At 35.4% G+C, this 142,719-nt stretch overlaps 10 protein-coding genes across 28 annotated transcripts; 6 read left to right on the forward strand and 4 right to left on the reverse strand.

The window, feature by feature from the left end:
* The first annotated feature begins 257 nt into the window (after positions 1–257).
* On the forward strand, positions 258–11,009 carry LOC132179206 (8-hydroxygeraniol oxidoreductase-like). Of its 3 annotated transcripts, none has more exons than XM_059591877.2 (8): positions 258–414; positions 529–674; positions 1,143–1,180; positions 1,288–1,631; positions 2,119–2,177; positions 9,379–9,615; positions 10,087–10,245; positions 10,626–11,009. In XM_059591877.2, exons 1-8 carry the CDS (start codon positions 378–380, stop codon positions 10,734–10,736), a joined length of 1,131 nt encoding a protein of 376 aa, XP_059447860.2. In that variant the 5' UTR covers positions 258–377; the 3' UTR covers positions 10,737–11,009. The 3 variants fall into 3 exon arrangements, with proteins under 3 accessions (XP_059447860.2, XP_088370041.1, XP_088370042.1); XM_088513915.1 differs by having other exon boundaries at positions 10,177–10,245; XM_088513916.1 differs by lacking the exon at positions 10,087–10,245 and having other exon boundaries at positions 260–414.
* A 1,969-nt stretch (positions 11,010–12,978) lies between these two features.
* LOC132179190 (8-hydroxygeraniol oxidoreductase) lies at positions 12,979–16,470 on the forward strand. Of its 2 annotated transcripts, XM_059591858.2 has the most exons (7): positions 12,981–13,137; positions 13,254–13,399; positions 13,604–13,641; positions 13,731–14,133; positions 15,077–15,313; positions 15,633–15,791; positions 16,205–16,470. In XM_059591858.2, exons 1-7 carry the CDS (start codon positions 13,101–13,103, stop codon positions 16,313–16,315), a joined length of 1,131 nt encoding a protein of 376 aa, XP_059447841.2. In that variant the 5' UTR covers positions 12,981–13,100; the 3' UTR covers positions 16,316–16,470. The 2 variants fall into 2 exon arrangements, with proteins under 2 accessions (XP_059447849.2, XP_059447841.2); XM_059591866.2 differs by lacking the exon at positions 15,633–15,791 and having other exon boundaries at positions 12,979–13,137.
* A 2,130-nt stretch (positions 16,471–18,600) lies between these two features.
* On the reverse strand, positions 18,601–22,965 carry LOC132168184 (Low-density receptor-like protein). The gene is made up of 5 exons (XM_059579301.2): positions 22,877–22,965; positions 22,244–22,379; positions 20,235–20,328; positions 19,137–19,217; positions 18,601–19,042 (listed from the first exon to the last, which is right to left on the reverse strand). The coding sequence occupies exons 1-5, from the start codon at positions 22,908–22,910 to the stop codon at positions 18,905–18,907; spliced, it is 483 nt and encodes a 160-aa protein (XP_059435284.1). The 5' UTR covers positions 22,911–22,965; the 3' UTR covers positions 18,601–18,904.
* A 1,454-nt stretch (positions 22,966–24,419) lies between these two features.
* On the reverse strand, positions 24,420–36,276 carry LOC132168162 (RING/FYVE/PHD zinc finger superfamily protein). 6 transcript variants are annotated; one of them, XM_059579262.2, is made up of 12 exons: positions 35,652–36,276; positions 35,115–35,192; positions 32,642–33,769; positions 31,966–32,051; positions 31,695–31,843; positions 31,271–31,585; positions 30,550–31,065; positions 29,621–30,401; positions 29,242–29,472; positions 29,007–29,131; positions 26,444–26,925; positions 24,420–25,787 (listed from the first exon to the last, which is right to left on the reverse strand). In XM_059579262.2, the coding sequence occupies exons 1-12, from the start codon at positions 35,718–35,720 to the stop codon at positions 24,777–24,779; spliced, it is 4,971 nt and encodes a 1,656-aa protein (XP_059435245.2). In that variant the 5' UTR covers positions 35,721–36,276; the 3' UTR covers positions 24,420–24,776. The 6 variants fall into 6 exon arrangements, with proteins under 6 accessions (XP_059435245.2, XP_059435243.2, XP_059435244.2 ...); XM_059579260.2 differs by having other exon boundaries at positions 31,271–31,591; positions 35,652–36,275; XM_059579261.2 differs by having other exon boundaries at positions 31,271–31,591; positions 35,115–35,182; positions 35,648–36,275.
* Positions 36,277–45,358: 9,082 nt separating this feature from the next.
* Positions 45,359–52,837, forward strand: LOC132187824 (F-box/kelch-repeat protein At5g60570). The gene is made up of 2 exons (XM_059602264.2): positions 45,359–45,776; positions 51,404–52,837. The coding sequence occupies exon 2, from the start codon at positions 51,428–51,430 to the stop codon at positions 52,706–52,708; it is 1,281 nt and encodes a 426-aa protein (XP_059458247.2). The 5' UTR covers positions 45,359–45,776; positions 51,404–51,427; the 3' UTR covers positions 52,709–52,837.
* A 2,192-nt stretch (positions 52,838–55,029) lies between these two features.
* Positions 55,030–74,274, reverse strand: GTG1 (GPCR-type G protein 1). Of its 6 annotated transcripts, none has more exons than XR_009440354.2 (15): positions 73,947–74,274; positions 73,740–73,840; positions 72,730–72,837; positions 71,461–71,581; positions 69,613–69,742; positions 68,218–68,293; positions 66,668–66,756; positions 65,457–65,549; positions 63,660–63,686; positions 63,409–63,495; positions 61,995–62,066; positions 58,916–59,046; positions 56,275–56,440; positions 56,107–56,153; positions 55,030–55,293 (listed from the first exon to the last, which is right to left on the reverse strand). XR_009440354.2 is itself a non-coding variant. In XM_059596533.2 (14 exons), the coding sequence occupies exons 1-13, from the start codon at positions 74,159–74,161 to the stop codon at positions 56,287–56,289; spliced, it is 1,404 nt and encodes a 467-aa protein (XP_059452516.1). In that variant the 5' UTR covers positions 74,162–74,274; the 3' UTR covers positions 56,092–56,153; positions 56,275–56,286. The 6 variants fall into 6 exon arrangements, 2 of the variants coding, with proteins under 2 accessions (XP_059452516.1, XP_059452524.1); XR_009440356.2 differs by having other exon boundaries at positions 56,094–56,153; XR_009440359.2 differs by having other exon boundaries at positions 56,107–56,158.
* Positions 74,275–77,751: 3,477 nt separating this feature from the next.
* LOC132165103 (growth-regulating factor 3) lies at positions 77,752–83,136 on the reverse strand. Its single transcript, XM_059575607.2, has 4 exons — positions 82,555–83,136; positions 81,204–81,561; positions 78,149–78,552; positions 77,752–78,072 (listed from the first exon to the last, which is right to left on the reverse strand). Exons 1-4 carry the CDS (start codon positions 82,766–82,768, stop codon positions 78,065–78,067), a joined length of 984 nt encoding a protein of 327 aa, XP_059431590.2. The 5' UTR covers positions 82,769–83,136; the 3' UTR covers positions 77,752–78,064.
* Positions 83,137–106,265: 23,129 nt separating this feature from the next.
* Positions 106,266–121,594, forward strand: ORC3 (origin recognition complex subunit 3). 2 transcript variants are annotated; one of them, XM_059607421.2, is made up of 17 exons: positions 106,266–106,380; positions 106,638–106,856; positions 107,157–107,331; positions 107,725–107,894; positions 107,996–108,126; positions 108,403–108,676; positions 108,774–108,851; positions 111,311–111,378; positions 111,487–111,577; positions 111,914–112,128; positions 114,850–114,919; positions 115,142–115,224; positions 116,630–116,719; positions 118,073–118,148; positions 118,484–118,611; positions 120,675–120,851; positions 121,214–121,594. In XM_059607421.2, exons 1-17 carry the CDS (start codon positions 106,309–106,311, stop codon positions 121,317–121,319), a joined length of 2,223 nt encoding a protein of 740 aa, XP_059463404.2. In that variant the 5' UTR covers positions 106,266–106,308; the 3' UTR covers positions 121,320–121,594. The 2 variants fall into 2 exon arrangements, with proteins under 2 accessions (XP_059463404.2, XP_059463411.2); XM_059607428.2 differs by lacking the exon at positions 121,214–121,594 and having other exon boundaries at positions 120,686–120,784.
* A 6,210-nt stretch (positions 121,595–127,804) lies between these two features.
* Positions 127,805–129,622, forward strand: CDI (Nucleotide-diphospho-sugar transferases superfamily protein). 4 transcript variants are annotated; one of them, XM_088513612.1, is made up of 3 exons: positions 127,805–128,013; positions 128,244–128,351; positions 128,511–129,622. In XM_088513612.1, exon 3 carries the CDS (start codon positions 128,540–128,542, stop codon positions 129,308–129,310), a length of 771 nt encoding a protein of 256 aa, XP_088369738.1. In that variant the 5' UTR covers positions 127,805–128,013; positions 128,244–128,351; positions 128,511–128,539; the 3' UTR covers positions 129,311–129,622. The 4 variants fall into 4 exon arrangements, 3 of the variants coding, with proteins under 3 accessions (XP_088369738.1, XP_059454243.1, XP_088369739.1); XR_015911497.1 differs by lacking the exon at positions 128,244–128,351 and having other exon boundaries at positions 127,806–128,013; positions 128,511–129,445; positions 129,509–129,622; XM_059598260.2 differs by lacking the exon at positions 128,244–128,351 and having other exon boundaries at positions 127,806–128,013.
* A 4,759-nt stretch (positions 129,623–134,381) lies between these two features.
* Positions 134,382–138,695, forward strand: G-TMT (gamma-tocopherol methyltransferase). Of its 2 annotated transcripts, XM_088513834.1 has the most exons (7): positions 134,382–134,785; positions 135,975–136,144; positions 136,550–136,654; positions 136,832–137,035; positions 137,292–137,394; positions 138,358–138,496; positions 138,604–138,695. In XM_088513834.1, exons 1-6 carry the CDS (start codon positions 134,443–134,445, stop codon positions 138,459–138,461), a joined length of 1,029 nt encoding a protein of 342 aa, XP_088369960.1. In that variant the 5' UTR covers positions 134,382–134,442; the 3' UTR covers positions 138,462–138,496; positions 138,604–138,695. The 2 variants fall into 2 exon arrangements, with proteins under 2 accessions (XP_088369960.1, XP_059451648.2); XM_059595665.2 differs by having other exon boundaries at positions 134,383–134,785; positions 138,358–138,695.
* The last annotated feature ends 4,024 nt before the right edge of the window (positions 138,696–142,719 follow it).

Below are 142,719 nucleotides of genomic sequence, written 5' to 3' on the forward strand. Positions count from 1 at the left end.
ATATATATATATATTATATTTTCTGACGTGGCAAATTTTGCAACGTCAGAAATTATATTATTTTTAAATTTTTCAAATTTGTAATATTTTTCTGACGTTCCAACATCTAAAACGTCAGAAAAAAAATTTCTGACGTTTTAAAATTTGCACGTCAGAAATTTTCTGACGGGGCAACAAAGTAGGTACTGTAGCCACGTCAGAAAATGTCCTTTTTTTTTTAGTGTATGCCAGATCATCATAAGGTGATGGTAGTAAATTGTGGTGGGGTACATACTGGTGGTGGATTACTCCGACGTAGGTTATTATTTAAGAGTCACCAGTGCACTAGTACAGTGCGTCCAAGACTTCCATTTTTGATAACTTAAGACAACAAGGCAATGTCGAAGAGGGTCTCAGAGGTCATCACATGCAAAGGTATATATGCCTTACTTTATTATATATGCTTTTCTATATATTTGGACTTGTATAAAATATTGCCTACACCTCTCGCTATCTCATCTCTCTTATATTTTCCCCCGTTAATGGCAGCTGCGGTGTGTTGGGGAATTGAGGAACTAGCTGTGAAGGTGGAAGAGATACAAGTAGATCCCCCAAAATCATCTGAAGTCCGTGTCAAAATCTTATATGCTAGTCTCTGTCACTCCGACTTGTTATCCATCAAAGGTTTCCCAATTGTTAGTATCTTCCTTGGCTTTTTTTTTTTTTTTTTTTTTTTAATCGGGTATCTAGGGCTTTGCTATGACTAGATTTTTGATAGGGTTAGATAAAGTTTGGGGTGACGCTAAAGAATAATTTGTACTAAGGATGATCAAACTTTAAAATTGATGATTAAGAGCCTGTTTGAGATTGCATTTGAAAAATAAAGCTTTTAAATCAAAAAGAGCTTTTGAGCAAAAGCTTCATTTTTAAACTTATGCCAAAAGTGCGTTTTGATATTTTTAAGCTTTTTGGACCCTTAAAAGCGCTTTTAATTTTTTTACCAAATGAATACTTTTTTCTTCAAACGGAGTTTTTTAATATTAAAAGTATTTTTAGGCCTCTTAAACACAATCTCAAACAAGCCCTAAGTGACTTACCACTCCAACAACTTGTATTGTGCCTATCTATGACTTTGATGTTGTTGCTTGTTGATGTTGTAACAGCCTCTTTTCCCTCGAGTTATAGGACATGAAGGTGTTGGGTAAGCTCTCTTTTGAAGTTTCTGACCAATAATTATGACAAATTAATTGAAGAAATCAATTAAGAACTATTATATATATATATATATATATATATATGCAATTGCAGTGTGGTAGAGAGCGTCGGGGAGGAAGTAAGAGATATAAAAGAAAGAGATGTTGTGATCCCAACCAACATTGGGGAGTGCCAAGAGTGTGAGAATTGTTTGTCAGGGAAGACCAACTTGTGCCTTAAATACCCTTTGCCCTCAAGCGGTCTGACGCCTGATGGCACTTCAAGGATGTCTGTGAAAGGGCAGAGGCTCTACCACATTTTTACTTGCTCCACGTGGTCGGAGTACATGGTTGTCGACGCCAATTACGTTGTCAAGATTGATCCAAGCGTAGCTCTGCCACATGCTAGCTTCCCCTCTTGTGGGTTTACTACTGGATTTTGGGCTGCTTGGAAGGAAGCTAAGGGCCCGTTTGAGAGTGCGATTTCAATAAGTGCGATTTTAAAAATTGCGTTTTTAAAAATTGCGTTTTTAAAATCGCACAGACGTAACATACTAAAAAATATTTTTTTATCAATTGAGTGTTTGGATAACATTAGCATATAATTGCGGTTTCATGACAAAATTACCAATAAGGATGAACAAGACAGAAAAAAAGAGAAAGGAAGGGTTTTAAATATATTTTAGGTGGGTATTCTTGGTATTTTTTTCATTTCCGTTCTAAAAAATGTAACTATTGCGCCAAATATCTTTTTAATAGAAATCGTGATTTTGTTTTAAATTCGCACTTTTTCAAATAAGCACCCTCTAATCAGCTTATGAAAATCGCAGATCTTTTTGCGATTTTAAAATTTGCGTTTTTAAAATCGCAATCTCAAACACCCTAAAATTGCGATTTAGTTTAAAATCGCAGATTATTTTTTTAAAAACGCATTCCCAAACGCACCCTAAGATTGAAAAAGGATCAACGGTCACTGTTCTTGGTCTCGGTGCCGTTGGATTAGGGGTACGTATCTTTTGTGATTTTGTCAAAGTTTATATATATAAAGTCTCCTACAATTTGAGTAATTGCCTAATTTCATCGGCTCACAAGACGGGTGGGACAACGTTCTCTTAATTGTAAATTAAATGGATAATATTTATTTTATAGTTAAGATTTAAAGTGGATACATCTAAGTCTAAGGTTATACATAATTTCATATTAATTAAATCTTTTAGAAGATATGTCAACATTGACTTTATATGCACAATTAAATTAAGTGACTTTAAATTTTAACTTTGAAATAAATAATATTTATTTCATTTAAAACAAAGAGAATACTTTTTTTTTTTGATAAAAGCTTGGTTTCTCATTAATTCAAATCAGGAGGCACTGATCCAATACGATCCGCCTCTAAAATTTCACAAATACATTCAGGAGCAACAGAGCCCCACTCATGATCCATGGTTTCTGACGTCGCCAGACTAGCTAATGTGTGGGCCGCCCAATTGATCTTGCGTGGGATATAGACCATCTCCCAGCCCGGCATTCCCAGCAATGAGAGTTTTATATCTGCCACCAGGTGACCTCTAATGCTGTCATCAGCTTCCGTGTCATTCACAGCGTCTACCAGCACCTTGGCATCACTCTCCAGCTTCAGGTTTTGGAAACCCCGATCTTGGCACAATTTAATAGCCATTAAAGCAGCCAGTGCTTCTGCGGATGTGGGATCCAACAGACCCGGGTGGGTCAAACTCTTGGCAGCCACCATGCGCCCCTGAAAGTCGCGAATGAGAGCCCCCAGTCCTATACGTCCGTGCCTCCTATCAACTCCAGCATCCCAATTAACTTTGTACCACCCGTTTGGGGGAGGCATCCATTTGGGTGTATTACTCGAGTCAGAGGAAGAACTCTCCTGAGCCGTCGTTTGCCGGGAGGCAAAATCTGCCGACGCTTGAACTGCGTGCTGTAAAACAGAGTTTGGGTGAACAAAAGATCCTCCATGCACATACTCGTTCCGTCGATGCCATATCCCGCGAGCTATTCCCACAAACTGCTGGATTTCCGCATCACTGCATTTCCGGATCATGTCATTAACAACCTGGGTAAACTCTGGACCTTCATAAACACTTTTCTGGAATTTTATATTTCCAGCTCCCCAAACATCCCTCGCCGACGGACATTGCCACAAAATGTGGAAAGTCGTCTCAGGCTCAAGATCGCATATGGGACACATTGGTGAGGAAATAATTTTACGGCGGCAAAGATTGTCCCGGGTGGGGAGAATCTCAAGACAAGCCCGCCATAAAAAAAGCTTCGCCGCATTGGGGACTTGAAGCTTCCACATTGATCTCCAGAATCCTTCAGAGTTTGCCCGAGAAGACCCTTCCTCCTTGGATCCCATTTCACGCTCTTTTTGGAGATGATAGGCACTTCTCACCGAAAAAATCCCATTAGCTGTACCACGCCAGATCAGTTTGTCTTCCTGGTTCGTATGGCTTATTGGTATTGAACGGATTATGGCTATTTCCTCCCTGGTAAAGAGTCTCTCCAAGAGAGCATGATTCCACCAACGCGTCTCCCCTTCTATAAGAGTACTGACTGTAGCTTGAGGATTCAACAACCTTGGGGGTGAATGCACCTTAAAGGTAGATGGAATGGGGAGCCATCTATCTTCCCAAATCCGTACTAATTGGCCATTCCCGATTCTCCAAAATAGCCCCTCCCGAACTAAATCACACGAACTTTGAATACTCCTCCATGCAAATGATGGGTTGTGTCCTAACGGAGCTTCTAAGATTGAACACCCAGGGTGATATTTGGCTGTTATGATACGTGATAGTAAACTGTCGGGCCTCTTCCACATTCTCCAAATTTGCTTAGCCAGAAGAGCCTTGTTAAAACAATGCAAATCTCGAAAGCCCATACCTCCCGCAACCTTTGATTTGCCCATTTTTTCCCAGCTCATCCAATGGATCCTTTTCTCCTTCTCTTTGTGTCCCCAAAAAAACCTCATCATCAAAGAATTGATCTCCGAACATAATGATTTTGGGAGCATAAAAATGCTCATACAATATGTTGGGATGGCTTGGATCACTGCTTTCAATAATATCTCCTTCCCAGCTTGAGAAAGGAATTTTAGCTTCCAGTCTTGAAGCCGTTTCCATACTTTCTCTTTTAGGTTCTTGAAAGCTGTCATTCGAGAACGACCCACTAAAGCTGGTAAGCCCAGATATTTATCAAAGCGCTGTGTAGGAGGGATTCCTGCAACACCCTGGATCAATTCCTTAACCACATTAGATGTATTGCGGCTAAAAAAGATCCCCGTTTTGTTGGTATTCATTTTTTGTCCGGACGCCAACTCGTACTGGTGCAAAATAAAATATAGATGATTCCATTGGGAGAGAGAAGCCCTGCAAAAAAGAAGGCTGTCATCCGCAAAGAAGAGGTGGCTAATAACCGGGCCGTTTTTTGATGTTGGGACCCCTGTCAAAAGTCCCTCCCTTCGGGCCTGGTATAGCATAGAGCTAAGAGCCTCTGCACATAGGAGAAAAAGGTACGGGGATATGGGGTCTCCTTGGCGAATACCCCTAGTCGGGGTAATCAACCCACATGGTGATCCATTAACAATTACTGAATATCGCACCGATCTGACACACATCATAATTAAAGAAATCCACCTTTCATCAAAACCCATCCTCCTCATAACGGCCTCCAAAAATCGCCATTCCACTCGATCATATGCCTTACTCATGTCAAGTTTAACAGCCATGAAACCTTTCTTACCACACATTCGAGAATGCATCGTATGTAGGGTTTCATAAGCCACCAAGACATTATCCGAGATAAGGCGGCCCGGAATAAAGGCACTTTGTGACTGGTCAATAATATTTGGCAAAATCTTTTTGAGTCTGTTTGCAAGAACTTTGGCTATAATCTTATACAAAACATTGCATAAGCTTATAGGCCTAAATTCCGAAACGCTCGTTGGATTTTTCCGTTTAGGAATCAGTGCTATATGAGTCATATTCAAATCACAGGGCATCTCACCAAAATGAAGGATTTCAAGAATAACCTTGCATACCTCATCTCCCATGGTGCTCCAATTTTTTTGAAAAAAACAAGCATTCAAGCCGTCTGGACCCGGTGCTTTGAGGGGGGACATCTGGAAAAGTGCTGTTTTGATTTCAGCTGCTGTAAAATTCTGTGTAAGTTCCATATTCATTTCTGCAGACACTCGGCCCATGAGATGATGAGTACACGGATGAACATCCCCAAGCTGTCCCTGGGTGAAGAGTGTAGTGAAATACTGCACAAAAGCCCTTTCCACCTCCACTGGTGTATTCCAAATCAGCCCATTATCATCCGTAATTGACCCCACATAACCTCTCCTGCGTTTAGAGTTGACACAAGCGTGGTAATACTTAGTATTACGGTCGCCATATTTTAGCCAGTCCTCCCGTGCCCGTTGTTTCCACCACAGTTCTTCCTTGTCTAACATAATCTGCAGTTTCAGTTGGAGCTGTTTCGCTTCTGTAGCAGCCCCCAATTCGTCCTTCTCCTGTAGCCTCACTAGCTGTTTTTTCAGCCTTGTAATTTGGGCCTGCATGCTTTCATTCTGGGTACTCTTCCAATGAAGGAGCTTCGCCACACATCCCTTCAACTTGTCATTTAAAGCATCCCACTTCTTATCATGTGTGCTGGGCCGGGTCCATGCATTCTGGAGGATTTCCTGGCATTCTTCGTCCAAAGCCCAACATGCTTCAAACCTGAAACGTGGACTCTGTCGAGCTGGCTCAAAATTTCGGACCATTTGTAATAAAAGTGGAGCGTGATCAGAGCAAATTGTTGCCTCCACAGTGATCATTGCATCCGGGTACAAAGTCCGCCAAGCCTGGTTTGCTAAGCCACGGTCCAATCTCTCCTTGACTAGCTCCAAGCCATCTTGACAATTACTCCAAGTAAATTTGGGTCCATTATACCCCAAATCGTTCAATTCACACTCCTCAAGGGTTTGTTGAAAAGCTTGCATTAGACCCCATTGGCGCACATTGCCACCCCATTTTTCCGACATTGTTAACACCTCGTTGAAATCTCCAATACACATCCACGGTTTGGGGTCTAAACTAGCTAAATGTTTCAACAAAGCCCATGCTTCATGTCGCTTATTTGCCTCCGGGTGGCCATAAAAGCCCGTAAACTTCCAATCCAGATCAAGAGTGTGGCTGTGAATTTTAGCATTTATATGTCGTCGGCTAAAATTTTGGATTTCAACTCCGCTCTCCGACTCCCATAGCAAGGCCAAACCTCCACTTTTACCCATACAATCCACGACAAACATATTATCGAACCCCAATTTCATCCGGACACTCTCCATTTTATTATGGCGTAACTTGGTTTCCATAAGAAAAACCAAGTTGGGTTTCTTTTCCTTCACCAAGCGACGAAGGACATGAACTGTGCGAGGGTTCCCAAGCCCTCGACAGTTCCAGCTAAGAACGATCATTGCGGTCGGCGGGGCTGTAAAACAGCCTCCGCCATTCCCGAACCATTTTCGACTAAATTACTATCGACCCATTGGCAAGTCTTCTTTGTGTTTACCTCCTCCTTCTCTTCCCCCCCTTGTCCTCTTTTTTTCCGGCTCCCCGATACAATAGGAAGTATCTCATTCTGCTCGTCTTCTCTATTTTTCCTCTTCAAAGGTATCACCATCTCCCTTTGATCTCCATTAAATTTTTCCTTCAGCTTCGCAATCCCCCCCTGGCTTTCACTCATGGTTTTTTCCACGTCTGCAAGTATCAAGCCTGTGTAAGTTCCCCGTGGGCTAGAATGATCGCCTCCCAGGCCCTTATGCATAGAACTTGGGCTCTTCCCTATTTCATTGAATCCAATGGGCCAAACACCCAAAGGTGACAGCTGGTCCTTCCCTTTTGTAGATTTTCCAGCCTTCATAAAATCTTTCTCTTCTTGTGCTGCGTCTTTACTCTTGTGGGTCCGCATATCATTTTTAAAATTCAAAGATTTCTTCTCTCCATTAATATCTCCAGCTTGTCGTTCCTTAGAAAGAACATCCTCCACATGGCAATCCCTGATATTCTTCCCCTGATGCACGCCCGACCCCTCGCTTTTTCCATTTCGGGAGACAAATCTCTGGCTTTCCCGAAATACTTTTCTCCTATCCTCTCCTTCGCCGGCATCCGAATTCTCAGTTTTCCGACCAAAACCTGGTCTGGTTTCCCGGTCAGCAGTTCGCCCAGGCCGCTCCTCCTGTGCAGTCCTCGCTTGCCCTCTGGTTGGAATGTTTCGCCCGAAAACTCTATCCGTTTTCCTCGTCGGAGATGGAGCTCTCAGCCACGGCCCATATCGTGGAATGGTTTCCTGGTTACGCAGCTCACTTTTGTTCGAGCAACCCGTTTTCCCATGGCAAATTACACCACAATGAAAACAGAATATTGGAAGTCGTTCGTACTGGAAAGTTATCCAAACCGGTTTCCCCTGGATATTCAATTTTCGTCCCCGCAAAAGTGGTTTGGTTAAATCTAGATGAATTTTAACTCGTAAAGATTCTCCCCAGCCCATTCCATTTGCCTCCGTGTCCACCGCTTCCACCGTACCTACTGAATCGCCGATCTTCCGTCCAATGTCATTGCCCATACATGCCAGTGGGAGATTTACCATTCGAACCCAGAAAGCCGCTTTGTCAAAAGTGTAGTCTGATGGTTGTGCAAGTCCATCAAAATCCTCGACCAAAAAGAGACTGCCTTCGAAGACCCAAGGTCTTCCCCCCAATACCCGTTCCTTATCCCTTGCTTCAGAGAATTCGATCAAAAACATATTCTCCCCAAGAACTTTGAAGAAAAGATCTTCAGCAGGTTTCCACCACCTTATTAGAGTTTTTCGGATGGTTTCTTTGCTCACCACGTGGTCCACCATTAGTTTCCCAATAACACATGATTTCCCCAAAGAAACCCCTGTTGATAAATCTTCATCTTGAATATCAATTTCCACGCCATCTTCCTCTTCCGTCAACGACAGGTTTCCCCAAGGTTTGGCCAGGTTGTCTGCCATTTGAGGTGAGAACAAAGAGCGATGCGAGAACTATTCCTTTCACAGTCCCAAAGGTCTGGAAAAACTATTTCTTCTCCACTAGTTAGAACTACAGAGAAAACCACAAGATTCAGAAAACTGGCGTATTCCCCGCCCTGCAAAATTTCGATTCCTCCCCAATGGCCTTGACGAACAATGGGTAGCGCCACCTCAAAGGCTACACCTCCCAATTGTTCCCATTAGTTTCTTCGAAATCGGAATTTTCATCGGGCTGTGTGGGCATGTGGAATAAATGTCCTTTGCATTATACTTATAGAAAAAAAAAAATAGTAATAAAATAAAATAAAAATCAAATAATAAAAGGTAATGATATCAAATGTTTTTCATGGTAAAACACCATCCCAATGGTCTCAAAGTTTTCGGATTCTATTTCTTTACTTTTGTTTTTTCTTTCTTAAAACAAAAATATTAACAAACAACCTAAATACAAAACCCTTTAAAATATAAAAACAATTTTCACATTTATGTCCCGTTATAACCCTTTTCAAATCAAACACAAAAAAACACATTAATAAACAAAGCCTATTTTATTTTTTATTTTTTTTTCCTGAAACATAGGCTTCTAAAAAGGAATGAGATATTGAGATCCTACAATTGGGAATCCCCTGATCAATTTCCTCTGCCTCTTGGGTAAGCAATTGCGAAAAGTTCTCCACGTGGATTCCCAATTAATTGAGAGGCTTTCGATGGGGATCAATTGGAGATCCCCTCAATTGACTGCCCCTTATGATAAACAATCGTACGAAGCTCTCCATCATGATTTCCAATTGAGATGCTCTCGAAGGGGGCATAATTAGGGATTCCATGGAGTAGGCAATTAAGAGAGGCTCCTAATAGGGCCTATTTACCCGAACAAATGAATCCTACCGATAGCATTTAACAATTGTAAAGGATTTCCTGCAATCCAAAAAAAAAAAAAGAATTGTATAACTAGATTCAATCCTTGAGATTATTTAACTAGTTGGATTGATGTGTGTTTGTACTTCCTCTTTTTGGATTGATGTGTGTTATATTTTTTTAATGCAGTTCAGCTACTAAAAAAGAAAAGAAAAGAAAAAATTATATTACAAGTGGTGGATCAAGGAAGTTGGAAAATTATGTCTTAATCTGTAAATTGCAGGCTATAGAGGGGGCTAGAATACAAGGGGCATCAAAGATAATTGGCATTGACAAAAACGAGAGAAAAAGAAAAAAGGGAAAAGCTTTTGGAATGACTGACTTTATAAACCCCGATGAATGTGACAAGTCCATTTATGAGCTAATCAAAGAGATAACCGATGGAATGGGTGTGGATTATTGCTTTGAGTGCACCGGCGTCGCACCCTTGATCAATCAAGCTCTCCTAGCCACCAAAATGGTATGTCTATCAATTCAAATATTTAAGTTAGAGTTCGTTAAGTCTTGCAATTTTGTAGCTTAAAAGTACATTTTTCAACAAAATTGTGAAAAGTGTCTTATTTGAGAGCGTGTATAACAAAAATAACAATTTGAAAGAGTGAAAAAGAAAAATTCTACATTTTTAAATTGCAGTTAAGGGCAATTACGGACCCCCAGGGGGACTAGGAGTGGCTTGGTCACCCTCCAAATCACAAGAAAAAAAAAAAATTTTGCCAATTGGTCCCTCCCAAAAAAAATTTGGCCCTTGGTCCCTTCCCAAATTGGAACCTGGGTCCATCCTTGGTTAAGGGAGCGTATATTTAAAGGCGGAATCGATTTTACTTCCTGCAAAATGCACTCTTAAATCTTAATGATCGAGTTTATTTAAGTATTTATTTATTTATTTGTTTGTTTGTTTTAACCTACCTTATTTGCTGATGATGGTGATAAGGGAAAAGGACAAACATTAGTAATTGGCGCAGGAGTTCATTCAACTGTGGAGATTAATTTCCTTTCCCTCTTGGTTGGTGGAAATTTGAAGGGGTCCATTTTCGGAGGGATCAAAGCCAAAACTGACCTCCCTGTTTTAATAGACAAATGCAAAAATAAGGTGAATTCTTACTAAAAAATTATTATTATTTTTTTAAAAATATTCACATAGGATTAAGAGAAAAAGAAAAAGAAAAAGAAAAAAAAAAAAAAAACTGTAGCATTTTTCTCTCTACTTTACAATTTGCTATTTCACTTTACAAATGAATGTGTGTTAAGTTATAAGACTTAAATCAAATGAAATAATGATTAACATGTGAAATATTTTAATTAAAAATGAAATCAACCGAAGACTCAAAGTTTAAACTTCAAATTTTATTATGTTAAATTACTATTTTATTTAAAAATAAGACTGATAAAAGATAATGAATTCAATCATTTACAAATGATGCTGAATTCTGAGTACTTTTGAAATGCTTATGTATTTTAATGATTCCACAGGAAATCCAACTAGATGAACTCTTGACTCACGAAGTTTCATTGGAAGACATAGATAAAGCGTTTGAGCTATTCAAGCAGCCTGATTGTGTGAAGGTCCTCATCAAGCTCTGATTAAAAAAAAAAAAAAAATCACAGCAATCAAACAAGATGTACATTTGCAACAATGGGCAAATGCATCGTTTCTTTCAAGTGTGTGTTTAACAATTTCCCTGTATACCTTCCCTTGTACGAGCATTATAATATTAGTAAGATTTTCCTTTTAAATTTTTGGTACCAAAACCAACCTTTCTTCTTTTCTTGAATATTGGCACCACACAAATTACAAGTAAGAGGGTTTATAGGAGGTGGCAGAGCTGGAAATGAGATTTCTATTTTTAAATAATAGTTCATTTGGGTTTGTAATTTTTAAAGTATAATTTTAAAAAATACAGTTTAGCTTTTCAGACTTTATAAATAAAAACTCTATTTTCTAATACAATTCCGATCAGGATAAACGTCTTCATACACAACTACTCCAATCCACCTAAGCAAAAAACAAGTACTCCAATCAACATGGGTTCACAAGACACAAGTTAGGGTTTTGATGCATCTCTAAGGCATGCACCTTCAATTTGCATCCTATGAGCACTTTAAACACAACAAGACGCAAGTCATATCCTCTGAAAATTAGCCTTAGAAGATGCCCATATAGAAAACTTTAAAATTAAAATAAAATGACATTGATGCGAAGCAATTAAGACAATAAATCATCAAAGTCATTGTTGTAGACTTGTAGCATCATAGACATTTTTGTTAGAAGAGGATAAAAGATTTGGTACAATATAATAAGACAATATTGATGCATGAGTGTACGGTACTGAGTTTTACCTGTTGGAGTAGGTGGTCGATGCCGTCCAAACAAGTAGAGCTCAAACTACCAAAAACCTACCCAAGTAAAAGTAAAGGGTTAAGTACTAAATTTTATTGCTTTATTATTATTATTTTTTTAGGGTTCTATTTTTGGGCCGTGATTCTAAGCACGTCGGCGTGCTAAGCATGCCAGGCTATTATTTTTTTTAAAAAAAAATAAATAAATAATATTAAAAACAAAAAAGAAAAAAATTTTGCCAGCATGCACGCCGGCATTGTGTTTAGCTTCACCCTTGATTTTTATAACAAGAGGTTCATGTAGTTTTGATAATATACCAAACTAATCATTCTGTTAGTTGACCATTAATTGATTCAACAGAAATCCACGTGGACCAATCAAATGTTGACACGTGGCACTTACTTAAATTTTTTTTTTTTAACAAAAAATACATTATTTTTTAATTTTAAAAAAAATTTAAGTATGAACCACATGTCAACATTTGATTAGTCCACGTGAATTTCCGTTAAATCAACTAATGGTTAACTGACAGAAGATTAATTTGATTTATTATCAAAATCAAAAACCTACTGTAATAAAAATTAAATTTAAAAAAAACAAATAAAGTAACAAAATTCGTGGAAGTATTTAGTATTTAACTCAAAAAGTAAATGGGACCTGCCCATACGCTTTCTGTCAAAATCAACTGTCGATGAATTTGATGTTCATACGTACAATTTCTCAAGCAGGTGGAGTGCACCCTCTCTTAAAAATTCACAGCCTGCTTCATCAACAGTCAACAGAGGCCATTAATGTTGGGTGAGCGAGATGCACACCACTGACCACACACCACACAGAGGAATGCTACAATGCATTCTATCCACCATCGCTTCACCTTGTCATCTTGATTTTTTCAAAAAAAAAAAAAAAAAGAACAGAGAGAGAAGAGATGGTAGGGAGATGGTGGATAGAATGAAGAAAAGCATATCTCCACCGCACATGTTGTGGCTTCTCTGAACAATCCAAAAGTTGCGCAAAAAAACAAAAAGAAATTGCAGGACAGCTTGCAGACAGGTTCTGTCAGCAAGAATTTGGAAGGATTATAGGCCATCATCAGAATAGTATACTGTATACTGACTAATACAGTTACAACAAAAAATATCTATGGTGGTTTGATAAAGCTTTTTTAGAAAGTATTTTTTATTTTGTAATTGAAAAATATGTTTTGATGCGATATATATATATATATATATATATATGCGTTTAAAATTGTTTGTTATCTGACTAATCAAATGTTATTTTAGCTATTCAAATGTTTAATTCTAAGAGTTGAGTATAACTATTATATCAATATTATAAAATAATTACAGGACAAAAAATATAATTTTTAATTATATTAGTATTACTCGTATAATATATATATATATATATTAATGGGTCAATATCAATCCACCAGGCCTTAAATACATTGACTATGCCAGATCATCATAAGGTGATGGTAGTAAATTGTGGTGAGGTACGTACTGGTGGTGGATTACTCCGACGTAGGTTATTATTTAAGAGTCACTAGTGCACTAGTGACAGTGCGCCCAAGACTTCCATTTTTGATAACTTCAGATAACAAGGCAATGTCGAACAGCGTCTCAGAGGTCATCACATGCAAAGGTATACATGTCTTACTCAATTATATATGCTTTTCTATATATGTGGACTTGTATAAAATATTGCCAACACCTCTGTAGCTATCTCATCTCTCTTATATTTTCCCCCGTTAATGGCAGCTGCGGTGTGTTGGGGAATTGAGGAACCAGCTGTGAAGGTGGAAGAGATACAAGTAGATCCCCCCAAATCATCTGAAGTCCGTGTCAAAATCTTATATGCTAGTATCTGTCACACCGACTTGTTATCCATCAAAGGTTTCCCAATTGTTAGTATCTATATCGGGTATCTAGGGCTTTGCTACAACTAAATTTTTTATCGGGTCAGATAAAGTTTGGGGTGACGCTACAGAATTATTTGTACTAAGAATGATCAAACTTTAAAATTGATGGTTAAGTGACTTACCGCTCGAACCAACTCGTGTTGTGTGTGTCTTTGATTTTGATGTTGTTGCTTGTTGATGTTGTAACAGCCTCTTTTCCCTCGAGTTATAGGACATGAAGGTGTTGGGTAAGCTCTCTTTTGAAGTTTCTGACCAATAATTATGACAAATTAATTGAAGAAATTAATTAAGAACTATTATATATATGCAATTGTAGTGTGGTAGAGAGCGTCGGGGAGGAAGTAAGAGATATAAAAGAAGGAGATGTTGTGATCCCAACCTACATTGGGGAGTGCCAAGAGTGTGAGAATTGTTTGTCAGGGAAGACCAACTTGTGCCTTAAATACCCTTTGCCCACAAGCGGTCTGATGCCTGATGACACTTCAAGGATGTCTGTCAAAGGGCAGAGGCTCTACCACGTTTGTTCTTGCCCCACGTGGTCGGAGTACATGGTTGTCGACGCCAATTACGTTGTCAAGATTGATCCAAGCGTAGCTCTGCCACATGCTAGCTTCCTCTCTTGTGGGTTTTCTACTGGATTTGGGGCGGCTTGGAAGGAAGCTAAGCTTGAAAAAGGATCAACGGTCGCTGTTCTTGGTCTCGGTGCCGTTGGATTAGGGGTACGTATCTTTTGTGATTTTGTCAAAGTTTCTTTTGTGATTTTGTCAAAGTTTGTGATTAGGTACTAATTAACCTATCACTTATATATATATATATATATATATATAAATTCTCCTACAATTTGAGTAATTGCCTAATTTCATTGGCTCACAAGACCGGTGAGACAAGCGTTCTCTTAATTGTAAATTAAATGGATAATATTTATTTTATAGTTAAGATTTAAAGTTGATACATATAAGTCTAAGGTTATACATAATTTCATATTAATTAAATCTTTTAGAAGATATGTCAACATTGACTTTATATGCACAGTTAAATTAAGTGACTTTAAATTTTAACTCTGAAATGAATAATATTTATTTCATTTAAAACAAAGAGATTTGCATTATACTTATAGAAAAAAAAAATCAAATAATAAAAGTTAATGATATCAAATGTTTTTCATGGTAAAACACCAACCTATATGGTCTCAAAGTTTTCCGACTCTATTTCTTTACTTTTGTTTTTTCTTTCTTAAAACGAAAATATTAACAAACAACCTAAATATAAAACCCTTTAAAATATAAAAACAATTTTCACATTTATGTCACGGTATAACCCTTTTCAAATTAAACACAAAAAAACACATTAATAAACAAAGCCAATTTTTTTTTTTCCTGAAACATAGGCTAAAAAAAGGAATGAGATATTGAGATCCCACAATTGGGCCTATTTACCCGAACAAATGAATCCTACCGATAGCATTTAACAATTGTAAGGGATTTCCTACAATCCAAATAAAAAATAAAAAAATAAAAATTGTAAGAGATCCCGATTCTTATATAACTAGATTCAATCATTAAGATTATTTAATTAGTTGGATTGATGTGTGTGCTTGTACTTCCTATTTCAAGTGGTGGATCAAGGAAGTTGGAAAATTATGTCTTAATCTGTAAATTGCAGGCTATAGAGGGGGCTAGAATACAAGGGGCGTCAAAGATAATTGGCATTGACAAAAACGAGAAAAAAAGAATAAAGGGAAAAGCTTTTGGAATGACCGACTTTGTAAACCCTGATGAATATGACAAGTCCATTTCCGAGCTAATCAAAGAGATAACCAATGGAATGGGTGTGGATTATTGCTTTGAGTGCACTGGCGTTGCACCCTTGATCAATCAAGCTCTCATGGCTACTAAAATGGTATGTCTATCAATTCAAATATTTAAGTTAGAGTTCGTTTTGTTTAGCAATTTTGTAGTTTAAAAGTACGTTTTTCAACAAAATTGTGAAATTAAAAGTGTCTTGTTTAAGAGTGTGTTTTACCAAAAATAATAATTTGAAAGAGTGAAGAAGAAAAATATACATTTTCAAATTGCAGTTAAGGGAGCGTATATTTAAAAGCCGAATCGATTTTACTTAACTGCAAAATGCACCCTTAAATCTTAATGATCGAGTTTATTTAAGTATTTATTTGTTTGTTTGTTTTTAACCTACCTTATTTGCTGATGATGGTGATAAGGGAAAAGGACAAACATTAGTAATTGGCGTAGGAGTTCATTCAACTGTGGAGATTAATCTCCTTTCCCTCTTGGTTGGTGGAAATTTGAAGGGGTCCATTTTCGGAGGGATCAAACCCAAAACTGACCTCCCTGTTTTAATCGACAAATGCAAAAACAAGGTGAATTCCTATATGATGAATGTTACGGTTTTTCCTGCTTATACGTAGATATTGATTTCTAAAAAAATTAATTTTTTAAAAAAATAATATTTACGTAGAATTAGGAGGACAAAAAAAAAAAATGTAGCGTTTTTCTCTATATATAAAAGTTCAATATGCACATACACAAATGAATGGGTGTTAAGTTATAAGACTTAAATCAAATGAAATAATGATTAACATGTGAAATATTTTAATTAAAAATGAAAATCAACTGAAGAGTGAAAGTTTAAACTTTGAATTTCTGTTATATATAGTATTATGTAAAATTACTATTTTATTTAAAAACAAAACTGATAAAAGATAATGAATTAAATGAAAATGTTGAATTCTGAGAATTTTTGAAATGCTCATGTATTTTAATGTTTCCACAGGAAATACAACTAGATGAACTTTTGAGTCACGAAGTTTCATTGGAAGACATAGATAAAGCGTTTGAGCTATTGAAGCAGCCTGATTGTGTGAAGGTCCTCATCAAGCTCTGATTAAAAAAAATCCCAGCAATAAATTAATAAGATATACATTAATTGCAACAATGGGCAAATGCATTGATCGTTTCTTTCAAGTGTGTGTTTAACAATTTCCCCGTATACCTTCCCTTGTACAAGTATTATAATATTAGTTAGATTTTCCTTTTAAATTTTTGGTACCAAAACCAATCTTTCTTCTTTTCTTGAATACTGACACCACACAAATTACAAGCAAGAGGGTTTATAGGAGGTGGCAGAGCTGGAAATGAGATTTTTATTTTTAAATAATAGTTCATTTGGGTTTGCGATTTTTAAAAGTATAATTTTAAAAAATACAGTTTAGCTTTTCAGACTTTATAAATAAAAACTCTATTTTATAATACAATTCCGATCAGGATAAACGTCTTCATACACAACTACCCCAATCCACCTAAGCAAAAAACAAGTACTCCAATCAACATGGGTTCACAAGACACTAGTTAGGGTTGTGATGCATCTCTAAGGCATGCACCTTCAATTTGCATCCTATGAGCACTCTAAACACAACAAGACGCAAGTCATATCCTTTGAAAATTAGCCTTAGAATATGCCCATATAGAAAATTTTAATATTAAAATAAAATGACATTGATGCGAAGCAATAATTAAGACAATAAATCATCTAAGTCATTGTTGTAGCATCATAGACATTTTTGCTATAAGTAAAAGTAAATGGGACCTGCCCATACGTACACTTTCTGTCAAAATCAACTGTCGATGAATTTGATGCTCATACGTACAATTTCTCAAGCAGGTGGAGTGCACCCTCTCTTAAAAATTTTCAGCCTGCTTCATCAATAGTCAACAAGGCCATTAATGTTGGGTGAGCGAGATGCACCCCACTGGCCACACGCCACACATGTTGTGGCTTCTTTGAACAATCCAAATGTTGCGCAAAAAAATAAAAAGAAATTGCAGGACAGCTTGCTGACAGGTTCTGTCAGCAAGAATTTGGAATGATTATAGGCCATTATCAGAATAGTATACTGTATAGTATAGTATGACTAATACAGTCATAACAAAAAATATCTATGGTGGTTTGATGAAGCTTTTTAGAAAGTGTTTTTTATTTTGTAATTGAAAGATATGTTTTGATGTGATATATATGTGTTTAAAATTGTTTGTTATCTGGCTAGTCAAATGTTATTTTGACTAATTGGATGCTAAAATGGGAGCAAACAAGCTGCATTCAACTCAATAATTTGAAGAATGACAAAAATTTCTTACAAAAACAAACCATTCTGTAAGAATTGGATGCTAAGAGACACATTACTTTTAGAGGAAATTTGTGTCCTTTGGAGAAACAATTGGTGGCCTGCAATGGTGTTCGATTGCCAAATGTAAAAACAAAGGGGTTTTTCTTTTTTTTTAATCCCAAACATTATCTCTCCTCTATAAAGAATAAAGAAATACTTAGAGAGAAAAAATAAATAAATGAGATAATGAAAGTGGATAACTAAAATATAAAGTTAGGTGTACGTATTTTAAAAAGTAAATAGCTAAAATAGAAAAATCTGATTTTGTAGTTAAAATGGCAAGCGAATTTGCCAAGCTGAACATTAATACTTTTAATGCTTCTTTTTTTTTTGTTAAAAAGCAAAAAAGCTTCTCCAAAAAGCATTATGAGGCTATTATTTTTAAATTCTGAGCATATGATATTAAAATTTATCATTAATAATTTAACTATTATTTAACAGCATATGCCCGTATGCGGTGGTTTTTGATATGTAAATAGATTTACACGTTTGCATGTTCCTTGCGATTTTGGTAAACATCGAATGTAATTGGGATCTACAAAATCAAGCTCTCTCATGTTGTTACTAAGATCGGGATCCCCAGTCTCTAAATTTCACAGAAATTCAGAGAGTCTTAAAAGAGGGGGTTGCAAGGCCAACCTATTCCGATTTAGATGGGTTCCACATCTTAAGCTCGTGGCAGGTGGATTCCGTACACTTTTTTTTAATCTCTTAAGCTATCTGAATTTCACAAAAATTTAGATAGCCCAATTGCTGGATCCTCTTCTCCACTAACACTTGTGACACAGCATCACTAATTTTGACTATTGTCCACCATCATCATCATCATCATCATCTGAAGATTGGCAATAATTACGGGATCAAACCACCCTACTCATTGGTTTCCTGCCTGCGTCGGCTGAAAATGTTTGAGAAACTGTTTTGGTCCGATGACAAAAACAATGGGCAAACTTCAGAGAAAGTGATCCAAAAAAACAAAACGACAAACTTCAGAGAAGCTATGCCATGGAACAGAAGATACAATGCTATTATCCAAAAGATCTCAAGGTTAAAGTGAGAAAGGATCTAACTGCACGACCTTAGTAATTCCATCGCCATCTCTAAATTATAATCCAAAACAATTATGCTTTACTGTTAAAACTGGCATTTAGGTATTTAAAGTCTTCAAACAACCTCCATTCAAAACAATGGCAAGACCACATAATTACATATCTAACTTCAAACACATATGTGATCTTCAATGATTTAAAATCTATTGTCCAAGTACCTTTGACGCCCAAAGATCATAATTAACCAGTTGGAAACAAATCTCACATGGTAGCTTCCACTTCAGGATCACTTTCAACTGGAACCGCAGGAACATTGTTGTTACCCCTTAAACGTGAAGATACATTGTCAATGGCTGAATTGAGTTGGCTTATTTTTGCATTCAAGGTCTGTCGGGTCCTCTGCTCTCAAGGAAAAGAAACGGAAATAGAGTATAAAAAAAAAGGTATTCATTAGCAGGAAGCATTGCAAGCAGAGTCATTAACAAGTAATTACCTCTAAACCTTCGTCATAATATATTGGTCTCTTGGCCCTCCTGAACCCATATTCATCTTCATTTAGCAGAGATCTTCTGATCTGTGAAACACATAGCAGACAAGGATTAAATCTAAACTTAAAGCATAAATCAAAACCCCAATCAACGAAATAGACCACTAAACAAATCTTAAGCACAAAGTAAAAGGTATTCCAATGGCCTCCCAGAGCAACATAATGGATGGTGCAAAGATAATCCATTTTTCTTTAAAGAAGTTGAAATTGATTTGCCACAATGGATCATTATGAGTAGACTATTTACTCATTGACTTTGAAGATAAGTAAATTGCCACTTTACAACAATCTTTTCATTCATGAAAGGCCGGGGTCACTTTTGGATTAAGTGCAAACATGACAATCAAATTTGTGGTGAAGGGCAATCAACTTTTCATGGGATAAAGTGAAAATTTGGAGCAGCATAGTTGTGTCTATAAGTATAGTTCGAGCATCGCTATAAAGACTTTTTAGGAAAAAATAAATCACATTGTATGAAAGTTTTGTAAACTAAACAAACTATATTAGTATGCTTCCATAGGAAACTAATGAAAGACTCGTCACCATTAGGCACAGTATATCACAAGGAAACATTTACGCAGAATGATGTAGAATTGCAATGAAACAGTGTGCTTAGCCATTACCTTTACCTCATCTTCTTTATAAAGTAAAACAATAACCTTGATACATAGCTGGGAAGTAGTAAGATAGTCTAACCTCTTAAATTGTATATACGTAGCAAATAACAATTAATATCAATCAAATGATTCAATAGCTTAAACTTTTGGAACAATTGTGATTTAACAATAACAATCAAAAAGCAAAAGCATGAGGACTCAACATCCCCTGCGTTTCATTTTGGATATGCAAGACTCCGCTAGGTTGCTATGAGAAGGTGCCAATTGTTTCCCGTAGCAATTTGCTTAAATCATAGACCCTTCCACATTACTTCAATAATGAGATTGTGTATGCTTGATAATCATCAACAGACCCATCAAAGTTATGGTTCATACGTAGGCTCGAAAGTCAATATTCATTAAAACTAAAACTAGGATATCCAATCACCTGAGGAGCAAAAACATAAGCTAAAGTTCCAAACACAGCACCGCCTAGAAGAAAACCAGCGAGAAAATCACCGCCACCACCTCTGCTACCATCCCTGCATATATTTGAGAGAACAAAAGAAAAAGAGGACAGAGAAATTTAGAGTTCAATCGGTTCATCAAGTGATGAATGCTGCGTACATAAATACATAGCAAAAGGCTGCACCCAAAAGAAAAAGAATACACCACCTTGATATCAAGGTCAACTCACTTAAGCCCCAACAGTCTCAGCAGAACATTATTATAGGAAATTCTGGCTGGTTCGCAATGTCAAATTAGCAAGTTTCAACCAAACCTTATATAACCTCTAGAGTTATCTCTTTCTTTCTTTTTCCTTTACTTTTTTTTTTTTGAGGGGGGGGTGTTGGGTGGTGGAGGGTAGGGGGATTAGGTCTTCAATCCACCTTTACACCAAAAATATATTGGTTAACTGACCCCTTTAAGATGTCGAATCGCATTCAGTTTTCCACTTATTCCAACTCCAAAAGTCAAAACTGAAAGCATCATTCCACCTATAATATTTGCAATAAGAGTAAATCTAAAGAAATCAAGAAATCTCCCAAACACAAACAAGGATTTATTGAGAAGTACATGAATGTGAAGCGGATATAAAGCCCCTAAATGAAGAATTCTGGAGTTTCTTTCTTCCATGCTTTTACTTGATAAGCAAAAGCAACTAAGAAAGGTAAAGATGGTAGTCAACCACAAAACTATCAAATCTTTCCACATTTTGACTGCTTAAAGCTTGGCTAGTCAAAGTATTTACATTTAAAAAAAATTGCTAAATTCTTAATTGTCAAGATTTTAAATACTATATATATCCAAGTACAACCATCCGGCATGTTCCTGCCAATTGATGCAGACAACAAAAGCCAAGCAAACGCAAGCTTAGAGAAGAAATTTACAAGGATGCCTGGACATGGGAATTGAGGACCTTACACAATCAAGTTTCTATAATTCTGCATTTTTTGTTTGTTCCCTAGCTAATCGCTATATCTTCCCATGCTGCTAGTTCAATCTAATTTGTATACTATTATGTTTTACCTAGTTAAGGGTACTCTGGTAATTTTAAGAGTGAGTTACTAGGCATGAGCCGTTGTTGTAGTTTGTGAGTTCTTTCTTTTTATCTATTAATCTATTCAATTAAGGATATCAACCAGCTTTAAAGCTTTGCTTTTGCTTCCACTCTTTCCTGCTCGTAATTGATAAAAGAACATGGTACTACATGCATATGCCTTAATTAGTTGATTTCTCAGCAATCAGATGTAATTTGTTGCCTGCATCAAACCAGATCTGAAAAAATAACCATGAATAGGTATTTTCCTATCTTCTTCCTTTTTCTCTTTTTCTTTCTTGATCATTTGTCTGTTTTAAGTTCCAGCAAGAAAGTCCAACAGAAAGCCAAAAAATTTCAGTCTAAATAAGTATATAAGCGTATCCTAATATTTTCCTTCAAATCACCACAAAGATCAACTGTTAGTGCTGAACCAGGAGGCCCTGCACGGACCTAAATCACAGTATTTGTAATGCACCTGATTTTCATAATATTCTACCAAATATAGTTTTGTATCTTCCTACATTAATATTAGCGCTCTCCTGAATGTGTCCAATCTCTCAAATGTTCTAAATTGAACAAATGATAACAGGTATCTTTCTTGCGAGTATATTTGGCGAATATAGCTTATTCATAACTAGAGCTTGCATCAACTCAAACACAAAGCCAGCCGGAAAGAGATATGGGTCGGCTGAAATTTGTCTACATTACCACCACAGCATAAAACAACAAATTTTTTTTTTGGATGTATGAATTTTCGCTAACCAACAAAGAACAACTGTTATGAAAATTGTTACCACCCAGTATATATTTATTCAATTAACAAAGAACAATTGTTATCACCCAGTATGTATTTATATGCAATTTACATATATCAAAATCAAAGTTCACATAGAGTAGAGTCCAGAATAACACACTGGTACTCAGCACGAACAGACAGCTTGCGATTACTCCCCACTCTGTTCGATTTCTTTTGTAATATCAGTTTGGGGGTTTTCCCAAATGAATTGGATTTTGTGGACCAAAGCTCACGCGATTTGAGTTGAGATCCGCCTACAAGAAATAGAAGCAATTATTTCCAAATTTCTCATCTAAATACAAAGTGAAAGACTATATAAAGAGAATATCCAATACGAAACAATCTCGAAGCTCATAGAAAACCAGCCCAAAGCCCAGTAATCACTTAGCATCACTGAAGGCAACCCCTATTTGAGCATTCAATCGAAACCCATTGTTTTTCAGGCGTGCATATATAGAACTTGAACTTTACAGTATAAAGATCTTTTACTTCACATGTTTCTTATCAATTTATCACAAATTAAAAGGATTATCATCAGAGTAATGGAAATGTTCGAATCCAATATTTTTTAGACTCGAGGAATTAAACCCAAAAGGAAAACAATCAACCGAAGAGTAATTGAGTTTTTTTTTTTTTTTTCTTCTCGTTTTCTTTAATTTCCTCCTCGTTTCCTTAGCTTTCTCAGCAACCAAACGGTGACTCTTCATATGCATAAACGAAACCCAGGAAAAATAAAAAATAAAAAAAATACCTGAAATGGAAACGGGAGCAAAACAGGTCGCCATGAGAGAGTGTGAGATCTTGTGAGCGAAGAAGATGAAATGGAAAATAGCCTTTGCCAAAAAAATAAGGAGGAATTGTTATAATATAAGATTTTAAATTTGTTTCCACAAATGCCCCTGCGCTTTGAGAGAAAGACATTTACATAGAAACCTTCAAACATAAATAATACACTTTCTTTTAAATTTCTTTATAATTTCCAATTAAAAAATTATATAAGTCTTTTAAGTGAGTTTCTGTTTACTAGAAATTGAAGTAATTATTTATATCTCTAATTGATTTTTGGCACATTTAATAATATTATATATTAAACTACACTTGTTAAAATTTAAATTCTGAAATTCGATCTTATTTATTGTTGATGGGAATTAAAAAATGCATTTCCAAAATCTTACTGAAGATCAATTTTAGTGCATGCATGCATGGAGTACTCCCAGAGCTGGATGACATGCATGTCATTGAGTTATTTCCCAAGGGTATTATGGGAAAGAAAAAGATAAAGCGTGAGTTTAATATGAGGACGCGTCTAAAGCCAAGTCCAAGGTTGCCATTGCTTTGGTTGATCCGCCCTCTAAACTGCCACACCCACAGTTTGGGCTTTCTTTTTGGCACAACGACAATAATAACAACCTCGAAAAGAAAGAAGAAAGAAGGAAACCAATAATAATAATAATAATAAAAAATGTTAATTATATTATTATTTCATTTGTTTATTTATTTGTGTCTCTAAATTTTTTGACATGTCGACACATGAAAAGGGGGAGAGGAGATTCAAATTAGTGACTTCTGCTTCATGAGGCGTAATTCACAGCCGATTGAACTATCCTTTGAGAATATTTGTGTCTCTTAATTCAGTAACAGACAAAGAGACTGGGGCCATGGCACCCCTCCACCTCCACTCAAAAAAATTGTTTTTTTTAAAAAAAAAAAAAAAAAGAAGAAGAAAAGATACTCTAAATTTATTAAAAAAATTATTATATTTTTTTTGAACTTTATTAATGACTCCTTAAAAAATATTTTACTAGAGTATGACACTCAAAAGTTAGAGCAAAACTCACTCGACCCCTTAGAACTTTGATCGTTTTTCCAATTACCTTTATAAAGTTTAAAACCTCTCAATTTAGTCATTTAGTGTATCCAACATTAAAAAGTTTACAATGTCACATCTCCCATTAGGGTTTAGGATTAAATTAGACCGAAAAGAAATTAAATGATAATTATGCATTTGTAAAATTTATTGAATTACAAAATACCTTAATTAATTTTTTTTTTTTTTTAAAAAAAAAAAAAGTGTATTAAGAGAAGGGGTGACATTCTAAACTTTTTGCAAAAAGGACGAAAGTTCTTGAATTTAAAGGCTCCAAAGTTAAATTCATAACCGACTGATGCTGGTAACCTTTCATAACCGACTGCCTCCCAGAAATCACAAATATCACCTGTCAGTAACCTACTATCAACGTGATAAATTCAATCACTGAGATGAGAAAAATTGTCTAAGAGCAACAGAAACATGATGAGAGCGAGAATAAAAAAAACCCTTCTGAAAATGATGCGTGAGAGAGCGAGAGAGATAGGGGGAAAAAGCTTATGACGAACGCATTGGTCTGTGAAGTCCTACTGACATTTCGATATTGTGCCGGCTTTCGTTCTCTTTATATACAATCAGCCGTAAGTATGCACTCAAAAAAGACCAGAAAAACTAAAATGACAAAAAAAAAAAAAAAAGAATTAGTAAATCCTGTATGGCTATGAACATATGGAAAATGGGTCCGCCTATGATGCCCACTGGAGATCAGCGGATATGATCCAGTAAACATTCAACACAACCATGTGGGCACGCTAATGTACATATTGCAAACATGGTCGCAGTTCTATTTGTTCCGGAAGCCCCCGAAGAGAAGCAGTGAGTTACTCAAATTGTGTCTTTCGGGCAGGAGTTGCTCCGCCTTTGAAACAGGTTTTCCCGTCTGCTCTTTGTCTGGGAATGGGAATGAGAGAGAGAGGGAAAGCGATGCAGAGACACCGTCGTCGTCCTCCTCCTCTTTCACCTTATCTGGAGGCTTGTCTTGGTCATTTTTCTTGCCTACTGTCCCAACAAAGAAAGGCAGCATTCCCTTATTTGGTGATTTCATTTCAGCCCCTAAAGCAAGCTCGAGATTTGGAACCTCATCATGTAATTTGTCCTCACAATCTGATGAGTGCTTTTTCCATGGCACAGAGTTGTCCCCAAATACAAAATCTTTTCCTCTTTGTGAATCCACGGGAAAGAAGTACCTTTCAGTACTTCCCAAGTCCTCCCGAATAACTTTCTCATCACAAGCTTCTTCACATTTCTTCTCCTCAATACAGGAGATGGGACCCGGATCAATTACCCGAGAAGCAAAATTATCATCCCCAGAATTTCTACCTCTAGAATTGCTACGCCCGGACATTACACTGAAACCTGACTTCAGCCTCTTACCAGCACTTTCTTCATCTACTGACAAACTGCTGATTTCATGCCAAGGCCTCTTCTGACTCGTGCCACTAGAAGTTTGAGGAGCTGTCTCTGAAAGATCCAAATACGGACGTTTCCTGTGATTGGTCAGGTCTCTGTCCAACAAAGCTGCCCCACCGTCCATATACACAGCTTCTTCCTTCAATTCCCTCTCAAGTTTAACTTGATCTCGGACTCCATTCATTCTATCCTGAGCTTTGTCCTCACCAACACTCCCCAAGATACCCACGTCTTTATTGCCAACAGGAAGAATTTTCAAAAACTTCTTATTTTCTCTCTCCCAATCAATTTGTGGCTTGTCACCATCATTGGAGCCGCTCTTTGCAGTTACTTCAAGAGAGGCTTTGAGCTCTGCACCTAATCTGTCCGGAAGACTAGGTTCTACCTGCATAAAGAAAGAACTTTAATATGCATCACAAAAGCAAGTGTGCATGACTAGGTGGACGCCTCATGGTTGAAATTACGTTCAAGATTCAAGACGAGAGCTTAAAAAAGTACTTTTAGCACCTAAACAATTGGGCCAAAAAAAAAAAGCTGGTTTATTTGGTAAAAAGCTTAAAAATGAAACTTTTTCTAAAAAGCTATTTTTTAGTTTAACAACATTATTTCCCAAAGCAATTACAAACATGCTCTTAAGACTTATTAGCTACAAAGATGACACAAGGAAAACAAGGCAACACTTCCACGGTTTGTTTCCCGAGAGAAATATGACACTAGGGGTGTCTACAAAATATAGGTTTCTCTTTCAGTCATTATGTCCCTAACAGACAGGAATTGCTTAAATTGTCAGAGCCTCAATTTTCAACAATAAAAAAGAAATTATCAAAACAAACAATCCAGCTCAAAGAAATATATATAGTTTAGAATAAGAAGGTTCATCGAGCTTTAGTACATGAAACTGCATACTGAGACAAAAGCCCATAAAGAAGAAAAAATTTCCAGCGAGTATGTCGGGGTGTGAGAGAGAGTTTAGTCTCTTCTGGAGTTGTGATAATATGCAGTTCATGTCCTTTTATAAATGTGGGAGTAAATAATCATTACCAGGGAAGAGCTGCTGCGTCTCATTTCTTGACTCAACTGTGCAGTGCTCCGTCTCATTTCTTGACTCAACTGTGCAGTGCTCCGTCTCATTTCTTGACTCAACTGTGCAGTGCTTGTTCCTATCTTTGAAATGGACTTGGAGTCAAGTCTACTATCTTGCTGGTCCAAATCTACTTGGTATCCTGAAGACATCTGTTCAAGAGAATTTTTGTTGTTATCACAACCCCCACTTACTGTGACATGCATCTGATTAGGGGCATTGGATGTTAGGACCATGGTGCAAGATCTGTCACATGCAGGTAATTCTTCATCTATACGCCTCGGTGAACATAGATTCTCGGACAAAGTCATGACAGCAGGGGGAATATCTTTGTCCAGCGGGACCACATTCAAACTAGGAATATGTAACTTCTTTGAAGAATCAGTACAATTCACCCTCTTTCCCCTGAAAACACCCCATAGGAAAAACAACATATTCCAACCTGCCAAAAACAGAACAAACTTTAGCAGATATGTGATTCTAAGGAAAAATAAAAAATTCTTTGTCATATATAAATGCACAGTGAGAAGCATAGTTATGAAAAGAAAAATGATTTCACTCCTAGGCTTGGGGTAAACCTCAAAGCATAAAGCATAAGTCTGGAACATATTTAAGTTCATTGAAATTCAATTCAAACACATTAAAGAACAAAAGATATACAAGATGGTTTTCAAAAAAAGTGCATCACATGTCATAGAAGTTCAAAATGACATTGTCAACAGTAAATCCTCCTTCCTAGCATGCATTTTCATTCACACTTTCATAAATAAACTTGAATGCTACAAACAATTTACAACCATAAACTCTAATGTTTTTCCTTTAGTGATTAGCTATCATGATTTCTTGTTCCTTTTGCCCCTACTAACCAAGTGGTTTCTCTTGTATAATTCCTGTGTACATAGGGGCGCTTTACGCTTTTAATGATATCCCAATTACTTATCAAAAAAAAAACTTGAATGCTACAGACAGTTTACAACCATAAACTTTTCAGTGCCTCTTGTATAGTGTCTGTATACTAGACGGCACCTAACACTTTTACTGATATTTTGACTTATAATATAAATAAATGAAACCATAGACTTTTCAGTGTTTAAGGCCTTCAAACATCCATTAAGCAGTCTATAACTTATGACTATCAGTTGGATGAAGAGAGGAACAAACTACCAAAAAAAAATAAAATTGAACATTAAAATATCAAAGCCTGAATCCGGGATATGAGACTCTTAGCCTAATACAAACTGGTTAAGATAGTGAGCAACCAAGACCAATGGTGGCAGCAATAAAAAGAAATATAGTTGAGTTGAAAACACCAGTATTAATTAACAAAAAAGGGTAAGCAGTGTGAGATGGCCTACCCCTTACACAGACATCAAAAGCAAACAAAGGACAATATAGCAAACACCAAGTAGTCAAATAAGGCGTTTTTAAGTTTTGTAGCCTTGATATTTGGCTATTATACAAAGTGTACATATAAAATTAAAGAAAGGCCCATTGGCAGAGCACACCTCATTTAGTGCCATACATCCATTGTTAGGAAAAAAGTGCACAACCTCCTTTTGTTAAAGTAGATTACACATACATGCACTATCTTCCATAAGTATCAAACAAAAACAAAGTTCCAAATAAAAATGATAAGAATGATACACACAAAATTCAAGAGGATCAAGAAAAAGCAAGCTTAGACAGATAGGTTTACTTGTGAGCACACACTATCTTAGGGGTAGTTTTATTGCCCAATTATATTGACTTATTTTTCTTATTGACCTTTCAATGTGTGGCCTTTTGCTTAGTCTTACTAGTCTGTCATTAAAAATCTTCTGCTTTCAAAATTAAGAGTCCTAGTCCTAGTGGAATCAGGAGTGCCCAACAGACAATGCATATCAACTTATCAATCCAATACAATGAGGGAATTTCATGAACTCTCTAGCTCTTCGCTTTCTTCAACTTCCTTATCTTAAATTTTTCTATGAAATGTACTTGAATTTTTGGTAATGTAGTCTTCTTTCTAGTTCGAATCTCCCCTTCCCCCTCCACTTGGGGACAAAAAATTACTTATCAAAAAATAATAAAAAACTTATGTAACCTTCTTTTAAGGTTTATGACAAAAGTTTTAACCCTCTTTTAAAGCATTTAAAACTTAAAATCCAGTATCTTTCAAAAAATAATGGATCCAGGCATATTCCCTTGTATCACTTATTGATATATATGTTTCAGGAGTTGCTAAACAGACATCCATATCATAACCTGAACCCGTATCATTGTGGCATAGGTGTGGACGATATCTATTGACATGTCACCACTATATATGAATCCTATTGTTCAGGAGTTGCAGAATTCACATTTCATACTGTGTCATATCCAGTATTCCTTATTTTTCAATGCTTCATGGTGCAGGCCTAGCAATATCAGCATCCCAATTATATTCGTGTAAACCTCAAGTAGTAAACCACAGATACCTATCAAAGATATTGTTACAAGATATTGCACTGTGCCCCTATGATAAGATTTCGAGTTAATCCTTACGCTGTGACTTCTCAGGAAGTTGGTTGGATGGGAATATCAAAAGTTCAACACCATCAAGGTTTCCTTTGAGGGCTAAATCCTTCTTCATCATACTGTCCAACAGGCTCTTGTAGTCTCTCTCATAACTGTAGCACAAGCAGAATAAAAATACATAATATCAAAACATGAAACAAAGAGACATGTATCAAGAAAAACCACTTTCAATTATATGAAAAGTACATAAGAATATCCTTACCTCTCAAGATCTTTGGCAAAAAAGTATAGAGCAATGTTTTCTTCTTTAGCACCACTTTCATAAAACTGGGATGGCCATGTGCTCAAGCGAGGTACTTCATGCAGGGGAACTTTGTGGGGAAACTTGTTCACCACTTCCAGAACTTTAGGTGATGCACAAGTTGATAGATGCGCTTGAATTCCATCACATAAGTCCGGAAGTTTTCCACCTTTATGCACCTCAAAACCCCCCCTGCATATGAATCACAAAAGCCTATCTAGAAGACTGTTTTGAAGATGCAATATAATGAGCAAAAAAGTAAATGAAAAATAAACAAACATGAGAAATGGTCTCTCTCAACAAACAAAGACATAATTTACAGAATGTAAATGCATCTTACTGCCAGATAAAATCATATTCGGGAATGGCTGATGTCTTCAGAAGAACAGTTGTTGTTGAAGCTTGACTAGGAAATTCTCTTATTGTAGGCTTTCCAACAGAAACCACGGTAGAATCTGAGTCCCCCACTTTGGAAGAAAAAACATCAGTGGGGTGCAAAGTAAACTGCTTCGAATTATTGACTGTAGAAGTAGCATGTTTGTGAGAGTCCAAGGTAGAACTCCCAAGAATGGCTTGCCTTTCACAGCTTCCTTCAGTGGACATGACATTCTTAGACTTATTTGAAGCCAACAATTGATCAGGAGCAGTTATTTCATAATTTAAGCCTGTGCTTGACATGGACGACTCATCAGGTTGATCAAGCACTCTTTTCTTCCTGTGAAATTCAGGTCTTTTAAGTATAGCCGCACTAATTGCAGCTTTCAACTTATTGCCTTCATGCATTTCCTCTCTAGAACTTCTTGCAGCAGATACATCAATACCAGGAGCATGTGGAGTACCATTTGTGCAGAACTCTGTAGCATGCCCAATGTCTTTACATTTTTGACAGAAAACAGCTTTTGAAGCACTTGTAGCAGAAGGCCTTGGGCGAATACTGGAACTCTCCCTAGTTTTCTCATGATGATTTGTCATAGGCAACCCATCTTGCACAGTTCCATCAACATTATTGGATGGTCTCTCAGCATTCAAAGAATAAGTTGACACGGGTTCATCCTTAGGGCTAATCTTGTTCAACTTTTGTTCAGCAGAACTGAACATTCCGCTAGTAGATGAAGCTCCAACTGCATTAGGCAAACACAAAGATGATATCTTAGCTTCAGTTGATCCACAAAGAAAGTATGTTAACCAAAAAAAAGGAAACAGTGAGCATAAAATATACAAATATAGAAGAATTAACAGATTCCCTACGTAAAGAAAGCAAGATCACACCTGAAGTAACTGGAACTTCTACACCTTTACGACCTAGACTGCTGGTTACTTTCGATAAACTTGATTTTCCATCAGACTGGACAACCTTCGACTCTCGGTTGTTGCTTACAAATGAAGGCAAACTGGTTTCACCACGAGATGTGAGCTTTTGGTCAACCTTAGGTGTCGAAACGGTGGTACTACCTGTTGCTGAACTGACCAGAGGACGATCCAGTTTAGATAAAATTTTTCTTTCAAATGTACCACGCTCTTTTGCTTGTTTCAGTCCTTTTGGATCTTGAAGATGGGTGAACTTAGATGAAAGCATTCTAACTTTTGATTCAGGAGCATTGGTACGTCCTGTGTTTGCATATTTAAACGACATAGATTTGCTTATGATTCTAGCAGGCCCCTCCTTCGTATCAATGGAAGTATATTCTCTACCGCCCTTCTGCTTTTGAAGAACAACTTCATCTACAAGTTTAACTTTTGGTTTGGAATTTAAGGTGCTGAATGAATTAGATTTTAACAAAGTACCTGTATATGGAAAAACAATCAGTCCGCGCTTAAAATAGTTAAACATTAAAACCCAAGAAGTCAAGATGGGCATTACAATGACTAGCCCAAAGCTTCATAAAAGTAATGATATATATATATATATATATATATATATAAGAGAGAGAGAGAGAGAGAGAGAGAACAAGAAAATAAAATGTACAGCCAGCAAAAGCTATTTGCTTACCCTTGGGTGTTTGAAGCCGTTGTCCTGTGGTAGGAAAGCGTGCAGTTTCCAAAATATCATTATGCTGAGCTGACTTAACTTTTGCCTTGTCTAAGCTCTTGAATGAAGAATCCCGAGACAGTGCAACTAATTTGCTGGGACTTGATGGCCTTGGTGATCCAGTAAATATTCTACTGGGACTCAACGGCTTTGGTGATTCTGTACCTATTTCAAGCTCCTGCCTTTTTGCTGAAGCCACTTCTACATTTTCTGCATGCCTCTTGGCAGAAACATGTGTACTTGAACCAACTTTGTTTGTTCTTTTTCCCTCAACTTCTGAACCTTCAAATTCAAGTTCACAATGAGACTAGAGTATTTACAGTGCCTGTGTCCAGAGCACTAATTATTTTTTCTTTTAATTTAGACAAACTATTTTAAGCTTTACCTTGCTTCTGGTTTTCAGATTCCTCAGCTTGCTTCTGGTTTTCAGATTCCTCAGCTTGCTTCTGGTTTTCAGATTCCTCAGCGAACTTGCATTCTTCACACAGCCAGTCACCATCAGGAACTTTCTGGAGCATTTCTCGCATGCAATAGCTGATTGGTAGCAATAAAGGGTTAAGAAACATCTTGAACAAGAGCTTATAGATCAACACAGAATAGAGAACCAACAAAACCTGCCAAGAAACTAATACAGATGGAAGATTGTTTATGCTTACGTGTGCTCTGCACCATCACTGCACCTACTACATATAGCAAGCTTTTCCTCACGACCTGCATCCCCACAAATATCACATACTTTTACCTGTTTCAAACAAAAGAAATAAGAAAAACTGTTAATTTTCTAAATAAGACGAAGATTTTCATGGTAAGAGCACAAATCAAAGAGGGAGGAGAGACTTCCATCAAAGGAAAAAGAATGTTTCAGCACGATAAAATAAGAGGCAAAAGCGCAAGAAAATGGACCACAGGAACAAAGGAATCACAACTATAAACCCCATAGGATCAAGGTGTCTGCTTTTATAGATCTTTCAGTAAGCCACAGTATAAAGCTTATTTCTTAAATGAACTTTTAAGTTCCATAAATCTCTTCAAATTCATTCTCATTTTCTCCCAAAATGAATCATATTCTTGTTAAACAATGTGTAATCAATAAACACCCACACATATCATGATGCTAATCTGACGTTCCGATCTGAAACTAATCTAGAGAAACACTTTAGTGTAGCAGGATACAGTGAGGAAAAGCGGGTAGGGGGACCCACAGATACAAGCCTAAAGAACATAAACAAAAAAGAAAAGAGATTATATGTTTTATATATATCTTCTTAGTTTAAAAATCAAATTAGGGAAAAAAAAAAGGCCGGGCAGTGCCAAAAAATAATCATTACTCACATCTTCCTCCACAATGTCCGATTCATCACTCTCATCTCCAGAACCAGATTGCAACGGAGGCTCCTGCATGTCAGGTGACTCAACCAACTCATTAGACTTATTGTTGTGCTCATCTCGATCTGAAGATTTCAACTCTTCATCTATTCGGTCCCCACTATCCTTGTTAGTCTCTGCTTCTGACTTTGTATAGTTTTTCATTGAAACCTCAGAACTGCCGCCAGTGTGGCTAGCTTTATGTGAAACTGATTTGCGGACAGAAACAATTTCAGATGCTACCTCTTTAGTTAATGATGAATTCATATGGTCCATTGAGCATTCCAGAACTTTATCCTGGACATGAGAAGATGGATTCTCTTCTAAATCTGTAAAGTTTGTATTGTAAGAAAGAGATTTAGCATTACGAGAATCGGTGTATGGACTTTGCACATTCAGTGATCTACTGCTAGCATCTGCATCTTTAGAAGAAGGAATCTCTGATGAGTCTAACTTGTTGAATTGGGTCCCCTTCCATGATCCCTCTAGAGCTAAACTACCACCTGAAACTGTGCTACTATTTATGTTCCTGTTACGATTACTGAACACTACAGCAGCATCATTGGGTCTGACACATGAAATGTTATCATCGTGGCCTTCTTCCTTAATTTCCTCATACTTATTTGAGAAGGTTCTCTGGTCCAAACCACGCCGTGGTTTGGAAGAAAGTTGATCCTCAGCGATAGTTCCTCCAGAAGCCAACTTTGGAAGCATCTCAACAACTTCTGAAGCATCAGATATGATAGTCGACCTTAAGGTTGCTTTACTATCAGCATTTTCAGAGAAAGAATCATGACTGGAATTAACACTGTGGAGGTTACTTGTTTCACTGGTGGTATGCTGTAAGTTATCAGATGCTCTACTCTTAAGAGAAGATAAAGTACCACTCTCATTTACAGAATACTGACTGGCCACATTTACACGACAGCTTTCATCAGAAAACTCCTCAGTCCTTGACCCCATGAGAGCTCGGTTCGGATGCATACAAGATGAACAAGGAGCAGAGCACACGTTACAAGTCCCAGACTCACCTTTCATATGAACTTTCTTACTCATGGAACACTTACCAAATTCTGTTTCAGGTCGAGGAGATACCTGATAAAACCAAAGCATTAATTATGGAAGAAAGAAAACCACGGTAGATGAGCGCACTTTTCACATACTGATTATACTGTCTTAAAACGATGTATAAGCAACAATCAGCTTGCAGCATTGACAGCATTAAAACAGGGTTGAAAATAAAACTAAAATGAAGCTAAAAGGTGAAATTGAAGGTTATCCTGATGTAAAGAACGTAAAAAAGAAACATTAAAATCATAAATGCACTAAAACATTCTCTCAATGAAGCCTAAAAACTCATGCACCAATCAGATGACTTTTGTCAAATAACTTGCAGTTAATCTAATTTATCAACATCTATCAGAGGCCTGGAAGCATACTAGAGACAAAATACATAAAGTGTTAAAGAGTTCAATATAAATCAAGTTTGACTTGGTAATTTTGAAACAGTTAACCATGTTCAACTGGATTTGGGATGGTATAGATATAGGGTTCACCATTTACTATTATTTTAATTTTATATTTGTTTACACACACACCAAAAAAAAATCATAGAATTGCATGGCTAATAGTTAGAATGTTGAAATCTTAATTAATCTTCTTCCTGTCAACAGCAAGATGAAGGCAAACAGATTACACCATAGACCAAGTACATTAGTCCATGAAGTTAATTACATACTTGATGATAAGTGCATGGAAAAACATCTTAGTCTTAAGATTTTCAGGATTTGGTAGCGTAACATGTACAATGCAAAGCCATTTCACCTGATTCCGTATTCACCATAGAGTATAATAATACAAAAAAAATCAATTCTCCATTATAGCTAATGCTAGATGAAACTGGAACAATAACATATCTACATGTTGACATCCTAAGATGTATGTAATCACACTCATCTTCAACTGTTGCAGTCATCTCCAAGTGCAAAAAGAAATTACTGAAAAAAGAAACATAACATAATCACCTTGTCCAAAGTGTCAAACAAGAAGGCCTTCCATAAAAAAATCATATACTTGTAGTCAGGTTTACTTACCTATTGTTTGCAATTTTAAAGTTGGGGAGTGTTAGGCTTACAAACAAATTTTACAGAAAAACTTTTACAAACTGATGTGGCACAACATGATTAGGTTTTTCAAAATTTGAACTCATCTTATATCCAATCATGTTGTGCCACATCAGTTTGTAAAAGTTTTTCTATAAAATTTGTTTGTAAGCCTAGCATTCCTCTTAACTAAATAACTATTTTCAAAATGTTGCAATGAAAAAGAAAACAAAAACTTCATCCAAAGCAAAATATGAAATATAAGATAAAAACTTTTTTGTGGGGGTAAAGTAAAGAGGAGATAAGAACAACAGATGTAAATTACCCGGTTATCTCACCATATTCTTCTCAATGTCATGATCCGCCTCATCTACAGGCCCTTGCATCAGATAACTCCCTCTCAAGACTGGTGTTATCTAAAAAGCACACCCAAAACTACATAAATTACTATTACCAAAATCCCAACAAAAAAAAAAGGGGCAACAAAGCCCCCGAGGCAAAAGACAGAAATGTAGGCAAATGACCTTAACGCTTGTGTCTAAAATCATCACCTTATATACAGATCAATTTATCGACAAAATCACAGATTGCAACGGAGAAGAATGTCGAATTTCAAAGCCATGTAACACAACCCAACAGTAAAAACAACAAATTGAGGAAAACTTCCTCATGACCCAGAAACCCTAATTCCTAGTACAAAACCAAACAACCCTAAACCAACTAATACACTGTATTCGCTAAAGGAAAACTCAAATCGCATCAATCCCACAACAAATTCAATAAAAATGGAAGTTTAGAATTAAAAGCACAATCAATTAAAACATTTCCAATTACAAACAACCAAAAAGAAAACCCTAATTTCGAGTATTACATGCCTCCGGCTTCTCAATCGACTCGGTCGCATTGTACAACTCATCCACCATCCGTTCTCTCCGCTCCGCCATCGCCGCCGGAACGATCAATCGGCGGCACAATCCAACGCGAACACCGATATCCCAATTCCAGTAATCTCTCTGAACAATTTCTCTCTCTAATTGCAGAGAAAATTTCACTCTTTATTGCCCGGCAAGTTGTGCCCAAATTACAGGTTCCAGACAACACAACAAGATTAGCTTCCAACTATATATATTATCATAAAGGATCTAATACATATACAAACATTTATTACGTGTAATTAAGAAAGAAAAAAAAGATCTAAAATTACTAAATATATTATCTCTCTCTTTCTCACTCACACACTTTCCCTACTTTCTCTCTCTATGATCTGGGGAAAAAAATCTTGAAATGAGTCTCTAAGAATCAACCTTCATGTGAGCTTAAATTGCTCCTCTATCTCTCTCTCTCAAAATTTTCTCTTTCTAGAGTGAGGGAAAACTTCTCTCTCTCCCTACTTTTCTTGTTTCTCTCTCTAGACTAAAATTTCACTTTTATATTTAATCTTTCATTTTCTTTCTCTCTCTGAACTTTCTCGCCGCTTCTCTCTCTATATTTTTCTAGGGAAAATGAGTAAAATATTCGTAGATTTGCTTTTTATGAGGCTATACCTATTTTATAGGCTTCCTTTGGGATTTTTTAAACAAAACCCATAAAACCGAGATAGAGAGAGATAAAAAAAAAAAAAAAAAAAAAAACAAGATAAATTTTAAAAAAACTGCGGATGATATAAGCGAATTGCGAGCGTGCCACTTTCGTACGTGCAAATCCTCTGCACGGTTTATTTTCTGGCACGTGTGTAAACTCTGTGCGATTTCCGTGTGTGAGCTGTGAAGTTCGGTGGCCACGCGACACGTGGAACAGTGGGGTCCCGGTTGGCTATCTTGCGCCTGTGGCGTGCTGGCAGTAGTAACTTGTGTGTGCGCCTCACATTTCACAATCAGCACCTTTCTTTACAAGGAAAATCGGATATCAATTTCTTTTTTAAAGAAATGAATTCAACGGTCAGAGTCACAGAAAAGTTATTTTCTTTTGCAAATTACTAAAGAATTAAGAAAATAATTACATTTTTTTATGTTTTATTAATTAAATTCTTATAATAAATTATAATTTAAGTTGTTGAATTTAAACCTTAACTCTACAGTTTATTCTCATTTTTAATTAAAATAGTCCTTAATTATATAATCTCATAACAATTGTATGGCTTGAGAGTTCAAAATTCTTGTTATATATAATAATTTTGTAAGAACAATACAGAATGCTGCGTGGATTGGTAATTGTTTGGTTGGTGTGATAACCCGGACGACACGTGACCTATAGGCTATATTCCACATTGCCCGTTGACCCAGTTTTCTATTCAACAAAGCATAGCGTTAAGTTTTGTATAAGATAACACAAGTTGCAGCCTGGACTGACCTGGCCTTCTACTGTAACGTTCATCCCGTACAACTGCATGCTTTGCCAGCTTCGAAGTTCAACTTCATGCGGCGGTGCTCACCGGTCATTGATAAAGATGTGGTGGGGGAGAAGGCGGAGGGAGGGCGGAGCTTTATATTTACGGCTTTTATATATATATATATATGACGTGAAATTCGAAACTCCGAACACGTACGATTGCTTGCGTAAATCTATGGCAGTTGATGATCATGATTATACTGTTTTTCTCTAATTGGCAACTGGGTGTAATTCAATATCAGCGTCTGAAAGAGATCTTTCAGTTGATGATCAGCTCTTGCGTGCGCATCGTAGAGATATAGAGAATAATAATGGAGAGGGAAAGAGAGCTAGAGAAGAAGTAACGTACACGAAGCTTTTTTAATTACAGTTTATTTTTTGTATTGGCCTTACAAATATATAAACTAATAATTCTATATATAAATTGATCATTTGTTTTAGCCTATATTATATACACTGACTACAGTTTGTTTTGTAACATATATATATATATATATATATATATATATATATTATATGTGTGTGTGTGAGTCTATTACCACCGGTGATTTAATGGTTTTAAGAAAATTCTCATGAAGTTTGGCATGTATTAAGGCTTGGGTTAATTTGATTCTCTGCAATTAAGAATTACTCACACAAGCTTGATTATTAATATTAGTCGCATTAGGTTTCACTGATATCCTAGTAGAGCTGAGTCAGACTATGAGTCTTAAAAATGCGTATACAATTCATGCATGCTCATAGTTTGAATTGTCGCCTCTTCCTACCCTTTTTAATTAGGAAAAAAAAAAAAGTTTGACATCTATTTACTTATTCTTTTCTTTTTTTTCTATTCAAATAAAGAAAATTGGTTACATATGATAGAACAACAATAATTAATGGTCTCTAAGAGCCGCACAAGGCGATAATAAACAGCAGAATGACACAGTGAAGAGCTCTGAGCGGTAAAAGCAACAACCATCATGAAATGGTGGGAGATCGAGGTATTGCTGAAAACCAGAATGGAGCCGTCGATCATGAAGAGCGACCATCTGCTACAAAAGTCTATTTACTTATAAGGTCTCTTGCACAAACTCTATCAAATAATCCAATAATAAATATTAACAATTTAAAAAGTGTTAAAAGTGCCCTTACAACTCTGTGAACCTGTCGAAATTATAACATATACGTCCAGCTGGTGCTGATGAGTATTTATTTTTCTAACATTTTAATTTAGACAGGTTCACAAAGCTGTAAGGGTACATTTTTCTTCATATTTTAAGATTTTAAAGTGTCAACAAGTTTCAAAAAGATTTTTGCTACTCCTGTACATTATTGATCTTCATTTTAAGAGTTATTCTTATTCAATTATTAATTGTTTATTGTTATTATAAACATTGTTGTTTTTGGAGGTTCTTTGAAGGAACATGGCATGGCTACCCTTGTGGGTGCTCTTCGTTGCCTACACGTGCGCTCCTCCAACGCCAGTGTGGGTGCTCGCCATATATGCAAATGACAGATCTCTGTTTTGAAGTTCCGTCTATGTTGGTAGCTGCATGCAATAAAATCCAGCTGCGACGACCAAATGCCGGCCATGAAATTAGTGAAGGCCGGCATTATACATGCAGGTTGCACGTGTTGGTGGCGACGGCACGCCGTCACTACACGCCTTCTTGGTCTCTGAAGCCGATTAACAACGACGGTGGACGGCCTCCATGCTGACTACGTACATGTGCTAGCTGGATTTTTATCCCATGCACCATGTTGACAGATGAATGTGTGGATATCCAGTTATTATGGTTAATTATATATATTCTAATTTTAGGAAGACTTGGCACTTATTTCTATTATTGCACTCATGGATCGATGTTGAAAACTTCCAAAAAAAATAAAATGCTAAAGTAGAGGCAATTTTTTAATGTAAATGGATTTTGAGAAACGAACTTTTATATTCAAAATAACGTGTACTCCATGAGCCAAACTGGGAAAGGTCACATGTTCAGCACATTTTACATGCTTTTCAAGATAAGCTTGTGGCAGACGATTCACGAAGTTGATGCTTTTAGAACGTGAAAAGTTGAATAAAAGGTATCCAATAGTTGAGTAATTTTAGGTTGCCTACTTGTGTACTACTAAGAATGATGTAACTATTAAAATCACCATTGAACTTTTGATTGATCATTATTGAATTTTAATCAAATGGTGGTTTTAATAGCCACATCATTCTTAGTATGACACAAACAAGACACAAGTAGGCCACTTAGAATTGCTCCAAATTATAATATGAGGGGTTTGATAAACTAAGTTCAATTTGATTGATGTATATATAAATGAAATCAGATTTATAAAAGCTTTCTTCTTCTTCTTTTTTTCTTCTTTTTTTTTTTTTCTTTTTTCCCCTCTTCTTTCAATATTCTTCCTCCTCTTTTCATTTTGTGGCAAGTTTAACAAGTACTGCAATTCTTTTCCAATTTGTTTATACGTATGAGTTCAACATTTTTTTTATTTTTTGGGTACAATACTTAATTAGCAGATTGAGACAGATCTTTTAGGGCCACGTGCGTGTGAACCGGGGCTTATAGAACACGTGCGTATGTATTTTTTTTTGTACAAAGACAATACCTAAAAGCACCCAAAAAATTGATAAAAATAAAAACTATATGGTGATAATTTTTGGACACCCGATCAATATCACAACAAAATAATTTTGATATCATGTTAAATTATCAGTTATTTGCAAAAATTTAAAATTATAAAAAATAGTTACGAAGTCCTTCAAATGGGAGGAATGGTTTTGGATTGCAATTAGAAATAGATGTCAACTAATGATATGTTTTGTCCTCAATTAATATAAGTGTAATCTAATTGATGGATACAAGCTATCCTTCAGAGTTGGTTCTCCCTTCTAATAGTATAATAAAGTAGGCATCTATGCCTATTATTGCAAGAAAGAAGGGAATGAGATACCCTAAGGATTGGTGAAAGCTATATAGCCTATGATATCATTTTCCTTTTCAACCCCAGCCGTCTATAGGACATGGCTCTGTTTGGATATCAGAGAAGTAAAATAAAAATGGAAGATACTTGTAAAAGTGCTTCAAAGAAGTTGATTTGCAACTTTTGAATTGTTTTCCTTTAGTTTTTCTCTTTTTTTTTTTTTTTTTAATCGAAATAGTTACGATCATCAGGCAATCTTAATCGTGTGTAAATAAACTTTTGGTTACCATTTTTTTATAAATCGGCCTTCAATTGTGAATTATACATGAAATTTGTATAAGAAATTAGACCAAAAGATTGAAAGATAATAAAGTAATTTCAAAGAGAAGTTAATTAAAAATGAAAAAAATACACTTTACCCATCAATTATCACCCATTTGGTATGTATACCTATTACCTACAAACTTCAAAAAAAGGACATTATGGCCTCTCATACTACTATCGCATGTCAAATTAGACACTTTTATAGTTTTCTCCCCAAAATACCATTAAATTTATTTAAAAATAATCATTTGGATAAAATTTAAATTATTAAATACTAAATAAAAAATAAAACTAAAAACACAAAAAAAAAAAGAAGGGAGACCTTTTTCATATTAGCCCCCTTAATATATATATATATATTCAAATAGTTATTTTTATATATTTTTTAATTTTATTTATTAATAACTTCAAATTTATTTTGTACAAAAAAATGTATACGTGTCTAATTTGACACACCATAGTTGTATATATGGCATCAATGTCACTTTTAACAATTTGGAAGCATAATTACAAAATTGGTGATAATTGGATGTTAAAGTATTATGATCTCTTAAAAATAGGAAACGTTTTTTTTTTTTAAGGAAAAGAATAAAATAAAATAAGAAACGTTGAGGCTATAGAAATTCTCCGTTTTCAACTTTATTGAGGGAGAATGACAAGTTGACTGGGCACCCACTGATATAGGATGTTGCGTAACGAAATTAATTAGCCAATGAGGATATAGCATATATGCCAAGGAAAAACACCATCTGGGCAAAGATAGTGACTACTGATTGGAACAAAATTTTGAAAACTATGAATGATTAAGGCTGTGTTTGGAAACGATTTTATTTTATGTTCTTAAGTCAAAAACATTGACAAACAACCCACAATATATACAAAACATTTTTCAAAATATAAAAACTTTTTTCATATTTATTTTACATCATAACACCTTTTTTTTTTTTTAAAAAAAAAAAAAAAAAAGCTTTAACAAATATACCATAAGTGTTTACTTTGAATAGCATGCATGGTATAATGGATAAAGTCTTTTTATTTTGTTAGTGGGTTTTAGATCATATGATTTTCACACGCATTTTTATTCTCGCATATTCTAGGAATAAATGTCAGCCTAACAAATCTTTTTTCCAATTCGAATCGAAGGAAAATTTGTCGTGGTATAATTAGTCATCAACCGGTAAGCAACACGATTAGAAATTTGATCAATGCCTTACAAGGAAGATTACCAACCAATTTCATCATTGTCAGTTGTCTTGTCTATTTGTTTGCAGTCAATTAAGGATTGCCCTTTGATTACTTAAACTTCTATAAACACAAAATTAGTCAGTAAACTCTTGTTAGTGACTCAATAACCCAATCCACTTGTCCTTGCACTCTCTTAAATTATCAGCTTAATTTTTTAAGATAAGTGATAATTTAACATAATATTAAAATAAATATCATAATAATATTAATTTTAATTAGGGTCCCTAGAAGCCATTATATTAGTAACAATTCATTATTCATGCCCCGGTAAATATAATTTTAAACAGAAATTAATTATCTGACGCAAATGCTCTTTGCTGACAACAATGCAGGAAATCCAGCATGAAAACATGCATCCTCGATCTCTCGCTCTCAATCTCCTTCTCACACTTAATGAGTACAATTGTCATTAACAGTCTTTCATTATTGTGACAACAATATCGATTGGTCTCTTTTAAGGAACCCTTCGATCACTTAAAAGTTACAGGAAGTTAATGGGGAATATTCATTAAATTAAATTGACATGGTAAAATAAAATCTATTTCAAGGCCGAGGCTTTCTTTTAAATTGGGTTTGGACAATTTTTCAAACATATTATATTAAATTAACATGTGTTTAAAATGCATGTGATTCTCACACTAATGTTTAATTCTCACGTACGTGTTTTTAATAGAGCATGTGCTTGGTACGTGTAATTTTTAAAATAAATGTCAGAATCACATGCATTTTAAACACGTGTAAGTTTAATAGAGTGAATTAGAAGAATTTGATAAATGAGTATAACATATTAAATGCAAATATATACATTGTAAATCTGGATGAGGTGGAAATTTAAGAGAGAATCTAATCATTCTATCACCTTCCATATGCTTCTAAATCAGTGATTAGCATGTTGTTAACATCCTTTAAATTGCCAACCGTGCATGTTTAATGTCTATGACTTAGTAATGGTTCAATATAAGTTAATTAACATTAAAATTTACTTATTTTTAACAGCAAGAAGAAGGAACAATTAGAGATATATATAAAACAAAATAATAAAGAAGAAGAAGCTAAGAAGAAGAAGAAGAAGAAGGAGGAGGAGGAAGAGGAAGAGACGACAGGATTTATTTATTTATTGCGTAGGAAGAAAGCTACAAATTAGACAAGCAAACGTCAAAACTCTTTCGTAGACCAGAAAATGAGAAGAAGAAATTATCTGTTTCCACAACTTGCATGCATCCTGAGTGAAAATCCAACACGTACATGCATGTTACAATGCAATCACAAACACGTACGTAGACATGATTCTTGAAATCGACTGCGACATGTTTGTGCCCTAAAGATGCCCACCAATTCAGTTTTTACTAGCAAGCAACAACACAACTTGGGTTCAACAGAAAAAAATAAAAAAAAGAAAAAAAGAAAAAAAGAAAAGCTCATAAAGGTATTCGATAATGCATTTTCTAAACATTTTATTTTGAAAATTAATAGATTCAGGTGAGATGTACTGTGCAAAATAAACAATAAATTTTTATTGATTCATTTATAAATCAAATAAATATTAGTACAATATAATGCGTCTCTAAATTAAATTTATATATATCAACATGGTATGAAAATATATCAACATTTTTTTTTTTTTTTTTGGACAAATATATGGGCACTACATCTTATATTATAATCTCCTATACATTCATGTGGCAATTCTATGAATACATAGACAGACTTGGGGGACCGACATAAGCGAAGGCCTCACCCCAAGTTTTGAATGATTCTATATATATTTTTTTCTACTCCGAATGATTCTATATAAATATATTCTAATATAGATCTTTGGGCCAAAAAAATAATAATAATTTGGCCCCTAGCCTCTTAAAAAGCAGTCCAAAAAAATGGCCCCATATAAATTTTGGTGTAAATTTATGTTATAATTGATTATATTTGCCCGTTAGTAAAAAAAATTTATTCGCAAGACTACCAATTGCAAATATGAAATAAAATTTCAACATTACGAGCATAATGTAAGTCAACATTTATACTTCCATGGATTGTCAAATATTTTCTGCACTGTGCTAATGGTTTGTAAGCAACATAATATCAACTATCTACTAATTTATTGACTTGTTATACTTGTACTTACTCTTTCAATTTATATTGCCATTGTAGAATGAATATTTTCAGCTATGAATATTGTTAAAACCAGGCTTCGAATTTATCGGGAATGTTAAGTGCTCTCATGGTGTTCTCCTAGTCCTATGTAGATATTATTTTCTAAAAAACCAAACAATAAAGTAGCTCTTATTTCTCTCACTTGATTTTAAAATAATAATATACATCTATGACTACGAGAATAGCAAGAGAACATCTAAAATTTCTCTCGTAATAATATAGAATACGAGTTTTTAATTGATTATTTGATGTTATACATCAAAAGATTAATATTTGTTATGAAATTTAGTATATATATATATATTCGATCATAAATGATTTATGGGATTTAAAAAAAAAAAATCATGTTCCATTTTGATAGGTGATTGAATTGAAAATTAAAATTCATGTATTAGGAAACAATTATTTGTACCTTATATATATATATATATATATATTTTCTTAACAATGAATGAATAGGTTCTAATTTCTATTTTTTATACATTAGTTGAATATCTAATCTTAATATATTTCTTATCCATGATTTGGTCCCTCTATCTTAATATTTTTATCATTCATGCTTTGACCTGTCGATAAGAAATCGTAGTTCCATCTTGGCGTTAGTATCACGCTGTGTCATAATGGTAAAATAATTAAGCAACAAGATTTGACAATTAAATTTAATTGTTTAATGGTTGAGTGATAAGTACGACAATGTCATTTATATTGACAATCGCGTCAAGACCAGCTTTGTAAGTCTAGGTTTTGTTGTTTAAGTTGGGACTTCAATTGGTGTTCAAAGACTTGTTACCTTGTATAATGTACATTCAAAATAACCATGTAACAATTATTTTATCCTGTCTTCATTTTCAAACACAAAATTAAACCTTCCGCCATTAGAATTCTGGATTGCAAAAGAAGCTTGATAGAAAACTAGTTAGAGTTTTGAAGCTATTATGGTAAGAAACAAACGAGTTGTATGTTGAGTCGATTCATGTTTACATCATCAATTGTTTTGTATTATACGTTTATTACTATATATTGCGGGCATGCTTCATAAATTTTGGCTGTACTCATAATAGTTCTAGGTTTAAAGAGTTATGCAAAAATTGTTGTGTTTGGTATCTTTACTGAGTTACAGTATTTTTATTGGCTATGATTATTGAAAATTACCTATTCACCCTTTTCCACCATTATTGGAGTTGTTTGGGGTAGTTAGACGAATTTCAAGTTTACAAGAGATTTGTAATAAAATCTATGTAATGTATATTCAATTTGTAGTTGGGCATTTACCCTCATAATAAACAGAAAATCAAAAATTAGTTAATTATAAGTTACAATTAATTACCTACCTAAAATAAGGCAGGAAGCACGTGCTTAATTTGGTATCAGAAGCAGCTGAGCTAGCAGAATTAAAAATGGTAAAAAGCGTTTCAAGACCAACAGAGAGTGTGGTCAAAAAAAGCAATGAGAAAGAGAGGAAAAAAAAACAAAAAGAAAAAGGAAAAGATAGACGACAGTAGTAGTAGTAGTAGTAGTAAGTAAAATAAGAAAGGAGGCGGTGAAATAGAGAGGGAGAGAGGAAATTAGAAAATGAAGAAAGCAAGCAAAGTAGCAAACGTTAGAAAGAGAGGAAATAGAAAGAAGAAAGAGAAGCCAGAGAGGAAAAGAACGAGAGAACCAAAATTCGATTTCCATTCCCCCATTCAATTCAATTCAATTGAAGGAGATGAAAACAAAAACTGTCCAACAAACTCAGTAAAAATCCCTTCCCCCCCCACTCTCTCTCGCGCTCTCTCCCTCCATATATATATATGCGCGAGCGAGTGTTTGTATTTGGATGAGATTCTCAGGAAGTGAGAGAGAGAGAGCGAGGGAGGTGTTTAGAGAGCGAAATGGAGAGCTAAGCTCAGAGAGAGGGGGTTAGGGTTTGGTAGGGAAGCTTAAGGTTCGTCTGCGACGGGTGGATCGGCGAGGAGATCTCGAGTTCTGCAAAGGTGATGATTTTTTCACTTCGTTTTTTGGGTTAGGTTTTGCTGTGATGCTGAATTTGCTAAATTGCAGCTTATTTTATGGACTTTCCATTTTCTGATTTTGTGGTTTTTTTTTTTTGGGCTTGAATTGTGTTGAATTAGTGGAATTTGTATCTGCATGATGATTTTGATGTTACTGGTTTTGGTTTTTGGAGTGTTAATTCATTGCATGTTAGTTCTGATGTTACTAGATATGGTGTTTGGAGTGTTAATTCAATTGAATGTTGGTTTTGATGTTACGACATATGGTTTTTGGAGTGTTAATTCAATTGCATGTTGATTTTGATGTTACTAGATTTGTTTTTGGAGTACTAATTCAATTGTATGTTTTTTTTTTTTTGGTTTGCTTATCGATGTATTAGAGTTTTATTGCTTAACCCCCTAGAAATTTTCCTAAAAACATAAATGTTTTGGATGCGCTATGTTTGTGTTTTCTGGAAATTTTTTCCAGTAAAGGGGAAATTAGTTATTTCTGTCTTGGACATTTCACTGAGATTGCATGTTGATTTTCCCTGGCTGCATGGCATGATATAATGTGTGTTTAGATGTATGGACTGTCTCTTTCGATCAATGTAGCAAAAATGGTTCCCTCATCCCTTGAAAATGGTTGTAGAGATATTAGATATACCTAAAAAGGATATTGCGAGCACTTTTATCTTCATTGCCAACCTTTTTTTTTTTTTAAAAAAAAAAAAAAATTTATTAAAAAAAAAAAAAAAACCTTGTTGTGGTCTATGTTTGTTTCTCAGCAAAATTTTTCTGGAGGAAGACAAATTCTTCAGTTTTAAACACATTTCTGAGATCGGATGTTGAATTTTCCCCAGCCTGCATGGCATGGTATTATGCATTTTGAGATGCATGGAGCCTTTTACTAATGGTTTGTCGGTTTATAGAGCAAATCCGGTCCCACTTTTGCAGAAAATTGATGATAGAGATATATGGCAGAAAATTGATTATGTGGAGAATTTTGGTTTTAAGTCCTTATCCCAAAACTAATTAGGAAAACAACTATTTTTATTCTGGACTATGCTTGTTTCTTAAAATATTTTTCCAGGAAAAGGTATTTTTTTAATAAGTTTTAAACATATTACCGAGGTTGCATGCCGGATCTTCCCCATGCTGCATGAGATATGTATTTATGCAATTTGAGATTTGTCGGTTAATGGAGTGAATCCCTTCCCCTCTTCCTGGAAAATGATCGTAGAGATATGTATTTATTAGGATTTTAATCATTTACATTCTGACACTTTAAGAGATATATACTTTATTAGGCTTTTAATCAGTGTAGAGATATATTTGTGGTATTTGGCAGGAAAAGTTATATATGGAATATAGGGTGAGTTTGGTTTAGCGGTTTTTAAAAATAGCAATTTCAAAGGCGGTTAATGAAAACACGATTTTTAAAAAGGTAGTTAAGCGTTTGATAAAATTACAGTTCAACCTTTAAGATCACGGTTTGGCCTTTAAAATTATGCGTTTTTAAAAACACATCCTCTCGCTACCGTTTGAAAACATGAATTTTTCCTTGTTTTCAATCCCCCATTTTTTTTTTTTTTTAAAAAAAACGCACTCCCAAATAGGATACTTTTCACGTTTTTGTTTAAAAACACGTGTTTGGCCTGCGAAATCGCAGGGCCAAATGCATCTTTATAGGGGAAATGAATTTTATGAAGATATTGTCGAAGTGGAGGATATTCATGACTTTGGCAGAAAAAGTACCTCATCAAAATAAAAAGGAAATTTTTTAGTCAATGTTGGTAAAATTTTTTTGGAGGGGAAATTTCGACAGTGTTGAAATGGGGGTGGGGGGGAGCTTTTTGGTTTAAAACAGATAAATAAGGTTGCATGGTATTTTCCTGCGGCTGCATTGTCAGCTAATGGAGCGAAACGGTTACGGCCTTCCCGGAAATGATTAGTTGGATAATTATGATGTTTTAATCATTTAGAATTTTATCTTTTTAAGATGCATTCATTTTTGGAGATCTGGTTTTTATGAACAATTTTTGTCGGCATGATGGGTTATGATTTGGCATAAAGTTTCAGAGAATAGTTTTCTTTGTGAAAGATAATATAGGAAATATGTATTCTATGATCATTTATGGATAAATGTAGAAATCATAGCTTTCTATATCTATCAACTTTAACAGAGCCTCAGCATATATTTGTCAACATATATATGGTGAGAAATGAGGTAAATTTGGGAAATAGTTTTCACTGTTTCCCAACGTTTATTTTAAATGCCTCTTTTTTTTTTTTCCCCAAGAAAATGTTTACTGAAAAAAGGATTTCAAGAGGGGAAACAAAGTTTTTATTTTGAAATTTAATTTTCTTTTTCTTGGCGGTTTTAAACGGATAACTGATTTTGCATGATAGATTTCCTATGGCTGCATGGCAAAATATGATTTGTATGGCGTTTGTAGCCATACATAAGATTTGTCGGTTTATGGAAAATGAAACATTCCCACCGTCCCGGAAAAATGATTTTGGAGATATATACTTTTGATGGTTTTAATTATTCAGATTCTGCCGTCTGGAGTTGCTTATGCTTTCTGAGGGGTCTGGTTTTTATGAAGAATATCTCTCAGCATGGGGAATTTATTCTTCGAGATAAAAATCATATAGGAATAATATTGTATAATTTGTATGGTTATGGAAATTTAATATACAATTATAGTTTTGTTCTCTATAAAAATTAGCATAGCCTCAGTATATACATCTCAACCTATAATTTGAGAGGTGAGTGGTAACCAAAAAAAAATTAATAAATAGCAAGATCAGCATGGTAGTTAATAACCTGCATTTGATACTTAAATTAGCATAATACAGTTTTATTACTTGAATTTGACGTAAGACAAATGTAAAATGACAATTAATATGAGCATGCTTGTTAATTCTAATTTGGTCATTTCCCACGCTTTTCCGTCCAACTTAATGGCTGATTTGGATGGAGGGGACAAATTGACACCAAAACTTCAAAAATGGTCTGAATTGTGTTGAGTTAAAGTTTATGAGGTAAGTAACACGAATTGTCACAATCTAGAGAAAGCGTTGGCCACATTTATGTTATTACTCAAAAGGACTAGTAGAAGTTATAATTGGAAGTCCTCAAAGTTACTTGTATAGTGCAATTTCACTTAATAAAGAATAAATGCGGGACTTAGCAACTATGCAATACCTTCACAATTTACCAACTACTATGGCTCTTAACTTTTTAGGATGTCACAATCTTCCCCACTCAAATTTCCTTGTCAGAGTGGTGCCCAATGCCACATTGTATTACTAGATTGGCTTTGATTCCACTTGTCATAACCTAAGGAAAGTGTTAGTCATATATGTGTTATAACTCCAATAGGGCTAGCTGAAGTTACAATTAGAGTTCCCTAAAATCATTTATATAGCTTAATGTTACCTAATAAAAAACCAATGTGGGGCATAACACCCATACAACACCTTCATACACCCATCAAATATGGAATTTAACTTTCAGGGGGTGTCATATGGATGGTAATTTGTGGGGGAAAATTGTAAATTATTTTAGATAATAAATAGAAAGATATATTGAATGTGTTGCATCATAATGTTCTCTTGGCATAGGTATGAACCTGGAGCAGACATCTTGGGATTTTACGTATTGTAATGTAGTTTTATGTCTTTTATGAATGTTGTTTGATGATTTCATGGCGTAAGGTAGTTTTTCTTTTTTCTTATGATTTTTCAGTCTTTGTTATCAGATATGGATATTAATTTTGCTATGACGAGGTGGGGCTAGCAGGACCCCATCTCTTTCATGGGCAGGGGAGTCCCTTGCATGACCTGGTTATGAGGCGAGGATGGGAATGCAATCCCCAACCACTAACCTTCCCCTTGACTATCCCTAGTTTTTTTTTGATAAGTAGCAGCAAGAGGAACGACATGAAAAGGGCAGCAAGGGTGGCAATTTGAGGAATCTATCGGCAACGTGGCATGTAACCCCACGGTCCCCAACCCATTGTTGGTTATAACTCAAAGTGTTATTCCTCATAATTATAATTTGGGAGGGCAACGATGTCTTGACCATCCCTAGTTGAACAGCACTAAACACTGAAAGAGAGCAGAGTGCTGACCGAGTGTCTCTTGCAACAAATGATGCTTGGGTCTTGAGTTTTGAGGTTTACCAGTATTCAGATTCTGCAATTGCAGATCACAGAAGCATACTGGGAAGTTGCTGGCTGACTCTGTTAATCACCCAAGTCACATCGTATGCATCAAAACAGGCAGGTTTCCTGGTGCCTGTTTCCTGGTTTTAATAGATCAAGCAGATCTTGTCTGCTGTACAGATTAAAACGGGGTTGTGATGGTCCTGATACCTATGGACTTAGGAAAGGGTGTTGTACATACCAGGCATCATAAAAGACTAAACTCTTTTTTGCTTATTTTTCCTATTTTAATACCTCGTTAATGCCCTTTTTTTAGTTATAGCTCAAGTCTGCCTATCTACTTCTGCAGCTGCAGCTTTAATGCCCAGTTGTTTTAGCTTTGTGTCAAATGCTGGTAGTATGTTTCATTATCAATGAAAGTGAATGCAGGCATGTGCATCAAATCCATATCAGGACCCATATTATGGGGGGTGATGGCAGCCTATGGGCATCAGCTTTACTTAAGATTAATCATTCAATAATATCCAAAAAAAAAATTGCTATACTCAGATAATATTCTATGTGAGCAACAAAATCACTTCACCATTCTTAAACCATATGAAAAAACATATCACTAACGCATAACACTCATCGTCGTAGGTAGTTATGGTATTCAAATCTATGTGGATGCAATACAGTGATCAGGATGGATTGCTTACAAGCTACATGGGAAGAAAGAGAAAAGCAATAATGGTGGAGGATGTTATTTGAATAGAAAAAGAATTATTGATTAATGTTTTCATTAATCCTACAGCCTTCAAGAATTTGCGTGCACAAAACCGTGGCACAAATGACAAAATCTGAGTGATTTCTCTATCTATATGCTTTCCCTATGTTATTATTGGCCCCCTCCTCCTTCTGTCTGTCTGTCTGTGTTTTTCTACTAATGTCTGGCTATATGTCTTAAAGCTCTCGAGTAGAAAATTGGTTGTAAGTTAATTGTTCTATGCTTTGTTTTTTGTTTTTTGGCTTTGATGAATGTCATTGTACTCGAGACTTCTGTTGAAAGGGGTGAAAATAGAAGTAAATGCTTTGGTGGTACAATCATCTTCAACTGTCTAATGCTTGAGATTTTTATTACTGGCAAATTTTTGGTATGTGACTTTATTATTCACCTTCGGACATTTGTTGTTTCACTTTTGGTACAATGAATGTCATTTTACTCAAGACTTCTTTTGATCGTTCTATGCTTTGCTTCTTTTTTGTTTTTTTTTTTCTTGGCTTTGATAAATGTCATTGTACTCGAGACTTCTGTTGAAAGGGATGAAAATGGAAGCATGTGCTTTGATGGTATAATCATCTTCAACTGTCTAATGCTTGAGATTTTTATTACTAGCAAATTTTGGTACGTGACTTTATTATTCACCTTCTGACATTTGTTGATTCATCTTCCCCCCCCCCCCCCCCCCCCAATAGTGTCCTGGACCACAAGTTGTTTAAATGGTGTTCAGATATTCTCTTGAGGACTCAACAAGAAAAATGGAAGGAGCTGGCTGTGAATTACCAGTCACAAATAATGTGCAGGGTTGTGTTATGCCACAGCTTCCCAAATCCTATGATGAAGACTTTGGGATGTCCCAGCGGAATGGAAAGGAGATGCATACTCCTATGCTAAAGAAAAAGAAACCAATAATTATGGCAAGCTCTGGAGCGAATCAGAATGGTCAAGCACCAGACGACAGCTTCCTACCAGGCCTCACTGATGATGCGGCATTAGATGTGTTGGCCTGGAGCAGTAGATCAGACTACCCAAATCTAGCTTGTTTGAATAAAAAATTCAAGTCCCTAATTGGTAGTGGATACTTGTACAAATTGAGGCGGCGGCTTCGTGTGATTGAACACTGGGTTTATCTAGCCTGTATACTGATGCCTTGGGAAGCATTTGATCCTTTTGGACAGCAATGGATGAGATTGCCCAGGATGCCTTGTGATGAATGTTTTACTTATGCAGACAAGGAGTCTCTTGCTGTAGGGACTGAGCTACTTGTATTTGGCCGTGAGTTGTCAGGATTTGCAATTTGGATGTATAGCTTGCTTACTCGTGATTGGGCAAGGTGCCCTCTAATGAATTTGCCCCGTTGTTTGTTTGGTTCAAGCAGCCTTGGTGAAGTTGCTATTGTAGCTGGGGGAAGTGACAAGAATGGCCGGGTTCTAAAATCTGCAGAGCTTTACAATTCTGAACTGGGTGCCTGGCAAACTTTGCCAGATATGAATGTGGCGCGTAAACTGTGCTCAGGCTTCTTTCTGGATGGGAAATTTTATGTCATTGGCGGCATGTCGAGCCATACAGCTCGTTTGACTTGTGGTGAAGAGTATGACATGGAGACGGGGACATGGAGGAGGGTAGAGAACATGTATCCTGTTTCTGATGCGGGTAGAGAGCCAGCTATGTGTTCTCCTCCTCTTGTTGCTGTTGTAAATAATCAGCTTTATTCTGCTGACCAAGCAACAAATGAAGTCAAGAAATATGACAAGATCAATAACTCATGGGCCATCGTGAAGAGGTTGCCGGTTCGGGCGGACTCATCTAATGGTTGGGGACTGGCATTTAAGGCTTGCGGGAACAGTTTATTAGTGATTGGAGGGCACAGGGGACCTGAAGGTGAAGTTATTGTGCTGCACGCTTGGGATCCAAAGGATGGAAACCAAGACTGGAATGTGCTTTCTGTCAGGGAGCGTGCTGGTGCTTTTGTGTACAACTGCGCGGTAATGGGCTGCTAATCCTTTTTTTTTTTTTTTTTTTTTTTTTTTTTTTTTTTTTTTTTTTCGGTGTTCGTCTTTATAATGCAAATCTTTGAATTGTGGGAAAACCAAATAATTTTCAATTGGGACAGCAAAGCATGTTTTTCTCGGGTATCGTTTATTTCCAGAGCTTAAATGTTCTTAAGTTTGTGCATTCTTTTGTCTATGGCGCTTGGTGATTCGGTGGCTTGGAAACATCATAATATTTCCCACCCACCCCGCACCTTGCAGGTTTGGGATTTTCCAACCCTCCACCCAAGCCCAATGACCAAGATCCGCACGGGTCGGGTATTTGCGGTGCGGGTTTTGCATGCCGGGTCAGGTTTACTGCGATGCTAAAAGAGGAACTTAAAAAAGAAGAAAAAATGCCAAAACATGAACAAAAATACAAGACGAGGGAAAGAACTCACCGGGAACCTCGTCTCCAGCGGCTCAGAAAAGCGGCACAGGCTGATTCAGATAGAAGAGAAACGGTTTCTCCTTCATTTTGTTCTTTTCCTCCTGCCTGGCCACTACCACGTCTGTGTTCTCCATCAAGTACCCTTTGAACTTCGACCTCGCCGGTGCTGGACTACCTCCCCTGAGAAAGAAGTCCAACAGTGAGAGAGATGAGAGTCACGAGTGAGATGAGAGATCGAGAGGCGAGAGTGATGGAGTGAGATGAGAGATCGAGAGCCGAGAGTAACTGAGTGAGATGAGAGATCGAGAGCCGAGAGGTGATGACCGTGGCACCGTGCGATGCGGCTGTGTTGAGATTTTGAGAACTTGAGTGCTGGGTGAAACTTGAAAGGCCGAAATCGAATGGGTCTCATAAGTCTAGGGTTTTCTTTTTGTGTTTTAGGACCTTAAGTGCGGGTAGGAGCTGGTTGGGGTGGGTACCCGCATAGGAAATATTAGTAAACCCGAAACTCGCCCCGCCCCGCACGGGTTGGATATTCTTAACCCGAACCCGCGAAAATAAACACTAAACCCGCACGAGGCGGGGCGAGTCTGCGGGTTGGGCGGGTTTTTGCCCAGCCCTAACCTCCGGTATATTGTTAGGGTCCAAATTTCCAAACCTTAAAATACACATGGAACTTCATAATGGATGGTATCCTAGGGCTCATTACTAAGTTTTTACAATTATAGTTCTTCAAAAACTGTATACAGTCTTTCAGGAAATTCGATGAAAGCAGGCTTGAGTATGATACAAATGAGGATGGAGTCAGTGTAAAATAGGCAGCAGGTGCCAATATTGGCAGCCATGGAATGGTTTGTTCTTCTTCCATTCAAGGGAGAAAAGATGGACGCAATTTGCGATAATGAAGGGTTCATTCCGTGCAGGTGCTAATGAACTCGAACAGGAATAAGAAAAGCTACATAGGGCTTGTTTGCTGATGTTTTTAGAAGGTATTTTTTGCTTCTTCTTTTTTTGGTTGTGATGCGACATAATTGTAAAAATAATAATGAGTGTTTGATATGTTGAGTTGTTTGTATGCAAGAAAGCAGTGCTAAAAAAAATTAGCAAACGAGGTCATAAATTCCCATTGGTGGCCATCTTTTCCTGCTTTTGAGTGGGTTGTAATCACAGCATTCACTCTAGGGAGTCCTCAAAGCGTGGCCGAAAACATCATTCTCAATTCTTCACAATTCACTTTGATAGAAGTTCTTAGCCATGCCAATTGCCGAGCTTTTAAACTTATGGGTGACAATACAAATTGGGCTAGTATAAAATTATATAGGTTAATTTATATTTCGAACTATTTAATTAAACGAGTCAGATCTTATCACTCGAATCTGCTAATTTTATGTTTAATCTGTGTTAGGTTCACAAGCGTGTAAAAAATTATGCCTATAACTTGAAATACGTGACTTGGCATGGCCCATGCATGCCCACGTACCCTGTCGGTTGCTAGCTGATTGGATTGTTTGTGACATTGTGGACAGCATCGGGGTCGACTAGACCAAGAAGTTGGTGAGAGGGGTTACAACTGACATGTGATTCCTAGGAAGAACGGTGCCTCAAAAGTAAAACCAACGTTTGCTTTGGATGTGATCAAGGTTGGGGCTGAGATTGTTGTTAGATTAGATTAGCTGAGCAGAACAAATTGAACCAAAGAAGGAAAGATAAGCTGCATGCGGGGACAACTGAACAGCAAAACCGTGTTAATGTTTATTGCAAATCTACCTCTCTGTTGGCTCCACCCATTATCGACATGACTTAGATGGGCCCACCAAGTCCAGCAGACACTACGCTACATAATTTGAAACAATATTGGCATAAATTGAAATTAGATTCATCTTTTCTATCACCCCATATAAGTTGAAAGAATAGCAATTTGGAAATGAATGAATTAACAAAATCAGGTATCATTTCATCATAGCAAGTTGGATACTGCTATCCAGCATACCCAAAAAAAAAAAAAAAAAAAAAAAAATTATACACACAAGAATAATCGAGGTTCGCATTCTTGGACTTAGCTTCACTGTATTGCCATTCACCATGAATCATCGCCTCACAGAAAGAAATCTTTTGTCTTGAGGAGTTTAAACACTTTTCTCAGCATTACTGAACAGCTTTTTACCTGCAATATTAATTATGACAATTTTTACAATTATATTAACATGGCGGGAGCAAAAAGGATAAAAAAGAGACCAAAAATGAAAAACATGATCGTTAGAGAAAGAAGGTCCTAGATAGGGCCAAGTGGCGTAAAAGGATCTCTATAGCCAAAACCAATTAGTCGGGACAAAAACTCAGTTGAATCAAGTTCAAGATGAAGAAACGAAAACAAGGCATTTATAATGATGCATGTATGATGGAGCAGTGCCATCAAGCAAGGTACCCATCATATAAGTTTCTCAATTGTCAAAAGAAAATATAACTGCCAGAGCATGATAGATTGTTGATATAGACATAGCACCTTAGAGGATAAAATTGTCTGGTATGACACCTAAAAATGGCCAAAATCGTAAAATTAGGGTAAGTTTTTAGACAATGATCTAGAAAATTGGACCCAAAATCTATTGGTCATCGTCACGTTGTGATTCCAAGTGGCACAATGTCACTCCAAGTCCAAAAGCTAATCCCACGAACCAGTATCTTAACCTCTAATTGGAAATCTCAAGTACTCTTTAAACCAAATTTCTGTGTGAGAAAACATTGATATTGCAAGCAGTAATTGTGTCTTTTGTAATGCGGGTAAATGGTAACATTTAGCAACCATTTCCAATTTTGCACCCCAAGATTTTAGGCTCAGCTGTAAGATGACTGATTCAACAGATTTGGTAAACTCAATACATATCAAAAGTCACATCTACCTATACAATTGAAACGGGGAACTGCAAATCACATAATTAATTTAAAAGTGCCGTGAGTGGCGACCTGAATATTGTACCTTCCTTTGGCCTTGAACCATTTACATTGTACAAGTAAGCTTCCTTCCTGTTCTTCATGCATAAAAACAAGGTAAAGAATGAGACAATTCAATTACTCAGATAAGCTCTGCAGAACTGGAATTTTGATTAATAAATAAAATGAAATAATCTAATCATCACATACTTACAGTAAAATTACATTAATCTATAGGATGTTTGTCCACTTGGCGAGATGTATAATGTGCAGAGAGCAGAAGCAGAGAAAGGAAAGCACTGGCCACAAATATCGCATCAAACCAACGGTGATAAAAGTCAAACTGAATATCTCCCCCCAGTACATCTGTTATGATTATCCTGCAAAGAGAAGCCAATACAGAAAACACCATTTCAATATAATAATCTGATAGCTAAATGGACAATCACATTCTATAGAAAAATGAATTAAGCAATGACAGATTGACAGATTCGACTTGCTTGCACTTCCCAAAGTTTAATAGTTTCATAAACAACAAAATAAGGCAGCACACAAGTCATATATTTATTACAATGCTACAGAAAATTACAAGTAGACAATTCCGTCAAATGATTGTCACCCATACTTCAAAATTTTTCCAGTCTGATTAATGGCATGCCAATGCCTGGATATGACTTAACATATTCAGAAGCTCGATTGCATCCTAATTGTCAAAGCAAGATAATAAAAGTGTGCATCAAGTAGAGAAGTACAGGCTCTAGTCTCACTTGTTCCATTTTCAGCTTCCAATTTGCCTATCGTCAGCAAGCTTGCAGGCTAACTCTATTGGTTGTCACAATAGACACAAGGGCTTAAATCCCACTCTTACCATGGTTTGGAAGGAAGGGCTCTTTGGCTGGGCATTTAACGGAAACTTGAACAAATAGTTTGTCATATATTCTTAGAGACAAAAGAATGATTCACAAATCAATGAACTTTCATCATGCTAAATATGGATATGTCCCGATAGGCATGATAATTATGTTAAGTACTTAAGGTATAGTCCAAAGACATCCACAGATGCCCTGGAATTACAAGTAGGATTAGAAAATTAGTTGTCACCTCACAAAGAAATGGAAATTGGGAAGCAAACTAACATTAAATCCCCCATTTTTTTATTTTTTTTTTATTTTTTATTTTTTATAGGCAAATTGCAATTCGTGCCCTATGACCTCCTCTACCCCTTGTCTACGGGGAAGGCAGATACCATTTGGTCCTTAGACCATTAACAGAAGCATGATAACTTTACATCTGACTTAAGCATAATAATAATACGTCTGGTTCCAAATCCTGTGGTCATCATTACAAAAGAAAGCAATACTGATTGTCAATGGTCCTACATCAGTTACAAAGAAGAATTTTCCTGAATGTGTGCGAGGGCTCAATTTCACCCGGCCAATAAGTGATTTAGGGGCAGCCTCAAGAATTTTACATGTTCCCCTCGTGTTTTAACTCAAGGGCTCAACTGCAAGGTTTTTTTTAAGGTATTCTGCAATCTTACCCTTTCCATGTACTCTCTCCCTTGAGAAGTTAAGACTACTAGAAGAACATCTGCATGAGAGAAGAGATTTGGCGCCTCCCCATACTCATATGCAGGAGCCATGTTATTTTCGACACAAACCCACAATTCTTACTCATGTAGGTCAGATTAGGAAACCTGCCTACAATTGCTTATATGATGGCCTAGGATCATAAAAAATTGTCGTCAAAGAGCTTGGGATTGTAGAAGGGGTTAGGGTTAGTGAATTGAATAATGGTTTAGCAAAGATTAAATTTTAAGGCCAAGAAAGCAATGATTCAAAAAGGGGCAACTCGTTGGATTTCAGGAGCAGCAGCAATAACAGAGCCCTAAGGGTTGATTTGATTGGTTATTTGCAGTCTAATGACTAGGGAAAATGTATGGGGTTTTAGGAATTTTTTAAGGTAAGGAAAACAGTTGATTTGGGGTGCAAAAGAGGCAACAAGAAGCTATCTGTCCAGGGGATGTAAATAGTGCAAACGAACAATAGTAAGAGGCGGGGGAAAAGGAAGAGAGAGAGAGAGAGAGAGCATCAGTATTAAGCACTCATGCCACCATAAACTTAAACACTCAAATTCTCATTAAGTTACTCTAATATATTATGGAGAGTACATAGGTATTTATAGGCCATTGACTCTTCCTCGTTCAACTTGAACGAGAAGTCTAAAGGAACCAACAGACTTTAAAAAACTAACTTAAAGGCCACATATATACTCCCAATGACGAAATAACATTGCATAATAGTAAAGTTAAACCATGTCGGCAATGTCCAACAATAAGGAAATTACTAAAAAGTAATGCTACACATTCTCCCACTTCCCTACACCCATTTTCCCACACCCATAGGTGGCTTTTAAAACCACCATTGGATTAACATCCAATAAAGATCAATTTCCTGTCCAATGGTAGTTTTAAAAGCCACCTATGGGTAGGAGAAAATGGGTGTGGAGAAGTAAGAGCAAGTATAGCATTACTCATTACTAAAATATATCCTTGACTAACGATCGTAAATAAGATAATATTATCCTAATAATCACCATGGGCACTAGTTTCCAAAACCAAATGTCATGAGACTTCTGCCCAAACAAACATCCAAATGGGTAAACGGTATGCACATCTTTTTTATGCACGTTTCTGGAAGCACACATGGCAATAATGGACACTTTCAATTGTAACTGAAAGTGAAATCAGTAACAGTCAACCTCTGCAAAGTCATTAGCACTCACAAGCAGATCGTTGAATATGCTATACCATATCCAACAAGAATGGTATTATATAGCACAGATAATGAGCATACCTATATTCAGTCGCTAAGCTTTTCCTTATCAAAAGAATAGAGGACACGAAGTACATTCCCATAATTTCAGACAGAAAAAGTACAACATTGCTCGAAGATCCACTCCCAACTCTGGAAACTGCAAAAAAGAACTGCACAAAGCCAAAAACTGCAAGCTTCAGAATAATAGAAGCTGCCAAGACACGGTCTCTGCCAAAATAAAACAAATATTACCAGGGAAAACATCCTGCTGAACTGGGCATGTATCCATAGTTCTCATTTCACAATAAACCAGTATTTCCCCAGGAAAAAAATTAACTAAAACAAAAGGTCAATTTCATCATTTGAAGTAGTAGATTTTGTAAAGAATTTTCGAGTGATGCAAAACTATGATCTACATTGAACCAGTCTAGCCTAGTTATCTATAAGCTTTGAGACTGAAGCTTGTACTCTCATCGACATCTTAAATTCTTCATCCAATGGAATAAATGTTTTGTTTGCAGTAGAGGTCATTCTAGCAGAGGTAGAGGTAAGGGGAGGGGTCCAACTTGTTCTTGGTGAAGCCTAAGGTATTGTTTTGGAATGTTAGAGGGCTCAATGAGGGTCAGGAATTTACTGAAAGAGTGGAAGGCTAACATTGTATTTACCGTTGCTTGTATGGTCCTATTGTCAACTATGATAAAAGACTGCTATGGGATGAATTGATTGGGTTGATTAGTTGGTGGAATTTACCGTGGTGTATTGGGGATGATTTCAATATCATCCACTTCCCGAGTGAGAGATCGAGCAATACCTGTTCTTCACCAGCTACGTTGGGGTTTTCGGAATTCATTTTTTAACATGGTCTTATGGAAATCCCTCCTGTAGGCAGAAGCTTCACATGGTCTACTAATTGAGATCTTCCGTCGTGGTCCAAATTTGATAGGTTTCTTCTCTCCCAACTGGAAAGCCCATTTTCCAGATATTTCTCAAAGGAGGCTACTAGCTTTTATAGAATCACTTTCCTTTATTGCTTGATTGTGGTGATGTTGTTAAGAGCAAACGGTATTTCAAATCCGAGAATATGCAGTTAAAATCAAAGGGCTTTGTGGAAAAGGTGAAACAATGGTGGATTTCCTACAGTTTTCAAGGCTCCCCCAGTTTTATCTTGGCGTGTAAATGAAAGCTCTAAAAATTGCTTTGAAAAAAAAAATGAAATGAGGTGTTTGGCAATGTTGAGCAAAAAAAGCGTTTTTAGACGATCTCCGAGGTCTTGATGTTATGCAAAAGAAAGAATCTTATATGATTTTGAGAAGTTGTGAAAGGCTGAGATTACTAGTGACTTGGAGAGGATTACTCTTTTAGAAAAAGTGAGTTGGAAACAAAAAAAATGAGGGCACTTTGGTTGAGAGCGTGAGATAAGAATACAATAGTTTTCCACCATGTGGCTAATTTGAACAGAAGAAACAGCATCTTTGAAATCTTAGTTGTTAATGGCCCTACTTGGCTACTTCATTAGAATCTACAGAAATAACACAGTATATTCTGCAAGTTTATTCTGATCAGTTCAGTTGGCGGCTTAAATTGGATACCTTCCTTTTGATTCTGTTGGTGTTGAGGAGGCCTTGTGGATGGAAAGAGCTTTTGAGGAGAGTGAGGTCATTGAGGTGACGAAAGCTCTGAAATTGTGATGAGGCCCCGGGCCTTGATGGTTTTTCTTTGGCCTTCTTCCAGACTAGTTGGAAGGTGCTCCCCCTTCCCCATCTTTGTTGGTGGGGCTAGTCGTATTGAGAAACATCAGCGGGATTTCTTGTAGGGTGGAGTCAGTGATGAGTTCAAATTCCATAGTTAGTTGGTCAAAGATTTGTATTCCAATTTCATCTAGTGGTTTGGGGATTAGAAACCTACTTCTATTTAACCGAGCTCTTTAGGGAAAGTGGCTGTGACGTTAAGACACGGAGAAGGAGGCTTCGTGGAGATTGGTTGTGGAACTTAAGTGTGACAACATGTGGGGAGGGTGGTGTTCTAACGCAATTAATGGGTCTTCTGAGTTGGGGTGTGGAAAAACATTAGGTGGGGGAGAGGGACTTCTCTAGATTTGTTAGAATTGAGGTGAGTGATGGGTTTAAGATAAGATTTTGGCATGGGGTTCAGAATTTGGAGTTGTTTAGTATGTCACCCTGTAAGGAGGCTTCGCTGGCAGAGCATTTGCAGTTTTCTAACGACATTTTACAGTGGAATATCACTTTTTATTAGATATGTGCATGATTGGAAGGTGAAGTTGATTTCTTCGTTCTTTAATCTTTTGTAGTCTCTTAGTTTGAGAGGAGGTGGCGAGGATAAAAATCTATTGGATCCCTTTCAAAAGACAGATTTTCAAATTCAGGTCTTTTTTTATTATGCGCTTAGTCCCCCTGCTGGCTCTCCCTTTCCTTGTAAGAGCACTTGGAGGAATAAAGCTCCTTCGAGGATAGCGCTCTTTGTATGGACAGCTGCTTTAGGGAAGATTTTAACTCTGGATAACTTGAGAAAGAGGCATGTCATAATGATGAATAGGTGTTATATGTGCAAGAAGAGTAGAGTGGGTAGAGACCTTGTGGGTATCCATTTTCTATTTTTTTGGGATAGAAGGGGGTAGAGCACCATCGGGTGGTGGAGTTGTTAGCTTGTTGAAGAAGTCAGTTTGAAAGTTATCAAAATTTAGAAGTTTGGAAGATGGTTCCTCTATGCTTAATGTGGTGTATATGAAGGGAACAAAATGCTCGAAACTTTGAAGATTATGAGAGGATAGTGATAAAAGTTATAAAGCCATTATGTTCAAGTTTCTTTATGTTTGAATGGTTGCTTGCAACAGTTCCTGCTTTTCTAATTTTCTAAAATTTCTGGATTTGTGTTCTTTCTAAGTGGGTGTTTCTCTTGTATGCTTTCTATATACTTAGGTTGTGCCCTTCTCACTTTTTATAAGATAAAATTACTTATAAAAAAAATGAAAGTGTGCTCCAACTTCACATTAAGAAGCTGACACACTTTACTCAAATCAATCCAAAGAAATACAAGATAGATCATAGTCATCTAAGTAAGCAACAAATTGAAATGAAAATTTATCAAACAGCAGGTTTACCTTCATTAGGTTTGTTAGGAATCCCCGAACTGATATTACAATTAACACTCCGATGAACAACAAGGAAATATACTGTAGAACAACAAAAAAAGAAAGGAAAAAAGAAATTTGATGTCAGCCAATGCAACAGACATAAGAGTACTCAAAAATTGCAAATGACAATGCCAGCAGCAAAGTCAGGAGGTTATTTTGATTCTCGCCATTAAATTAAATAATAACCCAAGAACTAGCACCATGGCTTTTCATTCTTACACAGTCACCACAGAATGTAGTTGTAAGAAAGAACAGTCTTTGTGAACTTTGAATTGAATGGAAACCAGACTATAGATATCAAAGAAATAATTTAAAAACTATTATCAGTTTGGGTTCAAGAACCAAAATGTCCTTTTCATATGAAGAGATGCGCATTTAAATGAGATCTGCCCCAATAAAGAAATTAGAGTAATGGTAGAACAAATGCAAAACTCAAAAGTAAGACACTAATCCTGATTAATGAGACAACTCTAGAAATTTAAGCTTCCTGCTCACACTCATCAATTGATTCCAGTCAGAAACAAGGTGCAACAAAAGAAGTCTACAGTGAACAATGGTCATGGGACAACTAAAAAAAGTGCGAGATCTATTATTCCCTTCTCTGAAAATAGGACAATGTTACATCTAGTATGACATGCCTGATACAAATATTTAGTTAAAATAGAATTACAATCTTGAAGTTTATTTTAGGATTCTATAGTTATGAAACAATGCAGTCAGGATGAAAAGCTAAAAACTCAGCCAGAAGTAATTCTGAAACTTCAGTTGGAACCAATTTTATCAGGGGTCAGCAAAGAACCCTGTCTGTTTATTCCTGTGTGATACAGAAACTTAAGGCATGCTATATGAACCCCGACATAAAAGATTTTGAGACCATCCTTCTTCGCACAAGATGTCCAGCGCAGATAGATGCCCAACATCAATATTACAAAACATGCTGAAATATAATGAAGATCATATCATACAGAGATCACAAAAACTGCCCATTGGTTCACTTTAAAGCTCTCTAATTGATATATACCGCCAGTATGTACCATGGCACAAACATATACTTAGAATGCCTAAAATAAACAATGGTCAAACTCTTAATTAGTCATATTTTGTAAGTCGCATCCAACACTGCCTACAGGCAGCACAATTATGTAGTAGTCTTCAGTTTATTAACAGTGTTGCACCTAAATTTGGTAATGAAATGACAGCATTGAGCAATGATTGACACCTAATTGCTGAACTTCATCAAACACAGGACAAATAATAATGATTTTTTAAGCCACTACAAAAGAAATTACGTTAAAACAAAAGATGCTGCAGATTTGTGAGGCCAGGTTCAAATGGCAAAGTAGAATGATTCAGGCATATGGCAAGTGGAATTGAAACTAACCTGCGACAATAACGCAGCATCAATTCCTATATCAAAGAACTGCAAGAATATGCTTATTGTCATAGTCACAGGATCAACTGAACCAGCCTGTCAAAGAAACAGATAATCATGCAATACATTAACAAATAACAAGATCATTTGAACACTTTTCAAAGATGAGAACACATCAAAAAAAATTATAAAAGATGGAAATCATAAGGAAAATAATGAAAAAATCAACAAGAGGAATCATTGAGGGATGATAAAAGTACCTCCTTGAAAACAACACTTTGCAAAGACTGCACAGATCAATTAGATCAATCAGGCACCTCACTTTCCATGCGGTAAAAATCAAGATTAGAAAAAGGATGATTATTTAAAGGGCATAAAAAAAACTAAAATAAGACATCATCAAAAAGTTTGTTGTTCTAAATTTATATGGTAAGAAGCACCGAAGGTAATAAATATGCAGGTTATGATAACATTCAAGTTACTGTTCAACAGAATACTGGAACATTGAAAGTTAGGAGGTCAGGTAGTGAGTTGGGGAGGCCAGATGAGGCGTTGTAACATTTGGGAAGTTTGGAGGTTGGCTTCATTGTGTTTAATGTAGTGTATTGGAAAGAGCGGAATACACGAAGCTTTAAAGATATAGAGACTTTGGTGGTGGAACTGAAAATGATTATATTCAACGTTTTATACACATGGATAATAGCACATCATAGCTTGCTTTTTTTCTAGTTTTTCTATTTTTTTGAACTTTTGTTCATTTTTTCTCTTGATTAGGGGGTTCTCTTGAATATTTCTTGTGTAATAGGATTGTGCCTCTCTGCACTTTTAATGAGATTGCATTATTATCAAAAAAAAAATTACTGAAACTATGAGCTCAGAAATTTTTCTGTCATATCCCAAACTACGACTTAACCAAAAATTCTCACAATAGTATGAGTTCTTCCAATGAATAGAAAAGAATCCACTTCAAATGAGAAAATTTTGAAAAGGCAGATAAATATCCCTAAATTCAAATGGCAGGGCTGATACTATTCAATTACATTTAGATACCCAAGCCTGGAGCTCTTAAACTATAAAAACCCATGGCTTCTAACATCTTGGGTTTGAATGGAGATCATCAATAAAATAATTTAATTATCTAAAGCATGAAAAATTACTTGACTCATCCTTTAAAAATCACCGATCTTTTTTTTTTTTTTTTTGATAACGTAGGAGAACTTTACTCAGATTAATTGCACCTCGCAAACGCATACTATACAACAATCCTCACTGTAAAAATCACCGATCTTTGATCATCCTTTCACTCTAATCAGACCAAAGAGAGACTACCACAGGGATTAAAGCTCTTCTATTTAATGGTTTAAAAGCAAGCGGAGAATAATGGTCTAAAAGTTCTGGATTTGGGGTAAAAAAAAAGGTTACAAATTTGGCAACAGACCAAAGTTGAAAGCACACTGACTAACAGATTAGAAAATTTGGATCCATTGCTACATACCCGTAACTAACTAAATTCACACGCATTAGGATTACTCATTAATCAGAGAGGCAGAACCAATTCTAGGTTCTTTTGGACAAAGAATATTGCAAAATAGGATCCACCCAAGTCCCCAACATCAGAATTCAATATTTGTCGAAATATTATTTCTACATTTTCTCACAAATCTCGTAACTTAAAGATGTTGAATCCTTCTTCTTCTTCTTCTTTTCTATTGGTAAATTACACATGCACTCAAGAGGTCATGAACCCATAAACTCCCCTTCCACCCCATTCTTATGGAGGAGAAAGTTTCAATTGAGCCAGATCTCTTGGGCAATCTTGGATTTTACAAAAAATAAACCCAGGTTTTAAATGCTTACCCAATTAATTTGGCACTGGTCTTAAAATATCTTAAGGTTGTGTTGAGTTTTGTGGATTTGACTGGGTAGTATTTTGAATGGCCTCAAGTCCTTATCCTCATTATCTTTGCTACCAATAAAATAAGGTTTTAACATGTGAAATTTAGCAAGAAAAAAATGGCACGCCCTTAATCTAAACAGACCCATAAAACAAACCATACCTTAAGCATTTTGTACACACAATAGACAGAACATGCATAGCCAAGAAGATTCTGCATGTGACCCCTCCAGGTTCGAGAATAAGCAACAGCCTCCTGCAAATTGGGGGGGGCGGGGCAAACAAACTGAGAACTAATTTTCCTGCTCAGAAAATTTTACTTAAAAAATTCATAGATTGTTCTACCACATAAATAGTAGCAATTTATTTGGTAAATTGCACAGGATAATACCAATATTATTCTTTTATGACAAACAGAACATGTTTATAAGAAAAATACACGCCTAGGTAGGAGCAACAGAAAACGATGCAATAATTCTTTATTAAGTTGTGAAGCTATCCAAAAATAAAGGAAATCGTAGTCCAAATAGCAATATACGCTAGTAGACATGTATAAAATAGAATGTATATATTATGGTACATATTAAGAAAGAGAATAACACCACTCACATATTGGTCCTCTCTTTATAAATTTTTTATTTTTTTAAACTGGCAAACTTAATTGATACTAAGTCATAATACAATATAATATCTCTTCTATTTTGAACATTGAGGCTTCTACATTAATACAATCAGTGCTAACTTTTATAGAGCTCACCTTTTACATGTTAGCTTTATAACTGATGTTTGTGCTTGCTATAAATACTGCCTTCACAATTATTTCTATTTTTGTTTTTCTAACATTACATTATTGCAGTTTCGCAATTTTTTATAAGGTAAAAATTTATTACAACATGCAAAAAAGGGTGCAACACTAGTACATGCCACGTATACAGGAGACACCACAAATATAGAAACAAAAAACAAAGAAGCTGGTTTCCAATGTTCAGTAGATCTAAGAATACTATCACACAACTGGATAATCGGCAATGCTCTTCAAACAGCCTACGTAAAATTTAAACCTCCAAATCCTCATTCTAACACATAACACCCTATCCATTTCATTTAATAGACCAAAATAACCACAAATATGATTCTTAACCATTGTGGTTGTATGACAAGAACCCATTTTCCTTGCAAGTAAATTAATTTTTTTCATTGTGCAGTACTTCAACATCGTATCATAGCCTTCAGCAAAACCAACTAGCACATAAATGTAAAAGGATGCTGCAGAAGAGTGGCAGAAAGACTATATTTAAATAACACAAAGTAGATCCAGAAAGGAGTCACTGGATTTGAAATAGCAAGCCAAGCACATATTACTAACAAAAACACCTTAGCTTGCCGTAGCTCATAGATTTCCAAAAATAGCTGCTTTGAGAGCTCTTCTAAGGCTTGTACCTCCGCTTCCATGCTTGTGATGTCTTTAAGAATACAATAACAAATAAAAATATAATTAGATTTGAAGAAACAGTATTGAACGGTTAAGAGTTAAATACACTGATAAAGAGGTCTTCACAAAGCAGAAGCATAACTGTTGAAACTATAAAAACAACATTAAACATGACATATTTTAATAATTCAATAAGTGTTGCAAGTAACATAGCCACACCACTATACTCATATTAGGCTAAATTACACTTCTCCCAAACCCCCCCCCCCCCCCCCCCCCCCCTGGAGGGCGAAAAAGAAAAAAACTACTACCCATTCTCAATCCTGCAATAGTCTCCCTAATTTGAAGTTTTAGTTTCAATGTCCCTGTTTCATCCAAATCAAAGAACAAAAGTTATGCACATACTAACCAATTACTGTCATTCAATTACTCAAATTCCTCTCAGGATATTTCCTCAAACACCAACCAAGCATCTACCAAACTACTTGAAACAAAGTAACCACTCACCAACCCATTTTAACCAAATGCAATTCCAACCCAAATTTGACAACATGAACCTGTTTGTGGAATCCAAGCAAGAGAAACGTCAATCAAATGACAACCTAGTCCTGTTAGATGTACTCCTGGGCACAAAAACTTGCTTGTAGGACTGGAATGGAAGAAAAAAAGAAGGAAAATCTGCTCTTTTCTAGTTCATTCTCTTCCCTGTTTTAGCTCATAATGATTTGGTTTACTAGGAAAGGGAACCAATTAATATGATGAAATAAGAGACTTGAATGCCTCAACTAGTGACTTACCCATTTCCTTCAAACTTGAAATAAATTGAGCTTCTATAAGACAGCTGGGAAGACAAATTCAGTGGTTTTGTATCCAGCCAAATGGCTTAAAATCTAAGGGTACAGATATTCATTTTCACTTGAGTGGGGAGGAGCTAGTTTGTTCCAGGGGAGAAGGGACTTATCCTACAATATAGTTATGTTTATTGTAATATTTACTAAACACTAGTTTTTCATTGAAATCATTGATCATACATTCATAATCAAGTAAGCATTAATCCATTGCGATCATTGAGGATCATCAAAAATGAAAAGGCCATTGAATGATAGTTTGAGTCCAAAGATAGCTTGGGGATTCAACGATGCCTTGTTATCTGTCCAGAAAGAGAGAAACAAAAAGATTTTGATGGGGATGAAAGAAGAATTTGAGGCAATTGAAAGAAGATTGTTAGCTGTGAAGGCTTTGTGGGGAGCATGAACAAGGAAATCTATTAAAAATCTAGTATACATATGCATGCTCCACATCTATGCATGGTCGGAATGAATAGATAGAGAGAGATTTACAAACCCACCTAAATACATATGAAAATATAGTCTAAAAAGGCTAAAACCAAGACCTTTCGAGCTTCAGTATATAAAAACACATAACTTCTAACAAATATATTTTATATAAGAAAATGAGCATAATATTATCTTGGATGTAAAAAGAATCTGACCTTGCTGCCTTTGGTCATCCTGCATAGATCGTACAACTGTGCCAACAATTCGGTTAAAGAAGGATCTAGCCTTTATCTGCAAGAAACAACCTTTAATGAGCCAAAAGTTGGCTGTAACTTACAGACCATTTACAAGTCAAGGGAAGGACATGAAACAAAAACAAATTTGCAACTTTTTCTTTCCTTAAAAAGTAAGGGGGTGACCACCTCCTTGGCCTTGAGGGCGTGGTCGACCACATCTAGAAGGCTTTTTTTTTGGGGGGGGGGGGGGGGGGGTGGCGACCACTCCTGAAGGCTTTTAGGGGTGGCCAAACACTCTCTCAAGGTTGAAGGGTGGTTCAGCCACCCCCAAAAGCCTTTAAGGGGTGATTGACCATCCCTCATCTCTCTCCTTGGTTTTTTGATTTCTTCCACAAAAAAATAAGGTCAAATTAGACATTTTAAGTCTAAAATACGCACATGTAAGTAACATACACCATTTGTTATCTTTCTTTTTTTAAGCAATTGACTCATATCATTAAAAGCGTAAGGCGCCCCTAAGTACACAAGAAGAATACAAAAGAAAACATCTAATTAGAAGTTAAAAAAAAAAAAAAAAAAAAAAAAACTAATTGACAAAGGAAAAACAGAAGCAGCTATCCACATATACAAAGTTTTGAAGAATAAAGATAAAATATCCTCCATCTTTCTTTTCCGTTCCTCAAAACCTCTATCATTTATTTCCCTCCATAAATACCATAAAGGCACGCAGGCTCCATCTTCCATACTACAGCATTTCGCAGACTGCCAAAGGTCCACCAACATGCAAACAAATCAACTACAAGTATAGGCATAACCTAGGACAACCCAAATAGTAATAAAATGGTAGTTTGCGGGGGTTAGGTGTCACAAAATAGTAGTTTGGGGTTTCTTTGCAAATGGTAGTTCAGGAAAATTTGGTCATTTAAGTCCAAAATATGCACTAGTTCATCACGTGCATCATTTCCCTTCCATTTTAACACCAATAGCTAACGGAATGGCCTTTTTGTAACAAGATGATAGTTTGACGGGGTCCAATATCACAAATGGTAATTTGGTAGTGTCTTTGCAAGAGCAAGGCAAGTATATTTTCCAAAAACAAAAGAAGACAAAGAAGTTTTGCTATGGAATGTCAGTTTGATGCGTCCTCTGTGGCATAGTCGGTCAAGTATAGGTTTTAACAATTACCTCTTACTGCAAAAAGGTAAAATCATAAAATGGGCATCCATGAAACAAATTGACATAGATATTTCATGAAGTAACACAAGTAAGTTAGCCAAAAGAATGAGCTGAAGACCTAAAGCCAGCATCCGTGGAAACAAAGACATAGAACAACCAGAAAGCAACATGATCAAAGATATAGCAAGATAAGTAAACCTCCTCTGATCCTTGAATGCGCTCCATCTCCATTTGACAAAGAATAATTTTCTTTTTCTTTGCTATGCAAGTCTCAATTGATTGCATTAGTTGTCTCTCCAAGCCCTTGATCTCTGTCTCCTCAATCTCTCTACCACATTTGAAATAAATAGAAATATTGGAAATAAGAAATCACTGGAGTACTTGAAGAAAACAAACTTAAAAACATCATTTACAAGTCAATCTTCCGTAGGATATACAAGTAAATATTGTATTGTTACCGATCAAAAAAAAAAGTAAATATTGTATTGTTAACTCTACTGAAGGGCCAAGACCCTCACCAAGAAGGGCTCCCAACCCTTCACCAACCCCCCACGCCCCCACCCCCCCAAAAAAAATAAATAAATAATAAAGAGAAATTACAAGGAGGTCTAAAGCTAAGCTAGGGTTTTACAGTTACCATGTTTTACCACATGAGCTAGGTGATATGAATGAATTTTTTTTTTTATAAGTAAAAGATATATATATATCAAAAGCGCAGAGGAGCGCAACCCTAGTACACCGGAAGTATACAAGAGAGCGACTAAGAAAAAGAAAAAGAAGAAGAGAACATAAAAAAAAAATCTTAGAAGCTGATCACTAGAGGCGCTAGTCAACCGGCAGTCCAAGTGAAAAGGGTGTACAAGAAAAAATGAGTAAGGTCCTCGATATTCCTAGTCGAGTCCTTGAAACATATTAATGAATTAACTGTGATGGACAACAATTATTATTCCAGAAGTAAACTTTACATCACAGTGCTTTAACCATTTGCTAGCACTAAAAGCTTCATCTCAACGATATTACAATAGTATACTCAAATGTCAACAATGCAAACTTAATGTAGATCCCTGGTCAAATTCAATGATCAATACATTCATTAGCAACCAGCACTAAATCCAATATATGCCCCCCCTCCCCTCTCTCTCTCTCTCTCTCTCTCTCTCTCTCTAATAAATACATTTTGTAAAGTTGAGATGATCTTCTCCAATACCGTTTTCAACTTGTTTGCTAGTACCTTAGATACGATTTTATAAATACAACCCACTAAACTTATATGACAGAAGTACTTAATATTCATTGCACCAGCTTTCTTAGGAATTTGAGATATAAAAGTTGCATTTATGATCTTTTCAAAGTGTCCTCTACCATGAAACTCCTTGAATGCTGCCATTATATCCTCTTTTAGAACCTCCCGACACTTCTAAAAAAATAAAAAATAAAAAAAGAGCCAATGAAAAGCTGTCATGGCCCGGGGCCTTATCTCCATTCAAATTTTCACCACTTCATAAACCACCCTCTCCTCTCTTTCCAGCCAAGAACCCCTGCACCCCCTTGGAAGGAATGTAGCCCCTTTTTCTACCCACCTTGGCAACTGGAGCAACCTAGCAACGATTTTATAATGATAAATCTTAAGTACTTCCTCATTTGTTGTTCTTTGCGTACTGAACTTGTATTCCATATGTTCTAGCTTTCTCCCAAAAGATTCCCCCCACCCCCTTTCCTTCCCTTCTCGTTAGCTTAACCAAAGATGCATGAATTAGATATCTATACCAAAGAACAAGAATCCATCCATCATCGCGTCAATCAAAAGATGATTATATAATGACAGGACCACATACATCGTAAAAAAATGTCACAGAACTACTTTGAAAGCATGATCAAACAAAATTCAAGCAATTACAGAAGTGGCGGGAATGTTTAGAAGGAAAGATCTGGGAACAATAATTAGCTGAAAATAATGTGTTACTTTTTTTTAATATGTAATTGGCCCCAAGGGAATGTGTTACTCTCTTATACCAAAAAGCAAAAAAGGAAATATTAGTTTGTTACCTGATGAAGAGTGATAAGTAACTGTATGGCAAATTTACGGCCCCAAAACCAGATAAGACAGCCATGACAGTAACACCAATGACACCAATTCTACTGACCAACTGAGGCATAGTGAAGAAACCTGAGAAACAAATAAAGAAGCCAACAAGACAAAACTAGAGGGTATCAATGACGAAGGAAAAGGGAAAGGGAAGAAAAGGACAGATGCATAAAAAAATAATAGCAAGCCATGCAAAGAAATTGATCCACATTATAGAATGTGTGCTTTGGATTATTTGGAAAATGGAGGCTATGCATCTGTAGAAAAGATCATACAACTTATGTGGGTTTGTATGCGAGTGCACGCACTCACAAGTTCACTTAGCCTTACCCAGACATCCCAGCTATTAGGAATTGGATACAAAAATAACGTTTTCAGTATCAATGTAGCAAAAAAGGAGATTAAAAATATCTGTAATCTTTAAAAATAAAAATTAATAATAATAATAATAATAATAAGAGCATTACAATTAGCTAATGCATGGATTAGTCCAAAAACTTCACAAAAGCAATATAAACCAAAAACACAATTCCAATTGACATCAAGATGCATTGCCCTTTTTTGCATTGTGTCGTGTAGTCATTTTAAATTCTCTATATTTAATGCCTTTGGACATAATATAAATATACAAGATTCAAATTGATCAACTTTTATCGTTAATTTAATAATTTAATGGTGGATAAATTATATATTAAATATAGTATACCCATTTCATTTCTGACTATAGAATCCCCAATAAACATATCAAATTATTCACTGTAAGAATCAAATTTTAATTGTTCAATACTTCTAATTATCACCTTTAGATTTATCTCATTTACTTTCAAGTCCCAGAACTCCATGTGTTTTCTTTTCTTAGCCATTGTATAAATTTTACGACTAATTTAAAATTCTGATAATGAGAATCAGTATGTGTGCCATTAAAGTCAAAAAATAAAAACATAATGGGATATATGCAAATTTACCAAAAGCTTGTGATAACAATTCAAAGAATAAAACTAAAAATCATAACAATGGGGACTTCGTGGGGACAGGTATCTAATTAGTTCAAGGTGCAAGGGAACTACTAATATGACAGTTGAAACATTGAAGGCATGTAGAGATAAATCATAGGTGCATCTAATCCATATAAATTGTAAAAAGTGGGTGAGCAAGTGCTAGAGAGAGGGAGAGAGAGAGAGAGAGAATTTGTCTAAGAGACATTATCAGAACAAGGATCAAATCAAAACCTTTATCAGGTGATGGCATAGGAAAGTGAATGCCCATGCGCCAAAAAGCATACAGAAATGCCAGCAAGAACAAGATAGCTCCAAGTGCAGCTCGTTCCATCCTTACACCTGAGATGAGCATTTAAGTTAAAATGGATGAAAATAGAGAAAGCAAAATATTACAGCAGTGATGTTCTTATACATTGATATCCACTAGGCCTGAGGATTTTTCCCATCTGCAGTAACAGACAAGTATCCAACCATGTTACAAAACTATTGGTAAACAGAAGAACTGATGACCTTCTTCCTCAATTCTGAGTAATATTCAACAGAAATTATTAAGAAATTTAAATAGACCCTATGAGGATTAACCATAAAATGGGGTTTCGTCATATGAACATTAGCCCTATGAGCATTCTAGATGAACTGTACAAGAACCCTACACAATGCCACTTCAACTCTATCATTTTACAGTCCGAGCATTCTCGTTAGCTCCACAAACAGAACCAACTATACACATTGCCACTTCAACTCTAAATGAACTGTAGATGAACCCTGATCATAACCATATCAATTAAACAAGAACATCCTAATCATTAGTTTATAGTTTGCTTATAGAACAGTCCACAGCAGTAAATTTCAATTGTGTAAGACAGCTAGTCCAGAACTCTATCAACTATAAACACTCATTTGTATACTATATGGAATGTTTTCTCACATAAATTCAATCAAATACTTATTAGAATGGCTCTACACGCACTCACACATTACTTCAGTGATTTAACACGACAGCTAGTCCAGCATACAAACGCTATAGAGTATAGACACAAAAATATTGCATGCTTAATGAAGCTAATTGATACTAGAAGAGGTATTTAGCTTGTATATCACAAAGCAACGTGTAGATGGAATCTTGCTCCTTAAGCTAGTAAGCAACGCATAGAAACTTGTTTACATGTAACAATCATAATCATAAACATGAACAATTAAGCCAAATGAATGAAAACTAGTGTATGCAAAGCGCAACGTACCGCTGTTGCAAAGCATCAAGAAACAATGATAGTAAGGGAGCATGAAGACCAGCAACAGTATCAAACAAAACAAATCCAGCTTCCAGTTCATCCATCTCGCCCTACAGCCAACACGGAAATGTAAGTGGAAAAGAAAACACTGCAATCAACAAGTTGAAGCGATTTTTTCTCAGGAAGCAAACAGAGAGGCAACAGAAAGGTGTGTACTCTTTGGAGAGGATGGGGATGATCTCGAAGAGGACGAGCTGGAAGAGGTTGCAGGAGAAGGCGAAGACGACGCTGAAGATGATCTGAACCAAGACTCGCTTCTCTTCGTACTCCTTGTAGAGCCTGCGGTTCAGGAACCACAGCCCCGTCCATCCCAGCAGGCACAGCGACCCCAATACGACGACGCTCTCGTAGATCGCCCACCCCCACCCCATCTCTCAAAACTCAAGCCTCTCTCTCCCTCTCTCTCTCTCTCTGTTCCTCTTCTTGATCTGAATAGTTTTTCTTTTCACTGAATAGCCTTTCTGGTTTCTTTCTTACCTTTTTCTAGTTTTGAGACCAGGAAACCGTAAAATGTAAATGCAATAGAAAATATTGAAAAATGAAGTATGCCCTCCACTTTCTAATTTCCAAGTTCATAGCAAATAGGTATGAATTTTATTCAAAAGAAATTCCAAGCTAAGTTCGAAGAAATTTCTTTAATTCAGTCTATAAACGTGTCATGTGTTTTCTATTATATAAAAAGTTCAAATTGTCACGTGCTTTTCTTACGTGAAGATATATGTGACAATTTTATGTACTAAGTTTGAAAAAATTTATCCAATCCAATTTAGACAAAATTTATGTTCTAATTTTTTTTTTTTTTTAGTTTATGTGATTATATTGTATTATAACGAAGCATGCTACACGATCATCTTTCAATCATCTATTTTTGCAATGCAAATCTCATGCAAATTCAATTATGAATTTATCTATTCACAATGTAAAAATTGTTAAAATAATGAATTTTATCATTTTTTCTACTCTAATATACAACAATTTGAAGGAAAAAAAATTTGTCTAATTTAATAAGATAATTCAAAAGTTGGGTTTTATAACACACAATTGTCAGCCGCATTGCACTTACAATTATGCTCCAATCTGAAAAATTCATCAACTCTTGCATTTTTTTTTTTTTTTAAAAAAAGGTATATAATGCCTTGGAACGGACCAAAACTTTCACGGGCCTGATTCCAAACTCTCAACATGTCTTTTTGACTAAACTATCGGCGTGCGGTTAGCTGCTGCATTAAAATTTTGCTTTGTTGCTTCTAATTTTAAAATTAAAGTCGTTGTGTTTGAGAAATTTGTAGTGTAAAGGGTTGTTTGTTAAAATATTTGGCTGAAAAAGGAAAAAGAAAATTTATTAAGGAATGTATCTTTGGGGCTGCTCTGTTAGATTTTTGCTTGGATTGAATCTCAAATTCTAGAACATGATGAAGTTCAGACCCGAATTGTAACTTGGGTCAACCCATGTTGTCCTCGCTGCTCCATTAAGCCCATATCACTTTCAAGATTGTGACATATTTGGGCTTGATGTGGATCTGGCCGAGACTTCATTCGGTAGGAAGATTTGAAGGCGAGAGAAAAATATTTAAAAAATAAAAGAAAAGAAAGAAGATAATGATAGAAACGAAAGCTGAAATTGATCGTTATGTGTAGTAACTACCCATCTCAACTAGTATTTTTCTTTTTTAAAATTAAAAAATAAAACATTTCACTTTTCAAAATACAAAATATTTATTAAAAAAATAAAAATACAAAGGATTTTTTTTTTAACTTTTAACCCCTTCCAATAAGAATAACTAGTTTTGTTGCAAAAATAGTAACTTTTTATCATAAATCTATAGTTTTTATTATTAATGTCAATAATTTAGGGGTAAAAATGTGTTTACAGTTAGCAGTTATTGGCTAAAATTGCTAACCGTAACCGTCTAGGCGGTTAGTACAATTTACTAACCACCTCCGTTAACCGTCTAAGTGGTTATTTAAACAATTAGTGATTAACCGTTTTTTAAATAAATAAAAAAATTGTGCTCGGCTCACCATTCTCCCTGGCTAGCCGAGCTCCCTTGCCACGTAAGCTGAGTACTCAAAGCTTGGCTCTTGGCTTGCTCAGTTTAAATGCTTAAGTAAGGCAATATTTAGAGGAGTAGGGAAGGACATGTCCTTTATATAGATGAGTGAAGATGGAAGTGGTGGGTTTTTTTTTTTTTTTTTTTTTTTTTTTTCTCGATGTGGGACAAACAATAGGCAATTAAAAACACGTGTAGTTGTCCGTGTGGGAGTGTAGGATAAGGCCAAGAGGCAAATTGAAAACTTCACTCCCCATGTGTCAGTGTTCTTGGTTTCATGCCCAACTCATATTTTAAAAAACTTAATATTACATTATATAACATACAAACAATATATTTTTGCTGTATATTAAATAAATTATATACAATTAATATATATTCACTAATGTTACTTAATAAGTAAAATACTATATCAATATAAATATAAATGTAAATATATATAATATTATATTTAAAAAGCAGTTAGCGGTTTTGAAAACACCACTAACCGCTAATCGCTGGTTAGCAGTTTTTACTAACCACTTCTAAAATCGTTTAGCGGTTAGTGCGATTAACAGTTAGCGGTAACAACCACCCGCCTTTTCATCCCTAGTCAATATTTCGCTAAACATTCTTACTTTTTACATTACATCAATCACTTTTTTACTATTATTTAAATAAATAAAAAATTATTAAAAAAAAAAAAAAAATTTGCATACTAAATATTCTTACTTTTTCCACGCATTAATCAAATTTTACTACAGTTTCCAGCTAATGCCAAACAAAGCTAGTGATATACATTTGTCGGAAGTGAAGTGATGTGACTTGTTGAATCAATTTCACAATTTTCTTTTTCTTTTCTTCCCTTATTATTTTTAAAAACTAAACTAATATTCCCCGAGCAAATTCAACAAGCCCCGTAAACTTAAAGCCTATTGGCTAATTGCATCACCCCATCAACTATTTTGAGTGGTCGAACCATTTTTAAGCATGTTTGAGAGTGGTAGGTCATTTTGAAAATAGTCAATGAGAGTAGCCAGCCACCTTAAGGCCCATTAATGAAGATTGATGATGAAGTAGTCTATCACTCTCTCTCTTTTTCTTTACCTCTTTAACTACTTTTTTCCCTCCAAAATTTTGATGAGGTGACACAAATCCTAACCATTTATTTCAAACGAACACTTTGTAGGATTTTAAAGTATTATTGTAAACCCCTAAACACCCTAGTATTAAAATTGAAATATTTAATATTAAATGAATAAACGAATCTAGGTTGTTGGTAGAGTTAACAGAAGTGCTAACTCTATAGGTGGATAGCATGCAAAGCTATGCACTTTGGGAAGGTAAAGGAAAGGTTGAAGCATCCCAGGTTGCTGAAGCCATTGTCAGAGCACTAAGAGGCTGCTGGTCCTTGTAATGTTTCCTTTGGTGCAACGCAATGACCTTTTTCACGCAAAAAGGAAGAAAAAGAGATATTTAGGAGGTGACCAAGTGTCACAGGCTTTCCTAGCACACTCACAGTCACAGTGGGGCCTCTCGCATGCTCAAAGAACCACAAAAAGAAACATGTTTCCAGCACATCTATTTTGTTCTCTTTATAAGGGGGATCAGAAATGGGCCCGGAACGTACCATTTTGGCCACCAAAGATGCTTAAATAATTTTGAGAAATATTTGATAGGCTGCTATAATACCTCATCAAATGTAAAAATGTAATGGTGAAAGTGGATAGGTAAAAAAATATTCAAATTCTTTTTTCGGTCAATAAATGTACTTGGCTAGTTTTTTTTTTTTTACCTTAAACTGACAAACCAAAGTGAAGGTAAATATTCTTACACAAACATCTTTCTTTCCTCGTCTGCTTGCTTGCCAGTTGCCATATTAATAACCAAAAAGAAACAAAAATCATACAGATAATTCCAAGAGCTGTATCTCATGAAAGATTGAGCAACTTTATTTTGGTACATGGGAAGGAAGCAATCAAAGACGGGCCAAAATTTGTTGCTCTATCATATAACAAGACCACAATGTTCTGGATTTTTCCCAAATACCGAACAGTTTATGTTATTCATACCTTGAGCTTGCAAATGTAGTTTTACACAAACAGCCTTGCAGAAAAAACCATAACCAAGGAAAATGAAAAGACTTCAAGGGAGTCTCTTCTTTGAGCACCCGACTCGTCGGCGTGCTAAAACTTGTCTGGCCTTTAAATGAGGCTGCAGAAAACTGTAACCATGCTCCCTCTCTCAATTATCTGCAAAATGGTTTCAAGGCAGAGATCAGAATGGATGGAAATTTGCTGGAAACATTCCTCTAAGATTGAAACTCACCATGTGGAGATTGAGAACTTGCAGAAAAGTCTGATGTAGACATTGGAATGGATATGGAGAGCTGAGTTGTGGAGAATGAGGTTTGGTTGGATCTCTCATCCTCAAGACCAGACCAGGAGTCCCTAGTTTTAGGCCACTCATCAAAGAAAGGTCGAAGGGACTGACCCTCCTGTTTCACCGGCTCCCCCGAGGCAAAATCACCATGGAAAAACGAGTGCTGGGGATATTCATTCTGCAACACAGAGTTGTCGCTCGATTTCGATGCAGGAAATGAGGCGACTCTGGACGGCATCAGAGGCCATGTGTTGTCTAGCGGCGAATCCATCTGGAGATTCCTATTGCTTCCGGATGCATCGGAGAAGAAACTATGCTCGCCAACCTCAGGTTTTAGTCCCTGAAGGTACCTGTACGTTCCCATTGGTAAATAGAAATAGATTATCCATCTAATTAATCTTCCTTGCAAAATAATTTCTTAGATATTACTAAGAGAAATACAAATAAAAAACAGTACATTCTGAGAGAGCTATAAAAAGAAGGGAACATGTTGTTATGTGAGGTGCCCATCGCTTAAGGTAGTAATAAATGCAAGGTGCAGTACAAGGCATTGACAATGACATCTCATACAAACAGTTAAATGAGTTTTCCTTTGGGACAACATTGGAAATTCGACAACTCCAAGTATGAGGAGCTCCTGTTTACCTTTAGCAACAAAAGTTTCCCCTATAAAACAACTAACAAATTGTGTTCAAACGGAATTCATATCATAGAAGAGGTGCATAAGATGAAGTCAAAAAGTTCTCTACTTCAAAAATATTGTACTACTTTCTTTTATTCAAATTTTGAATCTATTAAATGCATCCTTACATTAGGTGCCAAACAGGCCATGAGAACTCAACAGCTCTATCTGCATTATTGCGTCTGTGTCTATGATTAGTTCGAACTAATTACCAAGCTAACAATTTGCAGAAAAGTATCATATAACAGATAAAAAGGCATTGATGCAGAGACGTAAAGGAAGTACAGCACTGAAATTATCAGAAAGAACACCAGAAAGTAGGAGCTATACTTATTCTATGAAAATAAAGGTAGCAGCGAAAGGTCATGCAAACTACAGAAGCGCAAAGAAAAATCCAAAAGATTAAATCTTGCAACCCGACGGAGTAGTTGCCATGGGAGGCAAAACACATGGATATACGTCCAACTTTAAAAACTTGTATTGGATATATGGATATATAAGTGTTTCAAACTTGAGACCATTTAAAGTCTTACTATTCTTCAACGTAAGAGTGAAGGGAGAAGTTTCATGTTGAAGAATGTAAATCAAGGACATCTTACAATCTAAGGTTCATCTTTCAAACAATTTTCTACTGCAAAAATAAAACAACGAATAAAACATTTTGCCCCTACCAAATGAGAGGAAAAATAACCAAAAAAAAAAAAAGGAGAAGGATAAATGCAAAGAAAAAAGCAATTAACCAGATAAAATCATTTTATACAATAGCAACTATGGGGAAGAAACAAAAAGGCTTTAACAAGGTAAAAAGGAACACAGATTAGATCAGAGATATGATAAGCTGTGAGCGTTTATGAAGTTGATCATTAAGACACTAAGGAAAGTATTTGTTGTGGAAGTCTCTAAACTTGCATGGCAAACTTTAAGACCAAAAGGATGAATTTGTCCCTCCCCCTTTTCAAATTGGAAGCTATTTATCCTTCTAACATAAAATTTCTGCAAAAACTATGAGCCCACCCTTCCCATATTTCTTTTTTGACAGACTCCAGAGAGTTAATAAGATGCCACTAATTGGCATGCTCGGGACAATTCAGAATGCTTGTCAGATTTCTGCAATGAATGTAACAGAGAAAAACAGGAAGCAAGGAAGCAGAGCAAAAAGATGATAGCTAAAACACACACACTGCAAAAACAGCAGATTTCAACAGACTATCATTGTGGACATCAGGGCCCAGAAGCCAGATCCTTTCAGAAAATCAAAAAGTTTATGCAACATATACATTACCCAGATGGCAGGAAAATTCCATATTACTCCTACCACACTATTTCATGAATGGGCCCAACAAAAACTAGATCCATTAGTGATCTTAATAGTTAAAGCTTGCCTAAACAGCAATATGTTTTAAGTACTAGCAGATAGAGATATTCACATGAAGGAATAAAACAAAAGCTTGGAAGATATAGTAATTGACACATATTATTTAATAGCGTAAGCCGCCCCAAGTACACAGAACCCTACAACCATCTTTGAGACCACCAAAATTCTGGAAGAGACTAACACATTCCTTCCTTCCAAATATATTAGGCAATACTTGAACAATAGAATTCTGCAAACCCAGTAGGCGTACCATTCCCATCATTTCCTTAAGGCAGCAACTGAAGACAGCAGAAACCTCTTAGTCTTGCTGAGGACCATTTCTAATGGTTGTCAGACCTCAATGACAAAATTTACAGAGAAAACAGAAAGCAAAGAACCAGACCAAAAGAATACTGTCAAACACCATCCCCTCCGTAAAAACATTAGACTCTTGGAGAAATATATCCTTAGGGACATCAGGGCCCATAAACCCTGGATCTGACAGCAAATTGAAAAGTTTCTGTGACATCTCCATTACCCAGATGGCAGTAGTGAGTAGTCCCCAGTTTTACTCCCACCACACAATTTCAACAATACGTGCCCAAATAACACTAGATCTAACAGATAAGCAATTCCGCCAATTGTATCACAAAGTAGTTGGTCAAAATGCCAAAAATGATTCCAACAATTCAAAGCTATTTAACAACAAAACGGAAATACAATTACAATTAGTCACACTACAACTTAAAAAACTTAAGAGAAAAGAAAAAACTGTAAAACTACATAACGGTATGTCCTTTTCTTTGTGGTGCTTTTGGAGTACCAAAATCTCAAGGTGATATCAGCTCAGTTGTGGAGCTTTCTTTCCTATGTAATTAATGAATTCTATACTTCAAATTTCTTTTCTTTTCCTACATTTTCTAAGAAACCAAATGGAGCAAAGCAAATTGCAGAGAATGTGATACCTGTAATCTTTGTTTGGGATTCCATATGGAATGGAGTCCAGATGATACTGGGATTGGTTGGTTCCAGAACCGGCACCTTGGGGATTACCAAAGGCACTCAACGGAAGGCTCTGGAAGCTCCCATTTCCGCTGCTGCTTCCGCTAACAGTCAGGGATGTCACAGTGGACGATGATGACTGTGTCATGGTTTGTGATTCCACAGGCTTTCTTGAACGGTTGCGGCCACGGTGCATGTGGCGCTCACAGTACTTTGAGTCCGGGTACGCGTCTTTGGAGCACCTCCACTTCTTTCCATCAGTCCTCCTGCAGCGTCCCGGCTCCGGGTCCACCTTCTTCCCATAGAAGGAGCAATAGGCCACTGCAAAATTATACCCAAAGTTCATTAAATATATATATATATATATATGTGTCTATAACAGTAACAACAGAGTGAAAGTGATATATATCAGAATTAATGTCAAAAGGGATAATATATTATGCTAAAAACGACATACGACTTCTTTATCCAGGTATATCAGGAGGTGATTAAAATATTTCCCAAGAAAATGGATAGGATTAGCCATAAAAAACTTCTGATATCAACACTTTTCGATAGCAAAAGAACATGATAAAGAAAGGAGGATGTCGTTGCCGGCCTCGAGAAGAATATTTGTTGATAGCAACAATCACAAAACCAAAAGCACTAGGAAAAAGTAACATTGAAATCGTCCAATCAAACTTGGGAATCTCTGGAAATAACAGCAATGACCTCAGGTTGAAATCTTTTTTTCCGATGACATTCAAGTACAAAACCAAATGAAATGAAATAACAGTTCTTCAAACAAATTTCAAAGAAATTTCCAAAAAAACAAAAATGAAGCTTTCACCCATGAAAAAAAGTGATTTGATTGATCGAGGCATAATCTAAAAAGCCCAACAGAAATTCAAGTCTACGGATTTCATGGGCTCACGGGTACTGTTGCCCCATCAGTATCAAGGGAATGACAACTAATGACAAGCATAACATTTCTGTTCATTTATTTCAGATATTTTTCAAAAATTAATAAAATAGATTGTTAAACCTAAAAAAAGAAACAAAAAGAAAATACTCACTTCACTCTGTATTACTATCACCGACTGTTTTTTTTTTTTTTTTTATCCAAGAAAAAATCCATCCATCTGAAATGCTTCTCAACACACCCAAAAAAAAAAAAAGGAAAAAAAAAAAGGAAAAGAAAGAAAGAAAAGAAAAGAACGTAAAGCACGGATTTTGATACTTGAAAAAAGAGAAGAAAAAACCCAAGATTCCTCAAATCAAATCATAAACCCAGAAACTGAAACAAAGCAATAAATCTAGAGAAAGAAGGCTTACTGGTGGGATGGTGGAAGAACCTATGAGAAATGGACTCAAAGCTTTTCTGAATGGGGAGCACAAGATCAGGTGGCACAGGCAATCCAGCGACCAGATACTTGAAGATCAAAGCCTGGTGCTCCAGCTCCTGCCACTGTGAAACTGTAAAAGGTGACCTCATCCCTGTCCCACTCCCACCACCCCCACCCCCACCGCCAGCTCCACCACTGTTCATCTCCACCACACACCCAGTAGTACTCGCTCCTATAATACCTTTCCCTCAAGACCCAGAAAGCTCAAAAATGGCCCCCTGAGACAGTGAAAAGCATGGGACAGGGATCAGCCTCTGTCTCAACCATTTGGATTTGCTCTCTCAGTAGTGTGTCGCACTCTGTTGAGTTTGTGTGCTAGTGTCTGAAAGTTTGTGTGAGTGTGTGTTGGGAAAGGGGGGCAGTGTCTGTGTTGAGGAACCCCAAGGGACAAGGTTTTGGTCTCATTTTATTGGGTTAGGCATTGAAGTCTTTGTGCTTAAGTAATGGGGCTTTAAGCTTTGTATAAGCAACTCAGCTTCATTTATAAGGCTGTCTGTCCTGGACTCTGGAGTCTATGTTATGTGTTTGGCGAGTCCCGCTATGCGGCAATATATAGCAGGACTATTACTAAAAGGAATTTGATCATTTAAATTTAATATTAATATTTTAAATTAAAATTTCTCTTTAATATCTCTTTTTTTTAAATTAAAAAAAAAAAAAAAATAGCCCCATCACAAACACTAAATGACCTCCAGCTGCCGAAAACCTCAACTCGTGTTTGGCTGAAGAGCCAATATTCAATTTCTGTTTCTTGTCAAGGTTATGACCGTGTTTTTCGGACAGTCAAACTTTGGGCAGTGAAACGTAAAACCAAGGCCTAATTTTTACCGCTCCTAAATACATTTTACTTTTATTTTATTGACTTCATGTGGCATGGTTAGTCAACTCTTTAATTTTTATTTTTTAATAAATATTGATATAAGGGTTAATGAGGCCCACCACGTCAGCCTAATAAAAAAGAAAAAATATAAAAAAAGTCTCCCAAACTAATTATTGTTTGTGATAAAGCTCTACTATGTTCAAAATATACTAAAATAATCTATCAAACTACTAAAATGTATCAAAAATGTCACTTATTTTTTTATATTCCTATAATACCCATATTCTTTTAACAAATAAAATAATAAAATAATTGTAACAAAAAAAAAACTAACTTTTTTTTAAATACAAAAAAAAAAAAACCAATAGGCGAATAAAAACAATTTTTTTAACCGAATTTGACTCCAGTGACTAAATTGTTTTTTTTAGAATATCTTAAGAACCTTTGATTTTACTTTCATACGACATAAAGTAATTTATAATTTAGACTAGCTACAGTGACTAATTATTTATTTATTCCAAATTTATTCGCCCATTGGTTTTTTTGTATTTCAATTTTTTTTTTTTTACAATTATTTTATTATTTTATTTGTTAAAATAATTAGGTTATAATAGGAATATAAAAAAATAAGTGGCATTTTTTATATATTTTGATAGTTTGATGGGCTACTTTAGTACCTTTTGAATATTGTGGGGCTATATCGCAAACAATTGTTAGTTTGGAGGGCTTTTTTATATTTTTCTCTAATACAAATGAGAGTGTGTGATAAAAATTGAGTTTTTGATTTGAATGGGCTTGGAAGTTGGTAAAGTTTTCGTTAGGGGTAATGTGTTAGATAGTACGCTTTCATTTCATTAAATTGATGTGCTAGTGTTCATTGGTCTTTGAATCATATATATATATTGCAAAAATGTTACAAATATTTTTTTTATATAAAAAACATTAATGTCGGAATATTTACAATTTTTTATTTTATTTTGATAATAAAAAAAACATAAGTATTTTTGAAATTTTGACAGGATTCTAATTTTAACGGAATAAAATAATTGAAATTGAGAGTTTTTAAACTTCGAGAGTTAGTATCAAAACGTGTAGAAGCAAAAACAATTACTTCATGAGGGCCTTACAAACAATTATTTACTATTACATTGATATTTATTGATTATCGAGAACTAACTTATGTTTCTCAATTGTTTATTAATAAATTGTTTTCCATTTGGTTAATAGAGAGAGAGGCTCTTCATTCTCTATAGAATTTTTCTATTTTATTCTAGACAACACCAATAAAAACTTTAAGAGTATGAAAGATCTAAATCTAGATCTTTCCTCCTCCCCTTTTATGGTAACAGTGCTTGTCTTCTTTATAGGCTCCACCGATCTCCATTTTTTACATGTTGCTTTAGATCTAGATCTAGTCTCTTCAACCTTAGATCTGATTGTTTTCTTTGGCCAATACATGTCTTCCGAATGGCTGTCTACGATGTTGTGCTTCTCCGCTACTGCTTGTGGGGGTTTTGTTCTTTGTTTTTTTTTTTTTTTTTTTTTGTCCTGACCTTCGGGTTGAAGATGGAGTAGATCGGTGTGGAAGCTTAACTCTCACGGCCGGATTTTAGTTTCTAGTTGTTTTTTATTTGTGCTACCTAGTCCTAGATCTAGTCTGCTTGAAGCAAATCTTTTCATTAAATGTAATTGTACATGGGTTAGTGGAAGCTTGAAGTCATTTTTATGACTTTATAACCTTTATAGCTTTTGGCTATGATTTTTTAGAGTTGTATACTCTATAATGTAAGAGCTTTATGTTCATAAAATTTCATCAATAAAAGTTTTATATTTTTCAAAAAAAATAATAATAATAATAATAATAATAAATTGTTGTGTATTCTTCCAACGTGGAATAAAGGTGTAGAATAAGGGGTACGTGCACACTAGTACGTGGACTTAATTCTATGGCCCAAATTAATAGATTTTAGGTTGCCTTTTTTGATCAAGAGTGAATGGCGTGGCCATCTCTGGAATCACTAGTGGTGTACCTCACCCGTGGTTGAACCAGTAAAAGTTACTAGCATTTGTATTACTATGACACACAATCTTTATTGTAAGAGGGTTAAATATATGAGTAGATCATATGAGAACCGTTATTGACAATGAATAATATATTAATACTATATAGTACATTTCATCAACATTTTTTTTTTTGTCTTCAATTGCAATATGTTATATACGAGTAGATCATATGAGAACGGTTATTGACAATGAATAATATATTAATATTATATTGTACACTTCATCAACATTTTTTTTTTGTCTTCAATTGCAATATGTTGTCCCTGGGATTATGCATGGTCTACTTATTATGCGTACTATTTTTCTCTAAAGGTACAATAATAGAGATAACGATTATCAATATAATATTTTGCTTTTCTGCTGTACTTTACTTATTAAGTGTATTATTTTTTTCTACTATATTTTATTATAATATTTGTTGTTATAAATAGCATTTGAGCACTATGAAAAACACTCCAAATTAATTAATTAATTTTTTTGAGCGTTACAAATAAATTTGTATATCTCTCTTGGTTGGTTGAGCGGAAGGGGAAAAACAGAGCGAAAAGAACAGGAAAAGACACATGGTTCGGGGAGGAAGGAAGGTGATGAAAACCAGCTATCCTATATAGCCAATAGGCTTTCAATTTCCAGCCTCAAGGGTTAAAGCCTCGATTTTATTGGTGAACTTATTCATTTCGAACGATTTAGAGTAATAATAATGTTAACTATTTCTACCTAGCAATTCAAGTAAATATTGCTTCACATCAATGTAATTGGTCTTTTTTTCTTTTTCTTTTTTTCTTTCTCTCTCCAAGTAATTCTGTTTTGTATTTTTATGAGTCGTAACTGATTAAACAAATCATCGTCCTTAAAAGCAATTGTCGGGCAGTGAATACTTAAATGTCTATTAAGGACTCAAGCCACAAATTTGGTAAACAACTTGATTTCAATTGTCAGGTAGTGAATGTGCTAGTGCATTTATTTTATTAAAAAAAAAAAGGAAAAAAAAAAAAGAAAAAAAAAAAGAAGACTTCTATGAGATGAACTCTAATGCTTTTCTAAGCTTTCATCCTAATCTCATAATTTTATTATGTCTGGGGTAGCTCAATCGATTGTGAATTACGCCTTATGAAGTGGAGGTCACTAATTTGAATCACCCATATCTCTTGTGTGAACATGTCAAAAAAAATATATATATAATGTTGTTCATAACTTATAAACAAAACATAAAAAAAGGGTGAGTGAAAAAGGTCTTGTACGAAAATTTTTAACCACAAAATGGTTGAATTATATTCATTTTCTTTAAATTTGATATTTCCATCAAACCATATTTACAGACTTTATTTTCAATAGAGTATTAAATATGACTTATAGTAATCGTACTCGTCATAGGGCCTATGAACATTATTACACCCCATGTATTAGGGTTGTGTTGTCCTTACGATTATGGCAACGCCTGTGGCCACATGCGTTGCGCTTCCATTGTAGCATCGGTACCATGTTTATTTTCAATAGAGTATTAAATATTACTTATAGTAATCGTACTCGTCATAGGGCCTATGAACATTATTACACCCCATGTATTAGGGTTGTGTTGTCCTTACGATTATGGCAACGCCTGTGGCCACGTGCGTTGCGCTTCCATTTTAGCATCGGTACCATGTTGTGCCTTCTTTGTATTATTTTGGGCCAAAAGTATCTCATTCATACACATGTCCTCATATTTTAAAACCTTTTCTCATTCTTTTTACTTATCTTGAAACATCTTAGGGCAACATGAATGATGTTTTTACATCTCTACACTTTTCATATTTAAAAATATCCACAAAATATATTTAAATATAGAGGACTTTAACTCCCAAAACTATCACCTATTTTACAATTACTTTCCAAATTTAAAAAAGTGACATCAAGCCCCCACATACCATCATTGTGTGTTAAATTATATATTTTTACATTTTTCTCTTCAAAATGCCATTTAAATTATTAAAAAAATAAAAGTGCAAAATATATAAAAATTATCATTTGGAAAAAAAAATTAAGGGGGCTAAAATGAAAAATGCTACCCCTTTTTGGTGTTTTCAGATTTTTTTGGTTTAATTTTTTAATATATTTTTTTCCAAATGATTATTCTTTAATAAATTTAAGAGTATTTTGGGGAGAAAAATACAAAAGTGTATAATTTGACATTTGGTAGTAGTATGGAAGCCCCAATGTCACTTTTTAAAATTTAAAGATATAAATGCAAAAAAAATAATAGTTTAAGGGGGCTAAAATATATATATTTTTTCCTTAAATATGGTGCTCTTAAATGCCCAAATCATATTAAATGCAATGATTTATGACTCCTCATATGAATCATAAAAAAGGGGAAGTTCGCATATCCCTCAAGCTATTAATGTCTCTCCAAACTACAAAAAATTATCAATGTCTCCCAAATGATGAAAATACCTTTAATTTTTTTTTTCTTAAAAAAAACCATGGTGCAGATTTTTTTTTTTAAAAAAAAAATCGTTTTTTCTTAAATAAAAAAATTAAATTATTGTATTTTCTAATTTATTGGAGTATTTTGTCATATTGAAAAAAAAAAAAACAAACCTATGGTCATTTTTATATTTTTACCGGCTTTGAAGGGAACATTGTCTCAACTAAAAAAGTTTTGGTGAGAACATTGTCAATTGAGATATGCTATAATCTAATAAAAATTTCATATTTTGTCCATAAAAGTCAATGTGACAAGATGTCAAATTATATTCTTTTTGTTTTATCTTTTTTATATTTTATTATAATATTTGTTGTTATAAATAGCATTTGAGCACTATGAGAAACACTCCGAATTAATTAATTAATTTTTTTGAGCGTTACAAATAAATTTGTATAGGTCTTGGTTGGTTGAGCGGAAGGGGAAAAACAGTGCGAAAAGAACAGGAAAAAACACATGGTTCGGGGAGGAAGGAAAGTGATGAAAACCAGCTAATCCTATATAGCCAATAGGCTTTCATCAATTTATGTTTTTATCCATAATGCCCCTTATCTTAAATCCTGATTTTGCCCCTGATCGTTAATAAATGTGAAGTACAAATGTAATTTTCATCATTACTCTACTCTGCTCTTTTTATGAAAGGAAATGCCTGGGTATTAAAGGAAAAGTAAACCAATTAATTCACATACGGCAATACCCCGAGTGAGCCCAAAAAAAAAAAAAAAAAAAACCACACACACACAAAAACACAAAAAATTAATTCACCTACATGTACAATTTTACTCTCCTGTAATGTTATGCAACACCCAACCATTTTAATGAAGTTGACAATTTCTGCAAGCCATTTAGAATCTATTGTAAATAGTGGTTTTCATGGGACAAAATTTTGCTAAATAAGGAGATTTATAAGGAGAAAACTTATTTAGCTCATTCTTTACAACTCACATACAGCAATGTCCCAAATGAGCTAACAAACAAAAAGTTTGAGAAAAATATATTTTACCTCTCTTAAACTATTCACCCATTTGCACTTTGACCTCAAATGTTGAAAAAGTGACACTTAACCCCCCCCCTCCCCCTCCCCCCAAACTTCAAAATTATTGCAATTAGACCATTCTAATTTTTTTTTTCCAAAATGCCCCCATCCCAAGTTTAAAAATAAAAAAATAAAAAAAAAATTAAGGAGTGGCCGAAGCGACCCCCAGGCCCAACTGGGGTGGCCGGCCACCCTTTAATTTTTTTTAACTTGGGATTTGGGCATTTTGTAAAAAAAAAACCAGAATGGTCGAATTATGCTCGTGAAATTTCATCAATGGAAGTTCCATATTTTTCAAAAAAGAAAAAAGAAATATATATCCCATTTCGTTATGGTTTTCCATTAAATCTTGTCAAAATTTTCAAAATACACATTAATATATATATATATATATATTGCAAAAATGTTACAAATATTTTTTTTATAAAAAAAATTAATGTCGGAATCTTTTTATTTTATTTTGATAATAAAAAAAAAAAAACATAGGTATTTTTGAAATTTTGACAAAATTTTAATTCTAACAGAATGGGGCAATTGAAAGAAATTGAAGGTTCAATACCCTTAATTGAAAGTTTTTAAACTTTGGTAGTTAGCATCAAAACATGTAGAAGCAAAAACAATTACTTCGGGGTACTTATCAAACAATTATTTACTATTACATTGATTATCATGAACTAACTTATGTTTCTCAATTGTTTGTCAATAAATTGTTTCCCATTTCGTTAACATAGAGAGAGAGGCTTTTCATTTTCTATAGAATTCATCTTTTTTATTCTAGACAATACTAAGCAAAACTTTAAGAGGAGGGAAGATCTAAATTTAGATCTTCCCTCCTCCCCTTTTACGGTAGCAGTGCTCGTGTTTTCTCTGTAGGCTCTACCGGTCTCCGTTTCTAGCGGGTTGTATTTTCAACCTTAGATCTGATCGTTTTCTTCGGCCAAGGCATGTATTTTGAAGGACTGTCTACGATGTTGTACTTCTTCGTTGCTGCTTGTGGGGGTTTTATTTTTTGTTTGTTTGTCCTGGCTTTCGGGTTGAGGATGTAGTAGATCGGTGTGGGGGTTTAACTCTCACGGCCGAATTTTTAGTTTCTAGCTGTTTTTTATTTTTGCTTTTTATTTAGGCTACCTAGTCCTAAATCTAGTCTGCTCGAAGCAAATCTGTTCTGTAAATGTAATTGTACATGGGTTAGCGGAAGCTTAAAGTCATTTTTATGACTTTGTAACTTTCAAAGCTTTTGGCTATGATTTTTCAGAGCTGTATGCTCTATGATGTAAAAGCTTTATACTCATGAAATTTCATCAATAGAAGTTCCATATTTTTCAATAATAATAATAATAATAATAAATTGTTGTGTGTCCTTCCACCATGGAATAAATGTGTAGAATCAAGGGTACTTACACACTAGTGTACATGGACTTAATTCTATGGCCCAAATTAATAAATTTTAGGTTGCCTTTGATCTAGAGTAAATGGCGTGGCCATCTATGGCATCACTAGTGGTGTACCTCCCACCCATGGTTGAACTACTAGAAGTAGCTAGCATTTGTATTTCACCGGGACACCGGTATTGTAGTCCTTACTATGACACACAATCTTTATTGTACAAGGGTTAAAGATACGAGTAAACTATGTGAGAACGGTTATTATTATATTGTACACTTCATCAACATTTTTTTTTTTTTTTTGTGGGATTATGCATGGTCTTCTTATTAAGTGTACTATTTTTCTCTAAAGGTACAATAATATAGATAACTATTATCAATATAATATTTTGTTTTTCTGCTGTACTTTACGTATTAAGTGTACTAAATTTTTTTCTACTATATTTTATTATAATATTTGTTGCTATAAATAGCATTTGAGCACTATGAAAAACACTCCAAATTAATTAATTAATTTTTTGAGCGTTACAAATAAATTTGTATATCTCTCTTGGTTGGTTGAGCGGAAGGGGAAAAACAGAGCGAAAAGAACAGGAAAAGACACATGGTTCGGGGAGGAAGGAAGGTGATGAAAACCAGCTATCCTATATAGCCAATAGGCTTTAAATTTCCAGCCTCAAGGGTTAAAGCCTCGATTTTATTGGTGAACTTATTCATTTCGAACGATTTAGAGTAATAATAATGTTAACTATTTCTACCTAGCAGTTCAAGTAAATATTGCTTCACATCAATGTAATTGGTCTTTTTTTCTCTTTTTTTTTTTTTTTCTTTCTCTCTCCAAGTAATTCTGTTTTGTATAATTATGAGTCGTAACTGATTAAACAAATCATCTTCCTTAAAAGCAATTGTCGGGCTGTGAATACTTAAATGTCTATTAAGGACTCAAGCCACAAATTTGGTAAACAACTTGATTTCAATTGTCAGGTAGTGAATGTGCTGGTGCATTTATTTTATTAAAAAAAAAAAGGAAAAAAAAGAAAAAGAAAAAAGAAGAGTTCTATGAGATGAACTCTAATGCTTTTCTAAGCTTTCATCCCAGTCTCATAATTTATTATGTCTCAAAGGGGTAGCTAAATCGATTGTGAATCACGCCTTATAAAGTGGATGTCACTAATTTGAATCACCTCCATCTCTTGTGTGAACATGTCAAAATATATATATATATATATATATATATATATATATATATATATATATATATAATGTTGCCCATAACTTATAAACAAAACATAAAAAAAGGGTGAGTGAAAAAGGTCTTGTAAGAAAATTTTTAACCACAAAATGGTTGAGTTATATTCATTTTCTTTAAATTTGATATTTCCGTCGAACCATATTGACAGACTTTATTTTCAATAGAGTATTAAATATTACTTATAGTAATCATACTCGTCATAGGGCCTATGAACATTATTACACCCCATGTATTAGGGTTGTGTTGTCGTTACGATTATGGCAACGCCTGTGGCCACATGCGTTGCGCTACCATTTTAGCATCGGTACCATGTTGTGCCTTCTTTGTGTTATTTTGGGCCAAAAGTATCTCATTCATACACATGTCCTCATATTTTAAAACATTTTCTCATTCTTTTTACTTATCTTGACACATCTTAGGGCAACATGAATGATGGTTTTACATCTCTACACTTTTCATATTTAAAAATATCCACAAAATATATTTAAATATAGAGGAAGTATACTTTTAACTCCCAAAACTATCACCTATTTTGCAATTACTTTCCAAATTTTAAAAAGTCAAGCCCCACATACCATCATTGTGTGTTAAATTAGACATTTTTACATTTTTCTCTTCAAAATGCCATTTAAATTATTAAAAAAAATAAAAGTGCAAAATATATAAAAATTATCATTTGAAAAAAAAAAAATTAAGGGGGCTAACATGAAAAATGCTACCCCTTTTTGGTGTTTTCAGATTTTTTTGGTTTAATTTTTTAATATATTTTTTTCCAAATGATTATTCTTTAATAAATTTAAGAGTATTTTGGGGAGAAAAATATTAAAGTGTATAATTTGACATTTGGTGGTAGTATGGAAGCCCCAATGTCACTTTTTAAAATTTAAAGATGTAAATGAAAAAAAAAAAATAGTTTAAAGGGGCTAAAATATATATATATATATATATATATATTTTCCTTAAATATGGACCATATGGTGCTCTTAAATGCCCAAATCATATTAAATGCAATGATTTATGATTCGTCATATGAATCATAAAAAAGGGGAAGTTCACATATTCCTCAAGCTATTAATGTCTCTCCAAACTACAAAAAATTATCAATGTCTCCCAAATGACGAAAATACCTTTAATTTTTTTTTTTTCTTAATAAAAACCATGGTGCGGATTTTTTTTTTTAAAAAAAATCGTTTTTTCTTAAATAAAAAAATTAAATTATTGTCTTTTTTAATTTATTGGAGTATTTTGTCATATTGAGAAAAAAAAAAAAAAAAAAAAAAAAACTATGGTCATTTTTATATTTTTACCGACTTTGAAGGGAACATTGTCTCAATTAAAAAAGTTTTGGTGAGAACATTGTCAATTGAGATATGCTATAATCTAATAAAAACTTCATATTTTGTCCATAAAAATTCATGTGACAAGATGTCAAATCATATTCTTTTTATTTTGTTTTTTTTTTTTAAAAAAAAAAAACTGATGTAACATTTTACTATGTGAACTTTCATAGGCAAAATGTGGAGTTTTATTAAATTGAAGCATTTTTCTTGTCAATTAGATGATGTTTGAAGGGGTACGTGTACTTTTTCATAAAATCAAAACCCTTGTCATAATGGTTGACATATGATTTTTGAAAATTAAATTGAAAGCTCTGACAATTAGGTTGTGAAATAAGTCAGAACATAGAGAAAACATTAATCCGTGTATTCAACTACTCACAACAACTAGCTTGCGATAGTAAATGTGTGAATCAGATGCTACTATGAAGGAACTTTATTGGCTTACACTTTGGTGGGGTTGTGGTGACGGACTCGCCTTCCAAGACAGTAGCTATGGCTCAAACCGGACATTTCACAGCGGATGAGAACCCCAATAATAACGTCCAAGAGAGAAAATTATACTGATCGCTCCTTCTCACCTTTTAATTAAAAAAATAAAAAATAAATAAATAAAAACTACTCACGACAACATCTTAATCGTTTATTTATATCAGATTTTTAAAGATCAACAACACACATATCAAGTAATTTATGAACTTAATTTGCACAACTTTTGAAGCAGAGACATTGAATAGAATGCTTACAATGATGTGATGAAAGAGAAAATGGCCGGCCGAATGGGTGTTACTTAGTTTTTTTTTTTTATTAGAATACTTGAAAACTGAATGCTGAAGTAATGATTTTTTTGGTGAGTGGAGGAACAATTGGAAATATGGTATAAAAGGTGCGTTGGACTTTTTTTTTTTAATGAAAGGGGAAACATATTAGTCTCATAATAGATAATCAAGAGCAAAGCTCATTCAACACATGGCAACCCTGAAGTGTCCGTAGCATAAGCTACAAAGATACAAGCATTAAAATTGATGTAATACAATCCAGACTTGCAAACAGACCTGCTAACCTATGGCTAAACAACAAATCAAGCATCAAAGGTGCATAGGTAGCAATTATTTTTCGACATTGAGGGCGGAGAATCCCAAGCCAAAAACTCTTCCTCCTCAATCCAAATAAGATAAAGTTCACATCCACAACCTAAAAGTCTGAACCAAAGTTTACATCCACAACCCAAAGGTTTGGACCAAAGTTCACATTCATGACCCAAAAGGTTAATTCGCATCCCAGCAGGCAGATCGAGAGGGGCAAGAGCCTTATTACAAATAGAAGCAAGAAACCGAAAAAACATGCAGGGAAAAGGGGTCAAAACTGAGATACAACAAAAACCGAAAAACCAAACAAAAGGAAAACAAAATGGAGATACAACCCAAAGCCAAACAGAACAGGAAAAAACACATGAGGAAAACACCAAAAGCAGGTAAAGGCAGCCGGAAGGGAGCCGATTGCGAGCTTGCTAGAACCGATGCTGAAGGCGGCGATGGAGCTTGTCCCGGTGGGCGCGAAAAAAGACCCAGTAGCAAACAAGGGTGGCAGAGCGGCGCAAAGGAGATTAGCGATGCACCCAAAGCAAACAGGAGGGGAGAGTTTGAGTGAAAACCCCCTGCGTTGGACTTATTAATTTATATAGCTTTGATTTTGGAGGTTTTAAACTTGAATTGGAGCCAAAATGGACCGCTAGCTTTTAGAAAGAAAGCGGGTGTGCGTGATGGGTAGTTGCATGATATTTTTGTACAAAAGAAAACTTTACACACTATTATGATATTTTATTAATTTTGCAATTATATTTTTAAACTTTAAAAAGTGTTAATTTAATGTATCCATCTTTCAATTTTTTTTAATTCCGTTAAATTCTGTCAAATTTTTAAAATACTTTTTTAAAAAATAATAATAATTTTTTTTTCTAAGTTTCAGGCACAGGTGTTTTTGCAAATTCCGTTAAATCCTGACCAACGCCTAAATATTTTCAATTGTTTTCTTTTTTTTTTTCTAAAAAAAATGAGGAGTATTTTGATACCAATTTCTTAGGATAGCGGATGGGTGAAATTAAAAACAAAATATATATAATTAATTAATTAATTAAAAGATGAATACACTAAATTGATACTTTTTAAAGTTTAAAGTTTAAAGATATGATTGCAAAAATGATGAAAGATCGAAGGTGATAAGTGAAGTTTCTCCAAAATATTTTAAAGCATTTGAAGGGAGTAGACATAATCTTCTCAATTGTCACAAAACTTTATTTGATATAATTATGAATGCCAAGAGTAAGAAACAAAAGTGCATAATTAAGGGAAAAGTTCAGTTACCATGTGTGATCTTTTTATCACTTTTCCAATAATACTTTTAAACTTTTAAAAGCGTCAATTTAAGGTTATTATCTTTCAGAATTTTGCAATGTCAATCATCTCGTCAAAACCTTTAAGATGTTTATAAAATTACAAAAATACATTGAATTTGGACAAGGTATTTTGGAGATTTCACTTCCTCGGTTAAGATTTAACACTGAATTTGGATGAGAGGATTGGCATTGCAAACTTTGAAATATTGTAATTCTAAGTTGATGTTTTTTAAACTTTAAGGGTATGATTGCAAAAGTGATAAAGATGATGGGTGGTAAATTGAAGTTTTAATGCTCTACAAACCAAATTTTGCCAATATACCCCAAAAGTTCAAATTTATTTAAAATCATGTAGTATCTATCGTATACTTTAGAAAGAGTATACTTAATTAGCGCATTGAAGCACACACCCTCATCCTTTCGGTAGGGGGTGTTATAACCGCCCTGCCAACCGCTAACCCCTTATAACCACTAACTGTTAACTGCTAATTGCTAATTGCCTAGGGTGGTTGCAGTTAAAGGTTTTAAGGGTAGGAAAAAACGGTTAATAAACGCTAACCGTCTACCCTTATTTATAATAATATAAATATATATTTTATATTTGATATTAATAATAATTATAATATAACATCCAAAACAGTGTCGTTTTGGTCGTGTATGTAAAATATAATGTGGTATGTAATGTTTTGAAACAAGTCTTATTCAAAAATATTGTCTGACCAAAAAAAGAGCATGTTCTTTTCATCTTTTTGGGAACACTTTGGTCAAAAACCTTTAAAATAAGCCGAAAAAATAGGCTAAATGATGGTCAAAAACTCTTAAAAAGCCTATTTAGTTATAAAACCGTTGGTTATTAGTTTGAATAACCGCCAACCGTCTAGGCGGTTGCGGTTAGCGGTTATAGCAAATAACCACTAACCGTGCTTATTAGTTATATTAGAGATGTATTTTTGTCTTTTCATTTTTTTAGGAGACAAAAATACCAATTCAATATAACTAACTGGATATTCTTTGGTTTGAGCTAAAAAAACTTGCAATTTTCCTATTGGGCAAGATTTTTTTTTGTTATCCCAAAATATCAAAAACCCTCATTTAGTATATGAAGTTTCAAATTTTTGCAATGTTACTCCTCCTCTTATGGTTTGGGGTTAAATCAAACAATTAAATGATGAAATGACTCTTATACTCATGTAAACTTTATAAAATTTTAAAATTACCCTTAAATTATTATTTTTTTTTTTTAAAAAAAAAAAAAAAAAAAAAAAAAAAGCTGAAACGACTATGGGTCAGCTACGACCCATGGCTACCTGACCGTCTAGCTGACCCACTACTAGCCTTGGGGTTAGTGTTTCATTTTATTTTATTTTTCAAAATACACAAGTATTTTGGGAATTTAAATGTTTTTCGTCCCCGTGTGTCCCAAAAAAGGGTCATTCAAGCAAAAATCCTACTTAGACAAGAGCCTCTTTTTAAAGCTCCTACAATTTGTTGCCCCTCTTTAAACAAGGAAATGTAGGATCTAAAATGGTTTGAATAATGTTAATTACTTATTTCTCATTTAACTTTTATATTACTTGGCTGATGTGGTAATGCTCTTTGGCCATTATTTTTTTATTTTTTAATAAATATCGACCAAAAAGCTAATAAGCAAAGTCAAGTAAACTGAATAATATGAGATTGAGATAAGAAGCGTGAATATGCAGCTCTTGTGGCACACCTTGCACCAGATAAGCTGTCTCAGCATGAGAGTTACAGATCGTACAAAATTCCCAAAGTTTGTTGTACATATGCACTGCCTCTAAAACGTCAAAAGATTCACCACATCATCCACGACTTTCTTGAACTTCACATGCCAATTGGCATTAATATTTGGCTCTACACAGTTAGGCACATATATCATTCACCCAACAAACTGCTCGACCTTTTCTTTTGTCCCGGGTGACTCAATTTTGAGTAATGCTACAAAATTTTCTTGTGTTCCTCTACGAATGATGTGGCTCTTAAAATCACTATTGACTTTCTAATTGATCACTATTGAATTTTGATCAAATAGTAATTTTAAAAGTCACATTATTTTTTGAGAAATACAATAATGACACAAAAGAAACTTCTAGAATTACTCTTTCGTTTTTCACATCAAAGAACCCTTTAACTTATTTTTTAACGAATTTCCCACCACTATTTATATTGGAGAGATAAACGGTTTGTGAATTTTTATCAAAAGTATATATATATATATATCTCTTATTCTATAATTTTACTTATTGACTCACCTACCCCAATAAATATTTGAACAACTTTAAATACTTATTCTAATAGGTGGGCTTTCTTGAAATTCTCTCACCAAAAAATTATAGAATATATGGATCCTGGTACAATTTCTCACACCATCCTTAACACAGAATAATACCCTTTATAGGACGATATGGTATATATAGCCGGTTAGAGCAGTCTCCAAACAAATTACTTACATTTGATTAATGCAATTCATTTTATTCTCCGGGACACTGATAATTTTATGAGTAATGCTAGGTATCATCTTTATATCTTTCTAAAATTCTTCTAAAATTGATGCGGCTTTTAAAATTACCATTAAATTCTAGATGAATCATACTTGAATTTTGATCTAATGGTGATTTTGAAAACCACATCAACTTTAAGAGAATTTTAGGAGGATAAAAAGATGATACATAGCATTACTCTAATTTAATTTAAAAGCTTACCACCTTCCATTAATTACTAACCTTAATCTACTTCCTTGGGCTTGGGAAGATTTACAAGTTAGTTGGAGAAGCAAATGAATACTACATTTCATTTGTTTATGTTTTCAAAATATTAACAAACCATTCAAAATAAAAAAAAATACTACTTAAAATATAAAATATAAAATATATTTATACCTATAAGTCACATGAAAATAAGTAATGCTATAAGTAGGGTTTTTATTTCATTTATTTATTTAAATGTGATGTAACTTTCAAAATTACCAATAAATTTTAAATGAATTACTATCAAATTTTGATTCAATGATGATTTTAAAAGAAAAAGAGTTTCGATGGGACTGAATTAAGTTATAGCTCAGTCAAATTTAAAGAAACACCAGTGATTTTTATGATCTAATTCATTTATGTGCGGTTTTCAGCGAACAAGTGCTACTATAGTCATGTTCAAGTAAAATAGCTATAATTAATCTCTCTCATGTTTGTCTTTTTGATTCAAAAATTACATGCGTTTCTTTAAATTACTATAGCCTAATTCAATTCCATCAAATTTTTTTTTTTTTTTTTTTTTAAATTGAACTTTTTTTTCTTTTATTTGTGGAGAGACGGGATTACTAAAAGTAGGTTTAGCAAAACCCAAAAAGATAGGTGGTGCTAAATTCAAGATGTGTGGTCCAAGGATGATGAATGGCCGTGGCCCCAAGAGTCCCACAAATACAATGATACAGAACCCCAAAAGTGGGAAAAGTTCTGGGCCCCACTTACCTTGGCGCTTTCTTTCCACCCACTGCCAACTTGTGAGCCCCCCCCATATATGAGATGTCACCTGCACTCCGGCAAGCAACCGGTGGCTTTCTTGATGGTTTACCGGCTATTGGAGGTTCGGGTACATGGTCTGGGCCTTTGGGGGCCAGTCTCAATCCAGCCCATCACGTGTGGTTGCTGTCAGGTAAAGAGGTAGCAGTGGGTGGGTGAGGGGACAAATAATTAGGGTTTGAGAGGTTTTGCTAGACTACTCAATCTCAATGTTGCATTGGCTAGAATGATGGATATTTAAGGTGGAGCCAGAGTTTGGCCCTGAATAGTTGTTTTAGGATCGAGATTCTCTGCTATGAGAGGCTCTTCAACTTGTCCCGGCATGGGCATCTATTCAGATAGGTGAGTATTATTAGAATCTCTCGCAATTATAAGAAATTCTTTACAATTCAAATTAAAAATTTGTAAGAGATCTGGATTCTACATTTTATGTTAATCTGAGGGTTTTCTAAATTACTTTTATATTGTTTCTTCACTTAACTAATAAGGAAAAATGCTAAAAGTTTGTAACAGTTAATAAGGAGTAATGTTGGAAACTAGATTTTAATTTGACTGTTATTTCACCACGTTGAAGTGACAGTCCTAACGAGCCATTTGATTAATCATTTTTAAAAATAAAAAATTAAATCAAAGGTTGGTTGTAATTGGGGATAAAAATGTGATTTATTACATTTCTCATTAATTAAATGTTTCGCTTTTCTTGTAATTGTAGCTAAAAGGCTGTTTATTGAATTTTTTTAAATCTGTTTTACATAATTTATTTTGTAAAATTATTGATGAATAATTGGAAAACCACCATGACATAATTTAGAAATGCTGGGTTTACCATAAAGCACTCAACTTCTCAACATTTTTACCATTAAAGAAGCTTGTCGGGGTATTATTTTCTCTGCCAGTTTCTGAGATGCCTGTCTGGAAATCTTTTTTGAGCATATACAACCTGAAGAACATATATAGGAGTTTCAAACATTAGGTTTACCCCCTGAACCACACACTCTTCACCCTTTTACCAAGAATTTCCTCTTCCATTTTCATATATGCAAAGAGACAAGTTCTTTCCAATCCAAGATTTTTATTTTATTTTATTTTTTTTATGGACAACGAGAAAAACTGAATTGACCTTTCACCAACCAGGACAAGTGGCCATCCGCCATCCCACACTAGAGGTCCAGAGCTAAAGTGAAAAATGAAATTCATTTTCGAAAATTGAGAAAAATGCATGTGTCTTAAATTATCAAATAATTAGTATTTTTTTTTTCTTCTAAACTTCTAATTAAAGTAATATGCCTCCAAACTATCAAAAATATCCTTATAAATAATTTAGAAAAAAAAAATACTAAAATTAGAAAAACATAAAAGAACAAAATGGTGCCCACTACTTAATAGGATCCTCTTTATTTCATTTGAAATAGAAATGATCCATTTAGTGTAAAAAGATGGGTAATATTGTCTTAACATTAAATGTAAATGACCAAATGTATAATATTACTCTTCCTTTTATACTAAATGAATACTCTCCATTTTATTTGAAATGGAGAGGATTCTATTCCTTGCTGACCCACGGCAGCAATCCTATAGGCCATGGCCAAAGTGAAGTTTATTTATTAGCTTTTTTCTCTCGAATTTATAAGGATATTTTTGTTAAAATTCTTATAGAAAATTTTTGTGAGACAAAAGAGGTATATTGTATTTTTTTTAATAATTTAAAGAGACATTGGTTTAATTAAAAATTTGTAAAAATATTACAAATTACCTAATAATTAGAAGAAGACGTGTACTTTTCCTAAATTATATAGGACGAAGTATCAATTATATACCCTTCCCTTTTGTTTGTATTGCTAAAAAAAAAAAAAAAAAAACAGGAAAATATATATATATATATATATCAATTATATTGTAGTAGAAAGGACAAAAGCATTTCCATAAAGCCATGTTAGAGCCATAAATGATCGAGCTCTGCTGTACCCAAGGTGGAATACGGCAGAATAGTGACATTAATACTCCACGTACGTGGACCCGGCATCACATGTTCTTGGCGGTGATGGGGAAGGGAGAGTGTCTGTGGCGTGAAAACACTAAAGCCTGTGATTTAATTTTTACATGTCATGTGTAAATGGGGACAAAACTGGGGGAGAAGTACCGGAGACATGGTGTAAATTAGCCATTTAAGAACTCGGGTCGGGGCAGGATAAGTAAATTGCTTATCCTCCGTTTGGAAACAAGCAAAATGTTTTCCGATCAAAAAATATTTTTGTTGAAAATATTCTTTGGAAGTTTGGCTTGTATGAAAAATTAGTGACGACGATGGCGGCAATCTATAGAGGCCGATGACTTTCGGCGGTTGGTGGACGGCAAAGGGTGTTGTCCTTCAACTATTGGCAGAAATCTTTTGGCAATTGAGGCCAGCGGCAGCTTGTGACCTTCGCGACACTGGCGGATATTGAATTGCGAGAGAAAGAGAGGGTGCTTGCGAGAATGAAGTCGGCCGGGTACTATAAATTGAGAAAGAGAAGTTTAAATTTGGAAAATAATTTACAAAAAATAAATAAATAAAGGAAAAAAAAATCATTTTATGTAGCTTAAAGGAGGTTTTTTTGATCAACCAAAAAAATTTTTGGTTGGACCAAGATTTTCAGTCATATCAAACACCAGAAAATGAATAAAAGTTTTTTCCTAACAATTTTACATCAAAACAAACGAAACCTTATTTATAAACCATTTATAAAACTAAGGTCTTTTTTTTTAAAAAAAAAAAAAATTTCTTATTTATTTTTTAAAATTAGTTGTTTCCATTTGATATACAAATTAAGTTCCCCTAGTTTGCTTGTCTTCATGAATGACCTTCTAACCTAATTGATAGACTAGATATACGCTCGATTAATTTGGGTCAGAAAAATAGACATGGGAGCTTAGAATTCGAGTGAAGGTTATAAAACTCGAATTGCAAGTATAGACTACAAAGGCCAACACAAATGAACATAACAGATAACAAACGATAGGATTCGACTATAAGTGATAACTTAGATAGCTCGACCAGCCACACCAATATAACAGTTATTTAACTAAAGAATAAAGATAGGAGCTCCCGTAGCACTAAAAATAATTAAAAGTTCCACTTGAATTCAAATAACTCATAATCTGGCTAAGGCCAAAACTTACCAATGAACACTAAGGAAATGTCATATCATAATACCAGGTACACCTATTCTTATATACTTTTTTTTTTTAATTGAAAGGGCCCACTTGTTTTGTAGGGTTTCGTTTTACTAAATAATAAATATGACCGTGCACTCAATTGAATCATCACTATTTTTATTTTATTTTTTGTAAGGAGGTATAAGGTTCCACTGACCATAGATATTAAATCTGCGGAGATTTATGGGATTAATGGAATAATAAGCTTTTATCTATTGCCAAAGCAAATAACTGCCCCTTGTAAATAGAATCATTACTGAATATTGCAACTATTGTAATATAGTCGTAACATAAAACCCATAGCTGTTGGTTTATGATTCCCATTTGGGTTTGAGTAGTAATTTTTGGTGTCCTACTAAGAATGATGTGACTATTAAAATCACCATTGAGCTTGTGATTGACTATTATTGAATTTTGATCAAATGTTTATTTTAATAGCCACATCATTCTTAGTGGGACACAAGTAGACCATCTAGAATTACTCGGATTTGAGTCCATTTAGTTATATCTAGATAATTATATTTGAAGACTATTTTTATTTTTTTATTTTTTAATAGGACAAAAATACCCCTCTAATATAACTAACTTAATATTATTTAGTTATGTAGATGATTCTAATTCCATACTCTCGAGTATCTGCAACTATTCGTTTCATCAATGAAGCATTTTGATTACGAGATATCCATTAGTTGCGGTGTTTGATATGTACTAAGGTTGGCATTTTGGCAATAAGTTACCTATATTTTGTTGGGTTTTTTTTTAAAAACAAAAAATAATAATTGACCCAGACTCTTTTGAACACTTGATTGGTCCCAAATTTTTTTGTTATTGTTGTACTTTGGAATAATAAATTGTCATATATAGTTATTAGTTCTTTATTACTGCTGCTATGGGGCATGGTGATATGCCATGAGCTTGGAGGACTCCAACACTTGGCAAGATATCATATGACCACCGATTTTAGCGATCCAACCTTGACGTCGTAACTATAATGTTAGGTATGTTTTTACCAAAATTTATTCCATTTTGCAGGAGAGAAAGAAATTAGGGTTGGATTAAATATTCATCACCAGTCTATCAACTTTTTTGATTTGTTTCATTAAAGTTAGATAAGATTTGGCTTCAAATCTATTCCAATAAGGAATCCCCACCATTAGCACTTAATGCCGGTCACAAACAATTACTAACTGAATTCTATTGTTCTTAGTATCATTTTTCTTATTGATATCCCTATGTTTTTAACGTAATTGGTATTAAGCTATGGTTCGACCTATTTTGATTAGAGTTTACAATTTTGACACGACTTGCAAACCCGATACGAAGTTATAGGGTTTGAGTTTGATTTAAACGTGTTTGGGTCATAATTGGATTAACCCCGTTTATTTTCGTTTCTGATGAATCAAATTGCTTCACTTGCGGGTGACCCGCCTAACCCGTTAAAAGAAAAAGAAAACCCTAAAACTTAATGAAAGTTACTGTCTTCCTCCCTCTTTTATCTGCAACGCCGCACTATACACACATACTTTGTTTTTGTTAGCTCTTTTTTATTATCTTTTTCTTAATATGAATTTACCTTGCTTGGTAAGTTATTTGGTGTTATGGGTTTAATTCCAATAGATGGAGTTGTTGTTTGAATAGACAATTAAACATATTAGAGACAATTCCCAAATCATTTACCATATAAACTTTATAGTTTGAAATTTGCTATGATGAAATTGAAAATTGTAAATCTTTGTGAATGTTTTTATTGAATGCTACTTTGTTAGCAATTAAACCTATTATGTTTTTATCACATTGTAATTTGTGAATTCTATTGAATACCAATGGTATTATTATTACATCACTTTTACTTCAAACGTGTCGGGTCGTGTTAGGTCAAACGGATCATGTCAAGTTACCTGGTTATTTGTTATGTCGTGTTTGTGTTTTAGATTTCCATTCATTTATCTAAATGAGTTGTGTTCAGGTTAAAGCTAATCGGGTGGCGGGTCAACCGGATTGTGTTCGGTATATATATATCCTCTTAACTAGTATCTCGACGGACAAGTCGCTAATATGGTTATGTTCACATCTAGAAATATAATCTTTAGTTGCCCATTTACTCTTCTTGCTTTTAAAAAAAATAAAATAAAAAACTGCTTAATTAGTTCGCATGATGGGAGGCAGCCAAACAACCCCTATTTTTTTTTAAAAAAAAACTTATAATACAAGGAGCCATCAATGACCCTACTACAATAGTGGAGACAAATCGTATAAGGTTATTTCCAATAATGCAAGTTTTATTGACTTAGATGTTGGAAGACAGCCCACCAAAAGAGACGATGAAAAAAGATGAGCAAATTTATGGGTATGTTTATGGGCCAACAAACAACAATGGCATTGAAGTTAGTCACATCTAGATGTCATTTCCTGAAAAACCCCCCCTTTTACTCTAATTTCCCACATACTCACGTGAAGAAAGCAACAAAGGAAGATGACATAATTGAGCAAGAATGAGTGAGAGCAATCTCATGTGGCTGGCTTAGCTGGCTCTCACTTCTGACAAACTGACTCCTACCACCCTTTTGTCCGTACTACCAACAAAAAAAAAAAAAAAAAAAAAAACTCCACTCAATCATGTCTCCTGAACTAAAACAGAACCTCCTCTCAAAGCAACCATCATTCCTAGCTTGGAACCAGTTATTTATACCAAATTTAGAAGCCAATAAAAAAAAAAAAAAAAAAAAAGGTTAGATAATACATCTTCAAGCATAGACAAGAATCTAGTTGGGCCTTTGTTGGTTAATGACTGGTTTAACAGAGTTTTATAATATAAATCAACAAAGTCAAAGGTTATAGAAAATTGATAAGAGTTTTAAAAATGATTACATATTTACACGTCATCAAGTCAACTTCCTTGAGAGCCTAGCAAATTTGCGCCAATCTTAGAAGGTTCATGAGCTTTATAAGTTTCAAACTTATTCGTTCGGGATATTATAATTTTTTTTATTATATAAATTGATGTGACAGTTCAAATTTTGGTTACAAATTAATAGAGCGATGCACTCAAAGTAGTACATGCTACGAAGGCTATTATCATAGTAGATATTAACAGTTAAATAAATGATTTAAAGTGTACTGAATATGTTGCAAAGTTGGTAGGTTAATAATGTTAACAGATAAGCAAATTCTATTGCACATAGGCAGGGTAAAACAACAGTCAAATAAATCATATATATGGATATGATTTGAATAGATGAGATTTCCCCTCTTGTATATGAATAAAGTTTTGAGTTTTTTTTTTTTTTTAAATGATAGAGTTATTCAGGTTGTCATTATCCACCGCTGTTATTAATTAATTAGTAACTGACGTGATTATTGCCATATAAACTGCCACTTGAATTTATAAAAGGATTGTAGTAAAAACCGTAACGCTTCAATCATTTTCCCAAGGAAAAAATGCAAAATTAGTCCATGTGGTTAACTTGATTTGCAATTAACTTCCTATCATATCAGAATAAATTTAAAAGTCCATGAGATATGCAAAAAAAAAAAAAAAAAAAATAATAATAATAATTTAGTCATTATTGTTAAATTTCGTTTACTGACTTAACATATTCTGATAGTGTAAAACGTTAGAACTAATAAAATTGTTATATTTGTTATACTTAAGTCGGTGTCATACTAACGAAGTATGTTAAATTAGTAGACAAAATTTGACTGTAGGACTAAATTATTTTTTTGGCACACCTTAGAGACATTTGCGTTCATTTTAATAACATAGGGAACTAATTATAAATCAATTAAATCACAAGGACTAATTTTGCATTTTTTTTAATTCCTAAAAATAATTATACGGTGTTATAATTAACAATTGAACTCGTGCTATCGACGATTTCTACAAAACAACCCACTAAGGTCCAGGTGTCAATTGTGAATAGCACGGTCTTCGATAACCGAAATATAGCCCAATGCAAACAAAGCCCAAGAGCGTAGGCTTGCATCCGGCTCGCCCTTTCTTTACCGGATCCGTTCGGGTTCGGAATAGCACTCGAATAATCGCAAACGGGTGGGGGATAGGGTCCTCCAACCCAGTACCAAAACCGCACCGTTTCTAAAATGTTAATTTACGTATTTACTCTGAATCTTTTTCCCGCCAAAAAAAAATTTGGGAGAGAGATAACCCTAGGCTAGCGAGAGAGAGAATTGGCTGTCACGAAATGGCGCTCGCTTCTGGTGCTACGGATTCATCGATTCAAACTACATCCGAGACCAATGAAAATAATCTCCAGGTATGTGCTCTCTCCGATCTCATTCTTTTCTTTTTGGTCTCCGTTTGTTTCCCGAGAAAAAGGATTTGAAGGAAATGAAAAGAAAGATGCTTAAAATAGAAGTATTGAGGTTAAATTGGTTTCCGTTTTAATGGAACGATATTTTTCTCGCACTTAACTAACTGGATGAGGGATTATTTTCCTTTTTTTCTTTATTTTTTCTCAAAGCAAATGGAGCACTAATCTAATATCCGTTGAATTCCTTTTATTTTTCTCAGACATTCTTCGTCCTTCACAAAGCATCATCCCGAAAATCCGAGAAAAGATCAACTGGAACTGGGAAAACCCGAAGGCGAATCGATTTATCTCCATCATCACCTAAGAAGACCGATAAATCGGAGGCAGAGAGAGCTGAAGAGTGGGATGAGCGCCGCTACGAGCACTTGCGTATGGAAGCTTTTGAGCTTGTTTGGTCTAGAATCGACTTGACCATCAAGGTTTTTCTCCGCGTTACATATATGCTATCGTTAATTTTCATTTTAGAGCATTAGAGAAGATGCGGATTACATTGGTTTTGGGAATTGAAAAATTCAAGTTTAATGTGTTTGATTTCGCAAGTTATTTGTGTTTTTTACTTATTAAAAAGAAGTTATTTGTGTTTGTTGGAATTTATCTATTTTGTTTTAAATTTATATTTATCATGTAGTAAAGAGCGATATAAGTGTAAGATATCGGATGTTGCTTTCACTTCCTTTATTTTCTCAGTGATCACATAGAATCTTGAACTATTTTTGCAGGATGTTTTGAGGGGTATCAATACTAATGTATTGAACGAGATACATAGCTGGGTCTGCGAGTCCTTCAATGCTATTAAATCATTTGGAACACTTGGTTTCGCCGAAGCAACTAGGTCTTTTCCAATTGTGGCCGCTGCTACCTGTAAACGACTGTTCACTGGGCTAATTCTGACCAGTAAGTTCTTGTCTATGTCAATACTTCAAAGAAAAGTTTGGTCAGAGAAAATGGTAGTACATATCAAGTAGATACTAGCAATATGTCCCCCTGTTAGATGTATTTGAAGTAAATGATTGACTGACGGGAACTCAAACCTGTATTCTTATTAAAACCTTCATTCCCGTTCTTTGTGATGTTTGGTGAAGGAACAATAAACTGTAATGATCTATGTATACTTTTTGGTTGGGGATGCATACTTGCATTTACATCCCACAATAAGAATTCAACTTGATCCATCAATTTTGGCTCTTCTCTGGCCTGTTGCTATGCCATGTGTTTTTATTGTTAGTAATTCAGCTGGCATTTCCCAATATTTTTGTCTAATAAGCAATATTGATTAATGATTGGCAGAGAATATGGAGTTTGTTGATGATCTACTGACATTTGAAGAGCTTGGCCTTTCTTTGAGATCTCATGGATGCCATGTGGCTAACCTTTCATCCATGGACTTCTCAGCCAAGAATGGGATTGGTGGTTGCCTTAGAGGTTTTTTGAGACAGTTCTTAACAACTACGTTGGATGTAAGTACTTAGATGTAGATATTCATGCATAAATAAATGTTATGATTTCAGTCGAAGTGGTTTTCATTTTCATTTGTGTTTGTGATGCTTCTTTAAAGCAGGCAGCTGACATATCCATCTTAGCATCATGGTACAGAGAACAAGACAACCACGATTCTCCAGTGGTTGTGATTATAGATGATATGGAACGATGTTGTGGGTCTGTCTTATCTGACTTCATCCTTATGTTGAGGTACTCCACTGCACTGTGGCACTCCCCCCACACATGCTTATATATGAATTTATATTTCCGTGTAGATGTTTATGTACATATTTTTAGATCAGTAGACTTATGTACACGTGCGCGCACACACGTATATTTATGTGCACACACACGTAAACTTACATATAATCCGTGTGGAACATGGATTAGCATTCTCAAGATTTAAAGATTGTGTTTTTCTGTTATATATAATGTCATCTGTATCGTGCAATAACTGCTTGCAACTTATTCCTTTATCTACATCAGCGAATGGGTTCTAAAAATTCCAATAATTATTTTAATGGGAGTTTCCACAACACTGGATGCTCCAAGAAACATCCTTCCTTCAAATGTGCTCCAGCGCTTGTGCCCTTCTAAGTTCATATTAGGATCCCCAGCTGAGAGAATGGATGCTGTTGTTGAGGCAGTCCTTGTGAAGCAGTGTTCTGGGTTTAGTGTTGGTCACAAGGCGGCTGTTTTCTTGAGAAACTACTTCCTAAACCAGGATGGAACATTAACATCTTTTATTAGAGCTTTGAAGGTTGGTTCTGCATGTCTTTTGTCATTGTTATCTTTGTCTCTTTCCTGCCAGCATGGTTAGCCCGTGCTGATTTTATGTTTTAAAAAGTATTTTTCAGATAGCATGTGCCCAGCACTTCTCCATGGAGCCTCTGAGCTTCATACTTGGTGACCTGCTTGTTGAAGAAAAGCAAAAGGTTAAATTTCTTTATCCTCTTGTAATGTTGAATTTTTCATGGGTGCAAACAATCTCTTGGGACCACACCCCCTGGTGAAAAGTCAGAGATTTAACAAGTTCCGTGTAGGGAAACTTCCGAGGGTGTGATGCACGGGACTGAGGTTTACTTTGTAGGGGTGGGTCCGAAAGGCCCTGCCTTAGAGAGGTTCCCCGACATAAAAAAAATGTTGAATTCTTCATTTGTTTAATCATGTTACTTAATCATCTCATATCTTAGTTCTACTTTAAGATAAACCTTAAGTTAATTGTGCTATCTATGTCCACATATTGCCTTCGCCTACCCCTAAAACCACTAACCACCTTCAAAAGTGGTTATGTGGTTAGCGACATAATAACACTTCGAGAGCTGCTGATAGTCCACCAACAGGCATAAGTTGACTACTAATCTAGGCATAACTCATGACGACCCAAATCGACTGGAGAAAACATTCCAAGTGGTACATAGAACCTCACAATACAGAAGAAGATGGTCCACAAACTCTCTATTCCTTTTACACATGCATCACTTATTGACTACAATAACGTGCCGCTTCTTGAAGTTATCCATGGAATGGATCTTTCCTAGGGCTGCTGACCAATTAAAAAGAGCCACTCTCAACGGAAACTTAGTCTGCCAAACACTCTTCTAAGGGAAGCGGATGCCATCATTACAAGCCATGGCACTGTAAAAAGATTTAACACCAAACAACCATCTTTTGAAGGGAACCCACCACAACTTGTTCTCACCTTCCCGTCGCATTCCATCCTGAAGAACGAGGCAAAGACATCTACCGCCCAATCATGAGTATCAAAGCTCACGTTCTTCTGAGTGGAGTATCTCGAAAGATCCACGTGAGCTGTAACAAGAGCATCATTTGCTCAAGAATACCAAATAAATTTCGAAAGGCTTCTTAAGGGTCATATCCCCACACCAGAGATTATATTAGAATCTAACCTTGGAGTCATCTCCCACATTAAACGAACCAAGCTTGAACATTCAATACTCAAGTTGATCACAACCTAAATGGAAGGACGAACCTTATAAACTTAGAAAGCCCAAGGACCAATTTTATCACTTTTTAAAACCCAAGGAGTGTTTTGATAAACATGAAAATCACATTGACCATTTTTAGATTTAACCAAAAAAAAAAAAAGTTTATCCTGAAATGTTGAAAACCAAAAAGGCTTGGGGTTCAACAAAAGATACATCTATTTAATGAAGTCTTTAGATAAAACAAGAAGTAAGTAGATCAATTTGGAAGTCGCTGCACTTGCTTGACTTTTTAATTTCATTGGATGAATTATTTAGTTCAAGAGTCAAATTCCCCAACTTTTTCTTTGAGTTAATGAAAATTGAGTGTTTTTGAAATCAATTGTCTGACTGAATATTTGCACAGGACCAGATTAGTTACTTAGTATTTTACTTTCCACTAGTAAGTCCGCATATTTCCTACTCTGAGTTGGCTCTTTTAGTACTCAACTTCTTTCCTACAAGTCAATTTTTTCATCATAGTTTGGTTTTTAGAAGTATCAGTTAAATTGCCTTTAAAGAATATGCATGTATGACCACCAACATATGTAGTCGAATGGTAGTTCTTTTTTATTATAGATTGAGGCCTTGGTTTAACCTGTGATTTGATTATTGTTTCTTAGAGTTGAACTATTGATGGGAATATTAGACATCAAATTTTGGATATTTCTAGACGAGGGATAATAAGCCTTTACTGAAGTTATCTTTACTTTCTATTCAATGACAAAAACAAAAAGTGATATATTTTTTTTATTTTTTCTATAATACGAAGCAGGAAATTCTATAAGGTTGAACTAAATTTTGAAGATAGGAATTTGGGAAGGGGTTTTTTAGCCTATTTCAACAACAACTCCCCCCCCCCCCCCAAACACACACAAAAACCCAAAAGGAAAAGAACTAGCTGTCTGAAAAATTACACCTGGGTATTAATGTTGACTATGATATTCAAATTTGAATTCATAGATTTTTTATAAAATGATGATTAGTAATATTAATTAGTAATCAACTTACCCCCACTTAAAGTTAGATCCTGGCTCTACCCTCTATGCTTGTCATGTATATACAATATAATGCATCGGTGGCATGTATTTCAGGCACACTCCCTGTTTCCCCTGCTTTGAAAATTTACATAGCAAATGGGCGGCGATTAAATTTGTTTTACTGCTCAGGAAAAGGAATGTTATTTCCATAAAATTTTTATTGCTTGCACATTTTTCACTTGAGTGCAAGTGATATGTCTCACATGCCAAAATTTCTGCAGGAGCAACAATTGCGTCTCTGTGAACTAAACCCCAAATTAAAAGTGTTTGATTTTTCTGATGCTTCAGATTTTTGTAAGAACCTACATCCATGATGAGATTTAAGCTTGGAATCTCATCAATTTTTCTTTTTGTCCCAAACAATGTTAGGGTGAGAAAATTTGTTTACTACCAGAGGTAATATTGAAGCATGCTTCTCAGCTTCCATCTTATGTGAGGTAATACAAATATTCAACAATTAGACACTACCTGCTTTTCTATGAATGCCCAAAATTGCTAAAAGGAAGATGATTATACTCTGATTTTGGTTAAAAACCTTTCACTAGGAATCAAATGGCTGATCAGACTGCTAAAAGTTTGGTTCATGGTTTCTCAGAATTGAAGAGATTGCAGAAGTGCTGGAGCATTGTGGTCTTGGTGAGGCTTTGGATATATATATATATATATATATATTTATTTCTATTCACATGCCAATATAAATTATGAAAGCACCAGTCCTTGGCCTGCTCTTTTCTTCATTGTAAATTTACAAATGTATGTTTCAATTTTATTTCCTGGAGTTTTCTTTGTCTCATTTTTTTTCACCTGTAATGCAAAACTGCATAATTTCTTTGGTGAAAACTTCATTTTTGGAACTTGTTGGTTTCTTTTTAATTGTTTTCATGATTAGGTGGTAGTAACCTCTTGGCTAAGTTGATGCGCCATGTCAAGGAACTAGAATTTTTGTTTATTAAAAATTAATGCATTTTGCAGTGCCTCTATGAAGCAGGGAAGTGTAATAAAATCCGGCTGCTAGACTTATTATGCGAGGCGCTTGATCCAGATTTGTACATCTCAAGGGCTTCCAATAATCATGTGGAGCTAGATAAAGATTCTGGATTAGGTATGGCTAGTGATCGTTGTAAGCGTCGAAAGTATTCTACCTTTCAAAAGGGTGGCATTATCTCTCAGATAGTACGCAAAGTGAGGTAGGTAGCATGACTTTACAATTTAGATGGACCAAAATAAGCTTCTCCTGTCATAGGTTCACATTTGAGGGTTTCCAGAGGGGAATATAACTGCAACGCTTTGCAAATCTTCTCTATCCATTTTTGTTTTTTTTTGAAAAATGAAAATTTTGCTTTTATGGTTTTGAAGAGAAAAAAAAAAGGGTTGGGGAAGTATTGCATTTTAATGGCAACTCTTTCTGGTACTAAATATTCTGGCTGTTTAACTAATTATTGATGTTAACAGCAAGCCACTAAGCATGTAGGCTTTAATTGATATTTTCAGTCTTTTTTTGTTGATAGGTAATGATATTTTCAGTCTTTAGCTTGGCTGCAATAGAAATTCTTTAACTTTGACTACATTGAATTATTTTACCTCTATAATTTTGCAGTTATTTTTTATTTCTCTTATATTTGTCGAGAGTATAACAGCTACTGGATGTATAAGCTTGTTAATGACACCCGATTAGAAGATATTGGTGATTCTTCCTTGCCATTTGGTTAGTCTTTTCATTAATTTACCACATGCTCCCAATTCCCAAATGACTGGCGAATGCATAATTGGTTATGGTGGTAAGAAACATGGGGGATACTGCAGAAGATAGATGGCTAGCAAATAAATTACTTGAGGTCAATTAGCATGATAAGAACCCATATAGCGGACCAAAGGGTGTGTTTCATCTATTATTTATTATCAGCCCTGCCCTAGCATTTTGTCTTTCCACAAAGCTTTGTGCGGGCTTTCATTAGGTGCTACTGATCACATGCCATTGCCATTTTGCCTTTATTAATTGATTGCTAACTACTACCAAGACCTTTTCAGTATCCCTGGTGGAGCAGTATTTTTGCAACTTTACTCAGTGAACTCCAACATTATAATGAAACCTGTGTTACTCTTAGGAGTGGGCGCGGGGCGGGGCGGATATCAGCCTTTTCCCCAACCCGCCCAGCACCGTGCGGGTTTGGATTTTCCAACCCGCTACCAGGCAAAGTAAAGCTTATCTGTGCGGGTTCGGGTATTGTGGGGCGGGTAGTGCGGGTTGAGTTCTTTTCCATCCTTCGCTTCCTTAGATCTTCTCCTTTCTTTTCCTCCACCGGCTTCGCCCCGCACCCTGCGGGTTTGGATTTTCCAACCCACTACCCGGGCAAAGTAAAGCTTATTCGCGTGGGTTCGGGTATTGTGGGCCGGGGTGGGTTGTGTGGGTTGGGTTATTTTTCATCCTTTTAGATCTTCTCCTTTCTTTTCCTCCGCCGGCTTCTTTGCCGGTTTCTCTTCTTTCTTTTCATCTTTCTTCTCCTCTAGTTTCTTCTCCTTCATTTTCGTCTCTTCTGTAGGTTTATTTTCCTCCTAAACAAACACAACCCTACATCAGAACCTCGAGAAACAAACTACAAACCTATAAACAATGGAAAAGAAAACCGAAGAATGATTCAGATTAAGATAATGATAAAAGAGATCTCTTGGTTTCCATTCATGAAAGAGGTCTAGAGAGAGAAAAAACACTTGGATCGTGGTTTGTGGAGGTGGAGCGGTGGCGTAGACGAGAGAGAGAAGCAGACGAGAGACGGCGGAGAGAGAGCCGCTAACGAGAGAGAGAGAGAACAGACCTGAGAGAGAGCAAGAGAAATGGCCAGAATAGAGAGAGAGAGAGAGAGAGAGGCTGAAATTATTAGGGTTAGGGTTTTTTAGTTTTATACTTAGGCGGGGTGGGGTGGGTACCCGCAGGAAAAAAAAATGCCTATACCTGTAACCCGCCTTGCCCCACACGGGTTGGAAGAAATCCAACCCGTACCCGCAAAAAAACACCTAAAATCCGCACGGGGTGGGGCGGGTTTGCAGGTTGTGCGGGTTATTGCCCACCCCTATTTACTCTCCCTCATTGTGAACTAATTATTGGGAAGTAGGATGATCAGTTTTTCTTCTTTTTTTTTTGGGTCAAGCTCTCAGGATTCAGCGTATGTTTGGGGCATGTTTTTTTATCTGACCCACAGGCTTTGGCTTGAACCCATATAATCACTACTAAGTCCTGAATAGCAGGTTTCATGATCTTAATTTGAGTTGAACTTTGTATTGTATTCTTCTTATACACCATGTTTTCTAACTGTGATGTTGCTCTGCACTTCTTTTCTTTTTCCTTTATAAGGTTTTAGTAATTGTAAAGAAAATATTGGTTTTGTTGTAAAATTAGGATGTAATCCTTAATGATCATTATAATCATCCTCTATCCTAATATTTTTGCCTACCAGGATTTAGCGTGATCACTAGAATTATTTGAACAACAATTATAAAATTGTTGACATATAACCACACTGATCAATTTGTATGCAATAAATTGTTGTAGATATGGACGTGTATTTGAAGATTGGAAGTTATTAATCTGTGGAACTTATTGATTCTAGTTCTAGATCTTGCTTTGATATATTAACATTGTAGAATATATGATTTATTTCTTGCATTTTTTCACTAATAACCATGTCCTCAAATTGGATTTGAGAGTTCTTCAAGACTTAAGTGCAAGATAAATTAACTGTTGTTTGCGATTTGTTTATTACAGTAGTTATATTGAAAGCGATATATGCCTTGCCTAATCTTTTGCCACCTAACATAAAGGTTACCCTTAATTTATAAGTCATTGTGTAGTTGATTATTTAAAAAAAAATTTATTGCTTCATGTCGTTATTTTGAAGTTTGAATTCAATCAGGGATCTTCCTGCAGTGATGCTCTATCAGTTGTTAAAGAGTTGGGAAAACATTACTGTGGACATTCTTGAGGTATGCTTATAGTTTTGAGAAACTTGAGAAGTCTCAGGGGTTTATGCCATTTGCTTCTTAATCCAAATAATCATATAATTAATCAGTCTTACATTTGCTTCTTGCATTTTGTGCAATGTGCTGTATTTCTTTTACATCTTTTAATAGCTTTGAGACAGATGGAATTAATTTGTTATCATCGGTAGTCAAACTAATTACCATCAAATAACATGCCTGTGATAGATCCATGAAAAATTGAAGGAGTTGCAGTCTGTGTTGAGATTTGAAGATGGCAAGTTGAAACAAAATGTTGATGACATATCCAAGTAATATTCTATTCAATTTTTTTTTTCTTTGGTATTAGGATTTTATATCATACTTATGCCACATATTATTGTTCCATCCATTGTAACATTGAATTTTGAATTGCCTGCTAAAAATAGGTGAAGCATGTTAGTTTCCAGTACTTTGTTAGATCTTAACATGTTATAGAAATTCAGATCATTAGATTTGGGGCTTTTGACATTTGAAGCTTGAATGAAAGGTGTGACTCAAGGGACTACAAGTTACACTTTTTTGCTATTTTGGGTGCTGGACTGAGAAATGTTTATGATGATAGGATAGAAACTTTGCTTGCCAATTTTTTTAAGAACCGAAGGGTACAAAAGTTCCCAAGTCTCTTTAAGTGTTTTTCTTCTTCTTTTCTTTTTCATTTTTTGATTCAGGTACAAATCAGTCTTTCTGTGATTGTTATATCAAGAAACTGTGAAATGCTTTCTTTTGTAATCTTAAGGCCAAGTATAAACCCGCTGTTTATGCTTCTTTTAAAACAAGATGTTCTTGTTTCTTACTTTAGAAGCGTTAAGCCATCATCAACTGCCCCCCAAAGAGTTCAAGATGCTGCTTTGGCTGTCAATAAATAATATATGAAATTGGACTTTTTCTTGATCAAGCTAAGGTATCTAGCATAGTATGTTGCCATAGCCTACTTCACAATTGTGATGCTCAATAGGGATAGTACTGCAATTGCATCAAGGCCCTATAATTACCAACACCTCAAAATAAGAATAGGCTATCCACTCTGACACTACCTGATCTGTGCTTGGACTCCAAACTTATGCCACCTAGATAATTTTTTGTGGTGCACCCATATAGGCTCCCAGGTAGCCCCTGCATGAACCCAAAAAAAAAATTCAAAATTTACTGGATTTTTAGAAATCATTTTTAGAAAAAACTGTTGACTTGACACATGCAAGAATTCTTTAGCTTTCTTCTTATTCCTTTTTTTTTTTTTTTTTTTTTTTTTTTGTCGGCCTAAAAGTATTATCTTTCTTTGGAAGTTTAAGTTATTAGGAACTTTAACTGTAGAAGTAAAAGAAAAAAAGGTATATTATTTGTTTGTATATGCATGTACATTGAATGATACTGGGCAAGCGTTTCAAAATGGAAGTTGGGAAAATTAGAAGCTACTTATTTTCTTGATTGATCTGATCTTTATGACATTGGTGGTTAAATTAAAGTTCTGGAAAATTCATAAGGATAGCCATTTTACTGCTATAAGATGTATAGATATGCACCAAAACGCTCGAATGTTCTTATGCTTTTTTGTATTATATTTATTTTCATCATATTAATTTTCTACTTTTCATGTTTGTAGATGTATTTGTACGTATGCATGCATGTATTAATCACAGATTCTTGGGGTTTTGATGTGACTGTGTGATGTGACAGGAGACATTCATCTTGGAGCCCTTTAAATATTGAGAAGGACTCAAAAGCAATAAATGAGAAAGCTGCCACATTACTAGATTGCTTGGTCAGGTAAGGATAGATATTTTCATTCTTGCTTAGAAGGGGATGTGGATCTGTCGTAGGATCTTGAGGAGAACTCATAATCCAGTCTTTATCTGTTATGTTAAATCTACAACTTCATTACTTCTATGCTGATCAGACGTTTGGATTAATGATACACTAATCAGTTGTCTAACCCACATTGCTAATTGATATAGAGCTAAAGAAGAAGAAGATTACAGTAGCCAAGGCAATCATACCTACATTGACTAGGCAATCAAATTTAGGAAAGAAGGCAATCACACTGTTGCCGGAAATTTTGTGTGTTCAACTCTAAGAAATTGACAACTAACAAGGTTGTTTTATCGGCTTGCAGCACCCTTTTTTCTAATAAGAGTGGGACTCCTGATTTATAAAGGAAAGAAGTTCAACTGGAGCTTGACATAAATTACAATGCTACCTCAGACTCGATAAAAACTAGAAAAATATTGAATCAGGGGTACCAACTAGGAGAAGCATAGACTAGGACTTGACATCAACTAGATAGTAGACTAGACCTTGGCAGACATTAAGTATGCCCCCCAGTGAATATGTCCCATTTTTAATATTCTTTTGGGTCTTTAAATATACTTCATTTTTTGAGCTTTTAGTGCGTTGCATCAACTGGGGACGTCACAGGTATTTCCAGAAAAACGTATTAGCTTCTGGGCTATCATCTTGAAAACAGGACTTTGCTGCTACACTCTTAGTTCAACTGGAGTTGTGAGAGTTTTGACATGTCAAATCTTTTGTCTTGTCAATCATCCGAAGGGGATTCTGGTTTGAAGCAATCAGGATATACTTGCTAATAAAAACCAATTGGGGCACTCTCCTGGAGTTCGAAAAATTTGTTATGTTCTTGAAAAGTGTGAGGGAAACAGTTTTCATTGCGCGTGTTTCATAGAGAGAGAGAGAGAGAGGGGGGGGGGGGGGGGGAGAGGGGAAGAGAGAAAATGTTGTAACTGGTAAAAGAAAGCAAAGAGGTAAGTTCTGCAGAGTGGAAGAGGGGGGCATTTCTCTGCACTGCTAGTGGAAGAAGGGGGGCCGAGCCTTAAAAGCCGGGTAGAATGGGGGCAACCCCCCCCCCCAACCCCCACCAATGCAGCATGTGTAAACATGATAGGTGCGTAAATGAAAGTTAAATGGCCAGAAACTGTATAAGAGGTCCTTGTTGCATTATTAGATCCTCAAACTGGTGTAAAAAATTGGGATCTTCCGTCTTTATATTGTAATAAACCAGAAGAATAATGGAGTCCTTGCATAGCTTTCATCTATTCTAACAATGAATATATTATAATATGCACCTACTGAAAGGAGTGACTTTTCTTTTTTCCTATGAAACAGGGATTATTTGAGGCCTATGGAGTGCATACCTTTGCATGAAATTGTGTGCTTTAAGAATGTTGAGAAACTTCAATTGGTAAGCACTCCAAGGATTACTTTGACCAATAAATTCGTATGATCTTTCCTAGTTCGGAGAAGGGAAAATATTCAAATATGATTATTGCTATAGATGTCACACGGAATTCGACCAAAATCCATAAAGCTAGATTATCGCAGCGACAGAATATGACAAATTTTGAAGAAACAGGATTCTATGCAGCAAGAAAAGGCATTGTCATATATTAAGATTTCCTAGACATGTCTTGTTTCTTATATCATGAGAAGAACATGCCTTCACCTTTAAGTTCTGGAGAATTAAGTTTATAGTCTTACAATCTCTTTGTAGTTTTTTAAACTTCTCATTTATCACAGGCTTTAATTGGAGACCCAAGAAGAAGGATCCAAGTTGATCTTCTGGAGTTTTACAAAATTCTGCAGTGTAGTTGCTGCAGCAAGAGTGGAAATGTCCTTTTGCCATCTATGCACGATACCTCAGTTATGTAAGTATAAGTTTGAATGAAGCACTCACATGGCACTTGCTTCTGGACCAATGACATGTCCTTTTCATGATGGTGATATCCATGGCTTGAAGTCACTGTTAGCTATTGTGTGATTTGTTGCATCTGTATCCACCAAGATTACATCTAAAGATTTTGGGGCAACATAGTATTAGGAAACCTAGAAAGAAGAAAAACGCTCTCTTCTCTCACCCATGGGAGGAGGAAGTTTCGACTTCCTCCTCCCATCCTTTCCCCTCTGATCCCCTTTCCCTTCCCTTCCTCTCCATTTCCATTTCCTGCCTCTTATGAGGCTCCAAATACCTCCTATGAGGTTTTACTTGCCTCATCGGAGGCCCTATCCATCGCCTATGGCGACTTATTCTACATCAACAGCTCCATCGTCTCGTCCTCCTCTGTAGATGGTCTGGTCACCGCCTTCTCCATCCTCTCCAAGTTTCAGTTCCGGCTTCTTTTTGAAATCTTTGGATTTTGTTTTTTCAAAATCAGATCTGTCCATTTCATGAAGCTACAACCTCACATGCGCCACCTCACTGAACTCCTGGGCCTCTCCGCTACCTATCGCCGCCAGCTCCATCATCATCCGGCCACCACGTGCTGGAGTGTGTTCAACACGCGCCGGAGCGTGAAGACCCTTCCTCCGCCCCTTCAGCCACCGACTCTCCTGTTTTGTACTATTTATTTCCTTTTTATGTTATTTGCTTGTCGTTTGTTCTGGGCTTTTAGTCATGTTTTTGTTTCTATGTTGTTATTTTCTTTGTGTTTAAGAGTCCCTATCACCGTTTGTTCCTGTCCGTCCTTTGGGGTTTGGAGAGGATTGTGAAACTTTTATAGTTTCATGTTCTTTTCTAGACTTTTTGGTTGTGTCATTTTTGACACACCATATATTACCGTCTTAATTGGTGGTCCATTTTTTTGGTCTTCGTGTCAAGAAATTATAGGCCCGCGTCATTCATTTGATGCATTGCCTCTTTTTTTTTTTTTTTTTTTTTTTCTGTTTACCTTATCTGATACGGTGATTTAATGGCTTTTTGTTTGGGTTGCCCACCCCATTGTTGTAATTTGTAGTTTCTTTGCTATGTACTCACCAAAAAAAAAAAAAAAGATTTTGGGGCAACATTTGGAGGGATTTTGCCTTCAAATTCTGATACAAAAACAAGCTATTTAATGGTTTTCGTCAACCTTTCTTTTCAGAACTGCATATTGGAAGTGTTAAGAAATAAAAGTAGGACTGCTCAACTTGGCATATCATTTGAGAATGCCTATTAGAGTTGCATATTTTTAGCAAAAAAAGTTTGATCGTGTCAATTTGAACTTCCAATAATTATTATTTTACAAATTTATCATTTTCATTAATTATTTGAGGAACCATTTGTGATTCATGGTGGATAATCAATATTCTAATAACTATTTAGTTAATGAGTACACATATTTGTATGTATGTATGATGTGTATGTACATGTATTTTATCAAAATTATTAGTAATTACAATTTTTTTTCACTAATTAACAGATGTTGAACTGGTAAAATTGCCATTCAATCGTATCAGTTGAAAAGGAAGATGCTTTATCAGCAATGAAATTCATAGTTACTAATTTGACATGATCAACTTCTTAAAATAGGACATATTTATGGTAGGATCTATAACATCCTCATAGGATTTCTCCATTTGGTTATGATTTTGCTTGTTCTATTGCATATTTGCATAAGTTGCATGGCATATTAGGGGTCTGAACAAGCTCCATCTTTAGTTTACAAGTATATTAAAAGTTCTTTTATGACTTAGATCAGGTATAAAAGATTATTCTGTTTAAAGATTCATTGCAGTTTATACGGTCTGAGATATAATGTGATGACACTAAAGTGATATACTAAAATGTGTACTTTTTGATAATATGTGATAGATATCATTAGCCTTATGGTCCACCCTTATCAGAAGACAGGATGTAAATTAATTTTACTTTCATCTGGTTTGTTAACTTCCTTGTGAAGCTGAAAGTTTGTAGTCCTTAATGGATGTAATTCATGTTTTTCTATTGTGCTAGGTACACTCTAGCTCAGGAACATGGTGATCTTATCAATCTGCATGACTGGTTCCAATCTTTCAAAACAGTTGTTCTTCAACCTAGTACAAAAGGCAAACACAAGTCGAAACAGTCCCCACTATCAAAGAAAAGGAAGCATAAATACGAATCTGAAAACAAGAGTGAAGCTTCAATTCAGTATCCTCTTGGTTTTTCATTAGCATCATATAGTTTGCAGTCTATATGTTCCGAAATGTTTGTTGCATTACATGGCAATTCCGAAACTAGTATGAATGTGCACATACAGTTAGTCCGTTTGGGTTTTGAAGGTTTACGATTTCAAAAAGTGCATTTGCAATAATTTGAAAAACCGTGTTATATGTGAGATTCGTATGTCCCGCGTGAATTAAGTATTGCTGTTCTAGATTCAAACAAGAGATTTCTAACCCACCTAGGAACGCTATGTTGCATATATGCCTTCTTTGCATCAGGGATTGCTTTTTCTCCCCCCTTCCCCCAATCTCGTAATCCATGAAGATCCTTAATTCTGTTTCCCACAGAGCAAGGTTTTGCAGGGCAGTTACAGAGCTGCAGATTACGGGGCTCCTTCGGATGCCTAGCAGAAGACGTCCTGATTGTGTGCAGAGAGTGGCCTTTGGTCTCTAACTAGTGGAGCTATTGAAGAAGCTTAGTCGGCATTGCTTCGATCTATTTTATGCGAAGTTAGTTTTTATTTTATTTTTGTGCAGTTGTACTCAAAGGTAGTCTTATTTTACATTTACCAATCTAACCAATATATTTCATCAAATATCAAAAAGATTGTTCCAGAAGCACTTGGGATCCTAAGAGCTGTATAAAAGCTTATGTACACACAATTAAGATTGTATTTAAACTATGTAAGATACTTAAAATTGTAACATATTACTATGCTTTACAGTTGACGACTACAATAGTCTACTCTATTTTAGTCTTTTTTTTATCTTTTTTTTTATCAGTATTTAATTACTTAATACTATAACCACTCATAATATCAAGACATTTTAAATCAATTTATAAGTCAATTTCTTCGGACTTAGTTACAAAGCTACAACTTATTGAATTTCATACTTAATAAGGTACGTTTGATTCTATACTCGAACCAATTCAAGGGGATCTGCTCTTCCTCTTTGTTTAGGGTTTCAAATGAGATGCTACAAATAAATAACCCATAATTGATAATTGTTACAAGACTTGAACAATAACTAACCCACTGCTACTACTACACAATCAACGTTCACACAATCGACTCATGACTCCTCACATCTGGTACCACAACACAACAGGGCAATAGCTATTGCTCACAAGATTTGCTGGACACGTTGCCCTCAAAGAAGACACATGACGAGTGTAGAATTTCGTAAGTCTGTCCATATTAAATATTGAAAGGCGGTGGGTGAGTTGATGATGGGAATCGAATAGTATTTCGGTAGTACACACGCAGGCACGCGTGACGCACACTATTGCCTATGAACATACACAGGCCAATTGGACAAAATTTCATACAACTATCTTTGAAAGGAAAAAATAATAGAGAAATGCTTGGTGTGAATAAGTTGTTATATTTTTTTATATTCCCTTATAATCAACTATTGAATTTGTAGATTTATATAGATCTCATATAAATCAATGGTGGACCCTACAAATCCAATGGTTAATTGTAAGAGAATATGGGCTAAATATGAGCAATTTATTCATCTCTAACATTTCTCAAAATAATACCATATGTTTAACAAGTGTTAACATATGGGGAGTTCCCCCTCACACTTTTTGGCGGAAGAAAAAAACCTAATAATATTTGTTTAATCACACTTTTTGGGAAAGAAAAAGAAAAAAAGGAGAGAAACGAAAAGCAAAGAGGAAGAGAGAGGGAAATTATATATGTTTAATCAATAGGTGAGTGAATATTAATTTTTAAATTTGGTGAGTACTATTCACTTAACTATTTTTTTTTTGTTAAAGTAGTGAGGCTAAAAAGTGGACATTTAGGTCATTTTAGATAAATTGACTCACAAAAAAAAAAAAAAAAAAATTGGTGAGGCTGTAAAAGGAGTGCTCTTAAAGACACGCAATTTAAAAATAGAGAAATGTTTGGTTGCAATAAAAAGTTCATCTTTTGGCATTTTAATTTTAGGTGGCATGACCCATTTTAAATTTTTATTGTTTAAAATCTATTAATTTTAAAATCAAAATTAAAATAATAAAAAATTTTAAAAATAAAAAAGGGCTGGTTGTGGGGTGGCCGAGCCACTTCCAAAGGGCCATGGGGGTGGCTAATCCACCCCCAAGGGCCATGGGGGTGACTTCGGCCACCCCCACCAGTTGCAAAGCCACCTTATGGCTCCTGGGCCACCCCTGAGGGCCAAACCTACCAAAAAAAAATTACTAGGTTTGGCCATTGGGGGTGGATAAGCCACCCCCAATGGCCAAACACGCCAAACCCATTATTTTATTATTATTATTTTTTTTGGCCCTTTGGGGGTGGCTTCCCAAGGCCCAACTTGGGTGGCAGGCGACCCCCTATGAGGTGGCAACCACCCACTTCTATTTTATTTTATTTTTTAATTTTGACAATAAATTTTAAACAATAAAAAATTAAAATAGGCTATACCTTAGATTAAAATATTCAAAAGATCATTTCCCTTGAAAAATAATTTGTGTCGGTGCGCTTTCTTGCTGTACGTCACTGACTTTTCATACCCTTCACGCGCTAGCCTTAAAGTTGATGATGTGAACTCGCTGATACTCGCCAACTGATCCCGCATTATCCAATTGAACTTAGTTGACAAAATTATATATTACGAGTATTATGTACAGTCAACAAATAAGATGGCGAGTATATACTGCTCATCGCAGACAGCGTGTAGGCAGGCCAATAAAAAGAACCATTTCCGTAAAGAGGGTACGTGAAGGACAACCGTTGTTTTTTTTTTTTTTGGGCAGCGTGAAAATGATGCCATTCAATAATCCCTTGGGCGCAGGAAAATGACCGTAGACAAATCTAAAATAATTGAGGAATGTCCAGTGGGAGGGGGACAGCGACTGTGTGTTTTCTTGATAAAGCAAGGGTCTCACGTGTATCCTTCACATATTTTGTTTAATTTTTAAAATATAGATAAAGAATTTCAGTAGATCTCCATCCATTATCAATTGTTAGTATATATATATATATATATATATATATATATATATATGCAATAATGCGAATATGGAGGAGCTTAGATACAAGCATTAATGTAGTTATGAGACATGGGAAGAAAAGAAGCAGTGAAATTGCGTATCACTCAATCGTGAAAACATATATCCCTTCTCAGTAGCTACGACAAAAGATGATGACAAAATTGACGTTACGGCGGGGATTTGGTGAGGAATGATCCGATCAATCTCCCTAGAATTAATCAGGCACCTAACCTTTAACCTTCCACGTGGCAAGTATTCAAAGCCAAAGGCTATATATTCAGGAGCCTCTGATCATGTGGGCAAGGGGTGGGTGGTGGAGGAATGCTATAATGCATTCTAGCAACCATACTCACAATCTCTTCGCTTGCATTTTGATTTTTTTGGACAAAAAAAAGAAAAAAAGTAAAGAGAGAAGAGATGGTGGGTAGAATGCAAAAAATATTTACCATGGGTGGTGTGACTGAGCAGAACAATGGGAGCGCAAAAACAACGGGGATGACTGACAAGGCTCAAGGTCAAGCCAAAGCTGGACGTCGAGGCTCCTCTTGTCCTTGGTCTCCAACCGGCCGCCCTCATCAACCACGTGGCCCGAGTTGACTGGTCCTTGCTCCGTTGCTCGATCAAATCCTCGGCAAGCGCGGTGGCTCTACTCTGGTTGCAATTGGAGAAAGCTTGAGCGCGCATGCGCGCGCGCACACACATATATTGAGTGAGTTGAGAGCACATATTGGATTTTAAGGGATCCAAGTGATTGTTGTTGAGATATGCAAAATTTAATTTACAAGTTATTCAAGCAAGAGGGTCTTTTGCTTGAGCACACACATTTGAGATATGCAAAATTCAATTTACAAGTTATTCAAGCAAAAGGGTTTTTCGCTTGAGCGCGCGTACACACACACACACACACATATATATATATATAATGGCTCAAATTGTCAACAAGTGTGAAGATAATTGCTGAAAAATATCAATATTCAAGTTGGTGGGCTCAAGTCCTATTTATCTATAAGAAGATAATGTTAGTTTTAAAAGGAGTCCAAGAACAACTTAGAATTGGATTTTTTTTTGAGAAAACGTGTATGGATAAACATGTGGGCTGCAATACTTATCTTCATCATGAAAAAGACTTTGTATTCATGATGGTTTCATTTTCCCGCAGCAATTGGATTAAAATTGTTCTCCTATATTTTTTGTGATTAAGCCTTTGTAAAAGGATATGTAGTCCTTGGTTGAGATTATTCGGAAAATTCAAATTGGTGAGAGCACTTTGTGGCATTTACAAAGTGTAGAGAATTTTTTTTTACTGGGTATTTGAGAAGGACAGTTGAGTGAAGTGTACAAGGGGTTAAGGGTTTGGGTTTTGGATATTAAACTTGAGCGGTTTAGGCTTGTACTATTGTACTCAATATTTCTCAATAGTAAAGAAGGAGACCGGTCACGCCCCGTGGACGTAGGCATATTGCTGAACCACGTAAACTCTTTGTGTACGTGTGTGATTGGTGTGTGTTCTCGTGTGTTTTCTTTCCAAACTTGTCTTTCGCATAAAAGGCTGGTGGGAACTTAGTTGTCAATTAATTATCAATTTTCCCAATAATTGGTATCAGAGCTTGGTTGCGGATTTCTACTTGTTAAGAAGAAATGCAGTCTTTTGAAGTTTGGGATTGAAAGGTTCGACAGGAGAATGAACTTTGGTTTGTGGCAAATACAAGTCAAGGACATCCAATCTAGGCTTCACAAAACGTTGAGAGGAGCAGGTTCGATAGATTGCTCCAAAAACACTAATAGTGTTTCTCTCGCTGCAGTGAGAGATGATTATGATGATGGTCTTTGAGAAGGGCATATACATCCTCTGGCATGACCGCTAAAAATGTCAAGATAATGGATGTGTTCTATTAGCGGGTCTACATTTGCATACGAGACATTGGTTTGGTTTTTTGATGTCGGGTATGTGATGTAAAAGGGTGTCGATGGTTGATGAACTTCTTGGGGAACCAAACATGGAAGTTGCACAATATTTTTTAGCAGGATTTTTTCGACATGTGCCGAAAATGAAAATTCTTGGAATGGTTTAATTCTAAGTGCATGTGCTCTTTATGGTGGAGCATGATAATTCTTGTAGAATTATTATTGTTGGTGTAGACAATGTTTCGTATGACATCTCAGGGTGTGGAGATGGGCATCGGTCAAGATGCGGACCTGAGGTCTCAGGTGGAGGTTGTCAAATTTTCGCCAAGGTGGAGATTGTTGATAATGGCTCAATTTGTCAACAAGTGTGAAGATAATTGCTGAAAAATATCAATATTCAAGTGGGTGGACTCAAGTCCTATTTATCTATAAGAATAAAATGTTAGTTTTAAAATGAGTCCAAGAACAACTTGGAATTTGATTTTTTGGAGAAAATGTGTGTGGATAAACATGTGAGCTGCAATGCTTATCTTCATCATGGAAAAGGCTTTGTATTCATGATGATTTCGTTTTCCCAGTAGCAATTGGATTAAAATTGTTCTCCTATTTTTTCGCGATTAAGCCTCTATAAAAGGATATGTAGTCCTTGGTTGAGATTTTCCGAAAAATCCAAATTGGTTAGAGTACTTTGTGGCATTTACAAAGTGTAGAGAGTTTTTCTTTACTGGGTATTTGAGAGGGACAGTTGAGTGGGGTAGTTAAGTGGAGTGTACAAGGGGTTAAGGGTTTGGGTTTGTGATATTAAACTTGAGCGGTTCAGGCTTGTACTATTGTACTCAATATTTCTCAATAGTAAAGAAAGAGACCGGATCACGCCTCCTGGACGTAGGCATATTGCTGAACCACGTAAATTCTTTGTGTACGTGTGTGATTGGTGTATATTTTCGTGTGTTTTTTTTTCTTCAAATTTGTCTTTCGTATAAAGGGCTGGTGGGAAATTGGTTGCCAATTAATTATTAATTTTCCCAACAATATATATATATATATATATATTGAGTGAGTTGAGAGCACATATTGGATTTTAAGGGATTCAAGTGATTGTTGTTGAGATATGCAAAATTCAATTTACAAGTTATTCAAGCAAGAGGGTCTTTTTGTGTCCATGGATTTGGCCAGTTTTGAGATGGTTGGAAACTTTAAAGCACCTCTTCTACAGTTACTGGAGTCGGGCAATATAGACCACCTCTGCTTTGCCAATGAGGACGAAGCATTAACAGAGCTTCTAAAATGCTGATCCTGAAGTTGCACTTGATCATTTCTGGCTAAACACTGCCAATGAGCTGTGGTGACATTAGGCCCTAATCCTAATGGATGCATTGCTATTTGCTAAGCATGGAAAAGAGGGAGAAGCAAAGCTTATTATATTGAATTACCTCTAGCTCTGGACTAAATCAATTTAAAATCATTTTTTTTTAAGGCTTTTAATCTTGTGGCCTATTTTATCCCATTTGAAATGTTAGGGAATGAGTGCTGTGCTCAGGCAATAATCAGTCAAAAAAAACCAAAGGAGCCTCTCATATGACTTTCTATTTAAGTAGTAATGAATTTATTCATAAACCATAAATGGACCTATAAATCCATATATATTTCACACGATATGTGTATGACTTTGTTTAAAAACACTTTTTCTTTTCAAAACAAAAAATTAACAATAAACCAACAATTATTATTATTTTTTTTAATTTTTATATCACATTAGGACAATTTTTTCGAATAAAAAAAAAATCGACAAATGAAGCAATTTTTATTTAAAAAAATATTTATAAAATGCATAATTTGAGTACAAATTTGTCGGCAGCTAATCAATTTGTCTGTTAACCATGGGCTTGATTAACTGATTGTATTTTCCTATTGGCCCACTGTCTACACGTGTAGCTCCATCAAACCACAGCGCAGCAGAGAAACCGCGTCTCCTACGGTCAGCATACCGAGATCCCATTCTCTTCAGTGCTCCTTCGGCTCCCTTCCCCATATATAAAAGCCACGCTCGCTCTTCGGTTCACAGCTCAACCAACGTTCTTACACCCGTCTTTCTCTCTCTCTCTCTCATCCACGGAATAGAGGCAGAATTTTAGTGGACCAAATTTTCGGGGAAAGTCGAAGAAAGTCCAAGAAAGATATAGAAAGAAAGAGACGCGGGATAGTGTTCTCTTTCAAGATCTGCATTGCCAATCTTTAGGTACACACTCTCTCTCTCTCTCTCTTTCTGTCTAATTGTGATTCTCTCTGGTTAGTATTTTGTTCAGGTTAGATTTCTTTTCATTTTCCTACATTTTCTTTGCAACCAAACGTTGGTTTAGTTACTCGTCTGGTTTTTCAATCATTTGCTTTGCTGAATAATTCTCTGATTTGATATGTACTTATTCGTTTTTCGCAATGCAAATCGCTGAATTATTTATGTGCACATAGACCGATTCTTGCAATGGGTTCTGTCTGGTTACCTGGAAACTGGTGGGAAATTAAGGAAGCTACATGCTTGAATCATTGATTTCGTTAATGGCTTCTCGAAAAAGCAAGGTTTCCGTCCAATTGATACCAATTCAACCATTGGGTTTTGTTCAATTTCCCAATTTACGACAATTCAACCAACAAAAAGCATAAGACTTACATTTTTCCATAGCGTTCTTCACTTCCTTGTTTTACTGAACCTTTGAATTTTTTTTTTTTGGTGAACAGTGAAGTAACATTTATCAGTATCTGCTAGGATGACTTTGAGTAATGGGAAGGTTCACGCAGTGACTAGTAATGGAGGAGATGCGAACAAACCCTTCAAGATCTTCGTGGGTTATGATCCACGCGAGGATCTTGCGTATGAGGTCTGTCGCCATTCGATCTTGAAGTGGTCCTCGATCCCCGTCGAGATCATACCAATAAAACAATCAGATCTGAGAAAGAGTGGTTTATATTGGCGCGAAAGAGGCCAATTCGAGAGCACTGAGTTCTCGTTTTCTCGGTTCTTGACACCTTGCTTGGCCAATTATGAGGGTTGGGCAATGTTTGTGGACTGTGATTTTCTGTACTTGACAGACATTAAGGAATTGACGGACTTGATCAATGATAAGTATGCAATTATGTGTGTTCAGCATGACTATACCCCAAAAGAGACTACAAAAATGGATGGGGCTGTGCAAACAGTGTATCCAAGGAAGAATTGGTCTTCAATGGTGCTGTACAATTGTGGACATCCCAAGAACCGGGTCTTGACACCTGAGGTCGCGAATACCCAAACGGGTGCTTTTCTTCATAGGTTTCAGTGGCTTGAGGATGATGAAATTGGGTCGATCCCATTTGTTTGGAATTTTCTCGAGGGCCATAACAAGGTTGTTGAGAATGATTCCACGACTTTCCCTAAGGCGATACACTATACTCGTGGAGGACCCTGGTTTGAGGCTTGGAAGAATTGTGAGTTTGCGGACCTGTGGTTGAATGAAATGGAGGAGTACATGAAGGAAACGAAGAAGAAAGTTGAAGAGTAGATTGAATCAACAGGTGGCATAACACATTTATATTCTAGTATTTGTTACTTGTTTTCATGCGTCATTCTTTATGTTGAATTTGTTATGTGAATCCTAGAGCTGATGATGATTTAATGGGGGCAGTAGAACCATAGGGCATTGCAGGCATATATGTAAATGCCTTCGCAGTAGTAGTTATTTGCACTAGTTATTATATAGGCATTGCAGCCTTGCAGGCATGTATCTGCATTACATATGTTAAATTGTTTAACGGCCACAGCCGGGTGTAACTTTTTGCTATTTATGCAATGGAATTGATTTATTTATCAGAATGATTTGCGTTTCATTCTTTTTAGCATTAATGATGAGTTAGCTATGATTCATAGATTAGACGAATGAAGGAATAATGAAACTTTAGCTTGAAGCCTGAAGGGATGGCTTAATGCTTTTTTTGCTTCATTCAGTTTTGCTGCTAGCTTTATTTGATCAACTTTTGGCATGAATCCTTTTATCTTGTAGTTGCTGTCTCTATAGCTGTCCAGCTTCTGTTTTTGGATTGTAGGGCTGTAGCCCAGTAATTTTATTTTCTCACTAAAAGTAATACCATAAAGAAATAAAAAGAACACCAGATCCCTTGCTTAGATGAAAGGTCATGCTTTCTATTCTGAGTCTTTCTAGAAAGGGAAACAACGATGTGAGTTTCAAGGTTAAATTGGGAGGCAAGTGGCAATATGGTGTTCATTTCTTTCTTTACATGTTTTTTTTTTTTTTTTTTGATGAATAAGCAAACTTCATTAAAGCTCAAAACCAATACACCAGGTATTACCAATTTACAAGCCCTGCAAAGAGCAAAACCAAAGCCTCACAGATACCTATCCACCTAGACTAAGCAAGGACAAATCCTGCAAAAAAACAACCAGCCACAACTCCCAAACCAGAGTAGGTCTTACAGAAACAAAACTAAACAACAAAACACCACAAAATCACATCCTGCAGAAACATTTTAAATCAATAAATCTGCAGGTAAATTTCATAAAGACACTAGGAGAAGATTCTCTCTAGTCTTAGGAAATTTACCCTTCCCAATTATCCTAGCTCTTACTTCCCAAAGAATTCTCTTCAGCAGCTGATCTTCAGTATGTGGATGTCCAAAATGCTTAATTTCATTCCTAGTGCACCAAAGATGATAGACAACAGATCCTAACACCAGTCGGCATAGAAGACCTTTCAGATTTTTATTCCCCCAATGACTGATTCCCACCTGAACAATCTCATCCCATTTCATTCTTTACATGTTTTCCTAATTCCAATCTACCAAATCTACTGTAGCTTATTATAATTAATTCTTCTTCGGTGGCATATTATTTCAGCAATATTTTCTTTACATGGTAGGATTTTGTGAGGGAGTTGGTGTACAAATCACAAATTTTAGCGTTACCACTCTCAAAGGCCGCGCTTCTACAAAGTGATCAAGCCCATTTGTCTCGGTGTAATTTGATCTGTTGTAGTGAACAAGCTTCTGCAGTTCTGCTGCTCACTCTTGGGGTGGCCATTTTATCTTCCAGCAATTCAACTGATGATCCTTCCAGTCTTATATTACTCTCAAACCATGGATGACAATATTACTCTCAAACCATCGATTGTCATCCGTGACCCATTCTTTTAATAGAAGGGAATTGTAGAGTTCACCTGTCCCTGAACATAAAGATCTCACATTTTAGACTGCTCTATCTATATAAGTGAGTATTACAACATTCTCTCTTAAATTACTCAAATTTTTGTGAAATTTGGATAGCCTAATTATTGGAGATCCTCGTCCAAATATTTCATTAGACTGGACCTTTGGCCCATTTCCATTTATTTTTGTTTTTCAATAATAATTGGCATTAAAAATTATTCTGTTGATTTTATCTTTGGGATATTCAACTTGGACAAATTATTTTTATGATGCGTTTGCCAAGTTAAAAGTTAAAGGGTAAATCTGTGCAACTGGTAAAAATTCTTATCTGTCCTTGGCTATCTCAATTTTTACTACATTGAACATCTTCTTCCACTATTGGTGCAGGGGCGAAATTAGCATTTGGAGTTTGGGGGGCAAAATTAAAAAATTTAATGGTTAAACTTTAAATACTTTTTTTTTAAAATTTGGGACTACATATGTTATGTAATGGAAAACAATTTAAGCAATTAAAATAAAGTCATTTTAAATACTTATTTTTCATTCCACTTTTATAACTCATAAAAAATAAAAAATAAAAAATTGATAATGACCCTTAACTAAAGGGGTCAAGCCCTCGACTAAGGTAACTCAAAACTTGGACTTACGCATACATGAATTCCATTCGATATAAAAGAGCTTAATAGTGTGTTTGAGATTGTAATTTTACAAGAATAATCTGCATAAAAGAAAACACTTAAAATCTCCGATTTCAATGAGCAGATTAAATTATGCTTATATGAAAATGTGCGAATTTAAACCAAAATCACGTTTTTCGTAACAAATATTTGATTTTTATTTAATATGTTTTACCAAACGCCTTTATGATTTTAAAAAGTACAAATTTCAAAAATATAATTTTTAAAAACACAATTTTTAAAATCGCACATATTCAAATCGCGATATCAAACAAACCCACATACGTTGGCTGCGTCAGCCCTTATTTAAACGAGAGGCTAATCTTCTACTATAGCACGCGGCTCCAATACCTCAATTTATGGGAATAGGATCATTTCTAGTCCATTTTGGATTGGAGAATATCCAATTTATGGCTATGATTTCTTCTTAGAAATTATAAAGCCACAAATGAAACACATGTCACACTAATAAAAAATAATAATAAAATATTATTTTATATTAAACAAAATTTTAAAACAAAATTATAAAAAATTAAGGGGTGGCTAGTCACCCCATTGGGGGTGGCTGGACCACCCCAGTTGGGGGCTGGGGTGGCCGAAGCTACCCCAAGCTCAACGGGGGTGGTCCAGCCACCCCCAAGAGCCAAACGAATTTTTTTTGTATAGATTTAGCCCTTGGGGGTGGCCGAACCACCCCCAAGGGCCATGGGGTGGCCCAAGCCACCCCAGCCCCCAACTGGGGTGGCCAATGGGGTGGCTAACCACCCCTTAATTTTTTTTTTTTTTTTTTTTTTTTTATATCTATATATATATATATATATATATTTTTTAGGATAATTATATAATAAGTACCTAAGTCAATCCTCCAAAATTTAAAAATCTTGAAGTTTTTTTTTTTTTTTTTTCGAAAATTTACTCCATGGGTTAATCGAAATGATAATAAAATCTCTACTGTCAAAAGTTTTTAACAGCCGTTAGTCCCAATCAAAACACACTGTTTCACATCATTAAAATATTAATTTAATTTAAAATTTTAAATCTAAAAACAAAATTTTAAAATTAAATTAAATTAAAGGGGTGGCAACACCCCTATGTGGGCCACCCCTCCATCCTAGGGGTGGCTGTGAGCCACCTCAAACCTCCCATGGGCTTTGGTGGTTTGGGGGCCACCCCTACACCCTAGGGGTGGCTCGGTGGCCCCATGGGTGGTTTGGGGTGGCTCGAGCCACCCTAAGCCCCCTGGGGGTGGCCACAAGCCACCCTATAGGGATTGGGGGTGGCTTAATTTTTAAATTTAAATTTTAAAATTAAATTAGTAAAAAAAAATATATTTTAATGAGATGTAACGGTGCATTTTGATTGAAACTAACTAGTATTAAAAAATTTTGACGATAGAGATTTTATTGTTATTTCGATTGACCCATGGAGTAAATTTTCAAAAAAAAAAAAAAAAACACTTAAAGATTTTTAAATTTTGGAGAGTTGACTCAAATACTTATTATACAATTACTTTTTTTTTTTAATATGAAATAATATTTTATTTTTATTTTTTTGTTAATGAGAAAAGTGTCTTATTTATGACTCAAGGAATTTCTAAGAAAAAATCTTTAACTGTAAATTTTTGGACGGAAGAGAACCCTATTCCCAATTTGAATTAGACTGGATGGGAAGCGAAGTCAAGGTGAGCGAGGTAATGATGGCAACAATGGCGGTGGAGGAGATGGTGACAAATAGGAAACCCACTCGCATAAGAGCGAGTGGTGGTATTGATATTTGGTTTTGTAAGACAATCAATTTCAGCCATGAGAGAGATGGAGAGAGAAGATTAGTTCAGTTATCAGAGAGAGAGAGAGAGAGAGAGAGATGAGAGGGATTCAAGTGGGGTTTTGTTTTTTCCTATTCTCTAGTTTGTCTTTTCCTATTCATATTTCTTTTTCAGCTGGCAGCTACCAAACCTAACGTACACTATAAGAAAACAACGTTATGGACTTTTAAATGAGGTGGCAGCTTCTGGACCTTAGAAGACAATCGTTACCGTCAACCGGATACTCTCGCTTTCACATGAAAGGGAGAGGATCCGTTTCCGAATTTGACCCGCTATTCGCGTATGCACCTATATCTAGCAGAATCTGCCAGCCACCACGTCCGCATCACGTGAGTCCTATTCTCTCAATTATTATTATTATTTTTTAAAACTTTATTTTTTTCCTAATTTTACTCAATTTTACAAGTTCTTTAAACTTTTAAATCTTTCATTTTAAACTTTTAAATTTTTAATTAATTTTAATACAGACTTTTCCGTTAGATTTTAAACGTTATATAATGTTTATATTACTTACTTTTGTATAAAATTTTAACTTAATTTTTTTTTATTTTTTTAAAAATAAAAATTAAAGATATTTTGGTCTTTTTTATATTTTTAACGGCTAAAATTAACGAAAGGTTCTAATTGAGAGTAATTGAAAGTTCAAGAAATTAAAATAAGAAATTTAAAAATTTAAGGAAGTTTATAAAATCGAGTGGAAGTTGAATAGGTAAAGTGAAGTTTTTTTTTCGAAGGGCATAATACTCTCAATATAATCAAACTTTGTTATTCAAAAAAAAAATAAAAATCAAACTTTGCATTACCAATCTACGACCGTCCGATCAATTTGCCATCAAGCACTAATCAGTACATAGATGGGTCATCATCATCTGATTAATATTAAGATCTTTGTTGGTTTTTTCAAAGGACAAATCAAGAAAATAGCGCAGAGTACTGAGTGGGGACATAAAGTGAAGGGTGGCAGAGAGACTCCATGACCACGTCAGTATTTCCCACGTGCCAGCTCCTCCACACATGCCGCCCTAGGCCTCACTTACTCCATCGCACGCCTGGTTCGACGACCAGCAACAGGAGGCAGTTGACACTTGCGGTAACCGCGACGACACGGGCGATGGAAGCGGAGCGGAAGAACGATGGGGCGCTTAAGAAGGGCATAGCGGAGTTCTACGACGAGTCTTCCGGGATGTGGGAGGACATCTGGGGCGACCACATGCACCACGGCTTCTACGACCCGGATTCCACGGTTTCGGTCTCGGATCATCGGGCCGCCCAAATCCGCATGATCGATGAGGCGCTCCGATTCGCCGGGCTTTCGGGTCGGTTCCTCTCTCACCCTCACCTTATATGCGTTCTAGAAACTACCCCTTTTATTTCACCATTGTACCATTGGGTACTACCGTACTAGATAAAGATTAAAGTTTATAGCATTACTCTTGTTATTATGATTAGATGGACTTGGTATTTATTGTAAACGGACACGATTTTCAGTGAAAAATAAGGAGATATGCTTCTCTGCATTCTTCAAACCATCTATCCACCATCTTTCCTCTTAATTTTTTTGTTTTGTTTTTTTTTTTTTTTTTGAAAAAATCAAGATCCACTCACATGAGATGGTGGGTAGATGGTTTGAAGAATGAAGAGAATCATATCTCAAAAAAAAAAAGAGGTTAATTTAGAAAAATTTACGCGGTTGATAAATTATTAATTGTCTTAATAATTTAAAATGACGAGAAATAACGATTTAATTTTTTTTATTTTTTTATTACATGTTCACACAAAAAGAAAAAAAAAAAAAAAGATTGGAAAAATAGAAAGAGAAACCGGAATAACTAGAAATAGTAAATTTAATTTCTTTAACTATTACTCTCACAAACTTTGATAGTAAATAATAATAGTAAGAAATGGTGAATTTAATGGCTTATTATGTGTTTTGTGAACTGTGTAGAAATTTATACAATTTTTGGTGTATTTATAGAGAAAATATGTTAGGTGAGATTGGTTAGGAAAAATAATTAAATCCTAAAAAATTGTTAAAAAATAGACAACCTATGCTAAATACCTATAAAGAGAAATGAGTAGAGATACACACCACACCACACCACACCGGATGATGTGACTACATTAGATATTATTATAATAGACGTTAGGTAAAGTCAAAATCAAATGTTTCATATGCTTGTATTTACTTTGAGAGCAGCAGGCAGAATTGGTTTGCATGATAGGACCCATTCATTAAATAAATATGTTTTAGTAGTTCAATTTGATGTATTGGTAGGGCCCATGATTTCCATTTTTGTTTTATTTATTTATCAACCTTTTGTATTAATTTTGATACGATAGAAGTAGCCATCTTGCGGGTTGACGGACCTTTATTTGTTTATTTTGAGTTTATCATCTAGCTCTGACGTGGAGAGGTCTTTGTTTTTTTTTTTGTTCCAAAGTATGTGCTTGTGAATGAAGATGACCTTTCAACGGCTTGTTTTTTTCTTCTGAATTGGTTTGCAGAGGATCCTACAAAAGGGCCTAAAAGCGTAGTTGATGTTGGGTGTGGGATAGGCGGTAGCTCCAGATACTTGGCAAGAAAATATGAGGCCAAATGCCAAGGTATCACCCTTAGTCCTGTCCAGGCCCAAAGAGCTAATGCTCTTGCTGCTGCCCAAGGACTAGCCGACAAGGTAAAATGTGAAGCTTTTGGTTTCAAACTTATTCAGCTCATCATTCGTATGATGGTAAAGTTGATTACATGATATGCTTCAAAGCATATCAGGAGGCATATTTTGATTCTTTGCCTCCTGATAAGTTTCTCAAGTATCACTCCCTCTCCTGAGATATTGTTGGTATTTTTTTTTTCACTTCCTGTTCTTGTACTAATAGGTTTCAAACTTTTGTTTTGCAATCTTTTTAATAGCTTGAGATATAAATTGATGCTAATGGTGGGAATTAGCAGGATTTGGATATGTATGCTAAAGCAATAACCAAAAAGTTTGGACCCCATTTATGATTGCCTCGATAGTACTGTAACAGCAGACATGAGGTGTTTGATGTAGTATTCTGATTTTAACAATATGAACAATTAGCAGGCTTCCTTTCAAGTTGCAGACGCTTTGGAACAACCATTTCCTGATGGACAATTTGATCTGGTGTGGTCCATGGAGAGCGGTGAACACATGCCTGACAAAGCAAAGGTTCTTTCTCTATTCCATCTTTATAAGATCAATTCATTTTATTGCCTTCAGTGATGCCTGAAAAGCTTTAAGAGAGTTTATGCTTGGACTTTCTTTTTCACTTTATATTGGCTTATTTCGTGTACTGATATTAACTTCCTCTCTCTTTCTCTTTCTCTCTCTTTCTCTCACTGGCAGTTTGTTAATGAGTTGGTTCGGGTTGCAGCCCCAGGAGCAACTATAATAATAGTAACATGGTGCCATAGGGATCTCGCTCCTTCTGAGGAAGCTTTGCAGCCGTGGGAGAAAGAGCTTCTGAACAAGATATGCAAATCTTATTATCTTCCAGCATGGTGTTCAACTGTTGATTATGTCAAATTACTGGAGTCTCTTTCTCTCCAGGTATTCGCCTACCCAATTGGATGGGAAAGAAGAGCTTGAAACTCGGCTCTTTGAGCTCAAATATTTATTTTACTCTTCTTGTTACGGCTGACATAAAATTCATGAGAAAACAAGCTACTTAAAACCTAGTGTTTGAGTCCCCTGATTGATTGATTCACATGACCTTTGACTGCTCATTTTTAAGTTGCATCTTCTCCTTTGAAAAACTTCAATTTTGCACATGAGACAACAGTAAATTCTTTGGCTGCCGTGACAGGATATTAAGACAGCAGATTGGTCGCCGTATGTCGCCCCATTTTGGCCAGCAGTGATACGTTCAGCATTGACATGGAAGGGCATGACATCGCTGTTGCGAAGTGGTAAGCTACTAAGCTTAACAAACCTTGTGGTGCTTATTATTCATTTTCAATGAGGAAAATGTCAAAATAGCTTCCAGTGGTTTTGGACTTTTATCTATTAGATCTTTGGTTTTCAATTTTATCAATTACATCTTTAAAATTCTAGGTGGTATGAAATAGGTCCTTGTAATTCTTATTTCGTTAACCTATTCAAGTTTTCAACAGAATGCTTGTGAAATTCGTCTTCTAACCCAAAAAACTACAAATAAAGATTAAAAGAAGCAACCAAAAAAAAAAAAAAAAAAAAATCCCTCCATGGTTTTGGAGGGCCAAGAAGGTGGTGTGGTCTTTCCACAGCCATGGAGCCAAACTCAATAACCCTCGAGTCCGTAGTGACCTGCATTGGCCAGGGAGGTCCAACCTTATTGCCCTACATGGTCATAGAGAGACTATTTATTTTTTGGCATTTTTTTCTTTAGTATTAGAAGAGAGATTTCAATCACATTCTGATATAAAAAGTAGAAAGTTATATTTGATACTGTCTTAAATCTCAAGAATCTAATTGGTAAAATTGAAAACCTAAAAGAGTTAATTGATAAAAACCCAAACCATATAGGAGATTATTTTGATATTTTCCCCTTCATTCAAGTCTCATTAGGTATCTATAAAAAAATATATATATCAGTAAGTTATATTTGCATCCTAATAGTCTTGAATCCTCAACCTCATCCTTTACCATTTTTGTAAGGAAGAGTTCATTGGCACCCCTCGGGTTTCATTTCTTTGAATGAATCATGTCCTACATCCTGATCTGCATATAGTAAAATTTGTCCTTTTGAACTACATGCTAAATCTTTGAATAAGGAAATTTTGCTATATATGTCCCGACTTTTTTTCAAAATTGATTCCCAATTGCTACAGAAAGAGCATTAGCTTTCATTAAATCCAATCTTGTGCTTTACATCTAACTAACGAGTGTATCAGGACTAAAAAGCATAAAAGGAGCTTTGGCAATGCCATTGATGATCCAAGGATTTAAGAAGGACCTGATTAAATTTGCCATCATCACGTGTCAAAAGCCCGAATAAGCTAGTGAGGAAGCAAGATGCACGAGCATGAATAAGGTTTGCCACTGATGATGCTATTACCTTTTTTTGTTCTCTCTCGTTTGTTGTTTTAAAGGGTATCTTCTCTCTATTTTGAATTTCGTTATGTACATTTGATGTAATGGGAGAAATGGCCACAAACAGGAGCATGAGACCAGAAAATCTCAGACAGAACAATATCCAGAGCCAATAAAATAAGTTTGCTGTCTTACTCTTTGCCAAATATATGTTTTGTGGCTGCGACAGTTTTCACAAAGTGCCCGATGCATTATTAGCATAGTGAATATAAATTATTTTCATTAAATTAAATTAAATTAAGGCTAGTCAAGAGGGTTGTTTAACAGCAATATCTTGTCAATATTCAAGCTGAGCTGTGCCTACAACACGCAGGTTTTGACAAAGCTTTACAGCTTTTGTTGTTTCTCTTATTTTTTGCTTCTCCAAGATGGGCTATCTGAAAATCAAAGTTCACCAGAATTTAAATCCAAAATTTCTAAAAAAGTAGAGCCTCTTATGGTTACATAAACAATAATTCAGCAAGGGGGAGGATTTTTTTTTTTTTTTTCTTCAGAGTAGATTCAAAAGACAATAGGTATGGAACAGTTGTTGGGACTCTTGGGAGGTTAGGGAGAATCAGTTCAAGGTGAAGGAGGATTTGGATGCGACTGTTGTTAGGGTAATAAAGCTTTTTCTATAAGCGTGACGTCTCATATTACTTGGGTGTGAAAAAGATGACGTATTTATATGGAATATGTTATTTTTAAATGGTATGAGGCCTTTTGGGGTAAACTCAATAATAAAACCGTGTAGGCTTAGCCCAAAGCGGACAATATCCTATCATTTAGAGTGGTATGTTACATATGGTATCAGAATTATTGTTCTGCCTAAGATGAGGGGAGCGTGCACAAGCCCAGGAGAACATTGCCTGTGCGTGAAAAATATGATGTGCTTATATGGAATATACTATTTCTAAATAGTATAAGGGCTTTTGGGGTAAATCCAATAATAAAATTGTGTGAGCTTGGCCCAAAGCGAACAATATCATATAATTTAGGGTAAGGTGGGGTGTTACAATAAGTTTCTTATAAATTGCTGTGACAGTTTATGTAGCGTCTACTATATCACCATTGTTCAACAATTAAATTTAACTACTATCTTTTATTACTTAATTTTTTCACTCATATAGCATTACGTGACACCCATGTAGACACACAAGTTTGCAAGAAAATTATAGAGCATTTTCCTTTAATGCACATATGAAAGAAATGAATGATAGCATGGTTATCTAAAATAAATGATTGACTTCTCTTATTAGTCACTTAAAAAAATCAGTAAAAATCTTATTGTGTTTCGCATTTTCAGCAATTGATAAAAAGAACAGAGTAAGAGACAATTGGGAATAATCTTGTGCACAGCAAGAAAACTCAGATAATATAAATGGGTCCATATTCAATCCATTGACAATTTGACAGGCTTGATTTAGTGATGCAAGTCCTAAACAAGGTTTTTGCTGATTCTCTCTCTCTCTCTCTCTTTGAACAAAAGAAATTTTTTTTTTGATCTTTTCTCAAACCCCAATCTATGCGTTGAATGCCAATGTTTCTTTATTGTGTTTGCTAGTAGTATAATCTTTATAAAAGGGGAAAATATTGGGAAGGATACAGAATAAATCTTTCCAGACAAAAAGCAAAACTGGAGATCTCATTGTACTGTCCTTTTTTAGTTTTTAAATAAGGTTTTGTTGTTGGCTTCTTGACCATAAAAGCGTGACATAAACTCCAACCAACTCTTAAATGTCCTATTTTTTAATTTGTATGTAGTTGGGATTTTATCTCAAATCTTTTGTGCAAGACCATTAAGGATGGTTATTCAATGGCTCAAAGAAATCCCTAAAGTGGTTAGGTATATACTAAGGTGTGGGTTCGAATCTCCGCAATGGAGAATATCTACATATGTCTTATTAGGATTAGCCACCTTGATACCCTGGTGGGGCTGAGTCAGGCTATGGCTCAGTCGGACTTGAGAGAGCGCATGCGGTTACCACCGTCTTGGCCTCTTATGTGTGGCTTCCAGCAGGTAAGTGCTACTATAGTCACGTCCAAATATGATGGTCACAATTGGTCTCTCTGGCCTACCATTTTTTAATTAAAAAAAAAAAAAACTTTTGTGCAAGATTATTGGTTTAATAAGATTATAATTTCCTACTATTAGGATGTTTGAACCGAAGATATAGGAGTTGCAGCCAGGACAAACAAAGATTAGGATTTGACCCACTTGCTAGCCATTAGGCAAGTAATGTGAGGGATTCATATAAAGCTTATTTTCCCAAATAAATTTTAAGTTGCCCAGCCATTTACACGGAACACATTCTGAAAGTCGATCCTTATGGAAAATTCTGTGGAGTTTGACGGTCCCTAATGCAGCGAAAGTTTTCATGTGGCGAGCTTGTAAAAACATACTTCCCACGAAAACCAATTTACGACGAAGGGGGATTATTCAAGACGATACATGCATATTTTGCTCTAAGGAAATCGAAACAGTGAGTCACATGTTATGGGAATGCCCATCCGCCGCGGATGTGTGGAGTGGATGTGGGTGAGGGGTCCACAAATGTTTCGGCAGAGCTGAAGATTTCGGGGAGATTTTTGAGTTACTCATTGAGCGTTGTACAAGGGAAGAATTGAACTTTGCAATTTTGGTAGCAAAGAAGATTTGGGCAAGACGGAATGTAGTGTTGCATGGAGGTGAATTCATTCACCCCAATCGGATACTGTGCGAGGTGGAGGAGCTGACCAAACTTCTCGTGTTTCTTGAGGACACAACTCCAAAACACACTATGGAGGAGGGCGGTGGGATACCGGCGGTTTCAACACAGTGGGCATGTCCTCCAGTTGGGTGTTACAAGATCAACTGGGACGTGGCCCTGGACGCTCAAACTCGACTTATGGGATTTGGTGTTATTATCAGAGATCACAACAGCTCTGTATGTGCTGCTAAGAGTGTGAAATCCCATAGATTTGTGGAACCAGTGATAGGAGAGGCTTTGGCGGCAATGATAGCAGTGGAATTTAGTAAAGAAAGAGGCTTCCAAGCAGAGACGGAGGGAGGGGGGGACCGGGGTGGGCCATGGTCCCCCCCAAAATAAGGAAAAAAAATATTAGAAGTAAAAAAAAAAATTAAAAAAAAAAAGAGTAAAGTTAAAGTTTTAATTTTAGTTATTTGGCCTCCTAAAAAAAAATTGGCCCTATTTTTAATTTTGTTGGCCTATACCCACTAAGTTTTTTTATTTTTGGCCCTTACTTTCAAATGTCTATTTTTTTTTGTTCTTACGGTAGTCTTTAGTTCATAAAAAACAACAAAAATAATTTTTTTTGATAAAAAAAATTATAAAGAACCGAAAAAAAAATTTGACTGGCCCCCTCCCATAAAATTTCCTGGCTCCGTCCCTGGTTCCAAGATCTAGTGATGGAAGGTGACTTGTTGCAGGTGGTCCAAGCACTACAGGAACGGTTGGCGAAGGTATGGGCACATCATTGACGACACACGGGCTTTACTTGACACATGTAGGAGCTGGACGGTCCATCATATGAAACGGACGGCAAATGGAGCAGCACATGGTCTAGCTAAAGAAGGACTGCGAATAAACTCAGCTTGTATTTGGTTAAATGAATCGCCTGAATGTATAAGTTCTATTGTATCTTCCGAGCTTAATGCTCTTTTTGTTTAGATCCTTTGGGTCTGGATTTTTTATCTGAATAAAATCTCATAAAGTTCCAAAGAAAAAAAATAATTGTTTAGAAAAATTAGTCCTATAAAAATTTCTCACATTTATTATTGCATAGATTATTAGCAATGAGAACAAAATTGCAGAGAATCGATACTACTTTCAAAAAAAACAAAAGTAATAAAGAATTTTCCAACAACTATGCGTCATGTTGAGGCAAACAAAGGGCCAAGTAACATAACGTGACAGGAAAAAAGTGCATCCCAACTGCAACAATAAAAAATCATAAATTGAGACAAAATGTGTTGGTCGTTATCATTGCTCACAATAGTTTACTGATATTAATGTTATTATAATTATTATTAAAGATGAACACTCTGGAAAAAAAAAAGAATACAAATCCCCCTTTTCCTTTTATAAAAAGAATATAAATCCCCCGACACAGTCTTTGGCAACTGCTACAGCTATTTGCCCGCCCAAAAAAACGTTCCAACAGCTCAACGGTTGAGATCCGGC

This window comes from Corylus avellana, chromosome 2 (genome assembly GCF_965113065.1).
Source record: "Corylus avellana chromosome 2, dhCorAvel1.hap1.2, whole genome shotgun sequence".
Taxonomy (NCBI): domain Eukaryota; kingdom Viridiplantae; phylum Streptophyta; class Magnoliopsida; order Fagales; family Betulaceae; genus Corylus; species Corylus avellana.

Bases quoted from the DNA above. Each gene is read 5' to 3' on its own strand.
- CDI (XM_088513612.1), top strand. From the start codon at position 128,540: ATGACTTTGAGTAATGGGAAGGTTCACGCAGTGACTAGTAATGGAGGA.
- LOC132179206 (XM_059591877.2), top strand. From the start codon at position 378: ATGTCGAAGAGGGTCTCAGAGGTCATCACATGCAAAG. The intron at 1,181-1,287 runs GTAAGCTCTCTT...ATGCAATTGCAG, and splicing joins ATAGGACATGAAGGTGTTGG to TGTGGTAGAGAGCGTCGGGG. The intron at 10,246-10,625 runs GTGAATTCTTAC...ATGATTCCACAG, and splicing joins TAGACAAATGCAAAAATAAG to GAAATCCAACTAGATGAACT.
- ORC3 (XM_059607421.2), top strand. From the start codon at position 106,309: ATGGCGCTCGCTTCTGGTGCTACGGATTCATCGATTCAAACTACATCC. The intron at 106,857-107,156 runs GTTTTTCTCCGC...CTATTTTTGCAG, and splicing joins GAATCGACTTGACCATCAAG to GATGTTTTGAGGGGTATCAA. The intron at 120,852-121,213 runs GTATCCTCTTGG...TGTTTCCCACAG, and splicing joins AAGAGTGAAGCTTCAATTCA to AGCAAGGTTTTGCAGGGCAG.
- GTG1 (XM_059596533.2), bottom strand. From the start codon at position 74,161: ATGGGGTGGGGGTGGGCGATCTACGAGAGCGTCGTCGTATTGGGGTCG. The intron at 72,838-73,739 runs GTACGTTGCGCT...TGCTCATCTCAG, and splicing joins CTTGATGCTTTGCAACAGCG to GTGTAAGGATGGAACGAGCT. The intron at 63,496-63,659 runs GTACTTTTATCA...TTTCTTTGACAG, and splicing joins AAAGTGTTGTTTTCAAGGAG to GCTGGTTCAGTTGATCCTGT.
- LOC132168184 (XM_059579301.2), bottom strand. From the start codon at position 22,910: ATGGCGACCTGTTTTGCTCCCGTTTCCATTTCAG. The intron at 22,380-22,876 runs GTATTTTTTTTA...TATTTCTTGTAG, and splicing joins TGCTCCCGTTTCCATTTCAG to GCGGATCTCAACTCAAATCG. The intron at 19,043-19,136 runs GTAATTACTTGT...CCTTGAGAGCAG, and splicing joins ATTATGACGAAGGTTTAGAG to AGGACCCGACAGACCTTGAA.
- LOC132168162 (XM_059579260.2), bottom strand. From the start codon at position 35,720: ATGGCGGAGCGGAGAGAACGGATGGTGGATGAGTTGTACAATGCGACC. The intron at 35,193-35,651 runs GCATGTAATACT...TGTGCTTTTTAG, and splicing joins AGTCGATTGAGAAGCCGGAG to ATAACACCAGTCTTGAGAGG. The intron at 29,473-29,620 runs GTAAGATGCATT...ATTCATATGCAG, and splicing joins GAATATGATTTTATCTGGCA to GGGGGGTTTTGAGGTGCATA.
- LOC132179190 (XM_059591858.2), top strand. From the start codon at position 13,101: ATGTCGAACAGCGTCTCAGAGGTCATCACATGCAAAG. The intron at 13,400-13,603 runs GTTAGTATCTAT...ATGTTGTAACAG, and splicing joins CCATCAAAGGTTTCCCAATT to CCTCTTTTCCCTCGAGTTAT. The intron at 15,792-16,204 runs GTGAATTCCTAT...ATGTTTCCACAG, and splicing joins TCGACAAATGCAAAAACAAG to GAAATACAACTAGATGAACT.
- LOC132165103 (XM_059575607.2), bottom strand. From the start codon at position 82,768: ATGAACAGTGGTGGAGCTGGCGGTGGGGGTGGGGGTGGTGGGAGTGGG. The intron at 81,562-82,554 runs GTAAGCCTTCTT...ATAATTTTGCAG, and splicing joins GTTCTTCCACCATCCCACCA to TGGCCTATTGCTCCTTCTAT. The intron at 78,553-81,203 runs GTATCACATTCT...GGGAACGTACAG, and splicing joins ATCCCAAACAAAGATTACAG to GTACCTTCAGGGACTAAAAC.
- G-TMT (XM_088513834.1), top strand. From the start codon at position 134,443: ATGACCACGTCAGTATTTCCCACGTGCCAGCTCCTCCACACATGCCGC. The intron at 136,145-136,549 runs GTAAAATGTGAA...AACAATTAGCAG, and splicing joins CCCAAGGACTAGCCGACAAG to GCTTCCTTTCAAGTTGCAGA. The intron at 137,036-137,291 runs GTATTCGCCTAC...CTGCCGTGACAG, and splicing joins TGGAGTCTCTTTCTCTCCAG to GATATTAAGACAGCAGATTG.
- LOC132187824 (XM_059602264.2), top strand. From the start codon at position 51,428: ATGGTGTTCAGATATTCTCTTGAGGACTCAACAAGAAAAATGGAAGGA.